Raw genomic sequence first — 144,179 nt, 5'->3', positions numbered from 1 at the left:
ACAGTCACTCCAGATCAGGGAAGTAGTTAGGCCAGTGTCTCCCAACGAGGGTGCCTCCAGCTGTTGCAAAACTACTACTCCCAGCATGTAATGACATAATTTGTTGTCTTACCCCTTTATGTAATTAGTCTGACACCCAGCATCACTCCTACACCAAGTGACTTATCACTGTGTTATCTGTGGTGTTACATAGGACTGCAGGTCACATCTATACATTATCTGTACTCAGAGAGTTATCACTGTGTTATCTGTGGTGTTACATAGGACTGCAGGTCACATCTATACATTATCTGTACTCAGAGAGTTATCACTGTTATCTGTGGTGTTACATAGGACTGCAGGTCACATCTATACATTATCTGTACTCAGAGAGTTATCACTGTGTTATCTGTGGTGTTACATAGGACTGCAGGTCACATCTATACATTATCTGTACTCAGAGAGTTATCACTGTGTTATCTGTGGTGTTACATAGGACTGCAGGTCACATCTATACATTATCTGTACTCAGAGTTATCACTGTTATCTGTGGTGTTACATAGGACTGCAGGTCACATCTATACATTATCTGTACTCAGAGAGTTATCACTGTTATCTGTGGTGTTACATAGGACTGCAGGTCACATCTATACATTATCTGTACTCAAAGAGTTATCACTGTGTTATCTGTGGTGTTACATAGGACTGCAGGTCACATCTACTACATTATCTGTACTCAGAGAGTTATCACTGTGTTATCTGTGGTGTTACATAGGACTGCAGGTCACATCTATACATTATCTGTACTCAGAGAGTTATCACTGTTATCTGTGGTGTTACATAGGACTGCAGGTCACATCTATACATTATCTGTACTCAGAGAGTTATCACTGTTATCTGTGGTGTTACATAGGACTGCAGGTCACATCTATACATTATCTGTACTCAGAGAGTTATCACTGTTATCTGTGGTGTTACATAGGACTGCAGGTCACATCTATACATTATCTGTACTCAGAGAGTTATCACTGTTATCTGTGGTTACATAGGACTGCAGGACACATCTATACATTATCTATACTCAGAGAGTTATCACTGTTATCTGTGGTGATACATAGGACTGCAGGTCACATCTATACATTATCTGTACTCAGAGAGTTATCACTGTTATCTGTGGTGTTACATAGGACTGCAGGTCACATCTATACATTATTTGTACACAGAGAGTTATCACTGTGTTATCTGTGGTGTTACATAGGACTGCAGGTCACATCTATACATTATCTGTACTCAGAGAGTTATCACTGTTATCTGTGGTGTTACATAGGACTGCAGGTCACATCTATACATTATCTGTACTCAGAGAGTTATCACTGTGTTATCTCTGGTGTTACATAGGACTGCAGGTCACATCTATACATAAGCTGTACTCAGAGAGTTATCACTGTGTTATCTGTGGTGTTACATAGGACTGCAGGTCACATCTTATATAGGAGTTAGGGATAACACACACTACAATAACACATTGAGCTCTGCTGCATCAGTTGATCGGTCCCTCAGGTACGGTCCCACATGATGACCCCTCGGGCCCCTAGTTCAGGGCGTCTCCTCACATTTCCCCTTGTTCCTTTGTTCTGAGATTTTTTTAATACTTTCCTTGTGATTTACAGACGAGAGAATTAGTAGAAACTGTTCACATGGTGCATGAGGCCGAGACCCCGAATAATACAACCGCCTGATTGTTACCCCCGGGCCACAATGGTCACCCGTCTCTACTACTCCAAACTGCTGCATCATGTGGGCAGGACCCTGGGGCACAGAGGGCGATAAGAAAGGGGCACAGAGGGCGATAAAGGGCACAGAGGGCGATGTCTATAAGAAAGGGCACAGAGGGCGATAAGAAAGGGGCACAGAGGGCGATAAGAAAGGGGCACAGAGGGCGATGTCTATAAGAAAGGGCACAGAGGGCGATAAGAAAGGGGCACAGAGGGCGATAAGAAAGGGGCACAGAGGGCGATAAGAAAGGGGCACAGAGGGCGATGCCTATAAGAAAAGGCACAGAGGGCGATAAGAAGGGGCACAGAGGGCGCTGTCTATAAGAAAGGGGCACAGAGGGCGATGTCTATAAGAAAGGGGCACAGAGGGCGCTGTCTATAAGAAAGGGGCACAGAGGGCGATGTCTATAAGAAAGGGCACAGAGGGCGATAAGAAGGGGCACAGAGGGCGATGTCTATAAGAAAGGGGCACAGAGGGCAATGTCTATAAGAAAGGGCACAGAGGGCAATGTCTATAAGAAAGGGGCACAGAGGGCGATGTCTATAAGAAAGGGCACAGAGGGCGATAAGAAAGGGCACAGAGGGCGATGTCTATAAGAAAGGGCACAGAGGGCGATAAGAAAGGGCACAGAGGGCAATGTCTATAAGAAAGGGGCACAGAGGGCGATGTCTATAAGAAAGGGCACAGAGGGCGATAAGAAAGGGCACAGAGGGCGATGTCTATAAGAAAGGGCACAGAGGGCGATAAGAAAGGGCACAGAGGGCAATGTCTATAAGAAAGGGCACAGAGGGCGATGTCTATAAGAAAGGGGCACAGAGGGCGATGCCTATAAGAAAGGGGCACAGAGGGCGATGCCTATAAGAAAGGGGCACAGAGGGCGATGCCTATAAGAAAGGGGCACAGAGGGCGATGTCTATAAGAAAGGGCACAGAGGGCGATAAGAAGGGGCACAGAGGGCGATGTCTATAAGAAAGGGGCACAGAGGGCAATGTCTATAAGAAAGGGCACAGAGGGCAATGTCTATAAGAAAGGGGCACAGAGGGCAATGTCTATAAGAAAGGGCACAGAGGGCGATGTCTATAAGAAAGGGGCACAGAGGGCGATGTCTATAAGAAAGGGCACAGAGGGCGATAAGAAAGGGCACAGAGGGCGCTGTCTATAAGAAAGGGGCACAGAGGGCGATGTCTATAAGAAAGGGGCACAGAGGGCGATGTCTATAAGAAAGGGGCACAGAGGGCAATGTCTATAAGAAAGGGCACAGAGGGCGATGTCTATAAGAAGGGGCACAGAGGGCGATGTCTATAAGAAGGGGCACAGAGGGCGATGTCTATAAGAAAGGGGCACAGAGGGCGATGTCTATAAGAAAGGGGCACAGAGGGCGATGTCTATAAGAAAGGGGCACAGAGGGCGATGTCTATAAGAAAGGGGCACAGAGGGCGATGTCTATAAGAAAGGGCACAGAGGGCGCTGTCTATAAGAAAGGGGCACAGAGGGCGATGTCTATAAGAAAGGGGCACAGAGGGCGATGTCTATAAGAAAGGGGCACAGAGGGCAATGTCTATAAGAAAGGGCACAGAGGGCGATGTCTATAAGAAAGGGGCACAGAGGGCGATGTCTATAAGAAAGGGCACAGAGGGCGAGGTCTATAAGAAAGGGCACAGAGGGCGATGTCTATAAGAAAGGGGCACAGAGGGCGATGTCTATAAGAAAGGGCACAGAGGGCGATGTCTATAAGAAGGGGCACAGAGGGCGATGTCTATAAGAAGGGGCACAGAGGGCGATGTCTATAAGAAAGGGGCACAGAGGGCGATGTCTATAAGAAAGGGGCACAGAGGGCGATGTCTATAAGAAAGGGGCACAGAGGGCGATGTCTATAAGAAAGGGGCACAGAGGGCGATGTCTGTCACGATTCGGCTTGCAGGTAGTGGATCCTCTGTGCCAGAGAGGGATTGGCGTGGACCGTGCTAGTGGACCGGTTCTAAGCCACTACTGGTTTTCACCAGAGCCCGCCGCAAAGCGGGATGGTCTTGCTGCGGCGGTAGTGACCAGGTCGTATCCACTAGCAACGGCTCACCTCTCTGGCTGCTGAAGATAGGCGCGGTACAAGGGAGTAGGCAGAAGCAAGGTCAGACGTAGCAGAAGGTCGGGGGCAGGCGGCAAGGTTCGTAGTCAGGATGGGTAGCAGAAGTTCAGGTACACAGGCTTAGGACACACTAAACGCTTTCACTGGCACAAGGCAACAAGATCCGGCAAGGGAGTGCATGGGAGGAGGTCAGATAAAGGCAGGGAGCAGATGGGAGCCAATTAAGCTAATTGGGCCAGGCACCAATCATTGGTGCGCTGGCCCTTTAAGTCGCAGAGAGCTGGCGCGCGCGCGCCCTAGAGAGCGGAGCCGCGCGCGCCAGCAGATGACAGCAGGGGACCGGGACGGGTAAGTGACCTGGGATGCGATTCGCGAGCGGGCGCGTCCCGCTGTGCGAACCGCATCCCCGACGGCCATGACAGTGCAGCGCTCCCGGTCAGCGGGACTGACCGGGGCGCTGCGGGGAGAGAGACGCCGTGAGCGCTCCGGGGAGGAGCGGGGACCCGGAGCGCTAGGCGTAACAATGTCTATAAGAAAGGGCACAGAGGGCGCTGTCTATAAGAAAGGGGCACAGAGGGCGATGTCTATAAGAAAGGGAACAGTGACTAAAATATGTGACCACGTACCGACCCCTACCACCTGACATAGTGATATATCCTGCAGACTATTACACCACTGACCTCTCTACAGAAACGTACAGTCATGGCGGTAAATGTTGGCACCCCTGAAATTTTTCTATAAAATGAAGTATTCCTCACAGGAAAGGATTGCAGTAACACAGGTTTTGCTATACACATGTTTATTCCCTTTGTGTGTATTGGAACTAAACCAAAAAAAGGAGGAAAAAAAGCAAATTGGACATAATGTCACCAAACTCCAAAAATGGGCCGGACAAAATTATTGGCCCCTTAACTTAATATTTGGTTGCACACCCTTTGGAAAAAATAAGTGAAATCAGTGTCTTCCTATAAGCATCAATAAGCTTCTTACACCTCTCAGCCGGAATGTTGGACCACTCTTCCTATAACCATCAATAAGCTTCTTACACCTCTCAGCCGGAATGTTGGACCAATCTTCCTATAACCATCAATAAGCTTCTTACACCTCTCAGTCGGAATGTTGGACCACTCTTCCTATTAGCATCAATAAGCTTCTTACACCTCTCAGCCGGAATGTTGGACCACTCTTCCTATAACCATCAATAAGCTTCTTACACCTCTCAGCCGGAATGTTGGACCACTCTTCCTATAAGCATCAATAAGCTTCTTACACCTCTCAGCCGGAATGTTGGACCACTCTTCCTATAACATCAATAAGCTCCTTACACCTCTCAGCCGGAATGTTGGACTCTTCCTTTACAAACTGCTCCAGGTCTCTTATTGGAAGGCGCCTTTTCCCAACAGTAATTATAAAATCTCTCCACAGGTGATCAATGGGATTTAGATCTGGACTCATTGCTGACACTTCAGAACTCTCCAGCGCTTTGTTGTCTCCATTTCTGGGGCTTTTTGACGTATGTTTGGGGTCATTGTCCTGCTGGAAGACCCAAGATCTCGGACACAAACCCAGCTTTCTGACACTGGACTGTACAGTGCGACCCAAAATCCATTGGTAATCCTCAGATTTCATGATGTCTTGTACACATTCAGGGCCCCCAGTGCCAGAGGCAGCAAAACAACCCAAAACATCACTGACCTCCCCCATATGTCACTGTAGGTTCTGTGTTCTTTTCTTTGTAGGCCTCATTCTGTTTTCGGTAAACAGTAGAATGATGGGCTTTACCAAAAAGATCTATCCTGGTCTCATCTGTCCACAAGACGTTTTCCCAGAAGGATTTTGGTTACTCAAGTTCTTTTTGGTAAAATGTAATCTTGTTTTATGTCTGTGTCAGCAGTGGGGTCCTCCTGGGTCTCCTCCATAGTGGGGTCCTCCTGGGCCTCCTCCATAGTGGGGTCCTCCTGGGTCTCCTCCATAGTGGGGTCCTCCTGGGTCTCCTCCATAGTGGGGTCCTCCTGGGTCTCCTCCATAGTGGGGGCCTCCTGGGTCTCCTCCATAGTGGGGTCCTCCTGGGTCTCCTCCATAGTGGGGGCCTCCTGGGTCTCCTCCATAGTGGGGGCCTCCTGGGTCTCCTCCATAGTGGGGTCCTCCTGGGTCTCCTCCATAGTGGGGTCCCCCTGGGTCTCCTCCATAGTGGGGTCCCCCTGGGTCTCCTCCATAGTGGGGTCCTCCTGGGTCTCCTCCATAGTGGGGGCCTCCTGGGTCTCCTCCATAGTGGGGTCCTCCTGGGTCTCCTCCATAGTGGGGTCCTCCTGGGTCTCCTCCATAGTGGGGTCCTCCTGGGTCTCCTCCATAGTGGGGTCCCCCTGGGTCTCCTCCATAGTGGGGTCCTCCTGGGTCTCCTCCATAGTGGGGTCCTCCTGTGTCTCCTCCATAGTGGGGTCCTCCTGGGTCTCCTCCATAGTGGGGTCCTCCCGGGTCTCCTCCATAGTGGGGTCCTCCCGGGTCTCCTCCATAGTGGGGTCCTCCTGGGTCTCCTCCATAGTGGGGTCCTCCTGGGTCTCCTCCATAGTGGGGTCCTCCTGGGTCTCCTCCATAGTGGGGTCCTCCTGGGTCTCCTCCATAGTGGGGTCCTCCTGGGTCTTCTCCATAGTGGGGTCCTCCTGGGTCTTCTCCATAGTGGGGTCCTCCTGGGTCTCCTCCATAGTGGGGTCCACCTGGGTCTCCTCCATAGTGGGGTCCTCCTGGGTCTCCTCCATAGTGGGGTCCTCCTGGGTCTCCTCCATAGCGTTTCATTTCATATAAATGTGGACGGAAAGTTTGCGCTGACACTGATGCTCCCTGAGCCTGCAGGACGGCTTGAATATCTTTGGAACTTGTTTGGGGCTGCTTATCCACCATCCGGACTATCCTGCGTTGACACCTTTCATCAGTTTTTCTCTTCCGTCCACATCCAGGGAGATTATCTACAGTGCCATGGGGTGTAAACTTCTTGATAATGTTGCGCACTGTGGACAAAGACAAATCTAGATCTCTGGAGATGGACTTGTAACCTGGAGATTGTTGATATTTTCCCACAATTTTGGTTCCCAAGTCCTCAGACAGTTCTCTTCTCCTCTTTCTGTTGTCCATGCTTAGTGTGGCACACACAGACACACAATGCAAAGACTAAGTGAACTACTCTCCTTTTTATCTGCTTTCAGGTGTGATTTTTATATTGCCCCAGGTGAGTATAAAGGAGCATCACATGCTTGGAACAATCCTATTTATCCACAATTGTGAAAGGTGCCAAAATTGTGTCCAGACCATTTTTGGAGTTTGGTGACATTATGTCCAATTTGCTTTTTTTCCTCCTTTTTTGGTTTAGTTCCAATACACACAAAGGGAATAAACATGTGTATAGCAAAACCTGTGTTACTGCAATATATATATACAGAGGAGAGGAGATCTATATATATACACAGAGGAGAGGAGATCTATATATATATACAGAGGAGAGGAGATCTATATATATATACAGAGGAGAGGAGATCTATATATATATATATACACAAAGGGAATAAACATGTGTATAGCAAAACCTGTGTTACTGCAATATATATATATATATACAGAGGAGAGGAGATCTATATATATATATATATATATATATATATATATATATACAGAGGAGAGGAGATCTATATATATATACAGAGGAGAGGAGATCTATATATATATATACAGAGGAGAGGAGATCTATATATATATATACAGAGGAGAGGAGATCTATATATATATATATATATATACAGAGGAGATCTATATATATATACAGAGGAGAGGAGATCTATATATATATATACAGAGGAGAGGAGATCTATATATATATATATATACAGAGGAGATCTATATATATATATACACAGAGGAGAGGAGATCTCTCTATATATATACACACACAGAGGAGAGGAGATCTATATATATATATACACACAAAGGGAATAAACATGTGTATAGCAAAACCTGTGTTACTGCAATATATATATATATACAGAGGAGAGGAGATCTATATATATATACAGAGGAGAGGAGATCGATATATATATATATATATATATATATATACACAAATGGAATAAACATGTGTATAGCAAAACCTGTGTTACTGCAATATATATATACAGAGGAGAGGAGATATATATATATATATATATATATATACAGAGGAGAGGAGATCTATATATATATATATATATATACAGAGGAGAGGAGATCTATATATATATACAGAGGAGAGGAGATCTATATATATATATATACAGAGGAGAGGAGATATCTATATATATATATATATATATACAGAGGAGAGGAGATCTATATATATATACAGAGGAGAGGAGATCTATATATATATACAGAGGAGAGGAGATCTATATATATATATATATATACAGAGGAGAGGAGATCTCTCTATATATATATATATATATATATATACAGAGGAGAGGAGATCTCTCTATATATATATATATACACAAAGGGAATAAACCTGTGTTACTGCAATCCTTTCCTGTGAGGAATACTTCATTATATAGAAAAACTTCAGGGGGGCAACATTTACCCCCATGACTGTAGTTATATATCCTGCAGATTATTACACCTCTGACCTCTAGTGATCTGCAGAACATCGCTCTGTCCCCTCTACCTCCTGACAGAGACATAGTGAGATATCTTGCAGATTATTACTCCTCAGTCATCTGCAGCACATTGCCCCCGTTCTCTCTCCCACCTCCCATAGATATGTTTCTGCAGACTCTCTCTCCCACCCACCCCTGTCAGCTGTATTAATAAAGTTGTGAATATAATTATTGATTGCCATAGCCCTCCGCAGATCGTCGCTCCGCACCTTATCACCTGCAGATATTTATACATCCCGCCCCCCCCTTACCAGCCAATTATTGTGGCACCACGAATAGTAACGCAACGCTCCGCGCCATTCACTTATAAAGCAATTACCCTGATATAAGAAAATTCCGGGAAATATTAACCCCTGGATGACAGCATTCTATAGACCAGGATTTCCCAACCAGGGTGCCTCCAGCTGTTGCAAAACTACAACTCCCAGCATGCCCGGACAGCCAACACTACCTTATATAGAGAGGGTCCTCATATTAGTAAACTGTTCTTCAACCAGGGTGCCTCCATCTGTTGCAAAACTACAACTCCCAGCATGCCCGGACAGCCTCTGGCTGTCCGGGCATGCTGGGAGTTGTAGTTTTGCAACAGCTGGAGGCACCCTGGTTGGGAAACACCACTCTAATATAAGGACCATCTCTATATAAGGTAGTGTTGGCTGTCTGGGCATGCTGGGAGTTGTAGTTTTGCAACAGCTGGAGGCACCCTGGATGGGAAACACCGCTCTAATATAAGGACCCTCTCTATATAAGGTAGTGTTGGCTGCCTGGGCATGCTGGGAGTTGTAGTTATGCAACAGCTGGAGGCACCCTGATTGGGAAACACTGCTCTAATATAAGGACCATCTCTATATAAGGTAGTGTTGGCTGTCCGGGCATGCTGGGAGTTGTAGTTTTGCAACAGCTGGAGACACCCTGGTTGGGAAACACTGCTCTAATATAAGGACCCTCTCTATACAGGGTAGTGTAGGCTGTCCGGGCATGCTGGGAGTTGTAGTTTTGCAACAGCTGGAAACACCGCTCTAATATAAGGACCCTCTCTATATAAGGTAGTGTAGGCTGTCCGGGCATGCTGGGAGTTGTAGTTTTGCAACAGCTGGAGGCACCCTGATTGGGAAACACTGCTCTAATACAAGGACCATCTCTATATAAAGTAGTGTTGGCTGTCCGGGCATGCTGGGAGTTGTAGTTTTGCAACAGCTGGAGGCACCCTGGTTGGGAAACACCGTTCTAATATAAGGACCATCTCTATATAAGGTAGTGTTGGCTGTCCGGACATGCTGGGAGTTGTAGTTTTGCAACAGCTGGAGACACCCTGGTTGGGAAACACTGCTCTAATATAAGGACCATCTCTATATAAGGTAGTGTTGGCTGTCCGGGCATGCTGGGAGTTATAGTTTTGCAACAGCTGGAGGCACCCTGGTTAAGAAACACTAAGCTGGAGCAATGGATTGTGGGAGATTGTTACAATATGACCTATTAGGAGGCAGAATTGCGCTCGCTGTCATCCATCACTATATATAGCGCACGCTGAACGCCGTATCTGCTTTTCCGTAATGTAACAATTGTATCCGTGCGTCTTCACCCATCGGTGGCCGCGGTTCACGTTGCGATCTCATTCACATATTACAAGATTTTCTTTTACCCATTTTTTATTTAACAGAGCGTTTCCCAACCCGGGGTTTTTCCAGCTGTTGAAAACTTCAACGCCCAGCATGCCCGGACATCCATTTCATCCAGCTTTTCCATAGTCCTGAATGGCAAATTTGCATAGTCATGTAAACCTATGGGAATAAGGGACATCTGACACCTCCTCCCCGATAACAAAGCCAAATGTACACTAAGAAAGCTGGGTAACAGTCTTAGAGATTGGGGCCATATTTGAAACCACCCAGCTTTCTCAGACTCCTGAACAAAAGATACATCTCTTGTTTCAATTATCTGCCTCTAGCTGCTTTATCATTGAGCAGGTTAGCCATTCAGGACTAGGAAAAGCTGTGTCAGGTTGTAAGGACTACTATCATTCCACATTGATTGTCACCAAGCTTTTCCAGACTCCTGAATAACAATTATTACCTATTTTATTAACAATATGTTAGCTGCTCATTTATCACTATGTAACTGAGCAGATTAGCCATTCAGGACTGAGAAAAGCTAGGTGACAACCCCTGTTGGGACCACCATTGCTCCATATTGATTGTCACCAAGCTTTCCCAGACTCCTGAATAACAGTTATTACCTATGCAACTAACAATATGTTATCTGCTTGTTTACTGCTATGTAACTGGGCAGCTTAGCCATTCAGGACTGGCAAAAGCTTGGTGATGGCCCCTGCCAGGACTACTATCACTCCATGTCGGTTGTCACCAAGCTTTTCAAGAATCCTGAATAACAGTTATTACCTATTTTAGTAACAATATGTGAGCTGCTCATTTATCGCTATGTAACTGAGTAGATTAGCCATTCAGGACTGGGAAAAGGTGGGTAACAACCCCTGTCAGGTCTACTTTTAGTCCATATTGATTGTCACCAAGCTTTCCCAGACTCCTGAATAACAATTATCAACAATATATTAGCTGCTTGTTCACTGCTATGTAACTGAGCAGATTTACCATTAAGGACTAGAAAAGCCTGTAAAAAAAAAATTAAAAATCTGCCACAATGGCCGCCTTATTGTCCGTCACCCAGCTTTTCCAGGAAACACTGATTTAATAACTATAAAAACACACAGAAAAATTAATAAAAATCCCTTTCTCGCAGCATCGAGTCGTCATCTTGTGTTTATTGACAGGATCGTGTTTATGAGGATTTCGCTCGCTGCCGGATCGTTTCCATGAGAACGTTATTTCCAGCCGCTGCTGAACGTGTAATGTAAACATTCTGCGCGGGAACGTCTATGGGAAATATGGCCGCCGCTGCAGCTAACAAGGGGTTAAAGAATACGAGACGAGGTCTTGGGCAGTGGTCTTCAAACTGTGGCCCTCCGGATGTTGCAAAACTACAACTCCCAGCATGCCCGGACAGCCAACGGCTGTCCGGGCATGCTGGGAGTTGTAGTTTTGCAACAGCTGGAGGGCCACAGTTTGAAGACCGCTGCTCTTTGGTGTAAGATAGAAAGTTCCCATTTACTGACAGCAAGCAGAGATCTTGAAAAAAAAAGTCATAGGACTGAAATGCAAAGTTGTAGGATGGTGCAATTATTTACATGGGACTGGCTCCATTACATGGGACTGCCTCTGTGAATGCTCCGAGCGTCTTTCCCCCCCCCATCTGCACAGAGCTCTATGTAAGTCTGGATCAGTAAGAGGAGAGGAGACCCCCGGTGACCCCAGTAATCTGCTAAGTGGTCGTCTCATCGCCTGAGGATCATAAGAGGTTTAGGTCTCTTCATCGCGTATGATTTAACCCTTACACCACTGCAGAGGCAACTGTAAGGAAAGCAATATCAGTCACATAGGATGTATGGAGGTTATAAGTGTGTGACCACACAGTTATAGAGATGAGTGCAGGGAGGGGATAGAGAGGACTGTGCAGCTGTATCTGTATGACCTCACAGTTCTCTCTATGATCATAGAGATGAGTGCAGGGAGGGGATAGAGAGGACTGTGCAGCTGTAACTGTATGACCTCACAGTTCTCTCTATGATCATATAGATGAATGCAGGGAGGGGATAGAGAGGACTGTGCAGCTGTAACTGTATGACCTCACAGTTCTCTCTATGATCATATTGATGAGTGCAGGGAGGGGATAGAGGGGATTGTGCAGCTGTAACTGTATGACCTCACAGTTCTCTCTATGATCATATAGATGAGTGCAGGGAGGGGATAGAGAGGACTGTGCAGCTGTATCTGTATGACCTCACAGTTCTCTCTATGATCATAGAGATGAGTGCAGGGAGGAGACAGAGAGGACTGTGCAGCTGTAACTGTATGACCTCACAGTTCTCTCTATGATAGAGATGAGTGCATGGAGGGGATAGAGAGGACTGTGCAGCTGTAACTGTATGACCACACAGTTCTCTTTCCATGATCATAGAGATGAGTGCAGGGAGGGAATAGAGAGGACTGTGCAGCTGTAACTGTATGACCTCACAGTTCTCTCTATGATCATATTGATGAGTGCAGGGAGGGGGTAGAGATGACTGTGCAGCTGTAACTGAATGACCACACAGTTCTCTCTATGATAGTGATGAGTGCATGGAGGGGATAGAGAGGACTGTGCAGCTGTAACTGTATGACCACACAGTTCTCTTTCCATGATCATAGAGATGAGTGCAGGGAGGGAATAGAGAGGACTGTGCAGCTGTAACTGTATGACCTCACAGTTCTCTCTATGATCATATTGATGAGTGCAGGGAGGGGATAGAGAGGACTGTGCAGCTGTAACTGTATGACCTCACAGTTCTCTCTATGATCATATTGATGAGTGCAGGGAGGGGATAGAGAGGACTGTGCAGCTGTAACTGTATGATCACATAGTTCTCGCTATGATCATAGAGACAAGTGCAGGGAAGGGATAGAGAGGACTGTGCAGCTGTATCTGTATGACCACACAGTTCTCTCTATGATCATATTGATGAGTGCAGGGAGGGGATAGAGAGGACTGTGCTGCTGTAACTGTATGACCACACAGTTCTCTCTATGATCATATAGATGAGTGCAGGGAGGGAATAGAGAGGACTGTGCAGCTGTAACTGTATGACCTCACAGTTCTCTCTATGATCATATTGATGAGTGCAGGGAGGGGATAGAGAGGACTGTGCTGCTGTAACTGTATGACCACACAGTTCTCTCTATGATCATATAGATGAGTGCAGGGAGGGGATAGAGAGGACTGTGCAGCTGTAACTGTATGACCACACAGTTCTCTTTCCATGATCATAGAGATGAGTGCAGGGAGGGGATAGAGAGTACTGTGCAGCTGTAATTGTATGACCACACAGTTCTCTCTATGATCATAGAGATGAGTGCAGGGAGGAGACAGAGAGGACTGTGCTGCTGTAACTGTATGACCACACAGTTCTCTCTATGATCATATAGATGAGTGCAGGGAGGGGATAGAGAGGACTGTGCAGCTGTAACTGTATGACCACACAGTTCTCTTTCCATGATCATAGAGATGAGTGCAGGGAGGGGATAGAGAGGACTGTGCAGCTGTAATTGTATGACCACACAGTTCTCTCTATGATCATAGATATGAGTGCAGGGAGGGGATAGAGAGGACTGTGCTGCTGTAACTTGGTTGTGTATAACCTTGTGGACTGCAGCTGTGTTGTATTACTATCATTATCACCTCTCCGTGTATCTCCGTCCTCAGAGTTTGTTCTCCGTTTTTCCCGTGGTTGTGGTAATAAATCCCTGGTGATTCCGCCATCACCTCTCACACATCTGGGTCGTGATGAGAGGTCGGAGTGTAAGGTGTCCGAAATAATGACAAATACCAGCGAGAGGCTGCGAAATTCTGCAAGATTCCTGAGAAGGAGGCTCCACGGGGAGCACGGCCGCTATACAAACATGTACTCAATAATATGGGTCTGTATCTAAGCTCAGCATGTGTGATACTGTCTGCTGAGCCATGTATCTAACCTCATCATGTGATACTGTCTGCTGAGCTGGGTATCTAACCTCATCATGTGTGATACTGTCTGCTGAGCTGGGTATCTAACCTCATTATGTGTTATACTGTCTGCTGAGCCATGTATCTAACCTCATCATGTGTGATACTGTCTGCTGAGCCATGTATCTAACCTCATCATGTGTGATACTGTCTGCTAATCTGATGTATCTAATCCTATCATGTGTGATACTGTCTGCTGAGCTGCTGTATCTAATCTGATCATGTGTGATACTGTCTGCTGTATCTAAGCCTATCGTGTGCTACTGTCTGCTGAGATGCTGTATCTAATCCTATCATGTGTGATACTGTCTGCTGAGATGCTGTATCTAATCCTATGAGGTTTGATACCATCTCCTGTGTCCGCCAGTTGCGGTGGCGCCGGTTCTGGTCGGTAATAAGGACATAACTAGGCTGCTGTATCTAATCCTATCATGTGTGATACTGTCTGCTGAGATGCTGTATCTAATCCTATGAGGTTTGATACCATCTCCTGTGTCCGCCAGTTGCGGTGGCGCTGGTTCTGGCCGGTAATAAGGACATAACTAGGCTGCTGTATCTAGGTCTATCATGTTTGATACTGTCTGCTGAGATGCTGTATCTAATCCTATGAGGTTTGATACCATCTCCTGTGTCCGCCAGTTGCGGTGGCGCTGGTTCTGGCCGGTAATAAGGACATAACTAGGCTGCTGTATCTAATCCTATCATGTGTGATACTGTCTGCTGAGATGCTGTATCTAATCCTATGACGTTTGATACCAACTCCTGTGTCCGCCAGTTGCGGTGGCGCCGGTTCTGGCCGGTAATAAGGACATAACTAGGCTGCTGGCAGTAGATGAGACAATATGCTGATCCATATGTCGGCTGCGTGGGCGGTAGCGGAGCTCTATGGAAGCGTTCGCCATCTCTGCGCGGAGTTGTTCTCTTCTTTGGAAGTTGCGCTGCCCGGCGGGAATATCAGGACCTATATCTGCCAGGAGGCGGCGCCGCGCCAATTATTTATGTGCAGAGACGTCTGATCAGCGCAGGAGGAAGAATGGAGATTGGGGTGAGGAGACCCGCGCCAATGTTATCCATCACTGTATCAGGGGAGGTATATCAACGCACACACCACAGGGACTGGTACCCAGCTTTCCCTGGCTCCTGAACAGCACATTTTATCTAGTTTAGATGCTGTATCTAACCTCATTGTGTGTGATACTGTCTGCTGAGCTGTGTATCTAATCCTATAATGTGTGATACTGTCTGCTGAGCCTGTGTATCTAATCCTATGTGTGATACTGTCTGCAAAGCTGCTGTATCTAACCCCATCATGTGTGATACTGTCTGCTGAGCTGTGTATCTAATCCTATCATGTGTGATACTGTCTGCTGAGCCACTTAAGATGGCAGCCTAGCACAGGTATCTCATCCTATCATGTGATACTGTCAGCTGTATCTACACTGTATCCCCTTTTCTTTTTTCACTTCCCAACAAGAAAGACTTTTAAAAACATAGCTGTTATCACTGTCACATTGGTTTCCATCCATCTTTCCCTGGTTCCTGAATGGCAGATGTACGGTTTATCTACATTGTATCCACTACCCTTCGACCACTGGCCAACTAGAGACACTTGGTTTTAATTCAGCTTTCCCACACCAAAAAAAACTGAATATAATTGCCATACTTTATTCTCATATCACTGCACATCCAGGAAGATTTGGCCATAACCCAGCTTTCCCTGGTTCCGGAAAGGAACATTTGCATAGGTAATCGACAACCTATCCACTTCTCTCTTAGCACCAGCCAAATAGAGACGTAAATAAGTGGGGCTGTAATGGCAGCCATATTGGTTCCCAACCAGCTTTCCCAAACCCCTGAAGGGTAAATCCGGCTTGTTTTGTAAAGTCACATGCTCTATGATCAGGCAGAATAGTAGGGTGTGCAAAAGTTGATCGACTACCTCTAAAGGAGGACTAATGGCGGCCATATTGAACATCACTCAGCTTTCCCAAACTCCTGAATGGATAATCTGGATAAGTGTGAACCTGGCCTAAGGGTTTTACGTGCAGATTTTACTTCCTATTGACTTTGATGGCTCCGCTATTACGGATATTCTGACGTCCCGTTGTGGGTAGTAAAAATGCGATACGGATTTCCTGCGCGCGATATCCACGGAGGATTATGTACGTGTGAACAGATCGCCGGATCCCTCAGCAACCACTACTGGCGCTGCCTCAAAAAGCCGCTTCCAACCCAATTCCAAGTCCCTCGGCGACCAATTACTCCGGACCGCATTCACCGCTTTTCTCTATGCATTTTTTTTCTATCTAAAGATCTAGCGCGTTTCTTAGAATCGGACGCCTTTTATTCGTTTTTTTCTTTCTTGTTGCAGATTTAGATTAAATATGGCAGCTTTCCCATCCAGGGTGCCTCCAGCTGTTGCAAAACTAAAACTCCCAGCATGCCCAAACAGCCATTACGTTATTATTCTACTCCATATTCCAGTGTTTTCCAAACAGGGTACCTCCAGCTGTTGCAAAACTACAACTCCCAGCATGCCCAGACAACCAACGGCTGTCAGGGCATGCTGGGCGTTGTAGTTTTGCAACATCTGAAGATTCACAGCTTGGAGACCCAGGTCAGTGTTTCCCAACCAGGGTACCTCCAGCTGTTGCAAAGCTAAAACTCCCAGCATGCCTGGACATCCAAAGGCTATGCGGGCATGCTGGGAGTTGTAGTTTTTCAACATCTGGAGGTTCACTGCTGTGAGACTTAGGTTAGGTTTCCCCACCAGGGTGCCTCCAGCTGTTGGAAAACAAACTCCCAGCATGTCCGGACATCCAATGGCTGTCCAGGCATGCTGGGAGTTGTAGTTTTGCAACAGCTGGAGGCACCCTGGCTGGGAAACACTGAGCTGGGTCTCCAGGCTGTGAATCTTCAGATATTGCAAAACTGCAACGCCCAGTATGCCCTGACAGCCGTTGGCTGTCAGGGCATGCTGGGAGTTGTAGTTTTGCAACAGCTGGAGGCACCCCGGTTGGAAAAAATTGGGATATGGGGTAGAATAATAATGTAATGTCGGTCTGGACCATCACATGACCCTCTCCAGCCAATGATATCGTTTGACGACGGGCGCAGGATACACCAGGCAGGTGGCGCTCTGCACGGCGATTACCAACGATCTCTATGAGGCCTCGGTCTAAGGAGCCGAAAACACTACAAATCCCAGCATACCATGTAGGGTTCTGGAATGCGCAATTTGGCACCGCATACAAACGATACATTGTAACAAACCCCCCCCCCCCCCAACAGCTTAGGAAAAAGAGGGTAACGCGGCTTGATGTATTCATGGCTTACACTACAGTCAATGCCATCTGTAAGGCTTTCGGTGCCAACTCTCTGGCTGGTGAGGGGGAGGAGCAGCGCCAATCCTTCTGCTCACAACTGGGGGAGGCGAGCGCCAAAAGAAGGGTCTGTTCAGACTGCGCAGAAAGAGGCACAAACAGAATTACCGCAAACGGAACGGCGGCGATAAGCGATAAAGCTGCGTATCAACCGCCGCGTCCGGGGAAAAAAACAAAAACTGAAACGTTTTTTCAAGAAATGCGCCGCAAACCCCAGTGAAACGGACTTATGTGAAAAGGAACAAAGACTAGCGCCAAAAGAAGGAGAAAGGGGGGGGACGAGCCAAAAAATACACAAAACGCTGAGGTTATAGGTTCTATGCAGCTGTTTCTCTGCTTCTGAGAAAGCTGGGTGACTGATAATAGCGCCACCTAGCTGCCTCATTCAAACGTGCATAGAACCCTATACAAACAATGTTTCTAGTGTGGATAACTTGGGGAGGGAACCCCCCTGGCCCTCAGAACCGCGATCTCAACCACCACGCCGCCAAATGAAGACAGTAAATTGGGGTGGTAAAGGTGACCCTGAGAGAGCAGGTTGGGAGGAACCGGGAGGCGCAGTGACACGTCAACCACTAGACGAACCACGTCAACGTACCTCACCCGCCTGGGCCAGTCGGGAGCCACGAGAATGGTGGGAACTGCCTCCGCTTTGTGCTTCCTCAGGACCCTGGGAAGGAGAGGAAGAGGGAGGGAGGGAAGAGGGAGGGAGGGAGGGAAGAGGGAGGGGAGGGAAGAGGGAGGGAGGGAAGAGGGAGGGAGGGAGGGAAGAGGGAGGGAGGGAGGGAAGAGGGAGGGAGGGAGGGAAGAGGGTGGGAGGGAAGAGGGAGGGAGGGAAGAGGGAGGGAGGGAAGAGGGAGGGAGGGAAGAGGGAGGGGAGAGGGAGGGAGGGAGGGAAGAGGGAGGGAGGGAAGAGGGAGGGAGGGAAGAGGGAGGGAGGGAGGGAAGAGGGAGGGAGGGAGGGAAGAGGGGAGGGAGGGAGGGAAGAGGGAGGGAGGGAGGGAGGGGAAGAGGGAGGGAGGGAGGGAAGAGGGAGGGAGGGAAGAGGGAGGGAAGAGGGAGGGAAGAGGAGGAAGAGGGAGGGAAGAGGGAGGGAGGGGAGAGGGAGGGGAGAGGAGGGAAGAGGGAGGGAGGGAAGAGCTTCCTCAGGACCCTGGGAAGGAGAGGAAGAGGGAGGGAAGAGGGAGGGAAGAGATGGGGAAGAGGGAGGGAAGAGATGGGGAAGAGGGAGGGAAGAGGGAGGGAAGAGGGAGGGAAGAGGGAGGGAAGAGGGAGGGAAGAGGGAGGGAAGAGGGAGGGAGGGAAGAGGGAGGGAAGAGGGAGGGAAGAGATAGGGAAGGCGAGGTGCGACCAGGGGATCACTGGGGCGTCTACAGCTAGGGCCAAGGGATCCCAGGACTTCGCAACGAAACAAGTAACTTTCTGGTTGTGTCGGGACGCAAAGAGGTCCACATCCGGAGTGCCCCAGAGGTTGCAGATCTCCGCAAACACCTCTGGATGAAGAGACCATCACCGGGGTCGGCCGAGGAGCGACTGAGGAAATCCGCCTCCCAATTTCCCACTCCCGGGATGTGAATCTCCGAGATGGAGGGAACTCTAAGCTCCGCCCAGAGAACAATCCTGGAGACCTCGGCCATCATTGCGAAGGCCGCCCTGGTGACTGACATACGCCACAGCTGGGGAGGTGTCCGACTGGACACGAACAAGGCGCTCCCAATGGAGAAGGCAAAGGTAAATTACCCGGAGTTCCAAGATGTTGATGGGGAGGAGAACTTCCTGGGAGAACCAGAGACCCGGGACCGTCCGAACCCAGAAACCCCCCCAAACTCTGAGACTGGCGTCCGTCGTGATAACATGCCAGTGGGGGGGGGGGGGGCAGAAAGGATCGGCCCTGTCATAAAAGAGGGCACCGAAGCCAACACAGTAGGGACTAGAGAGTCCTGGGAGGAAGAATGATCGAGGGATAGCGGAGACTTGTCCAAACGGGACAGAAGAGAAAGAAGAGGCTGAGAATGAAACTGGGCGAAGGGAACGGCTGCCATGGCCGCCACCATCCGACCCAGGACTTCCATACAGAACAGAATGGAAACAGGACGCCAGAGAATCCGAACTCCTGATGACAGAGTGCGGCGCTTGTCTGGCGGAAGACGAATTCGGGCAGTCGCTGTGTCAAATTGGAGTCCTAAACTAAAAATTAAGAAAAAAATAAAATAAAAGGTCTGGAGATCTCTAGACCTGTGTCTGCCTCCTACTGACACTAAGCTAAAAGTGATCGCTCAGAACCTGTGGGCGGGTATATCCTGCTGGGAGGGGCTGACTTTTCTTGTTGCCTAGTGTCAGCGCCTCCTAGTGGCAGCAGCATATTATATACCCACGATCCCTGCGTCCCCCAATGGAGCCGAACGAGAAAGACAAATTTGCGCTAAAACTTTGCGCTAAAAATTTGCCAAAAAAATGACTATTATTAATTAATTATTAGATTAAATAATCAGTATTGGCTGTAGATTTTGGTGCAGAAATTCGTCTTATCTGAAACTGCAGGAAACCTCCGCCCTGTGTGAACAGACACCTACAGGAGCTATAAAGGGCTGCAGGGGATAACCTTTAGGACTGTGGACCTCCAGCTGTTGCAAAACTACAACTCCCAGCATGCTCGGGCATCTGTTGGCTGTCCTAGCATGCTGGGAGTTGTAGTTGTGCAAGACCTGGAGGTGGTCTCCAAACAGCGTGCCTCCAGCTGTTGCAAAAACTACAACTCCCAGCATGCCCGGACAGCCAACGGCTGTCCGGGCATGCTGGGAGTTGTAGTTTTGCAACCTACATAGGAAAGAAAAAGAACACAAAAAGCTTCTTTACTGTTGTCTCCAGCCGCTCGCACATTAAAAGCGGCAAAAAATAAAAAAAAAAAATAACTAAAACTTCTGATAAAAGACAAAATAAATAAATAAATAAATCATTTACCCCCCCCCCCCCCCCACCATCAAAAAAAAAAAAAAAAAAAAAAAAAAAAAGAGAAGAGAGGCGACCTCCAGCCGCTCTGACCCTGCAGACACGATTTGTCACATTGACGGCTCCCGGATAATTGAAAAGGAAAGTTGAAGTGTGCCGCACCTCCGCCCGCACCTCATAAAGCCGGCAGAATAACAGCGTGCGGTCTGCGGATCAGGCACGGACGACCTGTCCGTCAGGACACCGGGGACCCGCCGCGGGTGGAGGTGACTCAGCCATGGATGGGAACAAAGATTAGCGCCAGAAGTGGAGGCAACCCAAAAAAATCCACAAAATGCTGAGGTTATAGGTTCTATGCAGCTGTTTATCTCCTTCTGGGAAAGCTGGGTGATCAATAGCGCCACCTAGCTGCCTCACTCAAACGGACATAGACCCCTATGCAAACAATGTTTCTAGTCACTGACAGCAAGAAGAGATCTATTAAAATCTCTATTAGAAAAACTTAAGGACAAACATATAAGAGAGCAGCAGGTGGATCTCTCTAGGTCAGTGATTCCCAACTAGTGTGCCTCCAGCTGTTGCAAAACTACAACGCCCAGCATGCCCGGACAGCCTCGGCTCTACGGTCATGCTGGGAGTTGTAGTTTTGCAACAGCTGGAGGAACCCAGGTTGGGAAACACTGCTCTATGTGGAGACTCCTGACAGATCTATAATAGATTTGTAGATCAGTTTAAGTTTGGCCACTAGGTGTCTCCCTTTTCGCTGACTGTTGTTAGGCTCAGTCAGTCTCTAGCAGCAGAGAGACAAGGAAAGAAGACATGAAGTGAGGGGCAGAGCTAAACTAGTACAATGTCCAGGAGAAAGGGGGAGGGATCCTAATCTGTGAACCTGTCTGCCTCCTCCAGTGGATTCACACTGGGTCTGAAAGGTAAATCAAGCCTTCCCTTTCTTCTCTCACCACCCATAGTTCTGGTCAGCCGGCCTACTACTGAGTGTACAGGGTGATACCTCCTGAATGTTATCCCCTTACTGTTCTCCCATCTCTGAGCATCAAATGTGACTGATATCATCCTCATATAACGCTCCAGTACTGATATAATCTCTATATATTACATCATATGTGATGATATCAGCCGCTCCTCTTATAACGCTCCAGTACTGATATAATCTCTATATATTACATATGTGATATCAGCCGCTCCTCTTATAACGCTCCAGTACTGATATAATCTCTATATATTACATCATATGTGATATCAGCCGCTCCTCTTATAACGCTCCAGTACAGATATAACCTCTATATTACATCATATGTGATGATATCAGCCGCTCCTCTTATAACGCTCCAGTACAGATATAACCTCTATATTACATCATATGTGATGATATCAGCCGCTCCTCTTATAACGCTCCAGTACTGATATAACCTCTATATATTACATCATATGTGATGATATCAGCCGCTCCTCTTATAACGCTCCAGTACTGATATAATCTCTATATATTACATCATATGTGATGATATCAGCCGCTCCTCTTATAACGCTCCAGTACTGATATAACCTCTATATATTACATCATATGTGATATCAGCCGCTCCTCTTATAACGCTCCAGTACTGATATAATCTCTATATATTACATCATGTGATATCAGCCGCTCCTCTTATAACGCTCCAGTACTGATATAACCTCTATATATTACATCATATGTGATGATATCAGCCGCTCCTCTTATAACGCTCCAGTACTGATATAATCTCTATATATTACATCATATGTGATTTCAGCCGCTCCTCTTATAACGCTCCAGTACTGATATAACCTCTATATATTACATCATGTGACTGATATCAGCCGCTCCTCTTATAACGCTCCAGTACTGATATAACCTCTATATATTACATCATATGTGATGATATCAGCCGCTCCTCTTATAACGCTCCAGTACTGATATAATCTCTATATATTACATCATGTGACTGATATCAGCCGCTCCTCTTATAACGCTCCAGTACTGATATAATCTCTATATATTACATCATATGTGATATCAGCCGCTCCTCTTATAACGCTCCAGTACTGATATAATCTCTATATATTACATCATATGTGATGATATCAGCCGCTCCTCTGATAACGCTCCAGTACTGATATAATCTCTATATATTACATCATATGTGACTGATATCAGCCGCTCCTCTTATAACGCTCCAGTACTGATATAATCTCTATATATTACATCATATGTGATATCAGCCGCTCCTCTTATAACGCTCCAGTACTGATATAATCTCTATATATTACATCATATGTGATGATATCAGCCGCTCCTGTTATAACGCTCCAGTACTGATATAATCTCTATATATTACATCATATGTGATGATATCATCCGCTCCTCTTATAACGCTCCAGTACTGATATAATCTCTATATATTACATCATATGTGATGATATCAGCCGCTCCTCTTATAACGCTCCAGTACTGATATAATCTCTATATATTACATCATATGTGATGATATCAGCCGCTCCTCTTATAACGCTCCAGTACTGATATAATCTCTATATATTACATCATATGTGATGATATCAGCCGCTCCTCTTATAACGCTCCAGTACTGATATAATCTCTATATATTACATCATATGTGATGATATCAGCCGCTCCTCTTATAACGCTCCAGTACTGATATAATCTCTATATATTACATCATATGTGATGATATCAGCCGCTCCTCTTATAATGCTCCAGTACTGATATAATCTCTATATATTACATCATATGTGATGATATCAGCCGCTCCTCTTATAACACTCCAGTACTGATATAATCTCTATATATTACATCATATGTGATATCAGCCGCTCCTCTTATAACGCTCCAGTACTGATATAACCTCTATATATTACATCATATGTGATGATATCAGCCGCTCCTCTTATAACGCTCCAGTACTGATATAATCTCTATATATTACATCATATGTGATGATATCAGCCGCTCCTCTTATAACGCTCCAGTACTGATATAATCTCTATATATTACATCATATGTGATGATATCAGCCGCTCCTCTTATAACGCTCCAGTACTGATATAATCTCTATATATTACATCATATGTGATGATATCAGCCGCTCCTCTTATAACGCTCCAGTACTGATATAACCTCTATATATTACATCATATGTGATGATATCAGCCGCTCCTCTTATAACGCTCCAGTACTGATATAATCTCTATATATTACATCATGTGATGATATCAGCCGCTGCTATAACAATGTTGCGCTACTATCGGTAGAGATGGAGCCGGAGTGCCCCCTGGTGTTCACCCAATAATACACATTCAAAAACAAATGTTTGGTTAATTTTTATTTCAGGAAACCATCAGAACAGCATGAGAAAAAACCTATTCTTTTCCTGTACACGCGGCGAATGTATTTTTACTTCACACAGAAAAGTTTATGTAACAAAAGCGACTAAACACCTCAAATAACAGAGGCATCGTATGTATCACACTGCCCAGGCAGATGACCACTAACATAAAATAACATAAAAAGTCATTGTGTCTCATGTAGAAGGTGAACAGTGATCTGCGACCCCCGTCTGCTCTACAGAAAAACTACTAAACAGAACTTAATATAAAAATGGTCATTTACTTCTACCCAAATATCGTATATCACTAATACTTCTCCAGTACAAAGTCTCTTCAGCTTAAAGGGGAAATCCAGTGGTGAAAAACGCATCCCCTGTCCTAAGGATAGGGGCCAAGTTTCAGATCGAGAGAAGTCGGACCCCCCCCCCGCGATCTCATGTACAGGGGCCCCGGCAGCCTGCGGGAAAGGGGCATGTTGACCACCGCACGAAACGGCGGCTGACACGTCCCTTCAATACAACTCTATGGCAGAGCTGGACCGCTGCCTTCTGCAATCTCCGGCTCTGCCATAGAGATGTATTGAGGGGACCTGTCAGCCGCCGCTTCGTGCGGTGGTCAACACACGCAATCTGGCCAGCGAGCCGGGGCCCCCAGTGGTCAGACCCTCCGCGATCTTAGCACCTATCCTTAGGATAGGGGATACGTTTTTCACCACTGGAGATCTCCTTTAAATCGTACATTCACCTCTGATCATATGTAAGTAATCTCCAATAACAGAATATTATATAATTATATATATATATATATATATATATATATATATATACATACACACATACACATACATACACACATACATATACTTATCTCCTACTGATCCTGAGTTATATCCGATATTATACCCCAGAGCTGTACTCACTATTCTGCTGGTGAGGTCACTGTGTACATACATTACATTACTTATCCTGTACTGATCCTCAGTTATATCCTGTATTATACTCCAGAGCTGTACTCACTATTCTGCTGGTGAGATCACTGTGTACATACATTACATTACTTATCCTGTACTGATCCTGAGTTATATCCTGTATTATACTCCAGAGCTGTACTCACTATTCTGCTGGTGAGATCACTGTGTATATACATTACATTACTTATCCTGTACTGATCCTGAGTTATATCCTGTATTATACTCCAGAGCTGCACTCACTATTCTGCTGGTGAGATCACTGTGTACATACATTACATTAATTATCCTGTATTATACTCCAGATCTGTACTCACTATTCTGCTGGCGGAGTCACTCTGTATATTTCTAACCCTGCTCTGGAGTATAATACAGGATATAACTCAGGATCAGTACAGGATAAGTAATGTAATGTATGTACACAGTGACCTCACCAGCAGACTAGTGAGTACAGCTCTGGAGTATAATACAGGATATAAATCAGGATCAGTACAGAATAAGTAATGTAATGTATATACACAGTGATCTCACCAGCAGAATAGTGAGTGCAGCTCTGGAGTATAATACAGGATATAACTCAGGATCAGTACAGAATAAGAAATGTAATGTATGTACACAGTGACCTCACCAGCAGAATAGTGAGTACAGCTCTGGGGTATAATACAGGATATAACTCAGGATCAGTACAGGATAAGTAATGTAATGTATGTACAGTGACCCCACCAGCAGAATAGTGAGTACAGTTCTGGAGTATAATACAGGATATAACTCAGGATCAGTACAGGATAAGTAATGTATCTACACAGTGATCTCACCAGAAGAATAGTGAGTACAGCTCTGAAGTATAATACAGGATATAACTCAGGATCAGTACAGGATAAGTAATGTATCTACACAGTGATCTCACCAGAAGAATAGTGAGTACAGCTCTGAAGTATAATACAGGATATAACTCAGGATCAGTACAGGATAAGTAATGTATCTACACAGTGATCTCACCAGAAGAATAGTGAGTACAGCTCTGAAGTATGGAGATTACATATCTATATGAACATTCGCTTACAATTATCAGAGATCCCCTCATCCTGATCTGGACATTTCCCATCTTGTAGAACAGATGTCCGGTCAATGACTCTTTCTGCCCCCAAATCTTCTGAAACTATAAACTTGTACAATTCAATTAATTATATACACCGCACAGACTTCCCAGATGTGCAGCTTGTATAAAAATAATTTACAAAAAGAAAAAATGTTGGGTGCTGTAAATGAATGGAGGTCAAGGGGTCAGAGGTCACACAGGTGAAGTCCAGTACATGCTGCTCATACAATGGCGTACTGTGCGTATAACAGTTCTCTTATCTTATAAAAGTCCTCGCAGATGCAGCCCTCCAATCCGATGCGTCCGGTCTCCGTCTGCAAACACAAAGAAACCTCAGGGTCAACAGATGTCACATGGGCGGATGTGCGCAGTAAACAAACGCTAACGTGGTGGATCGTTTAACAAGCCCACATAAAAGGAGCAACCAGCAGGCGGGGAAGGCCGCACCAACCATTGCTGGGTAAGTAGTAGTTGTTTTCTTTTTCTTTTAGTGCAGCTGAAGCGGATGGACACAATCTCCATACACTGCGCCCTATATAGGGCCGAGGAAACCTAACAGGGTCCCTTGAAGTTCTTATGGAGGGTTGGACGTCCCGATTCACAGGTTGTACCAGAAGTGGCTGTATTAGGAGATGTGCAGTGACATAACATTATATGTGTAGATCAGTGGTTTCAAACTGTGGCCCTCCAGATGTTGCAAAACTTTAACTCCGAGCATGCCCGGACAGCCGTTGGCTGTCCGGGCATGCTAGGAGTTGAAGTTTTGCAACATCTAGAGGGCCACAGTTTGAGACCACTGGTGTAGACGGTGATAGAGATGTCCCCGTATGTAAATAAATAGCAGAAACACTTCTTGTCATATATTAAAGTGGAACAAAAAGCAAATAACATTTTCGACACACAAATTACTACTTACCCTGCGAACGGCAACCACATTGTTACAGACGAGGACGCCCCCCACAAACTCTGCCTGGATCCCCTCGCGCAGAAGGACTTGTTTGAAATCTGATAATCGCGGCTCATTCATAAACACCGACTGATGTCCAGGAACCTGGGGAAATCACAGGACACATATTAAAGCTGCTGTTCCGCCCCTACCACTGCCACAGGCCCGCCCCTACCAAAGAGCCCGCCCCTACCCCAGGCCCGCCCCTACCACTGCGAAAGGGCCCGCCCCTACCACTGCCACAGGCCCGCCCCTACCACAAGCCCGCCCCTACCTTTTTTTTTTGTGGGATCTGACAGCTACACTTTAAGGCACCATACACATTACATGTGTTGGCGGGACCCACAGATTTCAGCAGGAGCAGCCAAGCATCCAATGTGCATAGTGGACTCTCATCTCTTCCCAGGTAGATGATGATGGAGAGAAGTATTGGCCATGTTGGATTTAATAAGTCCAACCCTTTTACTTACAAAGAGATAATCCGCCACCAGAAGAGTCTAGTAGTGGATTAGTCCCCCTATCCTTAAAAAAAAAAAAAAGCGCACTTGGCCAAGTATTGAAGTGTTCGGAGGGAACAAGAGAGATGAGCTGGCCATATGCATGCAATAGCTTTGAGACAACAGTTAAAGGGGGACCCTGAAATCTTAGGGGATAAGATATCTGATCGTGGAGGTCCCGCCGCTGAGGACCACCACGATCTCTGCTGCGGCACCCCAGAAATTCGGTGCACGGAGAGCACTTTGCTCCGTGCCAGATGACTGGTGATGGGGGGGCGGAGGCTCGTGACATCTAGGCCATGCCCCCAATGCAAGTTTATGGGAGGGGCGTGACTGACATCACGCCCCCTCCCATAGACTTGTATTGAGGGGGCGTGGCCGTGATGTCACGAACCTTCAGATGCAGCAGGGAGATCGCGGGGGTCCCCAGCGATCAGACATCTTATCCTCTATCCTTTGGATAGGGGATGAGATGTCTAGGGGCAGAGTACCCCTTTAAGAGGAAGAGTGAAGCTATAAGAGATGAAAAACCTCCATACCTCATTACAGGGCAATGGCTCCAGGGTAGGGATCACCTCACTTTCTTCCGAAAACTCCTTGTCGTCATCACCGAACAGGCTCTTGATGGCTTTCTGCTGCGCGATGGTGCTGGCGTCGATGCTCGGAGCGTCCACTTGCATTTCAGAGTCTTCACCTTCTTCTTTTAACTCCCCGTCTTCCAGGATGACTCCAGTGTCTACCTTGGACACCCGCATGTCCAGGATGCCATCGATCCAGGCCAGCTCCGTGTCTTTTGCTTTGCAGAACTTGAGGGAGCTGACAAGGGAGTCTTTTAATCTTACCTGTAAGGATCGCAAAAAAAATTACATTAAAAATTAAAAAAGATAATGAGGAAGGAACAGGAGAGCCACTATTTTATTGTGCAACTCTCCTTTAAAAGACTAAATAAATAAATCTTTTTAAATGTACTTTGTTTGAAAAAAATTAAGTTTTCTATGTTTTATTTGTGTTTAAAAAGCTGCCACCAGGTGTCTCCAAAATCAGGAAATACAGTCTGGAGGCTGAGGGGTGTGTGTGCAGCCTTAGCTAATCATAGCTCATCTCACACTGAACTGCTCTGGGCTGTATGTAGCAGAGTGAGGGAGGAAGTTCTCGCCTGTATGGCTTCAGATGATGTCACGCCTGCTGGGGAACGCCCCTTCCCAGTCTGTGAATCTGACTGAGCAGAAAATACAGAGCGATATCAAGGTAGAAAACTAACAAATAATAAAAATAAAGGCCGGGGGAGGTTTATCATGATGGGGGCAGTGATCTGGGAGGATTATAACATTTAACAAGATCATGAGAGGTATTCTTTAATTTTTGGCAGATATTTGTACTAAGTGTACATGTATACCTGACAGTACATCTGATTGTATTGAGCGTGCATATGCATGTGTCTCTGTACTGAGCATACTTGTGTACCTGACTGTACTGAGCCTACATGTGTACCTGTCTGTACTGAACAGGCATGAGTGTTTCCCAGTACATTCATGTACACGTACGCTCAGTGTAGAGTCTGCATGTGTCTCTGAACTGAGTGTGCATGTGTTCCTGACTGTGTCTGTCCCTTATTGGGTCACTGCAGACTGATTGCAGGGGGAGATTTTTACACTAGACTGTGAACCATGGAATAGATCTGTTAAAATGTCATCCACTGGTATTGTAATATGCTGCAGATTGTTTTACCTGGAAAATCTTCAGCAGATTCTTTATATATAATTATACCATTAATCTGTAGCAGCTGTACTTTGCCACTGTTCAGTCACCAGCAAGATGGCGCAGCACAGTGGAATTTTATCCCCTCCTCTTGCACAGACACAAGAGGAAGGGAGGTGTGAGCAGGGAGAGGGATGGGTCAAATTTGCAGCAGCCAAGTTACTTTGTCTTCACATTCTCATATTAGCTCCCTCTACTGGTCAACAATGGGATATAAAAAAAACTAATAATTATTTTTCATATTTTCTGTAAAAGTAATTTTTTTTTTTTAAAGATTACCAAAAATATTTAAAACATATAAACAAATGTATTTAACCTTTAAGAAAACAAAATATATATAATTTGATGACACATTCCCTTTAACTCTTCCCAATGCGGTCCTCCATTTCTCCCGTTAACCTTTCCCTGATCCCCCCCCCCCCTTTTTTTTTTCTTTTTTTAGATTAATCGAACTAATAACTGGCCAACTAATCGAATTTTACAAATAATCGTTAGCTGCAGCACTAATAAAAACCAATTAGTTTTACGGATGTTAATAAACCCGACAGGTTACCTGATAAATGTGAGTTTCACTCGTTGCATCCACCGTCTCAAGAAGTTTTGGGGTATAAACCTTAATATCTTTGCCTCCGAAAGCCCGGCAGGCCTCGGCAAGGTCCTGGCTCGCTTTAGGTGGCCCATGGATGATTATCAGCTGTCGAGGCTTCATCTGGTTGATGATCTTCTTGATGGAGTCGCCGTCTGACCGACCTTCATAATCGATGTAGGTGACCCTAGCTCTGAAGATAAAAATTAAAAAAAAAAAAAAAAAGATTCTTAAAGTGGTGCTCCACTGGAAACCATTTTTTTTTTTTTTTAATTAACTGGTGCCAGAAAGTTAAACAGATTTGTAAAATCTTAATCCTTCCAGTACTTATCAGCTGCTCTATGTTCCAGAGGAAGTTCTTTTCTTTTTGAATTTCCTTTCTGCCTGACCACAGTGCTCTCTGCTGACACCTCTGTTCATGTCAGGAACTGTCCAGAGTAGGAGCAATTCCCCATAGCAAACCTCTCCTGTTCTGGACAGTTCCTGACATGGACAGAGGTGTCAGCAGAGAGCACAGTGGTCAGACAGAAAATACATTCTAAAAAGAAAAGAACTTCCTGTGGAGCATACAGCAGCTGATAAGTACTGGAAGGATTAAGATTTTTAAATACCTCCTGGTATCAGTTGATTTAAAAAAAATGTATTCCAGGGGAGTACCACTTTAAGTAATAATAATCTGGTTGAGCCTGAGATCAAGGCAGGGGCCCTAGAATATTGTTTTCTTTATAGGCACAATAGTTTGCGTCTTCTTCTACCTATGTGTCTACCTATGCAGTCACAAGAATTCAGCCTGCACTATAAGCTAATGCAGTGTTTCCCAACTAGGTTGCCTCCAGCTGTTGCAAAACGACAACTCCCTGCATGCCTGGACAGCCATTGGATGTTTTGCAACAGCTGGAGGCACCCTGGTTGGGAAACACTGGTCTAATGGCTTCTCATAAACCATTGATGTGTATCTATATTGTTTTACTCCCTTTTATTAAAAAAAAAATTTAAAAAAAAAAAAAAAAAAAATTGCGCAGCACTGTTCACTGTCACTTTTCTAAATTACTTTGATTTTGGCGCCAGAATAACTTCACCGGGCATTTGTTTCCCAAACAGCCGCAAATAATTGTGCATTATGAGACGGATCCTCCAGGTTGAGAAGTAAAGTCATTCTATGGCGCTGGAGACGGAAGTTCTGTCTCCTAATTCTGCCGAATTATGTTCAATGGGAATTCCGCTGTCCCATTCACAGGGCGGAATTTCTGCTGCCTTTAATTTAGCAGGATTCCGCGGCGGAATCCAATTAAAGTCGATGAGGCTCTGAATTTCGGTGGAATCATTTGTTTTTGAGCGCACAGAAATTCTGCCGGAATTTAGTCCAAATTCTGCAAAAAATCAGCAGAACAGAATTTCTGCCATGTAAACAGACTTAAAGGGGTACTCCGGTGGACAACTTTATTTTATTTATTTATTTATTTTAATCAACTGGTGCCAGAAAGTTAAACAGATTTGTAAATGACTTCTATATATAGATTTCAGACTCATGCTGGAGTCCTAAATCTCATACTGCAGCCGGGACACAGACAAGCTCAGCTGGCAGCTCTGAATTGTCTCCTCTCTGTTTACAACAGCATGTGCAGAGAGAAGGAAGATCGGAGCTCAGATAGTAAAATGAATGAGGGCCTGCAGTAAGGCAGAGTCAGGAGTATGCCCTGCTGTGCTATGAGTACAGTGCTGGCTCCTGCCTGTCTGATTGACAGGCAGGGAGCAGTGCTGAGCTTGTCTGTGTCCTGACTGCAGTCTGAGATTTAGCACTCCAGCATGAGTCTGAGAAAAAAACAAAAGGCTTGCAGCCTTTAGTGGTCCCTTTTTCTAAGTGCAAAATTAAATAGAAAGAAGCATATATTTTTTTTAATGACATGCAATTGGAAAGTTATTCTGCATACATGAATCTAGAATATTTTAAAAGTTTTTTTTGATGAAAGGTACCCTCTAATATCTACACAGGGCAATATTTATGTGATTTTATCTGTGGCTATTTTAAGGAATGGTTTAACAAGGACCCTGTGAACCACCTACTTGTGAATGTTACGGTATTTTATACATATTAAATAAATTATCTTCCCAATATGTATAAACTTTTGAACGCCAACATATTATTTTACTTTCCTTGCATTGTTACACCGTGGCTATAGGTGTTGGGTTGGCTCAGTCTAGCCAGTGCCATTTAGTATCGATTGAGCCGTATTCGCTTTATACAAAAAATCCACAATCAATTGGATTATCCAAATCTTTTGCAAGCCTAAGTGCAGCATTGGGAAGTTACAGGTTATAAGGCGTCTGTAATCATCTGAATATCAGGCTATATACATCACTGAAAAGATTTCTGAGCAGAATTTTGTCTCTAAAATCATCGCTTGCAGAACCAAGATCTGTAGGAGGGAAAAAGGAGGAGGAGACACAAAATCTAAAGTGCTGAGCGAAGGGAGAGAGCAGCTTCAAAGGAAAGATACAGCTCCACAGGCAGACTGAGAAAGTAGGTCTTAAAAATAAGAGAAAATGCAGCCGACAGCCTCAACCACCCCGGGTGCATTCATACAGAACTACAAAAGGCGACAGGAATGGCCAAGTCTGCATTTCCATCTCATGTCAAAAGGCTGTTAATAAAAGGGATGGCAACGACTGTTCCCACATAAACACAATGGCCCAGATTTATAAGACTGTCTGGTTCTGCTTATAGCAACCAATCACAGCTCAGCTTTCATAGCATAAAACCCTTAAATGAAAACTGTCAGATACAAAAACCTTTTATATGTTGTACATCTTGGCAAAACATTACCCCTTCTAATATACTTAATTATATTTATAGAAATCATGGCTCATGAAATCATGGACAAAGTCCGGTAAGTGAGGGTGGGCTAGTACTCCCCTGTGCTCTCTCCCCTCTGATAGCACTCCCCTGTGCTCTCTCCCGTCTGATAGCACTCCCCTGTGCTCTCTCCCGTCTGATAGCACTCCCCTGTGCTCTCTCCCGTCTGATAGCACTCCCCTGTGCTCTCTCCCGTCTGATAGCACTCCCCTGTGCTCTCTCCCGTCTGATAGCACTCCCCTGTGCTCTCTCTCTTTCCTTCTGATAGCACTCCCCTGTGCTCTCTCCCGTCTGATAGCACTCCCCTGTGCTCTCTCCCGTCTGATAGCACTCCCCTGTGCTCTCTCCCATCCTAGCAGACAGTGCTAGCCCACCCTCGCTTACCGGACTTTGTCCATGCCTGTGCTTCAGCTTGGACAAAGCCATGATTTTATAATCCATGATTCCTATAAAAAGAAAATAAAATTTTCTTATGAAGTTTATTAGAAAGGTTAAGGTTTTGCCAGGATGTACAACGTATAAGAAGTTTCCTCCTGATTTCCTCCTGACCGCGCGGTTTAATTAACATTATATTTCAATAGTTTAAACATTTCCGCAAGCAGTGATACCATGTATGTTTATTATAATATACATTATTTTATTTAAAAATTGAAAAAGGGGGTGGACTTACACTTTTATTAGGGAAGGGGCTTATTCACATTAACATTTTTTTGTACCCATAAGAGACTATTACATGTAATCTTTTGATTGATTACGCTGAACAATACTGTACCATAGCAGTCTGCCATAGCACAGCATTGATTTCTGGCATTTTAGGTGCCACAATCAACTTTGATCACAATGACTAAAGGGTTAAGGCCAAACATCCCCCTGATCGGTGATGTACGGCATTATCTATACGAGCAGTGTTTGGTCGCTATGGGAAAATTAGACAGTTTTTGATAGAGGCAGATTGTTAGTGTTTTCCATGCTGTACATTAGGACTTCAGCCCCCTGTATTGGAGTCATGTCCTACAAAACTACACAATTCACTCACTTGATCTCCATTGGCTCAGTTGTGGAGACACATTTGGTTGGCACATCTGATAAGTCTTGGTCCATTGGTTCCTCCCCATTGGTCAGCCCAGATTCCAGCTTGTTCTTCTCTTCCTCTGTCGCTTGGAGTTCAGGAACTAAGAAGTCTTCCGGCCTTATGGAAAGATATGAGAAATGTGAGAAAGTGAAGGATCACGAATGAACAGAGATGACAAAAGCGGAGCGGCACACAGTCACTTACTTTATAATTTCACCATATTCGTCCCATTTTATTCGTTCCTCGGGGGCAGGGAACATGGGGTGAGACTTTTTCGCCTGTTTAAAGAAGCTGCCTTTCCTGCTGCCCTCGTTCTTCATCATCAGGTCATGTTTGGTCTTGTGGATCACGGGCTGGTCGATGTCTTCTTCGGGATCACTCTCATCACTGGAATCAATGTCAACTCTAGAAAACAGAGGAGATTGTTAAGATGAGAAGATAAAAGCTGCGCAGAATCCACACAGCTGAGAAGCAGAGAGTACGTACTCTTTTGACTGTTCCAGCTTTTTTGCAGCCTCCTTCTTTGCCCTTTCTTTCTCCAGATATTCCTCCAGCTCTCGTCCTTCCAGCTTCACCCGTTTTCTAAGCTAAAAGTAAAATGTACACGTTCAAGTTGAATGGGCCCTGCTACTTTGTGATCACCTCGAGACACATCAAAAGTTTTGATCGGTCAAGTGAACTCCAGTACATAACATCCTATCCACAGGATAGGTGATAAGTGTCTATCGTTCAACCTGCCTGGTGCCCCGATGTTCTGAACATTTGTGTAGCCATGGTTGACACATTTAAGAAGCCCTGGTCGACACGTGCCCTCCATGTATCTCTATATGAGCTGGTGTATCTCTGGCTCTCCCGTAGAGATACATGAAGCACCATGTGGAGATCACTGTGTGCAATAAGGAGCAGGGAAGGAGATGACAAGTGACTGAATTAAACTTACAAGTCTAAAACAGTGTTTTCCAAAAAAGTATGAGTCTCCAGCTGTTGCAAAAATACAACTCCCAGCATGTCCGGACAGCAAAAGGCTGTTTAAGCAATCAGTCAGGGTGACAGATACACGTTGTCCAAGATTAGATAAAAGAATCTGGTAATTTTTTTCCAGAAATGGTGTCCTTATCCACTGACATTGCTGTTATTGCAGTTAAGCCACATGCAAGAGAAGGAACTCGGCAGCAATACCAGAGATGGATCAGGCAAGTAAAATAAAGCAAACCCTTATATCAATCCTGAACGATCCCGTGGCATGTAATGACCATAGGAGGATCACACAAAAGGGGGGGTCAGTGCTGGTTCATGCCATTACACCCCAACATGAGCAGGAGGGTCTGCACCTATGAATGCCCCCCCTGGATGAGACCCTCTGATTGTTTTGTTTATTAGTAATGTTGTGACTGTGGAGAGGGGTCCCCTGTATAGGTTCACACAGCCTATAAAAATGGAATGGGTTGATAAAATGTAACTATTTAAGCCACGTAGGACAACTGCATCAAAAAAGGTATCAGCCTTCAAACCAAAGACCAGCATTACCTCTATATCTATGATCTTTTCTGTCGGATTGTCGATCAGGAAGCGGGTGAGAGTCCCAGGGGTGGTCCTGTATGTGAGGATGACTGAGTTTTTGGGGTCTTGGCACCACTGGATAAACAACTCCCTGGAAAATCCACACTCCAGGTCAGGCTGGCTGGCCAGCACAACCTTAGGGCTGGGGACACGCGCGAGATCTGCGAAGCCGTGACACAGGGACAGGTGACGGAACTGAAAGGGGTTATTCCTCTTATCCTCAAAACATCTCATAAGCTTGTCGCTCATCCACTCCACCTGTAACAAGAGCGGATATTTACCACAAGAAAACAAAATGTAACCAAATACGGAAAAGTAGTAAAGAAGAGTAAAGAACATAGCATATAGGAAAGTAAGTAACACACACAATGGGCACAGCTATTAAAGGAAAACTTAACACAACTGAAATACTGTGGATGTCAACAGGATACCCCGAGGGGCAGAGGAGGACACAGGGACTCAAAAAACATCAGAAAAGAAAACTCCTGTGTTAGGCCAAAAATGTGTAGATTGTGCGGCGAAAAATACAGGCGGACATTGCGGACATTAACTTGATGCAGTGGGACTAGGACCGCTTGGAAATGTGCCATATCCATAGACGGCAATGATTTTCCAAGAGGAATCTGCAGAAACATTGTACAGGTTCAATGTTTCTACGGACACTGGAATCAGGAAATTCTGCCGTGTGCACAGTGCAGCAGAGTTCAATGGAAATAAATGGGACTCTGCTGCAGCGGAATTTTGTAGCAGGAATATTCCGGCAGAATTTTGCTCAGAAATTCTGCTGTGTGAGCTTAGCTAGTTTTGTCTGAAGTGTTTCTTTAACCAATAAAAAAAAGCCGGCCATGTATTTATATACACATCTGTATAATTGCAGAGACAATTTCCAACACATTGTAAAATACTGCCGACTTCTGATTACTGAAAGGGTTAAATAGTTCTCAGTATCGGGACAGTTTCTCATCCCAATGTGAATGGATACGTATGTCTTAATTCAGTGTTTTTCAACTAGGGTGCCTCCAGCTGCTGCAAAACTACAACTCCCAGCATGCCCGGACAGCCGTTGGCTGTCCGGGCATGCATGGAGTTGTAGTTTTGCAACAGCTGGAGGCACCCTGGTTGGGAAACACTGGCTTAAAGGGGTACTCCGGTGAAAGCCTTTTTTCTTTTAAATCAACTGGTGGCAGAAAGTTAAACAGATTTGTAAATGACTTCTATTAAAAAATCTTAATCCTTCCTGTACTTATTAGATGCTGAATACTACAGAGGAAATTCTTTTCTTTTTGGAATGCTCTCTGATGACATCACGAACAAAGTTCTCTCTGCTGATGTTATTATAATAATAATAACACTTTATTTATTGTTGTCCTTAGTGGGATTTGAACCCAAGTCGCCAGCACTGCAAGGCAGCATTGCTAACCACAGAGCCACCATGCTGCCCTCAGCATACATCTGCTATGCATGGTTGCTAAAATGGACAGAGATGTCAGCAGAGAGCACTGTGCTCGTGATGTCATCAGTGTTCCTCTGTAGCATTCAGCAGCTAATAAGTACTGGAAGTATTAAGATTTTTTAATAGAAGTAATTTACAAATATGTTTAACTTTCTGCCCCCAGTTGATTTAAAAGAAAAAAGGTTTTCACCGGAGTACCCCTTTAAAGGGGTATTCCAGGCAAAAAAAATTTTTTTATATATCAACTGGCTCCAGAAAGTTAAACAGATTTGTAAATTGCTTCTATTAAATAATCTTAATCCTTTCAGTACTTATGAGCTGCTGAAGTTAAGGTTGTTCTTTTCTGTCTAAGTGCTCTCTGATGACACCTGTCTCGGGAAATGCCCAGTTTAGAAGAGGTTTGCTATGGGGATTTGCTTCTAAACTGGGCGGTTCCCGAGACACGTGTCATCAGAGAACAACCTTAACTTCAGAAGCTCATAAGTACTGAAAGCATTAAGATTTTTTAATAGAAGTAATTTACAAATCTGTTTAACTTTCTGGAGCCAGTTGATATATATATATAAAAAATAGCTTTTATCCGGACTACCCCTTTAATCCATTGCTTTAGGCTGTGCCTCACCTGAGACTTTGAGAACTCCACCACGTTGTAGCTGACATTATTGAGAAGGGCTAAAGAATACACTCCAAGGCCGGCATCTTTGGTTCTCCAAATCTGGTCGAGAAGCTGCGCAAGTTCCAAGACTCTCCCGGCCGTGTCAACAGCGATTAACACATTCCCATCCCCTCGCAGGGTCTCCAGTACATTCGCTGTAAAGAAATATGGCGCCGTGTAGTATTGGTAGTAAGCCACTTATCTTGCAATGATATTTTGCAGAATAGACTACTACTATGCAGAATATGACTACTGTCAATGTCACTAACTAAATTACCTGGAGCCTCACTACCTGCACATCCTAAATATTACTTATATAGACTTTAATAGGTGCTGTGTTCCGAATATAGCCAAGTAATGCGCTTTGCTATATGCAGGAGTCGCATAAGAGTGAATGGAGTATCAGCTGAGTAAGCACATTCAGAACAATTGACCTTTATTCTAAGGATCACTGGGGGGGATCCCAGCAAATAAATGTAGGTGGGACCATGAGGATTTGGTGATTAATAGGTGTAGTCAAGGACCATATAAGCATAACTAATAATAATAATTTTATTTTTATGGCGCCAACTGATGGATTTGAGACAGAAAGCATAAAGTGCTTTTATTGATAAAATGGTCCAGTCATATTTTATAAATCGGAAAGGTGACATACAGGAGAGTAAACCAGTCAATAGCTAATCTCCGAATGTCTAAAGTGCATAGCGAGTGGGGGGGGGGGGGGGGGGGGGGGGGGACTGTCAAATATGAAGCTTTTGATTTCACCAACACTCAGAGATCTCAAATGGGGCAAAATGGTAGCAGAAGCCAAATAAGGGAATTTTCTAGGCCTGCTGTAGTGGGTTATACTCACTGAGCAGTTGCTCATCTCGTTGCTTCCTCCTGGGCTGCACATATGTGGCGTTAAAGCAGTCAGTGATGAGGAGGGACGGCCGGCTGATCATCTCCAAGGAGCAACCGTTCAAGTGTCTGGGGAAGGAACAAGACGTATAACATATTAAAGGAGATATCCAGTGGTGAAAAACGTATCCCCCCTATACTAAGGATAGGGGATAAGTTTCAGATAGCGGGGGGTCTGACCACTAGGGCCCCCCACGATTTCTCTGTACGGGGCCCCGGCTCGCTGGCCAGATAGCGTGTGTTGACCACCACACGAAGCGGCAGCCGACACACCCCCTCAATACAACTCTATGGCAGAGCCGGAGATTGCCGAAGGCAGGGCTCCGGCATAGAATTGTATTGAGGGGGCGTGTCATCCACTGCTTCGTGCAGTTGTCAACACGCCCCCCTTCCCGCGGGCTGTCGGGGCCCCCTACAGGAGATCGCGGGGGGCCCCAGCGGTCAGACCCCCCACGATCTGAAACTTATCCCCTATCCTTAGGATAGGGGATAAGTTTTTCACCACTGGATATCTCCTTTAAACAGATAAAAAACCCATACAGCATATCACTCCCATTTTTACTTAAATGATTCCATCATTATAATCTCTGCCTAGGGTCTTAGAAACATCTGTCTCTCAGTATAGCTCATATATCACTAATTAACACAAAGGAAATAGGGCATTTGCTACTGATACATTTGAAAAATCTTTATTATAAACAATTACCATATACACACAAGGGACATCAGGACATTAAAAACACATAATGCTGGGACTGGATGGTATAATCTCAATAATACATGAAAGTCAAAAGACAATTTAATAGATGGTAACAAGAAATGGGTAAGGGGGGGGGAATTGAAAAACAGTATTGCTCTATGCCCAATATTGCACTATACCAATAGACCTGGAGTGGAATGCACTATACTATAGGTCTATTGGTATAGTGCAATATTGGGCATAGAGCAATACTGTTTTTCAATCCCCCCCCCCCCTTACCCATTTCTTGTTACCATCTATTAAATTGTCTTTTGACTTTCATGTATTATTGAGATTATACCATCCAGTCCCAGCATTATGTGTTTTTAATGTCCTGATGTTCCTTGTGTGTATATGGTAATTGTTTATAATAAAGATTTTTCAAATGTATCAGTAGCAAATGCCCTATTTCCTTTTAAGTGTTAAAGAGGGATAACATGTAATAATCCTCGCAGCTGCGACAAAAGAGGATGCAGCAAGACCCCCATCATCCTCCATCAGCTACTTACATTTCTCTCTTGTGGTTAAAGTCCACGGCATATACAATCTCTTCCTCTCCGTCCTTGACGATCTTCCATATGGTTCCTCCGATCATGTGACCAGCTGGCAACGGAGTAATGGACAAACCGTGACCTTTACCTGAAAAGGGGGGGGGGGGGGGGGGATTGTTGAATTTTACAATAAGCACTGTCAGACTCAAAAAATGTTTTTATACGTGTACAACTTGGCAAAACATTAAAGGAGTAGTCCAGTGGTGATTCAGTGGTGAGCAACGTATTCCCTATCCTAAGGATAGGGGATAAGTTGCAGATCACGGGGGGACCGACAGCTGGGGCCCCCTGCGATCTCCTGTACGGAGCCCCGACAGCCCGCGGGAAGGGGGCGTGTCGACCTCCGCACGAGGCGACGGCCGACACGCCCCCTCAATACAACTCTATGGCAGAGCCGAAGCGCTGCCTTCGGCAATCTCCGGCTCTGCCATAGAGATGTATTGAGGGGGCGTGTCGGCCGCCGCCTCGTGCGGGGGTCGACACCCGCTATCTCGGCGGAGTGCCGGGGCCCCGTACAGAGAGATCGCAGGGGGCCCCAGCGGTCGGACCCCCCGCGATCTCAAACTTATCCCCTATCCTTAGGATAGGGGATACGTTTTTCACCACTGGACTACCCCTTTAACCTTTCATATATACACTTTATAAAGAATATTTTATTTTTATAGAAGTAATGGTAACCAAAAAAAAACAAAAAGCAAAAAAAAAAAATTAAAAAAATAAAACTATTGGTGGTCCCAATACCATCCAGAATATAATCCTGTCCGGCTGCAGCAGCATCTTTGTCCCAGCTGAAGCAAAGGCAGGAAAAAAGTCCAGAAAGTGAGGGTGGGACTAGCACTCCTCTGTGCTCACTCCTGTCCTATCAGACTGCAGCATTTAAACAGAGAGGAGGGGCCTTATAGAGCAGCCTGCAGTGATAGGATGAAAAGACTCAGCACAGCACAGCAGACTCAGGGAGGAAGAGTCATGCAGAATGAGAACATGCCCCCATCCAGAGCACAGAGTGAAAAACCAAGTGAGCAACAGAAAGAAGGTATTTGTGAGGGAAAAAATAGGCGCTATACCAGAGTTTTCCAAACAGTGTGTCTCTGGCTGTTGCAAAACTACAACTTCCAGCATGCCAAGTAACGGCCTATATGAGTTGAGTGGTCACTAAGGGGTTGAGGAATTAGGTACTTTGGTTAAGATTTCCTTTAAATCATTTATGGTTACTCTTACCCCTATAAAGGACATGCCTATAGGAGTATTCTGGTGCATAACACGAAAAGCATATTGATATGACATGATGTTCTCCTTTTTGGCCATCTCTGCGATCAGTTAGGCCAAGTGGCTCCATCCTCCATTCTGGCTGATAGGAGTGTGTGTGTGTGTGTGTGTGTGTGTGTGTGTGTGTGTGTGTGTGTGCGCGCGCGCGCGCAGCGCATGCGCGCGCAAGCGCGCCGCGCGCGCGTGTGTGTGTTGGGGTGCACCAGGAAACACCTCTAAGGCCATGTTCAAATGGCCAAAAGTATGCAAATTGATTGCTGGACAATAAGGACAGAAATTCCACACAGTTGCTTGATGTGGCGGCACTAGGAACGCTCAGAAATATGCGGCTTCCATAGAAGACAATGCATTTCAGAGTGGAATCCGCAGATACATTGTATAGGTTTAATGTTTCTGCAGACGGCAGAATCAGGATTTTCGTGGCACAAACATCGGCTGTGGAAATTCCGCAGTGTACACAGTGGAGCAGAATCTTATTGAAATCATTGAATTTCTGAGCTGAAAATTTAAACGAAATTCCGCCATGTGAACATGGACCTAACTCTTACCCCTATAAAGGACATGCCTATAGGAACGTAACACTAACAGTATAGTAATAGGACGTGATATCATTATCAGACACAGCCCCGGAGGCCACCCCTGTGATTACATGGGCCATACACAGCAGTTCTGCATTCCGGCTATTAGGTATGTATGTGGGGGGGTGATACACGCAGGATGCACCTCGGTGTAATACTTGAAAAGTGTTAAAGGTAACAGCCTTGCAACAGCTGGAGGCACCCTAGTTGGGAAACACTAACAGAACCAATGCTTTACCTTTCAAATGTACAATCTGGGAGAATTTTAGCTGCTGTATTTTATCGAAGGCAGAGTCCACGTCGTCCAGAGTGTACAGGTTGAAATCCTCCGTGTTGTGCCGAGACTGAAACAGGAGATTAGAAATTGTCATCGAACACACGAGACCTGAGCGATTCAGAGATGGCGAGAAAAACTGAAAAAAGTTACAGACCTGGTACAGATCGTACATGAACATCTGGCCCATCTTGTACACAGGGATGGTGGCATAGATGGCACAGTTTAATCCCAGTTTACCGACTGCATAAGGGAGCGCTCCAAGGTGAAGGGGGTCCGGATGAGACAGGAGGACGGCGTCTACCTGATGGACGTATCTACAAGTAAATTACAGATGATGGTCAATAAAAGATACTTATTAACAAAAACTTTTATATAAATGAAGATAACATTACATGAATAATTGTGATATACATTGGTTAAAATAAAGGTGTATATTTGTGTCTCTGCAGCTATTGTCTGCGTCTCTGTGAGGAGATCAAATACCGGAAGTGATGGTGGACGAGCAGGGACAAGATGATTGACAAGCCAGGAGCCTGCACAGAGACACAGACAACAGCTGCAGGGACACCATTTGTTCACCCAAAAACGTACACATATTTAACCAATGTATATTACAAATATACATATAATGGTATTATCTACATTTAAAAGTTCAGTCCAGTTTTATGTAAATGACAACCAATCAGTTCTGCAATTCTTCTAGAGATCTCCTGTCCGGAGCATGCCCACTACATCCACAGAACAGAAAAAGATTCCATCTATATTACAGGTTGTACAGATATACAAGACACCATGTCCAACACCCTGCAATTTATGTGGTAAGAACCATAAAGTACTGTATTATTTTTATTCTTATTATCATCATCGGTTGTTTTTAAAGTTACTTTATATTCAATTTAATGCTTCTGCTCTTACTAAAGGTTTTCTATGATTACAAGAGAGAAATACAGTGACTCCAAAAATGTGGAAAATATCAAGGCAGGGATATGTCCTCACCAGCAGAATAGCGAGTACAGCTCTGGAGTATAATGCAGGATATAACTCAGGATCAGTACAGGATAAGTAATGTAATGTATGTACACAGTGATCTCACCAGCAGAATAGTGAGTGCAGCTCTGGAGTATAATACAGGATATAACTCAGGATCAGTACAGGATAAGTAATGTAATGTATGTACACAGTGACCTCACCAGCAGAATAGTGAGTACAGCTCTGGAGTATAATACAGGATATAACTCAGGATCAGTACAGGATAAGTAATAAAATGTATGTACACAGTGACCCCACCAGCAGAATAGTGAGTACAGCTCTGGAGTATAATACAGGATTTAACTCAGGATCAGTACAGGATAAGTAATGTAATGTATGTACACAGTGATCTCACCAGCAGAATAGTGAGTACAGCTCTGGGGTATAATACAGGATATAACTCAGGATCAGTGCAGGATAAGTAATGTAATGTATGTACACAGTGACCTCACCAGCAGAATAGTGAGTACAGCTCTGGTGTATAATAAAGGATATAACTCAGGATCAGTACAGGATAAGTAATGTAATGTATGTACACAGTGACCTCACCAGCAGAATAGTGAGTACAGCTCTGGTGTATAATACAGGATATAACTCAGGATCAGTACAGGATAAGTAATGTAATGTATGTACACAGTGACCTCACCAGCAGAATAGTGAGTACAACTCTGGAGTATAATACAGGATATAACTCAGGATCAGTACAGGATAAGTAATGTAATGTATATACACAGTGACCTCATCAGCAGAATAGTGAGTACAGCTCTGGAGTATAATACAGGATATAACTCAGGATCAGTACAGGATAAGTAATGTAATGTATGTACACAGTGACCTCACCAGCAGAATAGTGAGTACAGCTCTGGGGTATAATACAGGATATAACTCAGTATTTATTTTCAACAGGGAAAGGGGGCCCCCATTGTTGTGATTGGTGGGGGCTACCAGTGTTCAGACTGCAGTGGATGGGTGATAAATACGAATTGTGGGGACAACCAATCAATATATGCTGTTTATCAGAATAATTGAAAAAAAAAAAAAAAAATGTTCTGGATCTGCAGGTTGTGATCCCAAAGAATATGGGTCGTACTTCTTTATGGATTCTATGATGTCCATGGAGAAGTTCTCATCCCAGCCGCAGTCAAGGAGAAAGCGAAACTCATCGACCTGCAGCAGATAGCAGAGCGCGGATTCCTCCTGCGCCCCAGAGATCGTCGTCAGCTTTATAATGGAGGTCATCTTCCTGGATGCTGAAAATACACAAACAAGAAAAACTCATGTAAAGGTTCATAATAAGTAAAGAAGAGTCTCTTTATACATCCTCCAGGAGACTGGTGCCGGCCCCTCACACTGTACTCTGTATAAAGACTCTTATATACAGTCACTTATCTATGCCCCTTATACATCCTCCAGGAGACTGGTGCCGGCCCCTGACACTGTACTCAGTATAAAGACTCTTATATACAGTCACTTATCTATACCCCATACATCCTCCAGGAGACTGGTGCCGGCCCCTGACACTGTACTCAGTATAAAGACTCTTATATACAGTCACTTATCTATGTCTCTTTATACATCCTCCAGGAGACTGGTGCCAGCCCCTTACACTGTACTCTGTATAAAGACTCTTATATACAGTCACTTATCTATGTCTCTTTATACATCCTCCAGGAGACTGGTGCCGGCCCCTGACACTGTACTCTGTATAAAGACTCTTATATACAGTCACTTATCTATGCCTCTTATACATCCTCCAGGAGACTGGTGCCGGCCCCTTACACTGTATTCTGTATAAAGACTCTTATATACAGTCACTTATCTATGCCCCATACATCCTCCAGGAGACTGGTGCCGGCCCCTTACACTGTATTCTGTATAAAGACTCTTATATACAGTCACTTATCTATGTCTCTTTATACATCCTCCAGGAGACTGGTGCCAGCCCCTTACACTGTACTCTGTATAAAGACTCTTATATACAGTCACTTATCTATGTCTCTTTATACATCCTCCAGGAGACTGGTGCCGGCCCCTGACACTGTATTCTGTATAAAGACTCTTATATACAGTCACTTATCTATGCCCCATACATCCTCCAGGAGACTGGTGCCGACCCCTGACACTGTATTCTGTATAAAGACTCTGCGATAGTCATGGGGGCGGGTTATTAGTCATGGGGGCGGGTCCAGCAGCTGCACCTCGTCCAATCAGTACTTAGTGACGAGTCCCTCCATAGCAGTGTATAGGGAGAGTCGTGTCACTCAATACGGCCAGGTGGGGAGCAGCTACTTACCAGGGTCCCAGCTGCATTCTCTGCTGTATCTGATCAGTGGGAGGACTGACCACAGGGACCCCCACCAATCAGCAGAACGGGGTCCCATGTCCCCCTGGTTTGGTGAAGCAGCAATCAGACATGAGCCCTGCCGCTCCATTCACTGGGGGACAAGGACCAATGTTCTGCTGATTGATAAGTGTCCCCGCAGTCAGACCCCCTGCTGATCAGATACCACAGATAGGTGATAGTGTCATTTGTGGGGTAAACCCCTAAAGATGAATACAATGTAACACGCGGGACAGAGAAGAGCGTTGTGGTGGGATTGGCTCACACAGGACTGTCAAGGCTGTATACAACTGTAACAAACCCTCAGCTGTGATATGTATCAGGTCTGGACAAGTTGTCAGATCTCATTCACTGACAGCAAGCAGAGGTGATGAATTGTAACACAAAGTCTATTAAATAAGGAATCCATTAAACAGGCATCATATGCCCCCTGAACTGTTACCATGGTGACAGTACTATCCTGCCCTCACATGGAGCCCTGCAGACTTAGGGCCAATTGATCCCCGGCACATCTCACCTGTTACACAAAGAAGAGCGGAGAATCCCCCCCAGAGGTCCCTCAGCCCCCCATACACCGCTTCACAGAGTGCGGCCCAGCAACCCGGCGACCGCCTGCTTCATGTCCTCACTGCGCATGACCGGAACTGGTCCCGAAGAGTCCAAGTCACAAAGTGGGGGAAGTCCGAAAAGGATATCTATTCTAAGAGCAGATCCACCGGAGAGGGCGTCCTGTCCGCGGCGGAGTGTTCACCCCACAAAATACTTATAATTTTGTCTCTATACTCAAGCTACAAGTGCTAGTACCTTACAGGAAGCGTCCTCCCCCGCCAGGGCCTAGCAGTGGTCTCGTCCGGTGTCCTCTCTGTCGTCTCCAGTGCTCGGGCCGCACACAGTGACAGGTGAGGACGGGCCTGAACCACCGGGACAGGTAAGGGAGGGGAGGACGGGCCTGAACCACCGGGACAGGTACGGAAGGGGAGGACGGGCCTGAACCACCGGGACAGGTACGGGAGGGGAGGACGGGCCTTAACCACCGAGGCGGCTGTGCAGGAGTGAGGGTGTAGTGTGGGGGCACTAGGGGATGGTTGGGGGTCCTTGGCCCCAGTGCAGTATGGTATGATACCCCAGAATCAGGTGGGTTAGGGGCTCCAGTGCAGTATGGGATGATACCCCAGGATAAGGTGGGGTTAGTGGCCCCAGTGCAGTATGATACTCCAGGATCAGGTGGGGTCAGGGGCCCCAGTGCAGTATGGTACCCCAGGATCAGGTGGGGTCAGGGGCCCCAATGCAGTATGGTATGATACCCCAGGATCAGGTGGGGTCAGGGGCCCCAGTGCAGTATGGTATGATACCCCAGGATCTGGTGGGGTCAGGGGCTCCAGTGCAGTATGGTACCCCAGGATCTGGTGGGGTCAGGGGCCCCAGTGCAGTATGGTATGATACCCCAGGATCAGGTGGGGTTAGGGGCCCCAGTGCAGTATGGTACCCCAGGATCAGGTGGGGTCTGGGGCCCCAGTGCAGTATGGTACCCCAGGATCAGGTGGGGTCTGGGGCCCCAGTGCAGTATGGTATGATACCCCAGGATCAGGTGGGGTTAGGGGCCCCAGTGCAGTATGGTACCCCAGGATCAGGTGGGGCCAGGGGCCCCAGTGCAGTATGGTATGATACCCCAGGATCAGGTGGGGTCAGGGGCCCCAGTGCAGTATGGTACCCCAGGATCAGGTGGGGTCTGGGGCCCCAGTGCAGTATGGTACCCCAGGATCAGGTGGGGTCTGGGGCCCCAGTGCAGTATGGTACCAGTGTCCATTGTCCCAGATGATGAATAATCCGCCCGTTTCCTTCCACAGCCGCCGTGATGAATGTTGTGGCGTACATCCGGGAGTCATGGACATACGCGCTGCTACCTGCAGGAGCCCTGATCGGATATTATCTGGATAGGTGGTACGACTCCAGGATGACGCTGTTCAAGAATAAGAGCCGACTCTTCCAGAGGTGAGAGGGTCCGGGGGGCGTCCTGTAACCCACCAGTTATAGAGGCTTCAGGGCTTTATTAGAATTGTATCCAGTCTGAACAATCAATGAGAGTTCACTAAGCTGCGTCTCTCCAGCTGTTAGAAATCAACAACTCCCATCATGCCCCGAGACTTGGGCTGTTGTAGACTTGGGAGTTGTAGTTTTGCAACAGCTGGAGGCAACCTGGTTGGAAAACACTGTTTTAGAAACTAGGTCTTTAAACTGTGGCCCTCCAGCTGTTGCAAAACTACAACTCCCATCATGCCCAGACAGCCTATGGCTGTCTGGGCATGCTGGGAGTTGTAGTTTTGCAACAGCTGGAGATCCATAGCTTGAGGAAGTCGACTCTATAACATTTCATGCTGGAAGTTGAAGTTTTCCAACAGCTGGAGGCACACTGCTTGGGAATCACTATTTTAGAAACTAGGTCTTAACAACTGTGGACCTCTAGATGTTGCAAAAATACAACCGGCTGTGCGGGCATGCTGGGAGTTGTAGTTGTACAACAGCTGGAGAGCTGCAGCTCTGAAACAAAATTCAGGACATGATGGGAGTTGCAGTTTAGCCACAACTGTGGAACAGTGACTGCAGCTTTGGCTGTGACTGGAGTATAAGGCTGGGTTCACACCAAGTTTTTGCCATACTGTTTTCATTGAGTTTTTGTAAAGAAAACCGTATGGCAAAAAAAACCCAGATGGAACCGTATGGGGAAAAAGTAAACCGTATATATATTGTTTTTAAAAGTGCATACGGTTCAGTCTGTTTTTCTGAGATAGATTTTATACTGATAACATATAACGATCAGGATCGGAGGGATCTGCAAATTTATTCTTTACTTCCTTTATTGTCCTTTTTTTTTTTTTTTCCGCTCACTTTTTCTCCTCTTGTCTTTTGAAGTTTCTAACATTTTATTTATTTTTTTCACAGGGAATTAAAACCCAATGAAGAAGCCTGGAAGTAAAGCGCGGTGGTTGCGGACTGGGGGACCGGCGTTTCGAGCAAACAATGAAATTTGTTTTCTTCCTATTCTTTGGAAGCCATTGCTTCACTGTAAAGTGCGGCGCACGTTATATGTATAATAAATAATATTCAGATTGAAGGATTTCCATTTGTGTCGCCCGCTGTGTGAATGTGTTATACGCGGTCATATTACAGCTTCGTGTATCACTCGGGGTCGGTGTTGACTGTCATACGGTTGTAATGTAACACAAGTAGATACAGAAAAGGGCGGAGACCTGATTGTTGTATTTATGGAAGAGCAGCTCTGGATCACAAACTGCTGCACTCTCTGAACCACTGTATTCTAGCCAGGGTGCCTCCAGCTGTTGCAAAACGTTCGGCTGTGTGGACAAACCGGATATTGTAGTTTTGTAAGAGGTTTGGAGGTTTGTATTAGTGAGAAAAAAGCCATATGTGCTGTATCGTTGAGATTTTCTGGTGTATTTCTTCCTGGAATCCCCGGCACAGCGTTCTAAAGATTTATATTCAGAACGTGGGCTTCGGGCAGCCGTGGTGGTGAGCTCACGCCCGAGCGCTTACAGCTGTCACACTCCCGCCCGTAGACACGATTGGAGGGGACGGAACGTGACGTCACCATCACAGCCTCATGAAGCCGGCATTATGAATATAAATGTTTAGAGTGGGGGGTTCCCGCTGCCAGTAATCCCCCCCCGCCCCCCCCACAATCAGACATTTTATCCTTTGGATAGGGAATAAGATGTGTAGGGGTGAGTACTCCTATAAATCCCGATGAAAGAATCAAATTCCCTTACTAATGCACACTGTTAATGAACAAAAAATGGCACAAACTGCATCATGGAGAACAAATTTATATATTTATTTATTTTTTTAATCCTCATGTCTCCAGCCTCTAGGTGTATTATCTGATGGATGGTGGTATGACCCCTGGGACCCCAACAGTTCACAAGAATGAACGTCCCCCTCACAGACAGACAGACAACTCCAGATGTTGCAAAACTACAACTTCCAGCGTGCCATGACAGCCAAAACTGTAGACCCCCCAACACCTGTCCGGGATGCTGAGAGTTGTAATTTTGCAACAGCTGGAGGTTCACAGTTCGGAGACCTAGGTATGTCTTTCCCAACCAGTGTGCCTCCAGCTGTTGCAAAACTACAACTCCCAGCATGCACTGACAGTCAATACTGTAGTGGTGCAACACCTGGAGGCCCACAGTTTGGAGACCACTGTTGTAGGGGGTCTCTCTGGGCAGAATAGGTGATGATTGTCCTTTAGTGGGATTCATGTGGGCTCTTATGCAGTAGCGAATTCTTGATGTGGATGCAGAGTCTGAATACAATCTTATGTACAGTCTGAATACAATCCTATGTACAGTCTGAATACGATCCTATGTACAGTCTGAATACGCTCCTATGTGCAGTCTGAATACGCTCCTATGTGCAGTCTGAATACGCTCCTATGTGCAGTCTGAATACGCTCCTATGTGCAGTCTGATTATGCTCCTATGTGCAGTCTGAATACGATCCTATGTGCAGTCTGAATACAATCCTATGTACAGTCTGATTATGCTCCTATGTGCAGTCTGAATACGATCCTATGTGCAGTCTGAATACGATCCTATGTGCAGTCTGAATACAATCCTATGTGCAGTCTGATTATGCTCCTATGTGCAGTCTGAATACAATCCTATGTACAGTCTGAATACAATCCTATGTACAGTCTGAATACAATCCTAGGTACAGTCTGAATACGATCCTATGTGCAGTCTGAATACGCTCCTATGTGCAGTCTGAATACGCTCCTATGTGCAGTCTGAATACGCTCCTATGTGCAGTCTGAATACGCTCCTATGTGCAGTCTGAATACGCTCCTATGTGCAGTCTGAATACGATCCTATGTGCAGTCTGAATACGATCCTATGTGCAGTCTGAATACGCTCCTATGTGCAGTCTGAATACGCTCCTATGTACAGTCTGAATACGCTCCTATGTGCAGTCTGAATACGCTCCTATGTACAGTCTGAATACAATCCTATGTGCAGTCTGATTATGCTCCTATGTACAGTCTGAATACGATCCTATGTGCAGTCTGAATACGCTCCTATGTGCAGTCTGAATACGCTCCTATGTGCAGTCTGAATACGATCCTATGTGCAGTCTGAATACGATCCTATGTGCAGTCTGAATACGATCCTATGTGCAGTCTGAATACGCTCCTATGTGCAGTCTGAATACGATCCTATGTGCAGTCTGATTATGCTCCTATGTACAGTCTGAATACAATCTTATGTACAGTCTGAATACGATCCTATGTACAGTCTGAATACGATCCTATGTACAGAATGAATACAATCCTATGTCCAAAACGAAGCAGCTGCTCGATATTCGATGATCATTGGATTTCAATAAATTTTTAACATAAGATTAAAAAAAAACGAAAAATATGCACATGGTGAAAAGCCGTAAAGATGTATCGTGACTTGCTGCCCAATGTAAATATGGCCGATAGGAACGTAGGACCTGGATGACGTCAGACGTCGTCGGAGACGCCATGTCATGTGATCTCAATCCGGTCACCTGATCAAGCCATAGCCGAACGTTCCACGTGATCTCATTCGGAATCGTCGATTGGACAGAACGTTACCGGCACTGCCGTGACGTAAGCAGGAGGGGTGTGGCCGGCAGCGGAGACAAATAATCATGGAGGTTATCTTTCATGAAAAAGTAAGTTGTGATGTGAGGGAGGAGGAGGAGGGGAGCGGAGGGGAGCGGCGGGGACCGGGGGAGGACGCGGCGGGGACCGGGGGATGGAGCGGCGGGGGGCGCCTCACGGGGCCATGTCTGTCCGGGCTCCGGAGTTATCACCAGTCTTCATGGCGCCGGCTCCACCAACATAAGAGTCTACAGCTGTGTTTCCCAACCAGGGGGCCTCCAGCTGTGGCCAAACTACAGCCAAAGGCTGTCCGGGCATGCTGGGAGTTGTAGTTCATGCTGTGAGTTATGGTTTGGCCACAGCTGGAGGCACCCTGGTTGGGAAACACTGGTCTACAGGATCTACAGGCCCTGCTGTAATAATTGTGAGGAAATGTGCTGAACCTGTATCCTCCATGTATCTAATCCTGTATCCAGAATAGAGGCGCACAACTGGGTCCTAGAGCCTCCATGTATCCCAACTGTATCTCATCTTGTATCCAGGCTAGGAGGTGACGGACCCCTCTGACACGTGTGGGGGACGGACCCCTGTGACGCGGCGTGTTGGGGGCGGACCCCTGTGACGCGGCGTGTTGGGGGCGGACCCCTGTGACGCGGCGTGTTGGGGGCGGACGGACCCCTTTGGCGTGTGTTGGGGGGGGCGGACGGACGGACGGACCCCTCTGGCGCGTGTTTGGGGGGCGGACGGACCCCTCTGGCGCGTGTTTGGGGGGGGGCAGACAGACGGACCCCTCTGGCGCGTGTTGGGGGGGGGGGCGGACGGACCCCTCTGGCGCGTGTTGGGGGGGGGGGGCGGACGGACCCCTCTGGCGCGTGTTGGGGGGGGGCGGACGGACCCCTCTGGCGCGTGTTGGGGGGGGGGGGCGGACGGACCCCTCTGGCGCGTGTTGGGGGGGACGGACGGACCCCTCTGGTGCGTGTTGGGGAAGGGGGGTGGACGGACCCCTCTGGCGTGTGCGTGTAAGTAACGGCCCCTCTAACATGACCCCCATTATATTTTTCAGCAAGAGGGCTCCCTGTGCGCCCAGCACTGCCTCAATAACCTCCTGCAGGGGGAGTACTTCACCCCGGTGGAGTTGTCGTCCATCGCCATGCAGCTGGATGAGCAGGAGCGGATGAGGATGGCGGAGGGCGGCCTCACCTCTGCGGAGTACAGGACCTTTATGGAGGTAACACTGGTGTTATGGGGTCCACTCACACTGCCCCCTGCAGGCACAAGGAGGTTAAGAAAAAGAGAAACAGAGCTAATGTCTTCCAAACACAGCGCCTCCCTGTCCTCAGGTTGTGTACGGTATTACAACTTGGCTCCATTCACTTCAATGGAACTGATGTGCAGTAACCCTTATAACCTAAGGACAGGGGGGGCGCTGGCTTTGGAGGATAATAGCTCTGCTTCTTTATTACCAGATAAAAGCGAATACTTACATTTAAAAGGCTTCATTTCCTGCTCCACATCCCAGCACCCGTCTGTAAACTAATTGGGGAATTTTGTCAACATCTAGAAACTGTGTCCTGGGGACTGATGAGTCTCTGTCCCCTTTTACATCTGGTCCCTTTTACAGTTTTGCCCCAGACTGGTGGAAGTTGCTGTCGATGATGTCTGCATTATTACTGACTATTCCACATTTTCCTTATTGCAGCAGCCGTCTGGTAACATGGACGACAGCGGCTTCTTCTCCATCCAGGTGAGTCTTATGTACAAAACTGGGGGGGGGGGGGGGGGTGCAAAGAGGGAGTATTACCTAAACTATTATTATTTTTTTTTTTTTTTTTTTTATGCCATACACAAAATACCAAATATATATATATATATATAACAGCAGCAGTATACAGATAGAGCTGGAGGGGAGGTGTATAACTACTATATATCCTGATCCCATAGAGATAGCAGCAGTATACGGATAGAGCTGGAGGGGAGGTGTATAACTACTATATATCCTGATCCCATAGAGAGCAGCAGCAGTATACAGATAGAGCTGGAGGGAGGTGTATAACTAGTATATATCCTGATCCCATAAAGATAGAGCTTTAGGGGAGCAGCAGTATACAGATAGAACTGGAGGGGAGGTGTATAACTACTATATATCCTAATCCCATAGGGATAGCAGCAGCAGTATACAGATAGAGCTGGAGGGGGGGGGGGGGGTTGTATTACTACTACTACTAGCCTGATCCCATAGAGATAGAACTGAAGGGGAGGTGTATAACTACTTTATATCATGATCCCATAGAGAGAGAAGCAGCAGTATACAGATAGAGCTGGAGGGGATTTGTATAACTATGATATATCCTGATCTTCTAGAGAGAGCAGCAGTATACAGATAGAGCTGGGAGGGGAAGTGTAGAACTGCTATATATTCTGAAACACCAGTGTTTACCAAGCAGAGTTCCTCCAGCTGTTGCAAAACTACATCTCCCAGCCATTGGCTATCCGGGCATGCTGGGAGTTGTAGTTTTGCAACAGCTGGAGGAACTCTGCTTGGTAAACACTGGTGTTTCAGAATATATAGCAGTTCTACACTTCCCCTCCCAGCTCTATCTGTATACTGCTGCTCTCTCTATAAGATCAGTATATATAGCAGTTCTACACCTCCCCTCCCAGCTCTATCTGTATACTGCTGCTCTCTCTATAAGATCAGGATATATCTTAGTTCTACACCTCCCCTCCCAGCTCTATCTGTATACTGCTGCTCTCTCTATAAGATCAGAATATATAGCAGTTCTACACCTCCCCTCCCAGCTCTATCTGTATACTGCTGCTCTCTCTATAAGATCAGAATATATAGCAGTTCTACACCTCCCCTCCCAGCTCTATCTGTATACTGCTGCTCTCTCTATAAGATCAGAATATATAGCAGTTCTACACCTCCCCTCCCAGCTCTATCTGTATACTGCTGCTCTCTCTATAAGATCAGAATATATAGCAGTTCTACACCTCCCCTCCCAGCTCTATCTGTATACTGCTGCTCTCTCTATAAGATCAGAATATATAGCAGTTCTACACTTCCCCTCCCAGCTCTATCTGTATACTGCTGCTCTCTCTATAAGATCAGAATATATAGCAGTTCTACACCTCCCCTCCCAGATCTATCTGTATACTGCTGCTCTCTCTATAAGATCAGAATATATAGCAGTTCTACACCTCCCCTCCCAGCTCTATCTGTATACTGCTGCTCTCTCTATAAGATCAGTATATATAGCAGTTCTACACTTCCCCTCCCAGCTCTATCTTTATACTGCTGCTCTCTCTATAAGATCAGAATATATAGCAGTTCTACACCTCCCCTCCCAGATCTATCTGTATACTGCTGCTCTCTCTATAAGATCAGTATATATAGCAGTTCTACACTTCCCCTCCCAGCTCTATCTGTATACTGCTGCTCTCTCTATAAGATCAGTATATATAGCAGTTCTACACCTCCCCTCCCAGCTCTATCTGTATACTGCTGCTCTCTCTATAAGATCAGAATATATAGCAGTTCTACACCTCCCCTCCCAGCTCTATCTGTATACTGCTGCTCTCTCTATAAGATCAGAATATATAGCAGTTCTACACTTCCCCTCCCAGCTCTATCTGTATACTGCTGCTCTCTCTATAAGATCAGAATATATAGCAGTTCTACACCTCCCCTCCCAGATCTATCTGTATACTGCTGCTCTCTCTATAAGATCAGAATATATAGCAGTTCTACACCTCCCCTCCCAGCTCTATCTGTATACTGCTGCTCTCTCTATAAGATCAGTATATATAGCAGTTCTACACTTCCCCTCCCAGCTCTATCTTTATACTGCTGCTCTCTCTATAAGATCAGAATATATAGCAGTTCTACACCTCCCCTCCCAGATCTATCTGTATACTGCTGCTCTCTCTATAAGATCAGTATATATAGCAGTTCTACACTTCCCCTCCCAGCTCTATCTGTTCTCTCTTCCCCGGGGTTCGGTTTTTCACTCGTTTCTTCTTGTTCTCTCTGAAGGTTATAAGTGACGCACTAGGAGTCTGGGGCCTGGAACTGATTCTCTTCAACAGCCCCGAGTACCAGACCCTCGGCATCGATCCCATGTAAGACCCCAGGTTACTGCTGTATGACCGCGCTCGCTGAGGCTTCGGCGCTGAGTGCGACCATCGAGGTTTAGTTTATAGGAAGATCTCATTTCTTTTTCTGTTCCATTTTTTATTGCAGAAATGAACAAGCCTTTATCTGTAACTACAAGGAGCATTGGTTTACTGTACGGAAGTTAGGAAAACAGGTGAGTTAGTGATGGGGCACGAGATGGTGAGGGCAAGACTGCGCCAAACTTCTGCTATAATGTCTGTGAGTCAAGACGCGGCCATATAGAGTCCTGTTTAATGGTTTATATATTGATTTCTTACATGCAATGAAGATGCCATATACAGCACCGTATACAGACCGTAGTCACTCTAGCGGCGGATTATGAACCCATAGAAATGTCATTGTCATATGTGGGACCCCATGACCGATACCCAGTGTCTATGGCGGCATTAGATGTGTAGGAAGATGTGCTGATGATATATACATTTATAAGTATCAGCACATGGTGGCGGTCATATAAATACCACGTAAATTTACATTTAAAGGGGTACTCTGGTGGAAAACTATTTATTTAAAATCAACTGGTGCCAGAAAGTTATACAGATTTGTAAATTACTTCTATTAAAAAAATCTTAATCCTTCCAGTACTTATCAGCTGCTGTATGCTCCACAGAAAGTTGTGTAGTTCTTTCCAGTCTGACCACAGTGCTCTCTGATGACACCTCTGTCCATGTCAGGAACCGTCCAGAATAGCAAATCCCAATAGCAAACCTCTCCTTCTTTAGACAGTTCCTAAAATGGACAGAGGTGTCAGCAGAGAGCAATGTGGTCAGACTGGAAAGAACTACCCAACTTCCTGGGGAACAAACGGCAGCCGATAAGTACTGGAAGAATTTAATATTTTTTAATAGAAGTAATTTACAAATCTTTATAACTTTTTGGCACCAGTTGATTTAAAAGAAATTGTTTTCCACCGGAGTACCCCTTTAATTTCGTTAATTTTTCAAGGGTTTTTAATTCTTTTTCCAATTTTTGCAGTGGTTCAACTTGAATTCCCTGCTGACCGGCCCCGAGCTCATATCAGACACCTACCTTGCACTCTTCTTAGCTCAGCTACAACAGGAAGGTAACGCGTCACCTTGTTTTCTATGTCACTTCTGGGGTAACTGGGCGGATTCTGCCCCACAAATGTCTATGAGATCCCTCATCCCCGCGCATGGAGCCGCCTGTCACAGTCTATTCTCACTATATATCCTAAGTGCCCTCCTCTTCTACTGATCCAGAGCGGGAACCATCCCCGTCCCTGCCGCATAAACCGAGGAGATGGAGACGCGTCTCCTGTATTCAGAATATAGGACCCGGGGTGAAGACTTTCTGGATACATTGTATATAGTGACCGGGGGTGAAGACTTTCTGGATACATTGTATATAGTGACCGGGGGTGAAGACTTTCTGGATACATTGTATATAGTGACTGGGGGTGAAGACTTTCTGGATACATTGTATACAGTGATCGGGGGGGGTGAAGACTTTCTGGATACATTGTATATAGTGACTGGGGGGGGGTGAAGACTTTCTGGATACATTGTATATAGTGACTGGGGGGGGGGGTGAAGACTTTCTGGATACATTGTATATAATGATCGGGGGTGAAGACTTTCTGGATATATTGTACATAGTGACTGGGGGTGAAGACTTTCTGGATACACTGTATATAGTGACTGGGGATGAAGACTTTCTGGATACATTGTATATAGTGACCGGGGGTGAAGACTTTCTGGATACATTGTATATAGTGACCGGGGTGAAGACTTTCTGGATACATTGTATATAGTGACTTACCTCTGTACCTATCTATCGGACATGGATGACATTGAGCTGTATTCTGGCTTTCATTGTGAATCCTTTTTCTAGGTTATTCCATATTTGTAGTAAAGGGAGATTTACCGGACTGTGAAGCGGATCAGATCCTGCAGATGATTCGGGTGCAGCAGATGCAGCGGCCGCGGCTCATAGGAGAGGATGCAGCGCTAAGAGACCAAAGGTAAGAAACTCCCATGTCTCTAAATTAGTATTTCCCAACCAGGGTGCCTCCAGCTGTTGCAAAACTACTACTCCTAGCATGCCCAGACATGAAGCGAGCGCAGCCAGGACCAACCCGCTAATGGCAGACATCAGCAATCCCGCTTATGTTCGCCATTAACCCCTTAGATGCCGTGATCAATACTAATCATGGCACCTAAAACAGTTGCAGTCTTTCTGAGACTAATCGGACTACCCTCAGCGCGGTGACACGGTCCAATGAGTCAATATGGAGGCTGAAGCTCTCCTCGTCTGCTCCACGGCCTGGGATCTTCTTGTATGGTCAGCCTTAGTCCTTAACCACTTAAGGACCTAGGGCGTATGGATACGCCTTGACGTCCAGGTACTTAAGGACCCAGGGCGTACCGGGGTGACTGCTGATATCAATCAGCAGGCACCCCGCACAAATGCCAAGGGGGGTCATTAGACAAGGGTATAGTGAGCCTGAACACCCCACACGTGTTTGACGAATTTTCATTAAAGTTGGATGGGAAAATGAAAAAAAAAATTTTTTCACTAAAATGCTGGTGTTAACCTAAATTTTTCATTTTCACAAAGGAAAATAGGAAAAAAGCCACCCCAAATTTGTAACCCCCATCTCTTCTGAGTAAGAACATACCCCATATGTGAATTTAAAGGGCTCTGCGGGCGAACTACAATGCTCAGAAGAGAAGGAGCGCCATTGGGATTTTGAAGAGAAAATTTGTCCGGAATTGAAGGCCACGTGTGTTTACAAAGCCCCCATAGTGCCAGAACAATGGACCCCCCCCTCATGTAATATAATAAGGGGTACAGTGAGAATTTACGCCCCACAGATGTCTGACTGATTTTTGGAACAGTGGTCCGTAAAAATGAAAAATTTAATTTTTTATTTGAACAGCCCACTGTTCCAAAGATCTGTCAAACGCCAGTGGGGTGTAAATACTCACTGCACCCCTTATTACATTCTGTGAGGGGTGTAGTTTCCAAAATGGGGTCACATGTGGGGGGGTTCACTGTTCTGGCACCACGGGGGGCTTTGTAAACGCACATGGCCTCAGACTACCATTCCAAACTAATTCTCTTTCCAAAAGCTCAATGGCGCTCCTCCTCTTCTGAGCATTGTAGTTCGCCAGCAGAGCATTTTACGTCCTAACATGGGGTATTTTCATACTCAGAAGAAATGGGGTTACAAATTTTGGGGGTCATTTTCTCCTGTTACCCCTTGTAAAAATGTAAAATTTTGGGGAAAAATTGCATTTTAGTAAAAAAAAAAAAAAAAATCCATTTACACATCCAACTTTAACGAAATGTCGTCAAACACCTGTGGGGTGTTAAGGCTCAGCGGACCCCTTGTTATGTTCCTTGAGGGGTGTAGTTTCCAAAATAGTATGCCATGTGGGTATTTATTGCTGTTCTGGCACCACAGGGGCTTCCTAAATGCGACATGCTCCCAAAAAAACATTTCAGCAAAAGTTGCTTTCAAAAAGCTAAATGTGACTCCTTCTCTTCTGAGCATTGTAGTTCGCCCGCAAAGCATTTTACGTCCTAACATGGGGTATTTCCAGAAGAGATGGGGTTACAAATTTGGGAGGGCATTTTCTCCCATTACCCTTTGTAAAAATTGTACATTTGGGGGGAAAACTGCACTTTTTTTTTCCATTTACACATCCGATTTTAACGTAAAGTTGTCAAACACCTGTGGGGTGTTAAGGCTAACTGGACCCCTTGTTACATGCCTTGAGGGGTGTAGTTTCCAAAATGGTATGCCATGTGGGTTTTTCTACTGTTCTGGCACCATAGGGGCTTCCTAAATGGGACATGCCCCACAAAAACCATTTCAGAAAAATTCACTCTCCAAAATCCCATTGTCGCTCCTTCGCTTCTGAGCCCTCTACTGCGCCCGCCGAACACTTGACATACACATATGAGGTATTTCCTTACTCGAGAGAAATTGGGTTATAAATTTTGGGGGCTTTTTCTCCTATTACCACTTGTAAAAAATCAAAAACTGGGTCTACAAGAACATGCGAGTGTAAAAAATGAAGATTTTGAATTTTCTCCTTCACTTTGCTGCTATTCCTGTGAAACACCTAAAGGGTTAATACACATACTGAATGTTATTTTGAATACTTTGAGGGGTGCAGTTTTTATAATGGTGTCATTTGTGGGGTATTTCTAAGATGAAGACCCTTCAAATCTACTTCAAAACTGAACTGGTCCTTGAAAAATTCCGATTTTGAACATTTTGTGAAAAATTTGAAAATTGCTGCTGAAATTTGAAGCCTCTGGTGTCTTCCAAAAGTAAAAACTCGTCAATTTTATGATGCAAACATAAAGTAGACATATTGTATATGTGAATCAATGTATAATTTATTTGGAATATCCATTTTCCTTATAAGCAGAGAGCTTCAAAGTAAAAAAAAAAATGCAAACTTTTCAATTTTTTCATCAAATTTTGGAATTTTTCACCAAGAAATGATAAAAGTATCGACAAAATTTTACCACTAACATAAAGTAGAATATGTCACGAAAAAACAATCTCCGAATCAGAATGAAAGGTAAAAGCATCAGAGTTATTAATGCTTGAAGTGACAGTGGTCAGATGTTCAAAAAAATGGCCGGGTCCTTAAGGTATATTTGGTCTGGGTCCTTAAGGGGTTAACCCCTTCCTCACCCATGACATACATGAACGTTATGGGTCGGGTAGGCGGACATTACGGGGGCCCCGCGGGTCGGGTGCGCCTCATGACCGGGAGATGTCGCTGCTATCAGCACCTGACATCTGCCGGTAATGACGGACTTCGGCTATCGCGCCGAGGTCCGTCATTTAACTGGTTCAGTACCGTGATCTATACAGATCATAGCATGTAAACACTAAATGCCGCTATTCCCTGGCGTCTAGTGGTCCCATAGGGAAGCCCGAGGTCTTATCTGCTCCTCGGCATCTTCACTGGCTCTGAGATTGCTTAATGCTCACTTAGGCAGCCCTCAGCAATCGAGCACAGATTTCATAGATCAATGTACAGTGGTCCCTCAAGTTACAATATTAATTGGTTCCGGGACGACCATTGTATGTTGAGACCAGAACTCTATGGAAACCTGGTAATTGGTTCTAAAGGCATCAAAATGTCATCCAAAAATAGGAAAAAGTGAGAATTAAAGAAAAATAAGTTAATAGCAAATATAGATAAAAGCAAATCCTTACACATAAAAGTAATAAAGATCTGCTGGGAGCTGTAATCACTGTCTATGTCAGTGTTTCCCATGAATGGAGCCTCCAAAACTACAACTCCCAGCATGCCCGGACAGCCAAAGGCTGTCCGGGCATGCTGGGAGTTGTAGTTTTGCAACAGCTGGGGGCACCCTGCTTGGGAAACACTGGAGCTTCTTCGGGGTCCTGTACAGTACACGCAGTGTCCTAAAAAAGTAACATGGAGTCGCCCTCACCTGGTGTCTAGAGGAGCAGGTAACCCTGGGACAGGTAAAGTGTACAGAACATGTAATACCTCCCTGTACTGTAGGGGGCGCTACCAGACACCAGTCAGTGCATACACTTCAGTAATACAGGTAAAGAGTACAGAACATGTAATACCTCCCTGTACTGTAGGGGGCGCTACCAGACACCAGTCAGTGCATACACTTCAGTAATACAGGGGTTTTTACCAGTGAATGTCCATTCTTATTGGTCGGTTCTTCCAGTCATTGACACGTTTCACAGATCTGGACTGTCTGTACATTGTATGTTGAGTCTGGTTTCAACTTACAATAGTCCAGAAAAGACCATTGTATGTTGAAACTATTGTATGTTGAGGCCATTGTAAGTTGAGGGATCACTGTAATGCAATAGCATCGGATGATGGCTGATGATAAGCACCTTGGGGGGCCATAAAGTGTGTATAAAAAAGTTTTTTTTTTTTTTTTTTTTTATATATAAAAAAAATCCCTCCCCTAATAAAAGTTCAAATCACCCCCCTTTTCCCATTTTTTAAATAAAACACTGTACAAACAAAAAAAATACACACACATATTTGGTATCGCCGCATGTGTAATTGTCCGAACTATTATGTTTCTAATTCTGCACAGTGAACAGTGGAAACGTAAAAAAATTCCAAACAGCAAAACTGCTGATTTTTGGTTACATTACATGCCAAAAAAATGTAATAAAAAGTGATCAAAAAATCTAAATTTGCTGGGTCATGAAGGGGTTACAGGTACTCCAGTGGAGAAAATTTTTTTTTTTTTATATCAGCTGGCTTCGGAAAGTTTAAACAGATTTGTAAATTACTTATTTTTTGGAAAAAAAAAATCTTAATGCTACCAGTACTTATCAGCTGCTGAAGGTGAGTTGTTCTTTTCTGTCTGACCACAGTGCTCTCTGCTGACACCTCTGTCCATGTCAGGAACTGTCCAGAACAGGAGAGGTTTGCTATGGGGATTTGCTCTGGACAGTTTCTGACATGGACAGAGGTGTCAGCAGAGAGCACTGTGGTCAGATTGAAAAGAACTCAACTTCAGTAGCTGATAAGTACTGGAAGGATTAAGATTTTTTTTAAAAGAAGTAATTTACAAATCTGTTTAACTTTCTAGAGCCAGTTGATATGAAAAATATTGTTTTTCACTGGAGTACCCCTTTAAGGAGGATCTTTGCTGATGTAATGGAATCTCCTTGTAATTGTTGAGCAGTTCTCAGAGAAGCGTCCCCGGCATGGAGGAGCCTCAGGTGTACGATGGATCCCCCATGATGGACGAGGATGAAGAGAACCTGCAGAAGGCGCTCGCTCTCAGCAGACAACAGATAGACATGGAGGACGAGGAGGCGGATCTACGCAGAGCAATACAACTCAGTATGCAAGGTACCGTACAGCGAGCGGGCAGTAACGCAGAGCGTCTTCGTAAGATACATTGTATATCCTCACTGTTGCTTTCTGCCAGTGAATGGATACATCTTGAGCAGTTTTTCAAAACCAGTGTGCCTCCAGCTGTTGCAAAACTACAACTCACAGCATGAGCGACAGTGCTGAAATACTCTGTGCTGCTGAAGCCTGAGGTTTAATCTCTCCACCATATGGGATTGTGTATCTAGACCTAGGTTGGTGTTTCCCAAACAGTGTGTCTCCAGCTGTTGCTAAACTACAATTCCCAGCATTATCGAAGACTAGATGTCATTGCATCACAGCCTCAGCTTTTTGACATTTCAGGGCAGGCTGAGTTTTCACACTCTTAATCAGTGTTTACCCAACCAATGAGCCTCCAGCTGTTGCAAAACTACAACTCCCAGTAGTTTGGCAACAGCTGGAGGCATTCTGGTTGGGAAACACCACCCTACGTCTAAATGCACCAGGTGACTAGATGTAATTGCACCAAAGCCTCAGCTTTGTGACATTTTAGGGCAGGCTGAGTTTTCACATTCTCCCAGCCGAAGGCTGTCCCGGCAGGCTGGGAGTTGTAATTTTGCAACAGCTGTAGTCACACTGGTTGGGAAACACCGTCCTATGTCTAAGTGCGCCATCCCATAGCCTATAGAGAGATTAGACCTCAGACTACAGCAGCACTGAGTATTTCAGCACAGTCTCTTTGGCTGTCCGGGCATGCTGGGAGTTGTAATTTTACAACAGCTGGAGGCACCCTGGTTGGAAAACACTGATCGAGAGCATGAAAACTTAGCCTCAGCTGAGGCTTTGGTGCAATTACATCTAGTCTTAGATAATCCTCTGTGAGCTATTTACAGCTTAGTTATCCCCTGTCCTGATAATTTGTTACAATGTATCAGTCTAGAGCAGTGTTTCGCAACCAGGGTGCCTCCAGCTGTTGCAAAACAACAACTCCCAGCATGCCTGGACAGCCAAAGGCCAGTGTTTTCCCAACCAGGGCCCTCCAGCTGTTGCAAGACTCCCATTACCAGCATTGCTGGACAGCTGTAGGGCAGTATTTCCCAACCAGGGTGCCTCCAGCTGTTGCAAAACTACAACTCCCAGCATGCCCGGACAGCCTTTGGCTGTCCGGGCATGTTGGGAGTTGTAGTTTTGCAACAGCTGGAGGCACCCTGGTTGGGAAACACTGGTCTAGAGGCCAGGCTGTGTACCTGGCGGAGGATTGTCTGGACAGGATATGAACCTCAGCAATACAAAGTATAAGATGCCACCAATGTCTAATGTGTCCATGGGTGGTCTCTGGCGCCCCCAGCAGGATCCCTCCATCCCAGCCATATTACTATACTGTGTGTTCACTTGCAGGAGGACCTAGGAGTGAATACACAGAAACCTCACCCCCCAGCGTGCCACAAACCTCAGGGACCTCCAACCAAGAATCGCTGACACAGGAAGAACTGCGCCAAAGACGACAGATGTATTATGAAAGGTGAGAAATCAAATCAGTTGTATCTATTGTTATATTGTGTCACCGGAAACAGCAATTCTACACAAGATAGATTGATATATGTAGGGTCAGACGGAGGTCACTGTGTATATATACATTACTGATCCTGAGTTATATCCTGTATTATACCCCAGAGCTGTACTCACTATTCTGCTGGTGAGGTCACTGTGTACATACATTACGTTACTTATCCTGTACTGATCCTGAGTTATATCCTGTATTATACCCCAGAGCTGTACTCACTATTCTGCTGGTGAGATCACTGTGTACATACATTACGTTACTTATCCTGTACTGATCCTGAGTTATATCCTGTATTATACTCCAGAGCTGCACTCACTATTCTGCTGGTGGGCTCACTGTGTATATACATTACATTACTTATCCTGTACTGATCCTGAGTTATATCCTGTATTATACTCCAGAGCTGTACTCACTATTCTGCTGGTGAGGTCACTGTGTACATACATTACTTATCCTGTACTGATCCTGAGTTATATCCTGTATTATACCCCAGAGCTGTACTCACTATTCTGCTGGTGAGGTCACTGTGTACATACATTACTTATCCTGTACTGATCCTGAGTTATATCCTGTATTATGCTCCAGAGCTGCACTCACTATTCTGCTGGTGAGGTCACTGTGTATATACATTACATTACTTATCCTGTACTGATCCTGAGTTATATCCTGTATTATACTCCAGAGCTGCACTCACTATTCTGCTGGTGGGGTCACTGTGTACATACATTACATTACTTATCCTGTACTGATCCTGAGTTATATCCTGTATTATATCCCAGAGCTGTACTCACTATTCTGCTGGTGAGATCACTGTGTACATACATTACATTACTTATCCTGTACTGATCCTGAGTTATATCCTGTATTATACTCCAGAGCTGTACTCACTATTCTGCTGGTGAGGTCACTGTGTACATACATTACTGATCCTGAGTTATATCCTGTATTATACTACAGAGCTGTACTCACTATTCTGCTGGTGAGGTCACTGTGTATATACATTACATTACTTATCCTGTACTGATCCTGAGTTATATCCTGTATTATACTCCAGAGCTGTACTCACTATTCTGCTGGTGGGGTCACTGTGTATATACATTACATTACTTATCCTGTACTGATCCTGAGTTATATCCTGTATTATACTCCAGAGCTGTACTCACTATTCTGCTGGTGAGGTCACTGTGTACATACATTACTTTACTTATCCTGTACTGATCCTGAGTTATATCCTGTATTATACTCCAGAGCTGTACTCACTATTCTGCTGGTGAGGTCACTGTGTACATACATTACATTACTTATCCTGTACTGATCCTGAGTTATATCCTGTATTATACTCCAGAGCTGTACTCACTATTCTGCTGGTGAGGTCACTGTGTACATACATTACATTACTTATCCTGTACTGATCCTGAGTTATATCCTGTATTATACTCCAGAGCTGTACTCACTATTCTGCTGGTGAGGTCACTGCTGCTCTGGAGTATATAACATCAGTTGTAATTTACACTATATAGTAATGCCGGGTAAAGTTATTCTCAGGACTCTTTATCCTGTATTGTTGATCTGTTTATTACTTCTCATCTATTGTGTAATTCTCCCCAATATTCTCATTCAGACAACAGCAAATAAAACAGGAGCAGCGCTCAGAAGGGAACAACAGCGCAACAGACACAGGTAAGTGGTGTCCACCATGTATAATACCTGGAAATACACAGGCTTATCAGTGATGTCACCGCTGATCTCTAGTGATGGATAGGATGTATTCTCAGTGATGTCACCGCTGATCTCTAGTGATGGATAGGATGTATTCTCAGTGATGTCACCGCTGATCTCTAGTGATGGATAGGCTGTATTCTCAGTGATGTCACCGCTGATCTCTAGTGATGGATAGGCTGTATTCTCAGTGATGTCACCGCTGATCTCTAGTGATGGATAGGCTGTATTCTCAGTGATGTCACCGCTGATCTCTAGTGAATGGATAGGATGTATTCTCAGTGATGTCACCACTGATCTCTAGTGATGGATAGGCTGTATTCTCAGTGATGTCACCGCTGATCTCTATCCTGTATTCTCAGTGATGTCACCGCTGATCTCTATCCTGTATTCTCAGTGATGTCACCGCTGATCTCTATCCTGTATTCTCAGTGATGTCACTGCTGATCTCTATCCTGTATTCTCATATATAATTATTCTTCTCCTTCAGGTTCAGGGATGAGTGAAGAGGATATGCTCAGAGCCGCCATGAATATGTCTCTGGATACGGGAGGAACCAAATCTGTGACTCAGGATAAATGACCATGTGGCCCCCGGCCGTCCGCTTTAAACTGTCCTGTGTGACTGGCGCCGCTCGTCATGCAGATAGCGAGGATGTACATATTGGATCTGTTGTATGGACGTGCGTCGGCTGTGGAGATACTTGATGCTTTTATGAATGTCTTTTTAAGCGTGTTCTGTGTTCATTATTCTTCTGTATTCACTACTGGAGCTGCCGTTTCCGCCTCCTCCCGCTCGTTCATACATTGACGCTGAGAGTCTGAACGTCACATGACCAAAGCCCAACTCCCTCCCCCTCGCGGGCGGCCATAGAGGTGAAGACCAGCCATGTCTGACATGCTTTGTCCTTGGGTCTCCTGTCTGTGTCCCTGTACTTCCTATAGGGGGCAGCGGTGCGGAGGCAGGAGTAGCGTATTCCGAGGCCCCCGCTTGCCGCTGTCCATGCATTTGCGCTAGACTGAAAAAAAAAAAAAATGACGACGTGGTCACATGATGTCACGAAGAAGTCACGGTGCAGGCGCTGTTTACTTCACTATTCATGATTGGACAGCGGCATGCTGGGAATTGTAGTTTTGTAACAGCTGGAGGCACGCTGGTTGGGAGACACTTACCTAAGTGAACCTCCATGTGTTGCAAAACTACAACTCCCAGCATGCCCGGACAGCCGTTGGCTGTCCGGGCATGCTGGGAGTTGTAGTTTTGAAATAGCTGGTTGGGATACACTAGATTAGAAAACTATGGCTTTTTTCTTTTTGAAACAGCGCCACAACTGTCTGCAGGTCACATCTGGTATTGCACCATTCAATTTAAAGTTTTCCATGAGAGCAATACCTTAAAGGGGTATATATCCACATAACTTTTTTATGTGGATATATATATATATATATATATATATATATAGCTCAATCAACTGGCTCCAGAAAGTTAAACAGATTTGTAAATTACTTCTATTAAAAAAAATCTTACTCCTTCCAATAATTATCAGCTGTTGAAGTTGAGTTTTCCTTTTCTGTCTGGCAACAATGCTCTCTGCTGACACCTCTGTCTGTCTCGGGAACTGCACAGAGTAGAAGAGGTTTGCTATGGGGATTTGCTTCTATTCTGGACAGTTCCCGAGACAAGTGTCATCAGAGAGCACTTAGACAGAAAAGAACAACTCAACTTCAGCTCATAAGTACTGAAAGGATTAAGATTTTTTTAATAGAAGTAATTTACAAATCTGTTTAACTATCTGGAGCCAGTTGATGTACCCTTTAAAGGGGTACTCCGCTGGAAAATATTTTATTTATTTATTTCATTGTTTTTTAAATCAACTGGTGCTAGAAAGTTAAACAGATCTGTAAATTACTTCTATATAAAAATCTTAATCCTTCCAGTACTTATCAGCTGCTGTATGCTCCACTGTAAGTTGAATTTCCTGTCTGACCACAGTGCTCTCTGCTGTCACCTCTGTCCACTTTAAGAACTGTCCAGAGTAGGAGCAAATCCCCATAGCAAACCTCTTTGTCCATGTCAGGAACTGTCCAGAGTAGAGGTGTCAGCAGAGAGCTCAGTGGTCGTGACAGAAAAGAAATCCCAAAAGAAAATAATTTCCGAAGGATAAAAATTTTTTTAATAGAAGTAATTTACAAATCTGTTTAACTTTCTGGCACCAGTTGATTTAAAAAATAATAAAATAAAAGTTTCCCATCGGAGTACCCCTTTCATTTTAGGCTGTGCTCACACTTTGTATAAGGAAGAAAAGAGGGGCTGCCTATACCTCAAGGACAGTAATTTGAACAATTTAATAGATTTAGGCTGAGACCGTGCTTCAAATATTCATAATATAAATGTATTTAAAACATGAACATCAAAATGCAATATGTAAAAATATATACAGAAAAATCTATACAGAAATATATACGGGGGGATATAGAGATATATATAATAGACATGGTATTTTTTTGTATATATTTTTACATATTGCATTTTGATATTTTAAATAAATTTATATGTAAAAGTATATACAGAAAAATTATATATATATATATATATATATATATATATATATATATATCCCCCTGTATATATTTCATAGATTTTTCTGTATAGATTTTTACATATTGCATTTTGATGTTTTAAATAAATTTATATGTAAAAATATATACAGCAAAATCTATGAAATATATACAGGGGATATATATATATATATATATATATATATATATATATATATATATATATATATATATATATATATATATATATATATATATATATATATATATATATATTATAGTGTGTGTGTGTGTGTATATGAATATAAAGAGAGATGGGATTTTTCTGTATTTTACATATTGCATTTTGATGTTTTAAATAAATTTATATGTAAAAATATATACAGCAAAATCTATGAAATATATACAGGGGATATATACATATATATATATATATATATATATATATATATATATATATATATATATATATATATATATATATATATATATATATATATATATATATTATAGTGTGTGTGTGTGTATATGAATATAAAGAGAGATGGGATTTTTCTGTATTTTACATATTGCATTTTGATGTTTTAAATAAATTTATATGTAAAAATATATACAGCAAAATCTATGAAATATATACAGGGGATATATACATATATATATATATATATATATATATATATATATATATATATATATATATATATATATATATATATATATTATAGTGTGTGTGTGTGTATATGAATATAAAGAGAGATGGGATTTTTCTGTATTTTACATATTGCATTTTGATGTTTTAAATAAATTTATATGTAAAAATATATACAGAAAAATTATATACATACGGTAACATTTTTCTGTATATATTTTTTACATATAAATTAATTTAAAACATCAAAATGCAATATGTAAAAATGAATACAGAAAAATCCCATATATAGGAATTTGCAAATCAGCTCATTACATCACCTTTTCAGGCGATGTTCCCTGGTATCAGCTTAGCTCCAGTTATGGAATATAAAAAGCTAATCGGAATTAATGCCAAGCCAGAACTCTCTCTCCAGAAGGATGGGTCTCTCTTTCCTTCTGGAGAGAGAGTTCTGGTTTGGCATTAATCCCGATTAGCTTTTTATATTCTGTAACTGGAGCTTAGCTGATACCAGGGAACATCGCCTGAAAAGGTGATGTAATGAGCTGATTTGCATATTCCCCTACCCAGAATGCCTGCGGAGTGCTTAGTGGCCCTTGAAAACTCGCCCTGAGTTAAATATATATATAGTTTGTGTGTGTGTGTGTGTGTGTGTGTGTGTGTGTGTATGTATATATGTGTGTATATATCTATATCCCCCTGTATATATTTTTACAGATTGCATTTTGATGATTATGTTTTAAATAAATTTATATTATGAATATTTGAAGCACGGTCTCAGCCTAAATATATTTATTCAAATGACTGTCTTTGAGGTATAGGCAGCCTCTCTTTTCTTTCTTATACAAATAATTACTATACACCTGGGTATAGGTGTTTTTGCCTACTCTGTCTCGGCCAGTATTTAATTGTGAGCTGCACCATTTTCAAAATTTGTGTTCACAATTTGCTGCTAATTATTGGTACTAGAGATGAGCGAACTTACAGTAAATTCGATTCGTCACGAACTTCTCGGCTCAGCGGTTGATGACTTTTCCTGCATAAATTATTTCAGCTTTCAGGTGCTCCCGTGGGCTGGAAAAGGTGAATACATTCCTAGGAAAGTCTTTCCTAGGACTGTATCCACCTTTTCCAGCCCATGGGAGCACCTGAAAGCTGAACTAATTTATGCAGGAAAAGTCATCAACTGCCGAGCCGAGAAGTTCGTGACGAATCGAATTTACTGTAAGTTCCCTCATCTCTAATTGGTACCAAAATTTATTATTTCATTCTGGGACGTGCACAGACATTTTGGGGGGGCTGAACTTAAAAAAGAAAGGGAAAAAAAAAAAAGCCACTTGTTATAAGTGCTCAGGGCACTTAGGGGAAGAACGTCAATAGTGCGCGTCCCTGATTTCATTTATTTTTTGCCATATTTTACCGTAAATGACCAAAATTCCTGTAGAAATTCTGTGTTCTACCGCCATCTCAGTCATCTGCGGCAAAAAAAGAAAAAAAAAATATGTGCTGTTATAAGTAGTTGTTTCACTAATAAGCGTCCCTATGCCAGTGTTTCCCAACCAGGGTGCCTCCAGCTGTTGCAAAACTACAACTCCCAGCATGCCCGGACAGCCGACGGCTGTCCGGGCATGCTGGGAGTTGTAGTTTTGCAACAGCTGGAGGAACACTGGTTGGGAGACACGGTCTAAGAGAGATGTCAAAAGATTTGAACCCGACACATTTCTTTCCTATACAGTAGATTCCTCGGGGAACATGAACTGTTGCCACAGCACAGCAAAATCTAATGGAATACATAACAATAAGGGTACGAGTAAACAGCGAGGTGATGTGATGCGATGCCATATGCCTAGTGCATGCATGTCAGGGCATGCTGGGAGTTGTAGTTTTGCAACAGCTGGAGGCACCCTGGTTGGGAAACACTGTTCTATGCTAATACTAAGGCTGCTGTGTCCACCGTCTATGGCTGCCATCATCATATGGTTCTCCCCCCGCCCCGGATCATGTGAGGGCCCCCCGGTTCTGGTGCTGTATTCCCCCTTCCCCTCCCCCCCCCCCACCACATACACTTTGCTTGTAGAATCCTTCCTCCTTTGGTGTCTTACAAAACGATCTACATCAATAATAAAGAGCTAATTTTATCTTTTCACTAAAACGTGATAGTGAATTTTAGAGGGTGAACGGGTGCGGGGTCACTGGGCCGTCTCCAATCTGTGCCTCTCCAGTTGTTGCAAAACTACAACTCCCAGCATGCCTGGACAGTCGTCGTAGTTGTGCAACAACTGGAGAGGCACTAATTGAGGAACATAGACATATAGGTTGTGATATAGATATATAAAATGTATCTATTATATAAATATTTTATTTATAATTTATATATTTATTTATTTTTAAAATATATTGAATATACATATGTTTGTCTGGTAGCGCCCCCTACAGTACAGAGAGGTATTACATGTTCTGTACTCTTTACCTGTATTACTGAAGTGTATGCACTGACTGGTGTCTGGTAGCGCCCCCTACAGTACAGGGAGGTATTACATGTTCTGTACTCTTTACCTGTATTACTGAAGTGTATGCACTGACTGGTGTCTGATAGCGCCCCCTACAGTACAGAGAGGTATTACATGTTCTGTACTCTTTACCTGTATTACTGAAGTGTATGCACTGACTGATGTCTGGTAGTGCCCCCTACTGTACAGGGAGGTATTACATGTTCTGTACTCTATACCTGTATTACTGAAGTGCATGCACTGACTGGTGTCTGGTAGTGCCCCTTACAGTACAGGGAGGTATTATATGTTCTGTACTCTTTACCTGTATTACTGAAGTGTATGCACTGACTGGTGTCTGGTAGCGCCTCCTACAGTACAGGGAGGTATTACATGTTCTGTACTCTTTACCTGTACCAGGGTTAGCTGCTCCTTTGGACACCAGGTGAGGGCGGCTCCATTACTTTTTTAGGACACTGTGGACTGTACAGGACCCCGAAGAAGCTCCTGTCCTCTACATAGACAGTGATTACAGCTCCCAGCAGATCTTTATTACTTTTATATATAAGGATTTGCTTTATCTATATTTGTCATCTACTTATTTATCTTTAATCATCACTTTTTCCTATTTTTGGATGACATTTTGGGGCTTCAGAACCAATTACCAGGTTTCCATAGAGTTCTGGTCTCAACATACAATGGTTTCAGCATACAATGGTTGTCCTGGAACCAATTAATATTGTAACTTGAGGGACCCCTGTATGTATGTGTATATAGATATATAGAGAATATACATACATAGAATCGGTGTTCCCCAATGTTCACTACCCTCATGCTTGTGATAGCATGTTACGCCACTGTTCACACTTATCGTCCGCTCGCTTCTCTTGTGTTGTTCTCGCTTCTGTACTTCAGGGTTAATTTTAGCCGATCTGATCAAAATAAGGAAAAATAATAATGTTGATAAAACCATGTGCGGCCTGAGTCCAGGAAGTGTTATCAGAGGCACAGAAGCCAGATCTCCCCTTACAATACATTATCAGGATCTTTAGGGGGCTGATACCTCTGCGGTGACATCACAGGGGGCACAAACTTGTGGGCAGAGAAGGAGCCGCCGCAGCCAGGGAGGATCTGTGGGTGAATATGGAGCCGACCACACAAATACCAAGAGAACCACTGTATCCAAGCTTATCATGTGTGATACTGTTCACTGTGTCTAAGCCTCTGGTATGATCTTCTGTATCTAAGCCTGTGACGTCTGATGGTCTGCTCTGTCCCAGCCGCACATTTCATCCTGTCTGTTGTATCTAAGCCTGAAATGTTTGTTATTGTCTGCCGTATCTAAACTTGTAATGCAAGATATAGTCTATTGTATCTAAGCCCTTCATGTGTGATCCTGTCCGCTGTATCTAAGGTTCTCGTGTGTGTGATCACATCTGGTATATCGAAGCCTCTCTTGTGTAATCTTGTCTACTGTATGTGAGCCTCTGATGTGATACTGTCTGCTGTATCCAAGCCTCTTGTGTGTGATGCTGTCTGCTGTATCTAAGCCCTTTATGTGTGATCTGTCTGCTGTAACATAGGCTCTGGTGTGTGTGTGTGATGCTGTCTGCTGTATCTGTCTCTCTTGTGTGTGTGATGCTGTCTGCTGTATCTAAGCCTCTTGTGTGTGATGCTGTCTGCTGTATCTAAGCCTCTTGTGTGTGACGCTGTCTGCTGTATCTAAGCCTCTTGTGTGTGACGCTGTCTGCTGTATCTAAGCCTCTTGTGTGTGACGCTGTCTGCTGTATTTAAGCCTCGTGTGTGTTACGCTGTCTGCTGTATCTAAGCCTCTTGTGTGTGACGCTGTCTGCTGTATCTAAGCCTCTTGTGTGTGATACTGTCTGCTGTATTTAAGCCTCTTGTGTGTGGCGCTGTCTGCTGTATCTAAGCCTCTTGTGTGTGACGCTGTCTGCTGTATCTAAGCCTCTTGTGTGTGACGCTGTCTGCTGTATCTAAGCCTCTTGTGTGTGACGCTGTCTGCTGTATCTAAGCCTCTTGTGTGTGACGCTGTCTGCTGTATCTAAGCCTCTTGTGTGTGACGCTGTCTGCTGTATCTAAGCCTCTCATGTAGAAGAAAGGAAGGAGTCCAGCGTGGTATATTGAAAGCAGGTTGTGCGGTTTATTATAACAAGCACACAGTAAACAATAAATTAATGATAGTGACGCGTTTCGGTCGCACCCGGCCTTACTCATGGTATGCCACCGGCTGAAACGCGTCACCATCATGTATGTATTGTATACTGTGTGCTTGTTATAATAAACCGCATGACCTGCCTTGAATATACCGCGCTGGACTTCTTCCTTTCTTCTACTTTGCCTCCGGTGAGGTCGCGGTGGGTTGTCCTGGGGGAGGTAACTACTACCTTTCTTTTCGTAACCCACTTGTGTGATTTTTCTGCTGTATCTAAGCCTCTGATGTCATCCTGTCTGCAGTATCTAAGTCTCTGATGTTATTCTGTCTGCAGTATCTAAGCCTCTGATGTCATCTTGTCTGCTGTATCTAAGCCTCTGATGTGATTCTGTCTGCAGTATCTAAGCCTCTGATGTCATTCTGTCTGCAGTATCTAAGCCTCTGATGTCATTCTGTCTGCAGTATCTAAGCCTCTGATGTGATTCTGTCTGCAGTATCTAAGCCTCTGATGTGATTCTGTCTGCAGTATCTAAGCCTCTGATGTGATTCTGTCTGCAGTATCTAAGCCTCTGATGTGATTCTGTCTGCAGTATCTAAGCCTCTGATGTGATTCTGTCTGCAGTATCTAAGCCTCTGATGTGATTCTGTCTGCAGTATCTAAGCCTCTGATGTGATTCTGTCTGCAGTATCTAAGCCTCTGATGTGATTCTGTCTGCAGTATCTAAGCCTCTGATGTGATTCTGTCTGCAGTATCTAAGCCTCTGATGTCATCCTGTCTGCAGTATCTAAGCCTCTGATGTGATTCTGTCTGCTGTATCTAAGCCTCTGATGTGATTCTGTCTGCTGTATCTAAGCCTCTGATGTGATTCTGTCTGCAGTATCTAAGCCTCTGATGTGATTCTGTCTGCTGTATCTAAGCCTCTGATGTGATTCTGTCTGCAGTATCTAAGCCTCTGATATGATTCTGTCTGCAGTATCTAAGCCTCTGATATGATTCTGTCTGCAGTATCTAAGCCTCTGATGTCATTCTGTCTGCTGTATCTAAGCCTCTGATGTCATTCTGTCTGCTGTATCTAAGCCTCTGATGTCATTCTGTCTGCTGTATCTAAGCCTCTGATATGATTCTGTCTGCAGTATCTAAGCCTCTGATGTCATTCTGTCTGCAGTATCTAAGCCTCTGATGTCATTCTGTCTGCAGTATCTAAGCCTCTGATGTGATTCTGTCTGCAGTATCTAAGCCTCTGATGTGATTCTGTCTGCAGTATCTAAGCCTCTGATGTGATTCTGTCTGCAGTATCTAAGCCTCTGATGTGATTCTGTCTGCAGTATCTAAGCCTCTGATATGATTCTGTCTGCTGTATCTAAGCCTCTGATGTCATCCTGTCTGCAGTATCTAAGCCTCTGATGTGATCCTGTATCTAAGCTTCTCGTGTGATACAATACTGTTTCCAGGACGACCATTGTTCTGCCTCCTTTCCTGTGTTGTTTTGACACTCGGGGTCACGTGTGCGCTCTGGCTCCGCCCCTCGGCTGGAGGACCCCAGGTATCCCGGTATGCCCCGCGCTATGGACACGTCGCTCCGGTTCTACCATAGAGCGCTGACTGTCATGGCCGCCGTCGAGTTGGCGGAGCCCGGGCCGGTTCTGTAGTCTGTGAGCGGGACAGGAGGCCGTCACCTGCCGGGGGAAGAGCCGAGCACTGCGGCCCTGCTCCCTCCTCAGCCCCGCACGGTTCCGCGCTCTCCCCGGCTCTGGGCGTCGCTCCCCCCGGTGTGAGGTTCCGGTTCAGCCGCAGATTCTCCAGGATTTCTCCGCTCTCCCGCAGCCATGGCCTCCTGGTTCGGGGGTCTCGGCTCCGGCCTGGGCCAGTCCTTGGGACAAGTGGGCGGCAGCCTGACCTCCCTGACCGGACAGATCTCCAGCTTCACCAAAGACATGTTACTGGAGGGGGCGGAGGAACTGCCAGGTGAGAGTGACGTCACCGAGACCCCCTACAGCTCACCTAGTGACGTCACCGAGACCCCCTACAGCTCACCTAGTGACGTCACCGAGACCCCCTACAGCTCACCTAGTGACGTCACCGAGACCCCCTACAGCTCACCTAGTGACATCACCGAGACCACCCTACACCTCACCTAGTGACGTCACAGAGACCCCCTACAGCTCACCTAGTGACGTCACCGAGACCCCCTACAGCTCACCTAGTGACGTCACCGAGACCCCCTACAGCTCACCTAGTGACATCACCGAGACCACCCTACACCTCACCTAGTGACGTCACAGAGACCCCCTACAGCTCACCTAGTGACGTCACCGAGACCCCCTACAGCTCACCTAGTGACGTCACCGAGACCCCCCTACAGCTCACCTAGTGATGTCACCGAGACCCCCTACAGCTCACCTAGTGACGTCACCGAGACCCCCCTACAGCTCACCTAGTGACGTCACCGAGACCCCCTACAGCTCACCTAGTGACGTCACCGAGACCCCCTACAGCTCACCTAGTGACGTCACCGAGACCCCCTACAGCTCACCTAGTGATGTCACTGAGACCCCCTACAGCTCACCTAGTGATGTCACTGAGACCCCCTACAGCTCACCTAGTGATGTCACTGAGACCCCCTACAGCTCACCTAGTGATGTCACTGAGACCCCCTACAGCTCACCTAGTGACGTCACCGAGACCCCCTACAGCTCACCTAGTGATGTCACCGAGACCCCCTACAGCTCACCTAGTGATGTCACCGAGACCCCCTACAGCTCACCTAGTGATGTCACTGAGACCCCCCTACAGCTCACCTAGTGACGTCACTGAGACCCCCCTACAGCTCACCTAGTGACGTCACAGAGACCCCCTACAGCTCACCTAGTGATGTCACCGAGACCCCCTACAGCTCACCTAGTGACGTCACCGAGACCCCCTACAGCTCACCTAGTGATGTCACCGAGACCCCCTACACCTCACCTAGTGATGTCACAGAGACCCCCTACAGCTCACCTAGTGACGTCACCGAGACCCCCCTACAGCTCACCTAGTGATGTCACCGAGACCCCTACAGCTCACCTAGTGATGTCACCGAGACCTATACAGCTCACCTAGTGATGTCACCGAGACCCCCTACAGCTCACCTAGTGACGTCACCGAGACCCCCTACACCTCACCTAGTGATGTCACCGAGACCCCCCTACAGCTCACCTAGTGATGTCACCGAGACCCCCCTACAGCTCACCTAGTGACGTCACCGAGACCCCCTACAGCTCACCTAGTGACGTCACCGAGACCCCCTACAGCTCACCTAGTGACGTCACCGAGACCCCCTACAGCTCACCTAGTGACGTCACCGAGACCCCCTACAGCTCACCTAGTGATGTCACCGAGACCACCCTACAGCTCACCTAGTGATGTCACCGAGACCCCTACAGCTCACCTAGTGACGTCACCGAGACCCCCTACAGCTCACCTAGTGACTTCACCGAGACCCCCCTACAGCTCACCTAGTGACGTCACTGAGACCCCCTACAGCTCACCTAGTGACGTCACTGAGACCCCCTACAGCTCACCTAGTGACGTCACTGAGACCCCCCTACAGCTCACCTAGTGACGTCACCGAGACCACCCTATACCTCACCTAGTGACGTCACCGAGACCCCCTACAGCTCACCTAGTGACGTCACCGAGACCCCCTACAGCTCACCTAGTGACGTCACCGAGACCCCCTACAGCTCACCTAGTGACGTCACCGAGACCCCCTACAGCTCACCTAGTGACGTCACCGAGACCCCCTACAGCTCACCTAGTGACGTCACCGAGACCCCCTACAGCTCACCTAGTGATGTCACCGAGACCCCCTACAGCTCACCTAGTGATGTCACCGAGACCCCATACACCTCACCTAGTGACGTCACTGAGACCCCCTACAGCTCACCTAGTGACGTCACCGAGACCCCCTACAGCTCACCTAGTGACGTCACCGAGACCCCCCTACAGCTCACCTAGTGACGTCACCGAGACCCCCTACAGCTCACCTAGTGACGTCACCGAGACCCCCTACAGCTCACCTAGTGACGTCACCGAGACCCCCTACAGCTCACCTAGTGATGTCACCGAGACCCCCTACAGCTCACCTAGTGATGTCACTGAGACCCCCTACAGCTCACCTAGTGATGTCACTGAGACCCCCTACAGCTCACCTAGTGATGTCACTGAGACCCCCTACAGCTCACCTAGTGATGTCACTGAGACCCCCTACAGCTCACCTAGTGACGTCACCGAGACCCCCTACAGCTCACCTAGTGATGTCACCGAGACCCCCTACAGCTCACCTAGTGATGTCACTGAGACCCCCCTACAGCTCACCTAGTGACGTCACTGAGACCCCCCTACAGCTCACCTAGTGACGTCACAGAGACCCCCTACAGCTCACCTAGTGATGTCACCGAGACCCCCTACAGCTCACCTAGTGACGTCACCGAGACCCCCTACAGCTCACCTAGTGATGTCACCGAGACCACCCTACACCTCACCTAGTGATGTCACCTAGACCACCCTATACCTCACCTAGTGACGTCACCGAGACCCCCTACAGCTCACCTAGTGACATCACTGAGACCCCCTACAGCTCACCTAGTGACATCACTGAGACCCCCTACAGCTCACCTAGTGACGTCACTGAGACCCCCTACAGCTCACCTAGTGACGTCACCGAGACCCCCTACAGCTCACCTAGTGATGTCACCGAGCCCCCCCTACAGCTCACCTAGTGACGTCACCGAGACCCCCTACAGCTCACCTAGTGATGTCACCGAGACCCCCTACAGCTCACCTAGTGACGTCACCGAGACCACCCTACAGCTCACCTAGTGACGTCACAGAGACCACCCTATACCTCACCTAGTGACGTCACCGAGACCCCTACAGCTCACCTAGTGACGTCACCGAGACCACCCTATACCTCACCTAGTGACGTCACCGAGACCACCCTATACCTCACCTAGTGACGTCACCGAGACCCCCTACACCTCACCTAGTGACGTCACCGAGACCACCCTACAGCTCACCTAGTGACGTCACCGAGACCCCTACAGCTCACCTAGTGACGTCACCGAGACCCCTACAGCTCACCTAGTGATGTCACCGAGACCCCCTACAGCTCACCTAGTGACGTCACAGAGACCACCCTATACCTCACCGAGACCACCCTATACCTCACCTAGTGACGTCACCGAGACCACCCTATACCTCACCTAGTGACGTCACCGAGACCACCCTATACCTCACCTAGTGACGTCACCGAGACCCCCTACACCTCACCTAGTGACGTCATCGAGACCACCCTATACCTCACCTAGTGACGTCACCGAGACCCCCTACACCTCACCTAGTGACGTCACCGAGACCACCCTATACCTCACCTAGTGACGTCACCGAGACCACCCTATACCTCACCTAGTGACGTCACCGAGACCCCCTACAGCTCACCTAGTGACGTCACCGAGACCCCCTACACCTCACCTAGTGACGTCATCGAGACCACCCTATACCTCACCTAGTGACGTCACCGAGACCCCCTACACCTCACCTAGTGACGTCACCGAGACCACCCTATACCTCACCTAGTGACGTCACCGAGACCACCCTATACCTCACCTAGTGACGTCACCGAGACCCCCTACAGCTCACCTAGTGACGTCACCGAGACCCCCTACAGCTCACCTAGTGACGTCACAGAGACCACCCTATACCTCACCGAGACCACCCTATACCTCACCTAGTGACGTCACCGAGACCCCCCTACATCTCACCTAGTGATGTCACCGAGACCCCCCTACAGCTCACCTAGTGACGTCACCGAGACCCCCTACAGCTCACCTAGTGACGTCACTGAGACCCCCTACAGCTCACCTAGTGACGTCAGAGACCACCCTATACCTCACCGAGACCACCCTATACCTCACCTAGTGACGTCACCGAGACCCCCTACAGCTCACCTAGTGACGTCACCGAGACCCCCTACAGCTCACCTAGTGATGTCACCGAGACCACCCTACACCTCACCTAGTGATGTCACCTAGACCACCCTATACCTCACCTAGTGACGTCACCGAGACCCCCTACAGCTCACCTAGTGACATCACTGAGACCCCCTACAGCTCACCTAGTGACATCACTGAGACCCCCTACAGCTCACCTAGTGACGTCACTGAGACCCCCTACAGCTCACCTAGTGACGTCACCGAGACCCCCTACAGCTCACCTAGTGATGTCACCGAGCCCCCCCTACAGCTCACCTAGTGACGTCACCGAGACCCCCTACAGCTCACCTAGTGATGTCACCGAGACCCCCTACAGCTCACCTAGTGACGTCACCGAGACCACCCTACAGCTCACCTAGTGACGTCACAGAGACCACCCTATACCTCACCTAGTGACGTCACCGAGACCCCTACAGCTCACCTAGTGACGTCACCGAGACCACCCTATACCTCACCTAGTGACGTCACCGAGACCACCCTATACCTCACCTAGTGACGTCACCGAGACCCCCTACACCTCACCTAGTGACGTCACCGAGACCACCCTACAGCTCACCTAGTGACGTCACCGAGACCCCTACAGCTCACCTAGTGACGTCACCGAGACCCCTACAGCTCACCTAGTGATGTCACCGAGACCCCCTACAGCTCACCTAGTGACGTCACAGAGACCACCCTATACCTCACCGAGACCACCCTATACCTCACCTAGTGACGTCACCGAGACCACCCTATACCTCACCTAGTGACGTCACCGAGACCACCCTATACCTCACCTAGTGACGTCACCGAGACCCCCTACACCTCACCTAGTGACGTCATCGAGACCACCCTATACCTCACCTAGTGACGTCACCGAGACCCCCTACACCTCACCTAGTGACGTCACCGAGACCACCCTATACCTCACCTAGTGACGTCACCGAGACCACCCTATACCTCACCTAGTGACGTCACCGAGACCCCCTACAGCTCACCTAGTGACGTCACCGAGACCCCCTACACCTCACCTAGTGACGTCATCGAGACCACCCTATACCTCACCTAGTGACGTCACCGAGACCCCCTACACCTCACCTAGTGACGTCACCGAGACCACCCTATACCTCACCTAGTGACGTCACCGAGACCACCCTATACCTCACCTAGTGACGTCACCGAGACCCCTACAGCTCACCTAGTGACGTCACCGAGACCCCCTACAGCTCACCTAGTGACGTCACAGAGACCACCCTATACCTCACCGAGACCACCCTATACCTCACCTAGTGACGTCACCGAGACCCCCCTACATCTCACCTAGTGATGTCACCGAGACCCCCCTACAGCTCACCTAGTGACGTCACCGAGACCCCCTACAGCTCACCTAGTGACGTCACTGAGACCCCCTACAGCTCACCTAGTGACGTCAGAGACCACCCTATACCTCACCGAGACCACCCTATACCTCACCTAGTGACGTCACCGAGACCCCCTACAGCTCACCTAGTGACGTCACAGAGACCACCCTATACCTCACCGAGACCACCCTTTACCTCACCTAGTGACGTCATCGAGACCACCCTACACCTCACCTAGTGACGTCACCGAGACCACCCTCTACTTCACAGAGACCACCCTATACCTCACCTAGTGATGTCACCGAGACCACCCTATACCTCACCTAGTGATGTCACCGAGACCCCCTACAGCTCACCTAGTGACGTCACCGAGACCACCCTATACCTCACCTAGTGACGTCACCGAGACCCCCTACAGCTCACCTAGTGACGTCACCGAGACCCCCTACAGCTCACCTAGTGACATCACCGAGACCACCCTCTACTTCACAGAGACCACCCTATACCTCACCTTGTGACGTCACCGAGACCACCCTCTACTTCACAGAGACCACCCTATACCTCACCTTGTGACGTCACCGAGACCCCCTACAGCTCACCTAGTGACATCACCGAGACCACCCTCTACTTCACAGAGACCACCCTATACCTCACCTAGTGACGTCACCGAGACCCCTTACACCTCACCTAGTGACGTCACCGAGACCCCCTACAGCTCACCTAGTGACGTCACCGAGACCCCTTACACCTCACCTAGGGACATCACCGAGACCCCCCTACAGCTCACCTAGTGACGTCACCGAGACCCCCCTACAGCTCACCTAGTGACGTCAACGAGACCACCCTCTACTTCACTGAGACACCCTATACCTCACCTAGTGATGTCACCGAGACCGCCCTATACCTCACCTAGTGATGTCACCGAGACCACCCTATACCTCACCTAGTGATGTCACCGAGACCACCCTATACCTCACCTAGTGATGTCACCGAGACCCCCCTACACCTCACCTAGTGACGTCACCGAGACCACCCTACACCTCACCTAGTGACGTCACCGAGACCCCCTACAGCTCACCTAGTGACATCACTGAGACCACCCTACACCTCACCTAGTGACGTCACCGAGACCACCCTATACCTCACCTAGTGACGTCACCGAGACCACCCTATACCTCACCTAGTGACGTCACAGAGACCACCCTATACCTCACCTAGTGACGTCACCGAGACCCCCTACAGCTCACCGAGTGACATCACCGAGACCACCCTACACCTCACCTAGTGACGTCACCGAGACCCCCCTACATCTCACCTAGTGACGTCACCGAGACCACCCTACACCTCACCTAGTGACGTCACCGAGACCGCCCTACACCTCACCTAGTGACGTCACCGAGACCACCCTACACCTCACCTAGTGACGTCACCGAGACCACCCTACACCTCACCTAGTGATGTCACCGAGACCACCCTACACCTCACCTAGTGATGTCACCGAGACCACCCTACACCTCACCCAGTGACATCACCGCGACCACCCTACACCTCACCTAGTGACATCACCGAGACCACCCTACACCTCACCTAGTGACGTCACCGAGACCACCCTACACCTCACCTAGTGATGTCACCGAGACCACCCTACACCTCACCTAGTGATGTCACCGAGACCACCCTACACCTCACCCAGTGACATCACCGCGACCACCCTACACCTCACCTAGTCATGTCACCGAGACCACCCTACACCTCACCTAGTGACGTCACCGAGACCACCCTACACCTCACCTAGTGACGTCACCGAGACCACCCTACACCTCACCTAGTGATGTCACCGAGACCACCCTACACCTCACCCAGTGACATCACCGCGACCACCCTACACCTCACCTAGTCATGTCACCGAGACCACCCTACACCTCACCTAGTGACGTCACCGAGACCACCCTACAGCTCACCTAGTGACGTCACCGAGACCACCCTACACCTCACCTAGGGACATCACCGAGACCACCCTACACCTCACCTAGTGACGTCACTGAGACCCCCTACAGCTCACCTAGTGACGTCACTGAGACCACCCTACACCTCACCTAGGGACATCACCGAGACCACCCTACACCTCACCTAGTGACGTCACTGAGACCCCCTACAGCTCACCTAGTGACGTCACCGAGACCACCCTACACCTCACCTAGGGACATCACCGAGACCACCCTACACCTCACCTAGTCATGTCACCGAGACTACCCTCTACTTCACAGAGACCACCCTATACCTCACCTAGTGATGTCACCGAGACCACCCTACACCTCACCTAGTGATGTCACCGAGACCACCCTACACCTCACCTAGTGACATCACCGAGACCTACACCTCACCTAGTGACATCACCGAGACCACCCTATACCTCACCTAGTGACATCACCGAGACCACCCTATACCTCAACTAGTGACATCACTGAGACCACCCTACACCTCACCTAGTGACGTCACCGAGACCACCCTACACCTCACCTAGTGATGTCACCGAGACCACCCTACACCTCACCTAGTGACGTCACCGAGACCACCCTACACCTCACCTAGTGATGTCACCGAGACCACCCTACACCTCACCTAGTGATGTCACCGAGACCACCCTACACCTCACCTAGTGACGTCACCGAGACCACCCTACACCTCACCTAGTGACGTCACCGAGACCACCCTACACCTCACCTAGTGATGTCACTGAGACCACCCTACACCTCACCTAGTGACGTCACCGAGACCACCCTACAGCTCACCTAGTGACGTCACCGAGACCACCCTACACCTCACCTAGGGACATCACCGAGACCACCCTACACCTCACCTAGTCATGTCACCGAGACTACCCTCTACTTCACAGAGACCACCCTATACCTCACCTAGTGATGTCACCGAGACCGCCCTACACCTCACCTAGTGATGTCACCGAGACCACCCTACACCTCACCTAGGGACATCACCGAGACCACCCTACACCTCACCTAGTCATGTCACCGAGACCCCCTACAGCTCACCTAGTGACATCACTGAGACCACCCTATACCTCACCTAGTGACATCACCGAGACCACCCTATACCTCAACTAGTGACATCACCGAGACCACCCTATACCTCACCTAGTGATGTCACCGAGACCACCCTATACCTCACCTAGTGACGTCACCGAGACCACCCTACACCTCACCTAGTGACATCACCGAGACCACCCCTACACCTCACCTAGTGACGTCACCGAGACCACCCTACACCTCACCTAGTGACGTCACCGAGACCACCCTACACCTCACCTAGTGACGTCACCGAGACCACCCTACACCTCACCTAGTGACATCACCGAGACCACCCTACACCTCACCCAGTGACGTCACCGAGACCACCCTATACCTCACCTAGTGACATCACTGAGACCACCCTACACCTCACCTAGTGACGTCACCGAGACCACCCTACACCTCACCTAGTGACATCACTGAGACCACCCTATACCTCACCTAGTGACATCACTGAGACCACCCTATACCTCACCTAGTGACATCACTGAGACCACCCTATACCTCACCTAGTGACATCACTGAGACCACCCTACACCTCACCCAGTGACATCACCGAGACCTACACCTCACCTAGTAACGTCACCGAGACCACCCTACACCTCACCTTGTGACGTCACAGAGACCACCCTCTACTTCACAGAGACCACCCTATACCTCACCTAGTGACATCACCGAGCCCACCCTATACCTCACCTTGTGACGTCACCGAGACCACCCTATACTTCACCGAGACCACCCTATACCTCACCTAGTGACGCCACAAGACCACCTATACCTCACCAACGGCTGTCCGGGTATGCTGGGAGTTGTAGTTGTGCAACAGATGGAGGTTCACTCTAGGTCAGTGTTTCCCTACCGGTGTGCCTCCAGCTGTTGCTGAACTACAACTCCCAGCATGCACGGACAGCCAACAGCACAAAACAGAACAGGAACACAAGTATATAGGAACCATGGAAGGCAACACAGAATAAACACCTATATAGGAGAACAGTGACATATAAAGCTCCTCATGGAGGTAAAAATGTTATTAATGTGCATAAAGAAGCCAAGGAAAGATGGACAAATCTCCAAAAGGCGTCAAATTACAGATTAGACATTCTTATAATATGTCACCAAAAGTTACATTTTATTTCCATCATTTACACTTTCAAAATAACAGAGAACAAAAAAATGGCGTCTGCAAAAGTTTGTGCCCCCTGCAGAGTTTATAGCATGCCCTGCCCCCTTTGCTGAGACCTGCCAGTAGGGGTGTGAATTGGCAAGAATTTGGCGATACGATACGTATCGCGATACACGTATGACGATACGATATATCGCCATTAGAGATGAGCGAACTTACAGTAAATTCGATTCGTCACAAACTTCTCAGCTCGGCAGTTGATGACTTTTCCTGCATAAATTAGTTCAGCTTTCAGGTGCTCCCGTGGGCTGGAAAAGGTGGATACAGTCCTAGGAGACTCTTTCCTAGGACTGTATCCACCTTTTCCAGCCCACGGGAGCACCTGAAAGCTGAACTAATTTATGCAGGATAAGTCATCAACTGCCGAGCCGAGAAGTTCGTGACGAATCGAATTTACTGTAAGTTCGCTCATCTCTAATCGTGATATATCCCGATTCTGTTTACGGGACGATATATCCCGATTCTGTCTAAAAAACAATGTCTTTTACACTTTTATTAAAACTTTATTTTTGATTCTATTGAACTCCATTGCTCTGTGATCCATTGATAGAGTCTGGTCCAGCCAGGATCTATCAATGACAGAGCAAGACAGCAGGGAACAGAGGTAAACCCTCCGGCTACCTCCACAGTGAATCGCCCACGATCGCGCTGCGGGGGGGGGGGGGGGGGCAAATCCACCCCACTAGCCCACCAGGGAGCATTCACAGATCCTTTTAGACGCCGCTGTCAGCTTTGACAGTGGCGATCTAAAGGGCTAATAGCCAGCCGCATGCTGGATATTGGGGGCGGCCCCGGCTACTGAGAACAGCCGGGGGCTGCAGAGTATGTCCGGAGTCCGCTCCATACACCCAGAGCGACGCCGCGTCAGATCCGGCCCTGCTTGCACTAGCCGGAAAAATTCCCCTGCCCTGCGCCACAAATGTGGAATTTGTATCTCCTGATGCCCGGGACATGCTGTCAGGAGATACAAATTCCACATCCCTAAAAGGATCGATTCAAAAATATTTTGAATCTATTCAGTATCGCCAAATGAAAAATAGCGATAATTGGAAACATTTTGGAAACAAGTTCTGTGGACCGATGAGGTTAAAATTGAACTTTTTGGCTGGAATGAGCAAAGGTACGTTTGGAGAAGAAGGGGAACAGAATTTAATGAAAAGAACCTCTGTCCAACTGTTAAGCATGGGGGTGGATCAATCATGCTTTGGGGTTGTATTGCAGCCAGTGGCACAGGGAGCATCTCACGAGTAGAAGGAAAAATGGATTCAATAAAATTTCAGCAAATTTTGGATGCTAACCTGATGCCATCTGTGAAAAAGCTGAAGTTAAAGAGAGGATGGCTTCTACAAATGGATAATGATCCTAAACACACCTCGAAATCCACGGGGGATTACATCAAGAGGCGTAAACTGAAGGTTTTGCCATGGCCTTCAGAATCTCCTGACCTCAACATAATTGAACATCTATGGATAGACCTTAAAAGAGCAGTGCGTGACAGACAGCCCAGAAATCTCAAAGAACTGGAAGACTTTTGTAAGAAAGAATGGGCAAAGATACCTCAAACAAGAATTGAAAGACTCTTGGCTGCTACAAAAAGCGTTTACAAGCTGTGATACTTGCCAAAGGGGGCAGTACAAGATATTAACTCTGCAGGGTGCACATACTTTTGCAGATGCCATTTTTTTGTTTTCTGTTATTTTGAAAGTGTAAATGATGGAAATAAAATGTAACTTTTGTTGACATATTATAAGAATGTCTAATCTAATACCATTTTTTTTTACTTGGGGTGCCCAAACTTTTGTTCCCAATATATATGGTATTATAGAATGTCTATGTAGATGAGTTCTATTTATTGTATTATAGAATGTCTATGTCGATGGATTCTATTTATTGTATTATAGAATGTCTATGTAGATGGATTCTATTTATTGTACTATAGAATGTCTATGTAGATGGAGTCTATACATTGTATTATAGAATGTCTATGTAGATGGATTCTATTTATTGTATTATAGAATGTCTATGTAGATGGATTCTATACATTGTATTATAGAATGTCTATGTAGATGGATTCTATACATTGTATTATAGAATGTCTATGTAGATGGATTCTATATATTGTATTATAGAATGTCTATGTAGATGGATTCTATTTATTGTATTATAGAATGTCTATGTAGATGGATTCTATTTATTGTACTATAGAATGTCTATGTAGATGAGTTCTATTTATTGTATTATAGAATGTCTATGTAGATGGATTCTATTGTATTATAGAATGTCTATGTAGATGAGTTCTATACATTGTATTATAGAATGTCTATGTAGATGGGTTCTATACATTGTGTTATAGAATGTCTATGTAGATGAGTTCTATTTATTGTATTATAGAATGTCTATGTAGATGGATTCTATACATTGTATTATAGAATGTCTATGTAGATGGATTCTATATATTGTATTATAGAATGTCTATGTAGATGGATTCTATACATTGTATTATAGAATGTCTATGTAGATGGATTCTATATATTGTATTATAGAATGTCTATGTAGATGGATTCTATACATTGTATTATAGAATGTCTATGTAGATGGATTCTATATATTGTATTATAGAATGTCTATGTAGATGAGTTCTATTTATTGTATTATAGAATGTCTATGTAGATGAGTTCTATTTATTGTATTATAGAATGTCTATGTAGATGGATTCTATATATTGTATTATAGAATGTCTATGTAGATGAGTTCTATACATTGTATTATAGAATGTCTATGTAGATGAGTTCTATACATTGTATTATAGAATGTCTATGTAGATGAGTTCTATATATTGTATTATAGAATGTCTATGTAGATGAGTTCTATACATTGTATTATAGAATGTCTATGTAGATGAGTTCTATTTATTGTATTATAGAATGTCTATGTAGATGAGTTCTATACATTGTATTATAGAATGTCTATGTAGATGAGTTCTATATATTGTATTATAGAATGTCTATGTAGATGGATTCTATATATGGTATTATAGAATGTCTATGTAGATGAGTTCTATTTATTGTATTATAGAATGTCTATGTAGATGAGTTCTATTTATTGTATTATAGAATGTCTATGTAGATGGATTCTATTGTATTATAGAATGTCTATGTAGATGGATTCTATATATTGTATTATAGAATGTCTATGTAGATGGATTCTATATATTGTATTATAGAATGTCTATGTAGATGGATTCTATACATTTTCTTTATGTTGATGATGTGTTCTGGTTATTATAGGAGTTGTACCTTGATGTCTTATTGATGTCTTATTGATGTCCTGTTGGTCTGTTTCAGAGGGATCTCCGCAGATGCGCACATCCCGGGATGTGGAGAGTATCCAGGCTCTGCAGAGGTCGGAGGTCAGTGCAGATTTCGGTTCTTTTACGTATCCACTTTCTATGAAGTGTCTTATATCTTCTTCCTCTTCTGCAGAACGAGAGACTGAAGAAATTGTGTTCGGAGCTGGAGGACAAACTGGAGGCGTCTGAGCTACAAGTGAAGCAACAATCTGTGGATTACAGGAACCGTCTGCAGCAGAAAGAGGTGCGGGGCCCCGAGGGATGTCTTATGGGTATAATAGAGAATTACTATATAGAGGTGCGGGGCCCCGAGGGATGTCTTATGGGTATAATAGAGAATTACTATATAGAGGTGCGGGGCCCCGAGGGATGTCTTATGGGTATAATAGAGAATTACTATATAGAGGTGCGGGGCCCCGAGGGATGTCTTATGGGTATAATAGAGTATTACTATATAGGGGTGCGGGGCCCCGAGGGATGTCTTATGGGTATAATAGAGAATTACTATATAGAGGTGCGGGGCCCCCAGTGATGTCTTATGGGTATAATAGAGAATTACTATATAGAGGTGCGGGGCCCCGAGGGATGTCTTATGGGTATAATAGAGAATTACTATATAGAGGTGCGGGGCCCCGAGGGATGTCTTATGGGTATAATAGAGAATTACTATATAGAGGTGCGGGGCCCCGAGGGATGTCTTATGGGTATAATAGAGAATTACTATATAGAGGTGCGGGGCCCCGAGGAATGTCTTATGGGTATAATAGAGAATTACTATATAGAGGTGCGGGGCCCCGAGGGATGTCTTATGGGTATAATAGAGAATTACTATATAGAGGTGCGGGGCCCCCAGGGATGTCTTATGGGTATAATAGAGAATTACTATATAGAGGTGCGGGGCCCCGAGGGATGTCTTATGGGTATAATAGAGAATTACTATATAGAGGTGCGGGGCCCCGAGGGATGTCTTATGGGTATAATAGAGAATTACTATATAGAGGTGCGGGGCCCCGAGGGATGTCTTATGGTTATAATAGAGAATTACTATATAGAGGTGCGGGGCCCCCAGTGATGTCTTATGGGTATAATAGAGAATTACTATATAGAGGTGCGGGGCCCCCAGTGATGTCTTATGGGTATAATAGAGAATTACTATATAGAGGTGCGGGGCCCCGAGGGATGTCTTATGGTTATAATAGAGAATTACTATATAGAGGTGCGGGGCCCCCAGTGATGTCTTATGGGTATAATAGAGAATTACTATATAGAGGTGCGGGGCCCCCAGTGATGTCTTATGGGTATAATAGAGAATTACTATATAGAGGTGCGGGGCCCCGAGGGATGTCTTATGGTTATAATAGAGAATTACTATATAGAGGTGCGGGGCCCCCAGTGATGTCTTATGGTTATAATAGAGAATTACTATATAGAGGTGCAGGGCCCCCAGTGATGTCTTATGGGTATAATAGAGAATTACTATATAGAGGTGCGGGGCCCCCAGTGATGTCTTATGGGTATAATAGAGAATTACTATATAGAGGTGCGGGGCCCCGAGGGATGTCTTATGGGTATAATACAGAATTACTATATAGAGGTGCGGGGCCCCCAGTGATGTCTTATTGGTATAATAGAGAATTACTATATAGAGGTGCGGGGCCCCGAGGGATGTCTTATGGGTATAATAGAGAATTACTATATAGAGGTGCGGGGCCCCGAGGGATGTCTTATGGGTATAATAGAGAATTACTATATAGAGGTGCGGGGCCCCGAGGGATGTCTTATGGGTATAATAGAGAATTACTATATAGGGGTGCGGGGCCCCCAGGGATGTCTTATGGGTATAATAGAGAATTACTATATAGAGGTGCGGGGCCCCGAGGGATGTCTTATGGATATAATAGAGAATTACTATATAGAGGTGCGGGGCCCCGAGGGATGTCTTATTGGTATAATAGAGAATTACTATATAGAGGTGCGGGGCCCCGAGGGATGTCTTATGGGTATAATAGAGAATTACTATATAGAGGTGCGGGGCCCCGAGGGATGTCTTATGGGTATAATAGAGAATTACTATATAGGGGTGCGGGGCCCCCAGGGATGTCTTATGGGTATAATAGAGAATTACTATATAGAGGTGCGGGGCCCCCAGGGATGTCTTATGGGTATAATAGAGAATTACTATATAGAGGTGCGGGGCCCCCAGTGATGTCTTATTGGTATAATAGAGAATTACTATATAGAGGTGCGGGGCCCCCAGTGATGTCTTATGGGTATAATAGAGAATTACTATATAGAGGTGCGGGGCCCCGAGGGATGTCTTATGGGTATAATAGAGAATTACTATATAGAGGTGCGGGGCCCCCAGTGATGTCTTATGGTTATAATAGAGAATTACTATATAGAGGTGCGGGGCCCCGAGGGATGTCTTATGGTTATAATACAGAATTACTATATAGAGGTGCGGGGCCCCCAGTGATGTCTTATGGTTATAATAGAGAATTACTATATAGAGGTGCGGGGCCCCGAGGGATGTCTTATGGGTATAATAGAGAATTACTATATAGAGGTGCGGGGCCCCGAGGGATGTCTTATGGTTATAATACAGAATTACTATATAGAGGTGCGGGGCCCCCAGTGATGTCTTATGGGTATAATAGAGAATTACTATATAGGGGTGCGGGGCCCCGAGGGATGTCTTATGGGTATAATAGAGAATTACTATATAGAGGTGCGGGGCCCCAAGGGATGTCTTATGGGTATAATAGAGAATTACTATATAGAGGTGCGGGGCCCCGAGGGATGTCTTATGGGTATAATAGAGAATTACTATATAGAGGTGCGGGGCCCCCAGTGATGTCTTATGGGTATAATAGAGAATTACTATATAGAGGTGCAGGGCCCCCAGGGATGTCTTATGGTTATAATAGAGAATTACTATATAGAGGTGCAGGGCCCCCAGTGATGTCTTATGGGTATAATAGAGAATTACTATATAGAGGTGCGGGGCCCCGAGGGATGTCTTATGGGTATAATAGAGAATTACTATATAGAGGTGCGGGGCCCCCAGTGATGTCTTATGGTTATAATAGAGAATTACTATATAGAGGTGCGGGGCCCCGAGGGATGTCTTATGGGTATAATAGAGAATTACTATATAGAGGTGCGGGGCCCCGAGGGATGTCTTATGGGTATAATAGAGAATTACTATATAGAGGTGCGGGGCCCCGAGGGATGTCTTATGGGTATAATAGAGAATTACTATATAGAGGTGCGGGGCCCCGAGGGATGTCTTATGGGTATAATACAGAATTACTATATAGAGGTGCGGGGCCCCCAGTGATGTCTTATGGGTATAATAGAGAATTACTATATAGAGGTGCAGGGCCCCCAGGGATGTCTTATGGGTATAATAGAGAATTACTATATAGAGGTGCGGGGCCCCGAGGGATGTCTTATGGTTATAATAGAGAATTACTATATAGAGGTGCGGGGCCCCCAGTGATGTCTTGTGGGTATAATAGAGAATTACTATATAGAGGTGCGGGGCCCCGAGGGATGTCTTATGGGTATAATACAGAATTACTATATAGAGGTGCGGGGCCCCCAGTGATGTCTTATGGGTATAATAGAGAATTACTATATAGAGGTGCGGGGCCCCCAGTGATGTCTTATGGGTATAATAGAGAATTACTATATAGAGGTGCGGGGCCCCGAGGGATGTCTTATGGGTATAATACAGAATTACTATATAGAGGTGCGGGGCCCCCAGTGATGTCTTATGGGTATAATAGAGAATTACTATATAGAGGTGCAGGGCCCCCAGGGATGTCTTATGGGTATAATAGAGAATTACTATATAGAGGTGCGGGGCCCCCAGGGATGTCTTATGGGTATAATACAGAATTACTATATAGAGGTGCGGGGCCCCCAGTGATGTCTTATGGGTATAATAGAGAATTACTATATAGAGGTGCGGGGCCCCCAGTGATGTCTTATGGGTATAATAGAGAATTACTATATAGAGGTGCGGGGCCCCCAGTGATGTCTTATGGGTATAATAGAGAATTACTATATAGAGGTGCGGGGCCCCCAGTGATGTCTTATGGTTATAATAGAGAATTACTATATAGAGGTGCGGGGCCCCGAGGGATGTCTTATGGGTATAATAGAGAATTACTATATAGAGGTGCGGGGCCCCCAGTGATGTCTTATGGGTATAATAGAGAATTACTATATAGAGGTGCGGGGCCCGAGGGATGTCTTATGGTTATAATAGAGAATTACTATATAGAGGTGCGGGGCCCGAGGGATGTCTTATGGGTATAATACAGAATTACTATATAGAGGTGCGGGGCCCCCAGTGATGTCTTATGGGTATAATAGAGAATTACTATATAGAGGTGCGGGGCCCCCAGTGATGTCTTATGGGTATAATACAGAATTACTATATAGAGGTGCGGGGCCCCCGAGGGATGTCTTATGGGTATAATAGAGAATTACTATATAGAGGTGCGGGGCCCCGAGGGATGTCTTATGGGTATAATAGAGAATTACTATATAGAGGTGCAGGGCCCCCAGTGATGTCTTATGGGTATAATAGAGAATTACTATATAGAGGTGCAGGGCCCCCAGTGATGTCTTATGGGTATAATAGAGAATTACTATATAGAGGTGCGGGGCCCCGAGGGATGTCTTATGGGTATAATAGAGAATTACTATATAGAGGTGCAGGGCCCCCAGTGATGTCTTATGGGTATAATAGAGAATTACTATATAGAGGTGCGGGGCCCCCAGGGATGTCTTATGGTTATAATAGAGAATTACTATATAGAGGTGCGGGGCCCCCAGTGATGTCTTATGGGTATAATAGAGAATTACTATATAGAGGTGCGGGGCCCCCAGTGATGTCTTATGGGTATAATAGAGAATTACTATATAGAGGTGCGGGGCCCCGAGGGATGTCTTATGGGTATAATAGAGAATTACTATATAGGGGTGCGGGGCCCCCAGTGATGTCTTATTGGTATAATAGAGAATTACTATATAGAGGTGCGGGGCCCCCAGTGATGTCTTATTGGTATAATAGAGAATTACTATATAGAGGTGCGGGGCCCCCAGTGATGTCTTATGGGTATAATAGAGAATTACTATATAGAGGTGCGGGGCCCCGAGGGATGTCTTATGGTTATAATAGAGAATTACTATATAGAGGTGCGGGGCCCCCAGTGATGTCTTATTGGTATAATAGAGAATTACTATATAGAGGTGCGGGGCCCCCAGGGATGTCTTATGGTTATAATAGAGAATTACTATATAGAGGTGCGGGGCCCCGAGGGATGTCTTATGGTTATAATACAGAATTACTATATAGAGGTGCGGGGCCCCCAGTGATGTCTTATGGGTATAATAGAGAATTACTATATAGAGGTGCGGGGCCCCCAGTGATGTCTTATGGGTATAATAGAGAATTACTATATAGAGGTGCGGGGCCCCGAGGGATGTCTTATGGTTATAATAGAGAATTACTATATAGAGGTGCGGGGCCCCCAGTGATGTCTTATGGGTATAATAGAGTATTACTATATAGGGGTGCGGGGCCCCGAGGGATGTCTTATGGGTATAATAGAGAATTACTATATAGGGGTGCGGGGCCCCGAGGGATGTCTTATGGGTATAATAGAGAATTACTATATAGAGGTGCGGGGCCCCCAGTGATGTCTTATGGGTATAATAGAGAATTACTATATAGAGGTGCGGGGCCCCCAGTGATGTCTTATGGGTATAATAGAGAATTACTATATAGAGGTGCGGGGCCCCCAGTGATGTCTTATGGGTATAATAGAGAATTACTATATAGAGGTGCGGGGCCCCGAGGGATGTCTTATGGGTATAATAGAGAATTACTATATAGAGGTGCGGGGCCCCGAGGGATGTCTTATGGTTATAATAGAGAATTACTATATAGAGGTGCGGGGCCCCGAGGGATGTCTTATGGGTATAATAGAGAATTACTATATAGAGGTGCGGGGCCCCCAGTGATGTCTTATGGGTATAATAGAGAATTACTATATAGAGGTGCGGGGCCCCCAGTGATGTCTTATGGGTATAATAGAGAATTACTATATAGAGGTGCGGGGCCCCCAGTGATGTCTTATGGGTATAATAGAGAATTACTATATAGAGGTGCGGGGCCCCGAGGGATGTCTTATGGGTATAATAGAGAATTACTATATAGAGGTGCGGGGCCCCGAGGGATGTCTTATTGGTATAATAGAGAATTACTATATAGAGGTGCGGGGCCCCCAGTGATGTCTTATGGGTATAATAGAGAATTACTATATAGAGGTGCGGGGCCCCCAGTGATGTCTTATGGGTATAATAGAGAATTACTATATAGAGGTGCGGGGCCCCCAGTGATGTCTTATGGGTATAATAGAGAATTACTATATAGAGGTGCGGGGCCCCAAGGGATGTCTTATGGGTATAATAGAGAATTACTATATAGAGGTGCGGGGCCCCGAGGGATGTCTTATGGGTATAATAGAGAATTACTATATAGAGGTGCGGGGCCCCCAGTGATGTCTTATGGGTATAATAGAGAATTACTATATAGAGGTGCGGGGCCCCCAGTGATGTCTTATGGGTATAATAGAGAATTACTATATAGGGGTGCGGGGCCCCCAGTGATGTCTTATTGGTATAATAGAGAATTACTATATAGAGGTGCGGGGCCCCCAGTGATGTCTTATGGGTATAATAGAGAATTACTATATAGAGGTGCGGGGCCCCGAGGGATGTCTTATGGGTATAATAGAGAATTACTATATAGAGGTGCGGGGCCCCGAGGGATGTCTTATGGGTATAATAGAGAATTACTATATAGAGGTGCGGGGCCCCGAGGGATGTCTTATGGGTATAATAGAGAATTACTATATAGAGGTGCGGGGCCCCCAGGGATGTCTTATGGTTATAATAGAGAATTACTATATAGAGGTGCGGGGCCCCGAGGGATGTCTTATGGGTATAATAGAGAATTACTATATAGAGGTGCGGGGCCCCCAGTGATGTCTTATGGGTATAATAGAGAATTACTATATAGAGGTGCGGGGCCCCCAGGGATGTCTTATGGTTATAATAGAGAATTACTATATAGTGGTGCGGGGCCCCCAGTGATGTCTTATGGGTATAATAGAGAATTACTATATAGAGGTGCGGGGCCCCCAGGGATGTCTTATGGGTATAATAGAGAATTACTATATAGAGGTGCGGGGCCCCGAGGGATGTCTTATGGGTATAATAGAGAATTACTATATAGAGGTGCGGGGCCCCCAGTGATGTCTTATGGGTATAATAGAGAATTACTATATAGAGGTGCGGGGCCCCCAGTGATGTCTTATGGGTATAATAGAGAATTACTATATAGAGGTGCGGGGCCCCGAGGGATGTCTTATGGGTATAATAGAGAATTACTATATAGGGGTGCGGGGCCCCCAGGGATGTCTTATGGGTATAATAGAGAATTACTATATAGAGGTGCGGGGCCCCGAGGGATGTCTTATGGGTATAATAGAGAATTACTATATAGGGGTGCGGGGCCCCCAGGGATGTCTTATGGGTATAATAGAGAATTACTATATAGAGGTGCGGGGCCCCGAGGGATGTCTTATGGGTATAATACAGAATTACTATATAGAGGTGCAGGGCCCCCAGTGATGTCTTATGGGTATAATACAGAATTACTATATAGAGGTGCGGGGCCCCCAGTGATGTCTTATGGGTATAATAGAGAATTACTATATAGAGGTGCGGGGCCCCCAGTGATGTCTTATGGTTATAATAGAGAATTACTATATAGAGGTGCGGGGCCCCGAGGGATGTCTTATGGGTATAATAGAGAATTACTATATAGAGGTGCGGGGCCCCCAGTGATGTCTTATGGGTATAATAGAGAATTACTATATAGAGGTGCGGGGCCCCCAGTGATGTCTTATGGGTATAATAGAGAATTACTATATAGAGGTGCGGGGCCCGAGGGATGTCTTATGGTTATAATAGAGAATTACTATATAGAGGTGCGGGGCCCCCAGTGATGTCTTATGGGTATACTACAGAATTACTATATAGAGGTGCGGGGCCCCCAGTGATGTCTTATGGGTATAATAGAGAATTACTATATAGAGGTGCGGGGCCCGAGGGATGTCTTATGGTTATAATAGAGAATTACTATATAGAGGTGCGGGGCCCCGAGGGATGTCTTATGGGTATAATACAGAATTACTATATAGAGGTGCGGGGCCCCGAGGGATGTCTTATGGGTATAATAGAGAATTACTATATAGAGGTGCGGGGCCCCCAGTGATGTCTTATGGGTATAATAGAGAATTACTATATAGAGGTGCGGGGCCCCGAGGGATGTCTTATGGTTATAATAGAGAATTACTATATAGAGGTGCGGGGCCCCCAGTGATGTCTTATGGGTATAATAGAGAATTACTATATAGAGGTGCGGGGCCCCCAGTGATGTCTTATGGGTATAATAGAGAATTACTATATAGAGGTGTGGGGCCCCGAGGGATGTCTTATGGGTATAATAGAGAATTACTATATAGAGGTGCGGGGCCCCGAGGGATGTCTTATGGTTATAATAGAGAATTACTATATAGAGGTGCGGGGCCCCCAGTGATGTCTTATGGGTATAATAGAGAATTACTATATAGAGGTGCGGGCCCCCAGTGATGTCTTATGGGTATAATAGAGAATTACTATATAGAGGTGCGGGGCCCCGAGGGATGTCTTATGGGTATAATAGAGAATTACTATATAGAGGTGCGGGGCCCCGAGGGATGTCTTATGGGTATAATAGAGAATTACTATATAGAGGTGCGGGGCCCCCAGGGATGTCTTATGGGTATAATAGAGAATTACTATATAGAGGTGCGGGGCCCCGAGGGATGTCTTATGGGTATAATAGAGAATTACTATATAGAGGTGCGGGGCCCCCAGTGATGTCTTATTGGTATAATAGAGAATTACTATATAGAGGTGCGGGGCCCCCAGTGATGTCTTATGGGTATAATAGAGAATTACTATATAGAGGTGCGGGGCCCCCAGTGATGTCTTATGGTTATAATAGAGAATTACTATATAGAGGTGCGGGGCCCCCAGTGATGTCTTGTGGGTATAATAGAGAATTACTATATAGAGGTGCGGGGCCCCGAGGGATGTCTTATGGGTATAATACAGAATTACTATATAGAGGTGCGGGGCCCCCAGTGATGTCTTATGGGTATAATAGAGAATTACTATATAGAGGTGCAGGGCCCCGAGGGATGTCTTATGGGTATAATAGAGAATTACTATATAGAGGTGCGGGGCCCCCAGTGATGTCTTATGGGTATAATAGAGAATTACTATATAGAGGTGCGGGGCCCCCAGTGATGTCTTGTGGGTTAAATTAGAGAATTTATTCAGGGGCACAGTGTGTGTGTGTGTGGCAGTGATATATATTCAGGGGCACAGTGTGTGGCTGTAATATATACAGGGGCACAGTGTGTGGCTGTAATATATTCAGGGGCACAGTGTGTGGCAGTAATATATATTCAGGGGCACAGTGTGTGGCAGTAATATATAGTCAGGGGCACAGTGTGTGGCAGTAATATAGTCAGGGGCACAGTGTGTGGCAGTAATATAGTCAGGGGCACAGTGTGTGGCAGTAATATAGTCAGGGGCACAGTGTGTGGCAGTAATATAGACAGGGGCACAGTGTGTGGCAGTAATATATACAAGGACACAGTGTGTGGCAGTAATATATACAGGGGCACAGTGTGTGGCAGTAATATATACAGGGGCACAGTGTGTGGCAGTGATATATATTCAGGGGCACAGTGTGTGGCTGTAATATATACAGGGGCACAGTGTGTGGCTGTAATATATTCAGGGGCACAGTGTGTGGCAGTAATATATATTCAGGGGCACAGTGTGTGGCAGTAATATATAGTCAGGGGCACAGTGTGTGGCAGTAATATAGTCAGGGGCACAGTGTGTGGCAGTAATATAGTCAGGGGCACAGTGTGTGGCAGTAATATATACAAGGACACAGTGTGTGGCAGTAATATATACAGGGGCACAGTGTGTGGCAGTAATATATACAGGGGCACAGTGTGCGGCAGAAATATATACAGGGGCACAGTGTGTGGCAGTAATATATACAGGGGCACAGTGTGTGGCAGTAATATATACAGGGGCACAGTGTGTGGCAGTAATATATACAGGAGCACAGTGTGTGGCAGTAATATATACAGGGGCACAGTGTGCGGCAGAAATATATACAGGGGCACAGTGTGCGGCAGAAATATATACAGGGGCACAGTGTGCGGCAGAAATATATACAGGGGCACAGTGTGTGGCAGTAATATATACAGGGGCACAGTGTGTGGCAGTAATATATACAGGGGCACAGTGTGTGGCAGTAATATATACAGGGGCACAGTGTGTGGCAGTAATATATACAGGGGCACAGTGTGTGGCAGTAATATATACAGGGGCACAGTGTGTGGCAGTAATATATACAGGGGCACAGTGTGTGGCAGTAATATATTGAGGGGCACAGTGTGTGGCAGTAATATATTGAGGGGCACAGTGTGTGGCAGTAATATATATTCAGGGGCACAGTGTGTGGCAGTAATATATATTCAGGGGCACAGTGTGTGGCAGTAATATATACAGGGGCACAGTGTGTGGCAGTAATATATACAAGGACACAGTGTGTGGCAATAATATATACAGGGGCACAGTGTGTGGCAGTAATATATACAGGGGCACAGTGTGTGGCAGTAATATATACAGGGGCACAGTGTGTGGCAGTAATATATACAGGGGCACAGTGTGTGGCAGTAATATATACAAGGACACAGTGTGTGGCAATAATATATACAGGGGCACAGTGTGTGGCAGTAATATATACAGGGGCACAGTGTGTGGCAGTAATATATACAGGGGCACAGTGTGTGGCAGTAATATATAGAGGGGCACAGTGTGTGGCAGTAATATATATTCAGGGGCACAGTGTGTGGCAGTAATATATATTCAGGGGCACAGTGTGTGGCAGTAATATATACAAGGGCACAGTGTGTGGCAGTAATATATATTCAGGGGCACAGTGTGTGGCAGTAATATATATTCAGGGGCACAGTGTGTGGCAGTAATATATACAAGGGCACAGTGTGTGGCAGTAATATATATTCAGGGGCACAGTGTGTGGCAGTAATATATACAAGGGCACAGTGTGTGGCAGTAATATATACAGGGGCACAGTGTGTGGCAGTAATATATACAGGGGCACAGTGTGTCGCAGTTTTCAGGTCATGCAGGGAACAGTAGAGCTACATTCTCCACGCCTCTTAGTCGCTTGTTTTACCCTTTGACTTAATATTACGACAATAATAATAATATTATTACGACAATTCCTTTCATGGCACTGTGGCCGCTATGTATGAACCAGTACTTACCTGGGTGAACAGACCCTCACTAAATATGGTTGAGGTCCCCTGCTCTAATACTACCTCCATAGATAACCAGTGCAGGGGCAGGATTCTCTCCGCAGCTGCGGCCCTCCGGTTTCCTCTGGGGATTCACTAGATCTCCCCTGGTTTCCTCTGGGGATTCTGTGGATCTCCCTGGTTTCCTCTGGGGATTCTCTAGATCTCCCTGGTTTCCTCTGGGGATTCTCTAGATCTCCCCCGGTTTCCTCTGGGGATTCTGTGGATCTCCCTGGTTTCCTCTGGGGATTCTCTAGATCTCCCTGGTTTCCTCTGGGGATTCACTAGATCTCCCCTGGTTTCCTCTGGGGATTCTGTGGATCTCCCTGGTTTCCTCTGGGGATTCTCTAGATCTCCCCTGGTTTCCTCTGGGGATTCTCTAGATCTCCCTGGTTTCCTCTGGGGATTCTGTGGATCTCCCTGGTTTCCTCTGGGGATTCTGTGGATCTCCTTGGGTTCCTCTGGGGATTCTCTAGTTCTGCCTGGTTTCCTCTGGGGATTCTCTAGATCTCCCTGGTTTCCTCTGGGGATTCTCTAGATCTCCCTGGTTTCCTCTGGGCATTCTGTGGATCTCCCTGGTTTCCTCTGGGGATTCTCGAGATCTCCCCCGGTTTCCTCTGGGGATTCTCTAGATCTCCCTGGTTTCCTCTGGGGATTCTGTGGATCTCCCTGGGTTCCTCTGGGGATTTTCTAGATCTGCCTAGTTTCCTCTGGGGATTTTCTAGATCTCCCCTGTGTATCATAATATTTCTCCATTGTGTCTTGTGCGCAGTGACAGGTAATGGACTCTCTCCCTTGTATCCAGGTAGAAATCAGCCATCTGAAGGCCAAGCTGAACTCCCTCCAGGATGAGGTGCAGAAATCTCAGGCCTCCGCACACTTGTCCAGCGTCTCCCTTCAAGCAGCCGACTCCTCCGCCTTCATGTCCAGCATGCAGCCGCCGCTCTCCAGCTTCCAGGGGGATGATATGGACTTTGGGGACGTGATCTGGTCTCAGCAAGAAATCAACACCTTGTCCGGTGAGGTGTCCAGGCTGAAGGCGGAGGTGTCACACTGGAAGCACATAGCACAGGTGAGAGCCCCCACTATAAGGCAGAGTTTCCAAACCAGGGTGCCTCCAGCTGTTGCAAAACTACAATTACCAGCATGCCCGGACAGCCAACGGCTGTCCTGGCATGCTGGGAGTTGTAGTTTTGCAACAGCTAGAGGCACCCTGGTTGGGAAACACTGACCTGGGTCTCCGAGCTGTAAGTCTTCAGATGTTGCAAAACTACAACTCCCAGCATACCTGGGAGTTGTAGTTTTGCAACAGCTGAAGGCTCCCTGGATGGGAAACGCTGCTATAATGTATTTACAGGGGGGGGGGAGCCGGGGCCCCACCGCTTAGACCCCCAGCGATCTAAAACGTATCCCCTATCATGCGAATAGGGGATAAATCTTATTCCATGAGACTACTCCTTTAAAGGAATATTGCAGCCTTATACAACTTATCCCATATTCACATATAGCGGAGAAGTGTCTGATCGCGGGGGGGTCCGAACGCTGGGAGCCCCGCAATCTCCTGTATGGGGTCCCGTCTCTACCGCGGCTCTCCCCGTGCAGGAGGCTACAGCATGATGCCGCACGCCCTCCTCCATGTATCTCTATGGGAGAGGCGGAGATGCACCTTGGTTGACGACACAAACATTAGCTGTACTGCTCCGGGGCCCTGTGCGGGAGATCGCGCAGGGGGGTCTCAGCAGTCTGACCCCCTGCTATAAGACACTACAGTGGTCCCTCACCATACGATGGTAATTCGTTCCAAACGACCCATCGTTTGTTGAATCCATCGTATGTTGAGGGATCCGTGCAATGTAAAGTATAGGAAGCTGTACTCACCTGTCCCCGCCGCTCCGCACCAGGTCCTCACCGCTCCCGATGCTGTCCCAGGGGTTCCCGATGCTGTCCCAGGGGTTCCCGATGCTGTCCCAGGGGCTCCCGATGCTGTCCCGCTGCTCCGGTGTCTTCTTCGCGATCCTCCGGCTTCTTCCGCATCTTCTGCAGGGTCCGGGCCTCACTTTCTGGTGACGTTATTACGCTGCTGCGCGGCGTGCGTAGTGACGTAATAACAACACCGGAAAGCGAGGCCCGGACCCTGGAGAAGATGCGCAAGACACCGGAGGATCGCGAAGTGGACCCGGAGCAGCGGGAATAGGTAAGTGAACCTGCAAGGGATGCTTAAACTGCTATCCGACAGCAGCTTAAGCATTTTGCGCTGTCGGATAGCAGGTAATGCGATGGCCCCGACATATAAAAGCATCGTATGTCGATTTTATCATATGTCGGGGCCATCGTAGGTCGGAGGGTTACTGTATATCCTGTCTATGGCTGCAGTACTCCTTTAAATTTAAAGCCATATGTAACACTTATTATTGTAATCCTGGAGTCAATATTCAGATATACAGTGAATCCTCCTATATGTTGAGCATGTCCTCTCTTATCACTTCACCTTTCTTTTTATGTTTTTTTTTTTTTTTTTTTTTCAGTCTTCAAAAATTCAAGGGACCCAAAGTGCGGACACCAGTGAGATCTGCACGCTGCAAAATACCATAAAGGTACCGTCCTGCCTCAGTTGTTGATACGTTTCACTTATAATGAAATATTGTATGAAAGTTATAAAAAGAGAAAACTGAAAAGCCGCTTCAAACTTAGTGCAAATAAAATTAAAGGGGTGTCTGATCGTGCCTGATCATAGAAGGTCCCCACAGCCCCCCCCCCTGATGATGTCACACCCCGCCCCCTCAATGCAAGTCTATGGGAGGGGGCCATTTATTTCTATTCAAAGAGAATGTATTGCTGTACTCTGGACCCAGCGCTCTTTTAGAAATGAATGTAGCCAGTGCCGTCTGCAGCGCATACTCCTCTCAGAGAGCCGGGGTCCCGTTCAGGAGATTGTGGGGGGTCCCAGCTGTTGGACCCCCTATGATCAGGCACGATCAGACACCCATAAATGTACTAAGGAGCAAGGACAATGGTGGAGAATAGTGTAGGACACAGTGCTTATTTCTAGAGGAAAGGGAGAAGCATTGCTGCAGTTACTACCGATGGTTGTATTATTAAAGCCGCTTCGTACATCTGCTGCCCCCCGTACAGACCTTACACAGTATCCCTGCTGCCCCCCGTACAGACCTTACACAGTATCCCTGCTGCCCCCCGTACAGACCTTACACAGTATCCCTGCTGCCCCCCCGTACAGATCTTACACAGTATCCCTGCTGCCCCCCCCCGTACAGACCTTACACAGTATCCCTGCTGCCCCCCGTACAGACCTTACACAGTATCCCTGCTGCCCCCCGTACAGACCTTACACAGTATCCCTGCTGCCCCCCCCGTACAGACCTTACACAGTATCCCTGCTGCCCCCGTACAGACCTTACACAGTATCCCTGCTGCCCCCCCCGTACAGACCTTACACAGTATCCCTGCTGCCCCCCGTACAGACCTTACACAGCATCCCTGCTGCCCCCCCGTACAGACCTTACACAGTATCCCTGCTGCCCCCCCGTACAGACCTTACACAGTATCCCTGCTGCCCCCGTACAGACCTTACACAGTATCCCTGCTGCCCCCGTACAGACCTTACACAGTATCCCTGCTGCCCCCCGTACAGACCTTACACAGTATCCCTGCTGCCCCCGTACAGATCTTACACAGTATCTCTGCTGCCCCCGTACAGACCTTACACAGTATCCCTGCTGCCCCCCCCCCCCGTACAGACCTTACACAGTATCCCTGCTGCCCCCCGTACAGACCTTACACAGTATCCCTGCTGCCCCCTGTACAGACCTTACACAGTATCCCTGCTGCCCCCCGTACAGACCTTACACAGTATCCCTGCTGCCCCCTGTACAGACCTTACACAGTATCCCTGCTGCCCCCCGTACAGACCTTACACAGTATCCCTGCTGCCCCCCGTACAGACCTTACACAGTATCCCTGCTGCCCCCCGTACAGACCTTACACAGTATCCCTGCTGCCCCCCGTACAGACCTTACACAGTATCCCTGCTGCCCCCCCGTACAGACCTTACACAGTATCCCTGCTGCCCCCGTACAGACCTTACACAGTATCCCTGCCGCCCCCGTACAGACCTTACACAGTATCCCTGCCGCCCCCGTACAGACCTTACACAGTATCCCTGCTGCCCCCCGTACAGACCTTACACAGTATCCCTGCTGCCCCCCGTACAGATCTTACACAGTATCCCTGCTGCCCCCCGTACAGACCTTACACAGTATCCCTGCTGCCCCCCGTACAGACCTTACACAGTATCCCTGCCGCCCCCGTACAGACCTTACACAGTATCCCTGCTGCCCCCCCCCCCGTACAGACCTTACACAGTATCCCTGCCGCCCCCGTACAGACCTTACACAGTATCCCTGCTGCCCCCCCCCCCGTACAGACCTTACACCGTATCCCTGCTGCCCCCATAAAGACCTTACACAGTATCCCTGCTGCCCCCGTACAGACCTTACACAGTATCCCTGCCGCCCCCGTACAGACCTTACACAGTATCCCTGCCGCCCCCGTACAGACCTTACACAGTATCCCTGCTGCCCCCCGTACAGACCTTACACAGTATCCCTGCCGCCCCCGTACAGACCTTACACAGTATCCCTGCCGCCCCCGTACAGACCTTACACAGTATCCCTGCCGCCCCCGTACAGACCTTACACAGTATCCCTGCCGCCCCCGTACAGACCTTACACAGTATCCCTGCCGCCCCCGTACAGACCTTACACAGTATCCCTGCCGCCCCCGTACAGACCTTACACAGTATCCCTGCCGCCCCCGTACAGACCTTACACAGTATCCCTGCCGCCCCCGTACAGACCTTACACAGTATCCCTGCCGCCCCCGTACAGACCTTACACAGTATCCCTGCCGCCCCCGTACAGACCTTACACAGTATCCCTGCCGCCCCCGTACAGACCTTACACAGTATTCCTGCTGCCCCCTGTACAGACCTTACACAGTATCCCTGCTGCCCCCGTACAGACCTTACACAGTATCCCTGCTGCCCCCTGTACAGACCTTACACAGTATCCCTGCTGCCCCCCGTACAGACCTTACACAGTATCCCTGCTGCCCCCCCGTACAGATCTTACACAGTATCCCTGCTGCCCCCCGTACAGACCTTACACAGTATCCCTGCTGCCCCCCGTACAGACCTTACACAGTATCCCTGCTGCCCCCGTACAGACCTTACACAGTATCCCTGCTGCCCCCGTACAGACCTTACACAGTATTCCTGCTGCCCCCCGTACAGACCTTACACAGTATCCCTGCTGCCCCCCGTACAGACCTTACACAGTATCCCTGCTGCCCCCGTACAGACCTTACACAGTATCCCTGCTGCCCCCGTACAGACCTTACACAGTATTCCTGCTGCCCCCCGTACAGACCTTACACAGTATCCCTGCCGCCCCCGTACAGACCTTACACAGTATCCCTGCTGCCCCCCCCCCGTACAGACCTTACACAGTATCCCTGCTGCCCCCCCCCCCGTACAGACCTTACACAGTATCCCTGCTGCCCCCGTACAGACCTTACACAGTATCCCTGCTGCCCCCCGTACAGACCTTACACAGTATCTCTGCTGCCCCCGTACAGACCTTACACAGTATCCCTGCTGCCCCCTGTACAGACCTTACACAGTATCCCTGCTGCCCCCGTACAGACCTTACACAGTATCCCTGCCGCCCCCGTACAGACCTTACACAGTATCCCTGCTGCCCCCCGTACAGACCTTACACAGTATCCCTGCCGCCCCCGTACAGACCTTACACAGTATCCCTGCTGCCCCCCGTACAGACCTTACACAGTATCCCTGCCGCCCCCGTACAGACCTTACACAGTATTCCTGCTGCCCCCGTACAGACCTTACACAGTATCCCTGCTGCCCCCGTACAGACCTTACACAGTATTCCTGCTGCCCCCCGTACAGACCTTACACAGTATCCCTGCCGCCCCCGTACAGACCTTACACAGTATCCCTGCTGCCCCCGTACAGACCTTACACAGTATTCCTGCTGCCCCCCGTACAGACCTTACACAGTATCCCTGCTGCCCCCGTACAGACCTTACACAGTATCCCTGCTGCCCCCGTACAGACCTTACACAGTATTCCTGCCGCCCCCGTACAGACCTTACACAGTATCCCTGCTGCCCCCGTACAGACCTTACACAGTATTCCTGCTGCCCCCCGTACAGACCTTACACAGTATCCCTGCTGCCCCCGTACAGACCTTACACAGTATCCCTGCCGCCCCCATACAGACCTTACACAGTATCCCTGCTGCCCCCCGTACAGACCTTACACAGTATCCCTGCCGCCCCCGTACAGACCTTACACAGTATCCCTGCTGCCCCCGTACAGACCTTCTTCTGTCTCTGACCCTTTCTTTTCCACCTTCTGACCTCAGGATCTTAAGCAAAAGTTGAGCCAGGAGAAAGACGAGCATCAGCACGAGCTCTCCGTGCTACAAGACGCTCACCGCCAAAAACTGGCCGAGATCACCAGGAGGCACCGGGAGGAGCTGGGAGAGTACGAGGAGCGGATTGAGGAACTGGAGGAGCAGCTGAACACAGGTTGGTGACCTCCTGCACTAAATTCTAATTCTATTGTCAGTGTTTTGAGAAATGAATATCGTGCAGCACTGTTGTCATTTTAAAATTGACATATATTTAAAATATTTCCTCCTAAATGCCTGAACTGGGCGCAGTTTGCCGCACTCCCCGCCTGCATTATGAGGCTGAGCTTTTCCGCTTTGTCTCCAGTGCAGACCCATAGAATATCATCATGTTGGGTCTCTGGAGTCGCTGCTGCGGGTACGGGAATCTTTGCTCACATTGCATAGTCATATAGCTTACGTCTGTTCAATAAATGACTATTCTCGACAGTGCTGCATGATAATTGATAACATCTTTCTTAGAGGTACGCCAGGATTGATGGAACTCCTGGGGCTCCCGCCAGTCACGTGATCTGAGGTCCTGATTGAATGGATCGATGGTCCAGCATGCCCAATGCCCATTTATTTAAAGTCTATGGGACTGCTGGGGATAGTACTGTACACTGCTGTCTTCTGGAATCCCATTAATTTCAATTAGAGCAGTAGGGCGCATGCTCAACTACAAAACCCCTATAGTCAAGTAGATTTCTTTTCACCATTGTTATCCTGCCAGTCTATATGCAGGATTGGGCAGCCCCATACAGCAATCTGTAATGTGTTTAGTACATTGAAGACATTGTATATGCCCTATAGCTGCTTAGTAGAAGAGCGGCAGTGGGGTTTCTAGTTTAGTCACTTTAAAAAAATATATATATATATATATAGAATAAAAAAAACCTCCATACTGTACACTGCAGGTGGCACTGTGTACTATAAGCTTTAATTCTTTTTAGCTCCATTTTTTAAGTGGTTTATTTTAAGATTTTAGTTTTTATCTAGATTTATGACAAAATGCTAATATTTTTAAAGGAGATATCCAGTGCTGAAAAACGTATCCCTTATCCTAAGGGTAGGGGATAAGTTTCAGATCGCGGAGGGGTCCGACCGCTGGGGCCCCCCGCAATCTTCTGTATGGGCCCCGGCAGTCCGTGGGAAGGGGGCGTGTTGACCACCGCACGAAGCGGCGGCTGACACACCCCCTCGGCAATCTCCGCGCGGTGGTTGACACCCGCTGTCTGGCCAGTGAGCAGGGGCCCGTACAGGAGATCGTGGGGGGCCCCAGCGGTCGGACCCCCCCCCCCCCCCCCGCGATCTGAAACTTATCCCCTATCCTTAGGATAGGGAATACGTTTTTCAGCACTGGACTACCCCTTTGATGAGGGTCTGAGAAATCTTCAGGTTCGCTACCTTTTATCGCTTGTGTCCAAGAACCAACAACATTTTGACCCTTTTTCTATCTCTCTCATGTTTAGGGGCAGCAGAAGGCACCTCCGACAACTCCAAAGTGTTTGAGCTACAGAAAACCATCCTCACCCTGGAGGCCGACAACGCCGACTGCACCCAGAGGGTTCGGGAGCTGGAGCATGAAGTGAGCAGGATGGGCTCCATGGTGTCATCCTTGGAAGAGGAGAAGAGCGCCCTCCAGAGGGAGAAGGAGCTGATTGTAAGTGAGCGGGACGCCTTGTCTGTGGACTACGAGAAGATCGTGTCTGAGTTCACAGAGATGCAGAAATCCGCAGCGACCGGTGGTTTGGGCGATGTCGACAATCTGAAGCTTGAAGTCCTGCGATTACAGGAGGCTCTGTTAGGTAAGAGGCCATGGGAAATGGCCCGAAAATTACTACCTCTGCACAATACGTAGGTGTTATTTATGGCGTTCGGCCTTGGCTACTACATTTTGACACCTGCACTGTCTTTTGGTGTCTGAGCAGTGTTTTCCCCACTCAGGGGGCCTCCAGCTGTTGCAAAACTACAATTCCCAGAATGGCCGGACAGCCAACGGCAACAGCTGAAGGCACCCTGGTTGGGAAACACTGACCTAAGTTTCCAAATAGAGATGAGCGAACTTGCAGTAAATTCGATTCGTCACGAACTTCTCAGATCGGCGGTTGCTGACGTTTCCTGCATAAATTAGTTCAGCTTTCAGGTGCTCTGGTGGGCTGGAAAAGGTGGATACAGTCCTAGGAAAGAGTCTCCTATGACTGTATCCACCTTTTCCAGCCCACCGGAGCACCTGAATGCTGAACTAATTTATGCAGGAAAAGTCATCAACTGCCGAGCCGAGAAGTTCGTGACGAATCGAATTTACTGTAAGTTCGCTCATCTCTATTTCCAAACTTTAAACTTGCAGATGTTGCAAAACTACAACTCCCAGCATGCCTGGACAGCCAACGGCTTCTACATTAGGACACCAGCTTAGCTGCATTGTCTGTTGGAGTCTGAGCAGTGTTTCCCAAACAGGGTGCCTCCAGCTGTTGCAAAACTACAACTCCCAGCATGCCCGGACAGCCAACGGCTGTCCGGGCATGCTGAGAGTTGTAGTTTTGCAACAGCTGGAGGCACCCTGTTTGGGAAACCCTGATCTAAGTCTCCAAACTTTGAACTTCCAGATGTTGCAAAACTACAACTCCCAGCATGCCTGGACAGCCGTTGGGAGTTGTAGTTTTGCAACAGCTGGAGGCACACTGATTGGGAAACATTGCATCAGAGGCTGTGTTTTATAACATGCATTATACTGCAGCTCTGCTTGTTTATATGCTGCACAGGCTTCGCAGGAAGTTGACTCCGGGAAGCGTAGCCATGATTTTATTTTCCTCTATTTAATTACTATTAATTTTTTTTAAAACATTTTTAATTTCAGAGGCAGAAAAAGAAATGTCCCGAATGTCTCAGTCTGAACAGGTAACGTAATGTGTGCTGCTTGTGTTTTTTTATGGTGAATATCGTCAGCTGCAGTGTTATGAATTGGATTTTTGCAGGCGGGCAGCGATTCACTACCAGAAGGTAAAGACGTGATGTTATTAGAGAACAAGAGTCTCTTCTTGGAGGGGGAGGTGAAACGCGTGGAAAAAGAAAAGGTGACTGTCAATGTCTGTGCATGTTATGGGGGAGAATATAGATATTACTTACGATAATGCAGCTGATCCATTCTCACTGTAGAATCACACAAGGATCCGCACTCTTCTTCCCCGGGTCCCCACAGCTATCGCATGGACGCTCCTGTCCGTGCAATATTGGGAGCGCCCGTGCGGCAGCTGTAGGGGGACCCAGGAGGGTGAGTATGGATACTTTATTTTTAATACCACTCCCAGCTGCATATAACATTTTTCTCTTTCCCAGTCAACCCTGTTAATACCAATTTTCTTCATTCAGGATGCGCTAAGAACAGAACTAGATTTTGCATTGTCCTCATGTGCCAAAGAATCTGACCTCGAGCAGCTGAGAAGAGATCTGGAAGAAAAGGAGAAGACTTTACAGGAAAGTACTGAAGAAAAGGAAACACTTACAGCAGAACTGGAGGAACTGGATAAACAGAACCAAGAAGCCATGCAGGTAAACACTGTACTGTACTCTACTGTACTCTACTGTACTGTACTCTACTCTACTGTACTCTACTCTACTGTACTGTACTCTACTGTACTCTACTCTACTGTACTCTACTGTACTGTACTCTACTGTACTGTACTGTACTGTACTCTACTGTACTGTACTCTACTGTACTCTACTCTCGTGTTCAGAGGGGATTCCAGCAGTCGGACCACCACCAGATACTTATTATTTATCCAGTGTATAGGGCAGTGTTTTCCAACCAGGGTGCCTCCAGCTGTTGCAAAACTACAACTCCCAGCATGCCCGGACAGCCTAAGGCTGTCCAGGCATGCTGGGAGTTTTCGTTTTGCAACAGCTGGAGGCACCTTGGTTGGGAAACAGTGGTAGAGAGGATAAGGTTAGGGATAACCCTCTGTTTGGCACCATATAATTATGTAAATAGCTGGAGGTCCAAGACATTCTATGACATTCCTGTGTGTCATTTATCTGTTCTCTGTGGAGTTCTCTTTTAACTGTTAAAGGGGTTATCCAGGAAAAAACTTTTTTTTTATATAAATCAACTGGCTCCAGAAAGTTAAACAGATTTGTAAATTACTTCTATTAAAAAAATCTTAATCCTTTCAATAATTATCAGCTGCTGAAGTTGAGTTGTTCTTTTCTGTCTGGCAACAGTGCTCTCTGCTGACATCTCTGCTTGTCTCGGGAACTGCACAGAGTAGAAGAGGTTTGCTATGGGGATTTGCTTCTACTCTGGACAGTTCCCGAGACAGATTTTTTAATAAAAGTAATTTACAAATCTGTTTAACTTTCTGGAGCCAGTTGATATATATATATATATATATATATAGTTTTTTTCTGGATAACCCCTTTAATTTCATTCAAAGCTGCTAAATTTTCTTTAAAAAATAATTCCCTGTGTGTGTGTGTGCATTTTTTGTGCTCTTTAATTCCAAATATTTTTATACATTGTTTTCCAGCACTTGATGCTTATGAAGGAGCAGCTATCAAAACACAAAATGGAGGCAGAATCCCAAATTGCTCAACTAACGGAGGAACTGCAAAGTGAAAAGGAGAAAACATTGAGGAATCTGTCAGAAAACAGCGGCTTATTACAGGAACTGGAGTCTGAGCGAGAAAACCGCGGACGGTCTGAGATGTCTCTGCGGGATCTGGAGACCCGGGTGACAGAGACGCTGGAGAAGATGAAGCAGCTGGAAGCCACCAATTCAGCCATCGTCCTGGAGAATAAGGAACTTAGAGAAACTCTGAGCCAAATGAAAGGCGAGAACTCTGAACCAGGCCGCCAAGACAATGAGAGCGAATCCCAGATTGTAAAACTCTACAATGAACTCTCAGAGATAAAACAAATGAAGGACGAATTGGAGAAGGAAATCTGTGATCTGAAGATGGAGAATGAGATGCTGCTGTCCACCCAAGAGCAGGCCAAGCATCAGCTGCAGGAGGTCACCGCTCAGAGCGCCAAAGACACCCTGGAGAAGGACACCATGATCGAGGCCTTAAGGATGGAGCGAGGGCGACTGGAGGAGGAACTAAATAAAGTGGAGAACCGGATGCACGATCAGGCTCAGAAGTACGAACGCACCATCAGCGAGCTCTCCAATGCCCAGAAGTTAGACACCTCCGCCTTACACCGCGAGCACGAACGCCTCGTAAAGCTCAACCAGGAGAAGGACTTTCAGATAGCAGAAAGCAAAAGGTCCTTGGAGCAAATGGAAATGGATTGTGAAGAAACCAAGGAGATGCTGACTAGTACATTAGAAGGGCAGAAACAGCTGACGGAACTGATCCGGGAGAAGGAGGCCTTCATACAAGAACTCAGAGAGAAGAACCTGGAGATGCAGAGAGAGATGGACCAGAGAGCAGTGAATGAATGCGATGTCCTAAGGCAAACCATCGAAGAAAAAGAAAAAGCCTTAGCCTCCATGAAGGAGGACAACAGCCACCTGAAGGAGGAGATGGAGAGACTGAAGGACCAGCAGAGCCGCCCGCAGCCAGCGGTGGAGCCAAAGACGCTGGATATTATCACCGAGCTGGAGGACGAGATCACTCAGCTGACCAAAGTGCGCAGCAGCTACGAGGAAGAGCTGAAGCTTCAGAAGAAAGCGGCGGAGAAACAGAATCAGAGTGCGCTCCAGGTCCAGAAATCTCTGCAAGAAAAGATCAAGGAAATGGACGAAATTAAGATGCGCCATAAGGAAATGGTGGATACTTACGAGAATCTCCTGTCAGAGAAAGACAGTGAGATCTCCAGCCTGCAACAGACCAATGAGCTGATCAGCTCCCAGCTCCAGAACGAGCATCTCATCCACACCGACTCCTCCGTCATCCTCCACGACACCAAGACACAGAACATCAACAACAGCGACAACGGTACGGAGAAACATGACCTGTCCAAGGTGGAGATCGAGCGGCTGGTGAAAGGCATCAAAGAGAAGGAGATGGAGATCAAGATGCTAAACGAGAAGAATGTCACCTTAACCAAGCAGATCGACCAGCTGTCCAAGGACGAGGTCGGAAAACTCACTCAGATTATCCAGCAGAAAGACCAGGAGATCCAGAACCTTCACGCCCGCGTGTCCTCCATCACCTACATGCAGGATGTGGTCTATCTCCAGCAGCAGATACAAGCATATGCTATGGAGAGGGAGCAGGTCCTGGCCGTCCTCAGCGAGAAGACAAGAGAGAACAGTCAGCTAAGGACGGAATATCACAAGATGATGGATGTGGTGGCAGCCAAAGAGTCGGCGCTCCTGAAACTCCAAGAAGAAAACCAGAGACTCTCCCGCAGCCAAGAAGGTAGCACCCAAGAGATGTTCAGAGAGACCATCCAAAATCTGTCTCGGATCATCCGAGAAAAAGACATTGAGATCGACGCCTTGAGCCAGAAATGTCAGACCTTGTTGACCGTCCTGCAGGCATCCAACTCCGAGAATGGCGGCGAAATTGGAAGCGTCAACAGCAATCAGTTCGAGGAGCTGCTGCAGGAACGGGACAAGCTCAAGCAGCAGGTGAAGAAGATGGAAGAATGGAAGCAACAAGTCATCACCACCGTCCAGAACATGCAGCACGAGTCGGCCCATCTGCATGAAGAGCTGCAGAAGCTGCAGGGTCAGATCAGTCAGGACAGGGATTCCAACTCTCAGTTGCAAGTGGATTACAACAGCCTGATCCAGAGCTACGAGCACAATGAGAAGAAGCTCAGGGGTCTCGGCGTAGAGTTGAGTAACGTGCAGAGCAGCATCGGAGAACTCAACAACACGAAAGAAAGAATTCTCGGCCAACTTGAGGCCAAGAAGCGCGCTTCGACTCCCGAAATCGATTGGCCATCGTCCGCGTCTTCTGACCTAAAAGATGAAAACGGGACCAAGGTCCTTCAAGAATGCGAGCAGCTAAAACTTCAGCTACAACAGAGAGAATCCACCATCAGGACCCTCCAGGAGAACAACCAGCGTCTGTCCGACTCCATAGCCCTGACCACTGAAGATGGCCGCCGCAGCCAGGAGGGAACTGCCCAGGAGCTGAAGCAGCTCAAGGAGAGGAGCGAACTCCTACAGAAGTCTCTGAAAGAGAAAGACATCTTAATAAAGACCAAAGGCGACAAGCTGAACTCCGCTACCGAGAACCTGAGGAACAAGGAGAATGAGAACGAGCTGCTGAAGCAGGCGGTCACCAACCTCAAGGAGAGGACCCTGATCCTGGAGATGGACATCAACAAGCTGAAGGAGGAGAACGAGAAGGTGATGGCCAAGGAAAAGGAGAAGGAAAGCGAATTCCGGGCCCTGCACGAGACCAACATGCAGTTCTCCATGCTGCTGCGCGAGAAGGAATTCGAGTCCAGCTCCATGAGGGAAAAGGCGTCGGCCCTGGAGAACCTCCTTAAGGAGAAGGAGCAGGTTGGTTTGTTACCTTTTAAATTCAGGTCTAAAGTTGGGGACCTATTACATTGATCGATTATCACCGTGTGATAGTGTCAGCAATCTTACAGCAGTGTTTCCCACTCAGTTCGCCTCCAGCTGTTGCAAAACTACAACTCCCAGCATGCCCGGACAGCCGTTGGCTGTCCGGGCATGCTGGGCGTTGTAGTTTTGCAACAGATGGAGGCACCCTGGTTGGGAGACACTGTCTTAAAGACATGTCAAAAAGCTTGATCCCGACCCATTTCTTTCCTATACAGTAGATTCCTCAGGGAACATGAACCGTTGCTACAACAGCAGAGTCTGATGGAATACATAACAATTAGGGTACGAGAAAAACAACGAGATGATGTGATGCCATGTGCCTAGTGCATGCATGTCTGGGCATGCTGGGAGTTGTAGTTTTGCAACAGCTGGGGGCACCCTGGTTGGGAAAAACTTAAAGCAAGCATCAGACCATCAGATAGGGCCCTTAAATGCCGAATTCTGCAAATGAAAGCAGAGGTATCACACGATTACAGTTCAGCTGTTGTCTAGCTGTTGCAAAACTACAACTCCCAGCATGCCCGGACAGCTGCAGGGGACCCTAGGAGAACATTACTGCTCTTTAGGGACATTGCTACAGGTCTCCTGTCTGTGGCTCTCAAGCTGTTGCAAAACTACAACTCCCAGCATTCCTATTGCTGTCAGGGCATGCTGGGAGTTGTAGTTTCGCAGCAGCAGGAGACGGCCACAGACAGAAAAAATTTTGTCGGAAAATATAAAAGCAGCTTTGGATGCGACGACAGAAAGCTACATGGTAAAACTCCTAATGGGTGCAAAATTGTCCGGTATGTTAGAAGTTAAAGGGGTACTCCGCCGCCCCCGGCGTTCGGAACATTTTGTTTCAAACGCTTGGATCGGGCATCGTGACGTAACGACCACACCCCTAGTCACGTCACGCCCCCTCAATGCAAGTCTATTGGAGGGGGTGTGGTGTCGGCCACGCCCCCTCCCGTAGACTTGCATTGAGGGGGCGTGGCATGATGTCACAAGGGGTGTTGCCGTGAGGTCACAACCCCCCACTGCATGCACTCAGCATTGTAAACGAACGCCGGGTGCTGCACAGAGATCACGGGGGTCCCAGCTGCGGGACCCCTGCGATCAGACATCTTATCCCCTGTCCTTTTGTCCTATGTATTTTCGGAGCGAAACTCTATCGGAAAATACAGTTCAGCAGCCTCCCATTGCTTGCAAGGGGATTCTCAATTTCGGATCCCAGACTCCACTGAAAGTATGAAAATGTTAATTCTTTCGGAGGGATGCGCTCTGCCAAGCATTGTCATCCCGATTCATGAGCGGTCCTAGCGCCGTCTCATTCAACCGGCGCCCGCTGCAGTTGTAATCTCCTCCTGGAATATCCCTGGGCAGAGATTCCGTAGTGTGAATGAGCCCTTTGGGTAGGAGCAGATTGGATGGAAATTAATCTGTTGAAGTTCATAAATCCGCAGCCTAAATTGACATTCTACATATTTTCGTGAGGATTTTTCAGTTTCCTGGTTCTGTAATATGCTGCGGGTTCTCCATATCTGAACCTTACCCTTAGATTTATAGTCACATGACGTCATATCAAGCTGCACCTTGGAGATTGCAAGTGAAAGTAATACCATAAAAACGCAATAGTTCGGTTGTCCTGCAACTTGGTGGAAAAAAAGAATAATTTATATAGTCAGTTTATTCAGTACAACAAGTCTCTAGAGCAGTGTTTCCCAAACTTTTTCGGGCCATGGTACACCGCAGAAATTATTATTTTTTTCATGGGGCTTCGTGGGACACACCAAAGAGAAAAAATCGCAAAAAATGCCTCTAAAAAAAGCCAATTTTAATTAGTATAAAGCTAATTTAAGCAGTAAATATTATTAGTAGCATTGTAGCACTTAAAATGAGAAAAAAAGCTTTACCTTTGTAGTGGTCAAAAATTTCTGGCCCGAGAATGGCTGCTCTCCCCCAGGCCCATCATCAGTATCATAAGCACCAATACCCCCCCCCCTCCAATCATCATCAGTATCATAAGCACCAATACCCCCCCCCAATCATCATCAGTATCATAAGCACCATTACCCCCCCAATCATCATCATCAGTATCATAAGCACCAATACCCCCCCAATCATCATCATCAGTATCATAAGCACCAATACCCCCCCAATCATCATCAGTATCATAAGCACCAATACCCCCCCCAATCATCATCAGTATCGTAAGCACCATTACCCCCCCCAATCATCATCAGTATCATAAGCACCATTACCCCCCCCAATCATCATCATCAGTATCATAAGCACCATTACCCCCCCCAATCATCATCAGTATCGTAAGCACCATTACCCCCCCCAAATCATCATCAGTATCATAAGCACCATTACCCCCCCAATCATCATCAGTATCATAAGCACCATTACCCCCCAAATCATAATCAGTATCATAAGCACCATTACCCCCCCAAATCATCATCAGTATCATAAGCACCATTACCCCCCAAAATCATCATCAGTATCATAAGCACCATTACCCCCCCAAATCATCATCAGTATCATAAGCACCATTACCCCCCAAAATCATCATCAGTATCATAAGCACCATTACCCCCCCAAATCATCATCAGTATCATAAGCACCATTACCCCCCAAAATCATCATCAGTGTCGTAAGCACCATTACCCCCCCAAATGATCATCAGTATCATAAGCACCATTACCCCCCCAAGTGATCATCAGTATTGTAAGCACCATTACCCCCCCAAATGATCATCAGTATCGTAAGCACCATTACCCCCCCCCCCAATCATCATCAGTATCGTAAGCACCATTACCTCCCCCCCAAATCATCACCAGTATCGTAAGCACCATTACCCCCCCAAATGATCATCAGTATCGTAAGCACCATTACCCCCCCAAATGATCATCAGTATCGTAAGCACCATTACCCCCCCAAATGATCATCAGTATCGTAAGCACCATTAAACCCCCCCCCCCCCCCCCAAATTATGATCAGTATCAAAAGCACCATTAAGCCCCCCCCCCCCCCCCACCAAAAAAAAAATCACCATTCCCTTTCCCCAGGTTCATGGCCAACCACTTAGCCGGGGGCACCCTGGTTGGGAATCACTTCTCTAGGGCATGCTGGGATTTGGAGTTTTTCACTGACGCAGTGCGCAATGTCACTGAGCAACCTGCAGATGGTGCTAGAGAAGCTCCAGCAAGGTGAGACCATACTGTGTGCACTGAGTATGCGCAGTCTGCTGAGATCGAAGCCAGGGGGCGCTGTATCTCTGGCTCTCCCATAGAGGTGCATGGGGAAAGCTGAGCAGGAGATTGTGGGGATCTCAGCCGTGTGACCCCCTGCGATCAGACACTTATTCCCTATCCTGTGAATAAGGGGTGGGAACTTACTTTAGTGCCGGAGTTCTCCTTTAACATTTTGTGCATCCTTAGATTTAAAAAAAAAAAAAAAAGTCATATTTTTTTTTTGTTTTTTTTAAAGCAAGAGACCCCCATATGTAAAAGTAACTTAGACGTACACAAGACTTCACCCTCTTCACAGTTCCTGGTCTGTGTCGGCCTCATTACTCCACTACATCAATTCTAGCGCGGTTTATTATGACCTTGTCACATGACCACGGCGGGTCACATGCACAAACCAGGATGTGACTTTATTATCGGAGGAGGGCGGAGGCTGGGGCAGAAATGGCAGCTATGTGTGGTATGTAATGCTGAATTAGGGGGCGCTGCAGGGACCTTCTTTATTCTCTTGCAAATGTGTCAGACGGGCAGAGATCTGCACATGTGACCAGGACTGAGACCAGTCACAATTGATTCCCGTTCATGTCCTCAGGGGAAGGCCGGGGAGCTGAACCATTTGCTGAATGAGGTGAAGTCCATGCAGGAGAAGGCCATTCTCTTCCAGCACGAGAGGGATCAGGTGATGCTGGCGCTGAAACAGAAGCAGATGGAGAGCAGCGCCCTGCAAAGTGAGGTCAGTGATCTGTGAGAGCAACAGGGATCCGGTCACATTAAGAGCAGATCTCCAGACTGTACCGGGATCCGGTCACATTAAGAGAAGATCTCCAGACTGTACAGGGATCCGGTCACATTAAGAGCAGATCTCCAGACTGTACAGGGATCCGGTCACATTAAGAGCAGATCTCCAGACTGTACAGGGATCCGGTCACATTAAGAGCAGATCTCCAGACTGTACAGGGATCCGGTCACATTAAGAGAAGATCTCCAGACTGTACAGGGATCCGGTCACATTAAGAGCAGATCTCCAGACTGTACAGGGATCCGGTCACATTAAGAGCAGATCTCCAGACTGTACAGGGAACTGATCATATAAGGAACAGATCTCCAGACTGTACAGGGATCCGGTCACATTAAGAGCAGATCTCCAGACTGTACAGGGATCCGGTCACATTAAGAGCAGATCTCCAGACTGTACAGGGATCCGGTCACATTAAGAGAAGATCTCCAGACTGTACAGGGATCCGGTCACATTAAGAGCAGATCTCCAGACTGTACAGGGATCCGGTCACATTAAGAGCAGATCTCCAGACTGTACAGGGATCCGGTCACATTAAGAGCAGATCTCCAGACTGTACAGGGATCCGGTCACATTAAGAGCAGATCTCCAGACTGTACAGGGAACTGATCATATAAGGAACAGATCTCCAGACTGTCCAGGGATCTGATCATATAAGGAACAGATCTCCAGACTGTCCAGGGAACTGATCATATAAGGAACAGATCTCCAGACTGTACAGGAATCTGATCATATAAAGAACAGATCTCCAGACTGAACAGGGATCTCATCATATAAGTAATAGATCTCCAGACTGTAAAGGGATCCAGTCACATTAAGAGCAGATCTCCAGGCTGTACAGGGATCTGATCATATAAGGAACAGATCTCCAGATTGTACAGGGATCCGGTAATATAAGGTACAGCGCTCCAGACTGTACAGGGATCCGGTCACATTAAGAGCAGATGTCCAGACTGTACAGGGATCTGATCATATAAGGTACAGATCCCCAGACTGTACAGGGATCTGATCATATAAGGTACAGATCCCCAGACTGTACAGGGATCTGATCATATAAGGTACAGATCCCCAGACTGTACAGGGATCTGATCATATAAGGAACAGATCCCCAGACTGTACAGGGATCTGATCATATAAGGAATAGATCTCCAGACTGTACAGGGAACTGATCATATAAGGAACAGATCTCCAGACTGTACAGCAATCTGATCATATAAGGAACAGATCTCCAGACTGTTCTGGGATCTGATCATATAAGGAACAGATCTCCAGACTGTACAGGGATCCAGTTACATTAGGAGCAGATCTCCAGACTGTACAGGGATCCAGTCACATTAGAAGCAGATCTCCAGGCTGTACAGGGATCCAGTCACATTAGGAGCAGATCTCCAGGCTGTTCCGGGATCCGGTCACATTAGGAGCAGATCTCCAGGCTGTACAGGGATCCAGTCACATTAGGAGCAGATCTACAGGCTGTACAGGGATCCGGTCACATTAGGAGCAGATCTCCAGGCTGTACAGGGATCCAGTTACAATAGGAGCAGATCTCCAGGCTGTACAGGGATCCAGTTACATTAGGTACTATCTAAGAACCGCTGACCCCATTTGCCTCCTCTCTTTTCAGGTCCAGCATTTCAGGGACAAGGAGCAGCGTCTGAAGCAGGAGTTGGAGCGGCTGCGCAGTCACCTGCTGGAGATGGAGGACTCGTACACGCGGGAGGCGCTGGCCGCAGAGGACAGAGAGGTGGAGCTGAAGAAGAAGGTGACGGTCCTGGAGGAGAAGCTGATGTCCTCATCCAGCGCTGTGGAGACTGCAAGGTGATGGTCACACCCTGCCGCCACGCTTTACGTGCCACGCTGCGGCCGGTCACTGCTTACATACATGTCTGTGTTTATTCCTTCTTCAGCCATCAGGCCACCATTCAGGTGGAGTCTCTACAGGAGCAGCTGAACCACGTGTCCAGGCAGAGAGACGAGGCCTTAATGCAGTTCAACATGTCCCAAGAGCAAGTCAAGCAGTACGCAATGTCACTGAGCAACCTGCAGATGGTGCTAGAGCAGTTCCAGCAAGGTGAGACCATACTGTGTGCACAGAACCCGCTGTCTCCCGAGATCGAAGCCAGGGGGCGCTGTTGGCTGCGTCTTTTTGCTAAAACCTCTGGATATGGTGGTTGCAAAATACTGACGGCTGCCGAAATTATACAGAGGGGGCATTTACAGACAGTGGGGAGTTTCTGCTCACCCGGAGATGCGTAAACTATTTATCTTTAATAAACGTCAATTATTTATTTTTATAATTAATTTTTTATTTATTTATTTTTTTACTTTTAATATATTTATGTATTTATTTATTGTTACCTATATTTGTGCCACTATTTTCATGACTGCTTGTATTTTCATCCTGAGGATGAGAAGTGCTGCAGAGGATCGCATAAAAACCAGTGGTCTCCAAACTGTGGACCTTTTGATGATGCAAAACTACAACTCCCAGCATGCCCGGACAGCCGTTGGCTGTCCGGGCATGTTGGGAATTGTAGTTTTGCAACTTCTTGAGGGCTACCGTTAAAGACCACTGGCATAGATTAGTGTTTACCCAAATTGTGGCACTCAAGTACTATCGTGCTGTCTGGGCATGCTGGGAGTTGTAGTTTTGCAACAGCTGGAGGCCCCCTGGTTGGGAAACACTGCCCTATGATATATAAAGGACTGTGCTGGAATTATAAAGGAACTGCCATATTGTTTTAATCTTTCAGAGGAGAAAGCGATGTACACTGCGGAGCTGGAGAGACTCAAGAAGCAGAACAATGAGCTCCGGCGGAAGGTGGAGACGCAGGAAGATAAGATCGTATCACTACAGGTAACATAGCCGTATATTTATATCTGTATAATGTGTGAGGGGCAAAGGTCCGGCACTTTTCACTATATACTGGAGTATAATACAGGATATAACTCAGGATCAGTACAGGATAAGTAATGTAATGTACATACACAGTGACCTCACCAGCAGAATAGTGAGTACAGCTCTGGGGTATAATACAGGATATAACTCAGGATCAGTACAGGATAAGTAATGTAATGTATGTACACCGTGACCTCACCAGCAGAATAGCGAGTACAGCTCTGGAGTATAATACAGGATATAACTCAGGATCAGTACAGGATAAGTAATGTAATGTATGTACACAGTGACCTCACCAGCAGAATAGTGAGTACAGCTCTGAGGTATAATACAGGATATAACTCAGGATCAGTACAGGATAAGTAATGTAATGTATGTACACAGTGACCTCACCAGCAGAATAGTGAGTACAGCTCTGGAGTTTAATACAGGATATAACTCAGGATCAGTACAGGATAAGTAATGTAATGTATGTACACAGTGATCTCACCAGCAGAATAGTGAGTGCAGCTCTGGAGTATAATACAGGATATAACTCAGGATCAGTACAGGATAAGTAATGTAATGTATGTACACAGTGACCTCACCAGCAGAATAGTGAGTACAGCTCTGGAGTATAATACAGGATATAACTCAGGATCAGTACAGGATAAGTAATGTAATGTATGTACACAGTGACCTCACCAGCAGAATAGTGAGTACAGCTCTGGAGTATAATACAGGATATAACTCAGGATCAGTACAGGATAAGTAATGTAATGTATGTACACAGTGACCTCACCAGCAGAATAGTGAGTACAGCTCTGGAGAATAATACAGGATATAACTCAGGATCAGTACAGGATAAGTAATGTAATGTATGTACACAGTGACCTCACCAGCAGAATAGTGAGTACAGCTCTGGAGTGTAATACAGGATCAGTAATGTACACACACATTAGGGCTGGGTTATTTAGTATTATGTGACCCGGCTGATGCTGGGAGCCATAGAATTATGCTTCATCTGATGACCTCACTTTCGCACCAGTAATCTCTCGCCTCTGTTGTCATGTGATCATTATTAACTTTATTTTTATTAATATTAACTTTAAATATTGTAGCTGCAGGGAACAAATAAATAGAATCTCCGTCTTCTGCTTTAGGAAAGATTAGATGAGGCAAACATCGCCCTGGAGGCCGCCTCACGGCTCACCGAGCAGCTGGATCTGATGGAGGAGCAAATAGAGGAGCTGAAGCGCCAAGGTGAGCGCATTATGATGGCCGTCTACAAATCATTGTCTTGCCTGATTAGCCAGGGGGCGCTATTGCATGGCTCTCTCAAGGTATCGCTATGATAAGTGCAGTGTTTTCCAAGCAGAGTGCCTCCAGCTGTTGCAAAACTACATCTCCCAGAATGCCCGGACAGCCAAAGGCTGTCCGGGCATGCTGGAAGTTGTAGTTTTGCAACAGCTGGAGGCACACTGCTTGGAAAACACTGGATTAGTGTTTCCCCAGAATCCTGATCATGATCCTCAATTCCTTCCATCCATTATGTATTATTATTCCATCACATAACACTTCTCTACATCCTTCCTGCACTGATACATTGTAGCAATCCATCCACACAGGAAATGAATTTCTGCTGCTGTTTGGTTTAGAGATTATCTGGAGGGATATATTGTAACAAATCCTCAGCTGTATAACCTGAGTATATACTGTATATAGTTATATATGTACAGCTGGTATAAGTTATATATCTCCTGTATATAGTGATATGGACCATGCTGGTATAACCTGGGTATATACTGAATATAATATATATGTACAGCTGGTATAAGTTATATATCTCCTGTATATAGTGATATGGACCATGCTGGTATAACCTGGTTATATACTGTATATAATATATATGTACAGCTGGTATAAGTTATATATCTCCTGTATATAGTGATATGGACCATGCTGGTATAACCTGGGTATATACTGTATATAATATATATGCACAGCTGGTATAAGTTATATATCTCCTGTATATGGTGATATGGACCATGCTGGTATAACCTGGGTATATACTGTATATAATATATATGTACAGCTGGTATAAGTTATATATCTCCTGTATATAGTGATATGGACCATTCTGGTATAACCTGGGTATATACTGTATATAATTTATATATCTCCTGTATATAGTGATATGGACCATGGTGATATAACCTGGTATATAGTGTATATAATATATATGTACAGCTGGTATAAGTTATATATCTCCTGTATATAGTGACATGGACCATGCTGGTATATCCTGGTATATACTGTATATAATATATATGTACAGCTGGTATAAGTTATATATCTCCTGTATATAGTGACATGGACCATGCTGGTATAACCTGGTATATACTGTATATAATATATATGCACAGCTGGTATAAGTTATATATCTCCTGTATATAGTGATATGGACCATGCTGGTATAACCTGGTATATACTGTATATAATATATATGTACAACTGGTATAAGTTATATATCTCCTGTATATAGTGATATGGACCATGCTGGTATATCCTGAGTATATACTGTATATAATATATATGTACAGCTGGTATAAGTTATATATCTCCTGTATACAGTATAGTGATATGGACCATGCTGGTATAACCTGGTATATACTGTATATAATATATATGTACAGCTGGTATAAGTTATATATCTCCTGTATATAGTGATATGGACCATTCTGGTATAACCTGGGTATATACTGTATATAATATATATGTACAGCTGGTATAAGTTATATATCTCCTGTATATAGTGATATGCACCATGCTGGTATAACCGGGTATATACTGTACATAATATATATGTACAGCTGGTATAAGTTATATATCTCCTGTATATAGTGATATGGACCATGCTGGTATAACCTGGTATATACTGTATATAATATATATGTAGAGCTGGTATAAGTTATATATCTCCTGTATATAGTGATATGGACCATGCTGGTATAACCTGGTATATACTGTATATAATATATATGTACAGCTGGTATAAGTTATATCTCCTGTATATAGTGATATGGACCATGCTGGTATAACCTGGTATATACTGTATATAATATATATGTACAGCTGGTAGAAGTTATATATCTCCTGTATATAGTGATATGGACCATGCTGGTATAACCTGGGTATATACTGTATATAATATATATGTACAGCTGGTATAAGTTATATATCTCCTGTATATAGTGATATGGACCATGCTGGTATAACCTGGTATATACTGTATATAATATATATGTACAGCTGGTATAAGTTATATATCTCCTGTATATAGTGATATGGACTATGCTGGAATAACCTGGGTATATATTCTGTATATAATTATATATACAGTGGGGTAAAAAAGTATTTAGTCAGCCCCCAATTGTACAAGTTCTCCCCCTTATAAAGATGAGGCTGTAATTATCATCATAGGTTATAACCTCAACGATGAGAGACAGAATGAGAACAAATCCATAAGATCACATTGTCTGATTTCTAAAGAATTTATTTTCAAATTATGGTGGAAAATAAGTATTTGGTCACCTACAAACAAGTAAGATTTCGGGCTCTCAAAGACCTGTAACTTCTTCTTTAAAGGGGTACTCCGGTGGAAAACTTTTTTTTTTTAATCAACTGGTGCCAGAAAGTTAAACAGATTAGTAAATCGCTTATATTAAAAAATCTTAATCCTTCCAGTACTTTTTAGGGGCTGTATAATAAAGAGAAATCCGAAAAAGAAATGCATTTCCTCTGATGTCATGTTCACAGTGCTCTCTGCTGACACCTCTCTCCATTTTAGGAACTGTCCAGAGCAGCATATGTTTGCTCTGGGGATTTTCTCCTTCTCTGGGCAGTTCCTAAAATGGACAGAGATGTCAGCAGAGAGCACTGTGGTAGATAATTAGCAATGTGCAAAAGAATTGGTGTGCAAAAATAGAGAAAATAAATACTATATTAAAGTGACTTATACAATCTATACGGCTGCCAAAGTGCAGCATAAAGTAGATATAGACAATGTAAACAGGGAGCGTTCCCTGAGGAAGCCTTCACAGCGAAGCGGCGTTGGGGTCTGGAGTGCTGCATAGGGATATGTGTGTACCATGGGTCTGATCCGTCGCTCTGCTGTGGCAATTTACCTTTCAGCCTTCTAGCTGACACCGGGTCTGATGTGGTGGGTTTTGCTCTTTTGTCTTTCCCACCAACATCTTAGGTGTTCTCTTTGCACAGTTCAGTGACGGATCAGATAAGTGCAGGCTTTTCTATTGTTTTGCCTCCTTCCACTGTGTCACCTTATACAGTGATCCCTCAACTTACAATGGCCTCAACATACAATAGTTTCAACATACAATGGTCTTTTCTGGACCATCGTAAGTTGAAACCAGACTCAACATACAATACTACAGACAGTCCAGATCTGTGAAACGTGTCAATGGCTGGAAGAACCGACCAATCAGAATTGGCATTCACTGGTAAAACCCCTGTATTACTGAAGTGTATGCACTGACTGGTGTCTGGTAGCGCCCCCTACAGTACAGGGAGGTATTACATGTTCTGTACACTTTACCTGTACCAGGATTAGCTGCTCCTTTGGACACCAGGTGAGGGCGACTCCATGTTACTTTTTTAGGACATTGCGTGTACTGTACAGGAACCTGAAGAAGCTCCTGTCCTCTACATAGACCAGTGTTTCCCAAGCAGGGTGCCCCCAACTGTTGCAAAACTACAACTCCCAGCATGCCCGGACAGCCTTTGGCTGTCCGGGCATGCTGGGAGTTGTAGTTTTGCAACAGCTGGAGGCTCCCTGCTTGGGAAACACTGACATAGACAGTGATTACAGTTCCCAGCAGATATTTCCTAATTTTATATGGATTTGCTTTATCTATATTAGTTATCTACTTATTTTTCTTTAATCCTCACTTTCTCCTATTTTTGGATGACATTTTGGTGGTTTCAGAACCAATTACCAGGTTTCCATAGAGTTCTGGTCTCAACATACAATGGTTTCAACATACAATGGCCGTCCTGGAACCAATTAATATTGTAACTTGAGGGTCCACTGTATTATGTGCAATACCATTTGGCTGTGGCCATAATATTTACTGTTTACATATTGAAGTGTTTACATTGTCTATATCTACTTTATGCTGCACTTTGGCAGCCGTATAGATTGCATAAGTCACTTTAATATAGTATTTATTTTCTCTATTTTTGCACCAATTCTTTTGCACATTGCTAATTACCTACCTGTGTAGCAGCCATGATTTGTCTGTCTTGTTGTCGTCCTTGTTTTAATGTTTTTAATCATGTATTTTCAATAAAGATTAATATTCATTCGTATTTATTGCCCTGGTGTGTTTATGGGAGTTTATCTATTATAGCAACACACCAGTTGTTGATTTATATTTGCATAACCCCATTTTTTGGTATCGCAGACCCTAAAAAGTACTGGAAGGATTAAGATTTTTTAATAGAAGTGATTTACAAATCTGTTTAACTTTCTGTCACCAGTTGATTTAAAAAAAAAAAGGTTTCCACAGGAGTAACTCTTTAAGAGTCTCCTCTGTCCTCCACTCGTTACCTGTATTAATGGCTCCTGTTTGAACCTGTTATCAGTATAAAAGACACCTGTCCACAACCTCAAACTGTCACACTCCAAACTCCACTATGGCCAAGACCAAAGAGCTGTCGAAGGACACCAGAAACAAAATTGTAGACCTGCACCAGGCTGGGAAGACTGATTCTGCAATAGGCAAGCAGCTTGGTGTGAAGAAATCAACCGTGGGAGCAATTATTAGAAAATGGAAGACATACAAGACCACTGGTAATCTCCCTCGGGCTCCACGCAAGATCTCACCCCGTTGTGTCAAAATGATCACAAAAACGGTGAGCAAAAATCACAGAACCACACGGGGGGACCTAGTGAATGACCTGCAGAGAGCTGGGACCAAAGTCACAAAGGCTACTATCAGTAACACACTACGACGCCAGGGACTCAAATCATGCAGGGCCAGACGTGTCCCAATGCTTAAGCCAGTACATGTCCGGGCCCGTCTGAAGTTTGCTAGAGAACATTTGGGTGAACCAGAAGAGGATTGGGAGAATGTCATATGGTCAGATGAAACCAAAGTAGAACTTTCTGGTAAAAACTCAACTCGTCGTGTTTGGAGGAGAAAGAATGCTGAGTTGCATCCAAAGAACACCATAACTACTGTGAAGCATGGGGGGTGGAAATATCATGCTTTGGGGCTGTTTTTCTGCTAAGGGACCAGGATGACTGATCAGTGTAAAGGAAAGAATGATTGGGGCCATGTATAGTGAGATTGTGAGTGAAAACCTCCTTCCATCAGCAAGGACATTGAAGATGAAACGTGGCTGGGTCTTTCAGCATGACAATGATCCCAAACACACCACCGGGGCAATGAAGGAGTGGCCTAGTAAGAAGCATTTCAAGGTCCTGGAGTGGCCTAGCCAGTCTCCAGATCTCAACCCCATAGAAAACCTTTGTAGGGAGTTGAAAGTCTGTGTTGCCCAGTGACAGCCCCAAAACATCACTGCTCTAGAGGAGATCTGCATGGAGGAATGGGCCAAAATACCAGCAACAGTGTGTGAGAACCTTGTGAAGACAGAAAACATGTGACCTCTGTCATTACCAACAAAGGGGATATAACAAATTATTGAGATGAACTTTTCTTATTGACCAAATACTTATTTCCCACCATAATTTGCAAATAAATTCTTTATAAATCAGACAATGTGATTTTATGGATTTTTTTTCTCATTCTGTCTCTCATAGTTGAGGTTATAACCTATGATGATGATTACAGCCTCTCATCTTTATAAGGGGGAGAACTTGTACAATTGGGGGCTGACTAAATACTTTTTTGCCCCCCTGTATACAGCTGGTAAAGCAGGATTGATATAATATTACAGGGTAGAACACTTTTCCTCGCGCCCATATGTTAAACCTATCAGGTTTGTGTTGATGTAATGCGCTGTGGTCGCTGCCACCTCTCGGATCACGCTTGCTCTGGGGGCACATGTCCCCCCCCGTTCGGGTGTTTTTTTGGCCGGGGTCCGTGTTACGGTCTTATACTTCCTTCTGTTGAGGATCAGATTAGATCGGACTCCTCCATCGCCCATTGTTTTCTCTGTAGGTTTCGTTCGCCAGTGTTGACGTTACCATAAAACGTTCCCATATTCCAAACACATTAGGTTGACTAGACGGGAAATTCCTTAATATAAATAATGTTTGTTCTGCGCGAAGATTGATGAATGATGCGGCACATGATGGCCGCGTCCACCGAGGGGCCCCCGAAAAAAAATCCCCGGCCCTGGAGAAGGGGAATCCTGTGCGTTAACTGTTTGTATGCTGCCACCTGTGCATTTACCAGGATGACTCCAGCTGTTGCAAAACTACAACTCCCAGCATGCCCGGACAGCCAACTGCTGGGAATTGTAGTTTTGCAACAGCTGGAGGTACCCTGGTTGGGAAACCTAACTGTATGAGCCCCTTATTTCCTGCCCACCATCACCACCGCTAGTAACTCCTCGGCCGACCATGATTTCTTTTCAAGGTGTAAGAGTTGGAGGAGCCAGACACCTCTGGGAATACTATTAGGTTTAACCCCTGCATGAGCTGCACTGATTACAAATAGGGATATGAGAACATATGACAACAGCACCACCCTTGGTCACGTTTGGTATTGCAGCTCAGCTCAACTCAACTAGATCAGACATTAGAAGTGATGTAAAGCCCTTCCAGCTCTCTGTATACTGCTGCTGCTATCTCCATGAGATCAGGATATATAGTAGATATAAATCTCCCCTCCAGCTCTCTGTATACTGCCGCTATCTATATGGGATCAGTAAATATAGTAATTATACACCTCCCCTCCAGCTCTATCTGTATACTGCTGCTATTTCTATGGAATAAGGATAGATAGTAGTTATACGCTTTCCCTCCTGCTCGATCTGTATACTGCTGCTATTTCTATGGGATAAGGATAGATTGTAGTTATACACTTCCCCTCCAGCTCTATCTGTATACTGCTGCTATTTCTATAGGATAGTTATATATAGTAGTTATACACCTCCCCCCCAGCTCTATTTGTATACTGCTGCTATCTCTATAGGATAGTTATATATAGTAGTTATACATCTCCCCTTCAGCTCTATTTGTATACTGCTGCTATCTCTATAGGATAGTTATATATAGTAGTTATACATCTCCCCTTCAGCTCTATTTGTATACTGCTGCTATCTCTATAGGATAGTTATATATAGTAGTTATACATCTCCCCTTCAGCTCTATTTGTATACTGCTGCTATCTCTATAGGATAGTTATATATAGTAGTTATACATCTCCCCTTCAGCTCTATTTGTATACTGCTGCTATCTCTATAGAATAGTTATATATAGTAGTTATACATCTCCCCTTCAGCTCTATTTGTATACTGCTGCTATCTCTATAGGATAGTTATATATAGTAGTTATACATCTCCCCTTCAGCTCTATTTGTATACTGCTGCTATCTCTATAGGATAGTTATATATAGTAGTTATACACCTCCCCTCCAGCTCTATTTGTATACTGCTGCTATCTCTATAGGATAGTTATATATAGTAGTTATACCCCTACCAGCTCTCTTTGCCATCAGGTAGATGTCTGGTTTGTGTGCGTCACTTACCTGGGGAAGAGATGGCACCAGGATGCATTATGGGAGGAAGACAAGGTGGCGATGTGCTGCCACAGACCTTATGTCCTGACATCATGTGGAGGTTACTGTGACACGTACCACCTACCTAACCATTATACAGACCAAGTACCCCCCTTTATGGTGGCGGGACCCCCTAATGGCAGCGACCTCTATCAGCAGAATAATGCCCCCCGGGCCACACTGCAGACATTGTACAGGAACGAGGAACATAACAGAGATGAAGCTGCTGACTCGAGATTCCCCGGATCTCATCCGATCGATCATCTGTGGGATGTCATCTGACTCTGGGGCCGGTGAATGTCTGGTAACCTTAGATTATACCGGATTATTGAAATTATTCTGCCGTGTATATGAAGGTACTTACACGGCCTCACATTACATTTTAGTCTGATCTGGCAGTGAAGGAGTTACTTCTTGCTATAGACGCTAAAAAAAAACCAACCCCTATTGAGATCGGTCCCAAATGCATTCTCAGACGGAGCCGCCGCCAAATCTCGTGAAGGATTTCTTTATGGACGTGCTGGCAGCCGCCTGGATTCACACACAGACCCGGCTCTGCCAGTCGTTCCTTTCTGAATTGCCTTAAATGGTTAACAAATTGATCCTGACCGTTCCCAATCTGCTGTTTCTAAGCCCAGAACCCGCCAGACCCCGACCCGAGCCAAGACAGCCTGCGCTTTGTGCTCAAGAAAGAAGAAAAAACCGAGTGAAAGCTTCTCTGCCCGATACCAGCGCCTGACCCCTAACCTGCCGGGTACAGAGCACCCCAGATGGGCGCAGGAGATGTGGGTGGAGCTAGGACTGTGCAGGCTCCTCCCTTCATCTCAGTATAGGGGGTCGTCACCGCTTACCCCAATTTATTAGATAATTTAAATTCATTCTTACAGCAATTTATTAGAGTGATGATGAGGAGGAAGAGGAGTACCATGAGGATAGGGGGGTAAGGAGGAAGATGAGGATAGGGGGAATGAGGAGGAATATGACTACCATGAGGATAGGGGGGATAAGGAAGAGGAGTATAATGAGCATAGGGGGGATGAGGAGGAAGAGGAAGATGAGGATAGGGGGAGGAAGAGGAGTATTAGGAGGATAGAGGGAATAAGGGGGGAAGATGAGGATAGAGGGGAATGAGGAGGAAGATGAGGATAGGATGAGGAGGAAGATGACTACCATGAGGATAGAGGGGAGGAGGAGGAGTACCATAAGGATAGGGGGATGAAGAGGAGGAAGAGGAGTATCCTGAGGATATGGGGGATGAGGAGGAAGAAGAGTATCCTGAGGATATGGGGGATGAGGAGGAAGAAGAGTATCCTGAGGATATGGGGGATGAGGAGGAAGAAGAGTATCCTGAGGATATGGGGGATGAGGAGGAAGAGGAGTATCCTGAGGATATGGGGGATGAGGAGGAAGAGGAGTATCCTGAGGATATGGGGGATGAGGAGGAAGAAGAGTATCATGAGGTATGGGGGATGAGGAGGAAGAAGAATATCGCCCCCCCCCCCCCCCCTATCCTCATGATACTCTTCTTCCTCCTCATCCCCCATATCCTCATGATACTCTTCTTCCTCCTCATCCCCCATATCCTCAGGATACTCTTCTTCCTCCTCATCCCCCATATCCTCAGGATACTCTTCTTCCTCCTCATCCCCCATATCCTCAGGATACTCTTCTTCCTCCTCATCCCCCATATCCTCAGGATACTCCTCCTCATCTTTGGCTGTCCGGGCATGCTGGAGTTGTAGTTTTGTAACACCTGCAGGCACCCTGGTTGGGGGAAACAGGAATAAGGGGTTATGATGAGAATAGGGGGATGATGGGGAGGAGGAAGAATACAATGAGGATTGGGAGGAGGACAGGGGATGAGGAGGAAGATGAGTACCATAAAGATCGGGAGGAGGACAAGGGGGTGATGGGGAGGAGGATTGAGGTGGTGTGATGATTGGGAGGAGGATGACGATGAGTGATTAGGTCTTTGAAATTGGTAGGGGGACTAGGCAGGAGGAGGAGGACTAGGTATGAGAAGGATGAGGAGGAGGACTAGGCATGAGGAGAAGGATGAGGAGGAGAACTAGGCATGAGGAGGAGGACTAGGCATGAGGAGGAGGACTAGGCATGAGAAGGATGAGGAGGAGGACTAGGCATGAGGAGAAGGATGAGGAGGAGAACTAGGCATGAGGAGGAGGACTAGGCATGAGGAGGAGGACTAGGCATGAGGAGAAGGATGAGGAGGAGAACTAGGCATGAGGAGGAGGACTAGGCATGAGGAGGAGGACTAGGCATGAGAAGGAGGACTAGGCATGAGAAGGATGAGGAGGAGGACTAGGCATGAGGAGAAGGATGAGGAGGAGGACTAGGCATGAGGAGGAGGACTAGGCATGAGGAGGAGGAGGACTAGGCATGAGGAGAAGGATGAGGAGGAGGATTAGGCATGAGGAGAAGGATGAGGGTAATGAGGAGGAGGACTGGACATGAGGAGGAGGAGGAGGATGAGGGTAATGAGGAGGAGTAGGAGGGTAATGAGGAGGAGTAGGAGGGTAATGAGGAGGAGGAGGAGGGTAATGAGGAGGACTGGACATGAGGAGGAGATTGTGGATGTGATGAGTGATTAGGACGCTGGGGATGGTGGGAGGATTGTGATGACCGTCTCGTCCTCTCTCCACATACACAGGACTCCTTCACATCCATTCCCGGCCCCCATGTGTCCCCTTTATCCTATTATATATATAATGTGAGGTCGGGGATCAGAAATCCTCTGTACACCACATTGCCTCATGTTTCCTATCAGGCACCTCCCACCTTCGTATTGGTGAATGGGCATAGACTTTATTCTCTGTGACCCTCAATGGACTCCAGAACAAGACCGGCTGTAGATCGGGGGGGGGGGGGGGGGAGCTCTGGTTGAGACCCTTCTGTTACGTCTTCATGTCCCTATAAGGAATGATCCTGTAGAGTTGGCTGTAACACGTTTCATCACCTATTCCATCACCACTAGAGCCGTCTAGACGCTGGTATCTCCGCACCCAAAGCAGGACCCCCCCCCTACACGCTGAACGTTCTCACACTTTAGGGTGGAGAATCCATTAGGGAATATTTAAGGTCATTTACTAATCATTGGAACAACATTCCAAGTCTTGTGAAAAATCAAGATAAACCAGAGAAACAATGCAGCCCCCGATGGGCCAAATAATCTCCTGGACCGGGGCCGCGATACAGTGCGATGTGGAGAACAGATTGGGGGTGGGGGGACATTGCCCGCTCTCTGCCGGTCAGTAATGCCGCCATATTCCTTGTGTTTCGTCAGGTGACCTGAAGCAGGAGATGCTGGAGGAGGCGCAGAATAAGCTGATGAACCTGCTGAACAGCACAGAAGGGAAGGTCGACAAGTAAGTGAAACGTGTGGCCGCGCTAGAAGTATGGCGACCACCCCTGGCTGCGCGGCCGCGGACACCTGTCTGGGGTTTGTCTACAGCATCTGAACCCCCCAAAAGCTCACTACTGCCCCCTACTGTGCAAATGCAGCCTATAACCCTGCTATACAATGGTTGCATCATTTGAGTCCGGTTTAGTGTCTCCAGCTGTTGTAATTTTGTAACAGCTGGAGGCACCTTGGTTGGGAACCACTGACCTGAACTTCCAGATGTTGCAAAACTACAACTCCCAGCATGCTTAGAGTGCTCTTATTTATTCACACCCAGAGCTGTATTCAGAGAACTGCATTTTTTTCAAATGTTGCAAAACTACAACTCCCAGCATGCCCGGACAGCCAGCGGCTGTCCGGGCATGCTGGGAGTTGTAGTTTTGCAACAGCTGGAGGCACCCTGGTTGGGAAACATTGACCTTAGTCTTCAGACTGTGAACTTCCAGATGTTGCAAAATTACAAATCCCAGCATGCCCAGACAGCCAATAACTGTCCGGGCATGCTGGGAGTTGTAGATTTGCAACAGCTGGAGGCACCCTGGTTGGGAAACACTGAGTTTAGTATCCAGACCGTGAACATACAGATGTTGCAGAGCTACAACGGAGTGCTCTGCTCCATTCACACCAAGAGCTGCATTCAGGATTCTTCTGTTGTACTGGGAGTCTATATCTGTTGATGTCTCTGAATCAGAAGAACTATTTCTCATCCTGAATGATATCTTGTAGATCCTGCCTGTCCTCAGACTTAAAGGGGTACTCCGGTGGAAAACCATTTTTTTTATTTTTTTTTAAATCAACTGATGCCAGAAAGTTAAACAGATTTGTAAGTTACTTCTATTAAAAAAATCTTAATCCTTCCAGTACTTATTAGCTGCTGAATACTACAGAGGAAATTATTTTCTTTTTGGAATACAGAGCTCTCTGCTGACATCACGAACGCAGAGCTCTCTGCTGATCACAGTGCTCTCTGCTGACATCTCTGTCCATTTTAAGAACTGTCCAGAGTAGGAGAAAATCCCCATTGCAAACATATGCTGTTCTGGACAGTTCCTAAAATGGACAGAGGTGTCAGCAGAGAGCACTGTGTGCGTGATGTCAGCAGAGAGCACTGTGTTCTAAAAAGAAAATAATTTCCTCTGTAGTATTCAGCATCTAATAAGTACTGGAAGGATTAAGATTTTTTAATAGAAGTCATTTACAAATCTGTTTAACTTTCTGGCACCAGTTGATTTAAAAAAAAGAAAAAAAAATTCCACTAGAGTACCCCTTTAAGAGGTGATCTCTGTATTTTCCACAATGCTGCATAGCAGAGCCAATTAAGCACACACTCTGAACCAGCAGGGGGAGCAGAGGATAGAAGAGGAAAACACTTGTGACTGCAGCTTTGGATGTGATTGGAGCATAAGACCTTATGTAATTGTGTTCGTCAACATGTGGCTCTCTGGCTGTTGAAAAACTACAACTCCTATCATGCCCTGAAAGCCGAAGGCTACTCTAAGGAATTTCAGGGCATGATGTGAGTTGTAGTTTAGCAACAGCTGGAGAGCCACAGGTTGGAGACCCCTGCTCTAAAGTCTCTTAGGGGATCATGGGAGTTGTAGTATTGTAATATGTGGAGAGCTTCAGGTTGAGGGTCCTGCTCTGTGGTCTCTTAGATCTTGCTGGGAGTTTTAGTTTTGTAGCGACTGGAGAGCCGCAGGTTGGATAACCTTGGTCTAAGGTCTCTCGGGGCATCATGGGAGTTGTAGTTTTGCAACATTTTGAGAGCTGTAGGTTGGAGAGGCCGGGTCTAAGGTCTCTTTGGGCATGCTGGGAATAGTAGTTCTGCAGCAACTGGAGAGGCACAAGTTGGGGAACCTGATGTAATTCCAAGATCGGTACCAGATAAGTAAATCAAAATAGTTTTGAAGTTACTCAACTTTCTCACGTGGGAGTGAAGGGAGCGGAGCCAAGATCCTGACGTGACTGTGGGGTCTCCGTCCTGTGTACACTTGTTCACACGTCGCCCGCAGGGTTCGGATCCCGATGTTGTCGCTCTGCGCTGTTTTTTCTGTGTATTTGATGTCTGTATTTCCTTGTGGTGAGATCAGATAGAGATTAGGCAGATCTCATGAAGAACCTGGATGACCGCGGGCGCCCACGATTACTTCCACATGTGGACCTGGAGGTTATTGTAAACTTCCTGCTAAACAAGAGGAGAAATCTGGGGACGGAACCGCTTATCTAATCCTACAGGAGATGGGTGCAGCCCCCAGATATACCCCCTGTCCTAAATCAGAACCTACAGGAGATGGGTGCAGCCCCCAGATATACCCTCTGCCCTAAATCAGAAACTACAAGAGATGGGTGCAGCCCCCAGATATACCCCCTGTCCTGAATCAGAACCTACAAGAGATGGGTGCAGCCCCCAGATATACCCCCTGTCCTAAATCAGAACCTACAGGAGATGGGTGCAGCCCCCAGATATACCCCTGTCCTGAATCAGAGCCTACAAGAGATGGGTGCAGCCCCCAGATATACCCTCTGCCCTAAATCAGAGCCTACAGGAGATGGGTGCAGCCCCCAGATATACCCCCTGTCCTAAATCAGAACCTACAGGAGATGGGTGCAGCCCCCAGATATACCCTCTGCCCTAAATCAGAAACTACAAGAGATGGGTGCAGCCCCCAGATATACCCCCTGTCCTGAATCAGAACCTACAGGAGATGGGTGCAGCCCCCAGATATACCCCCTGTCCTAAATCAGAACCTACAGGAGATGGGTGCAGCCCCCAGATATACCCCTGTCCTAAATCAGAACCTACAGGAGATGGGTGCAGCCCCCAGATATACCCCCTGTCCTAAATCAGAACCTACAGGAGATGGGTGCAGCCCCCAGATATACCCCCTGTCCTAAATCAAAACCTACAGGAGATGGGTGCAGCCCCCAGATATACCCCCTGTCCTGAATCAGAACCTACAAGAGATGGGTGCAGCCCCCAGATATACCCCCTGCCCTAAATCAGAACCTACAGGAGATGGGTGCAGCCCCCAGATATACCCCCTGTCCTAAATCAGAACCTACAAGAGATGGGTGCAGCCCCAAGATATACCCTCTGTTCTAAATCGGAACCTACAAGAGATGGGTGCAGCCCCCAGATATACCCTTCTGCCCTAAATCAGAACCTACAGGAGATGGGTGCAGCCCCCAGATATACCCCCTGTCCTAAATCAGAACCTACAGGAGATGGGTGCAGCCCCCAGATATACCCCCTGTCCTAAATCAGAACTTACAAGAGATGGGTGCAGCCCCCAGATATACCCCCTGTCCTAAATCAGAACCTACAAGAGATGGGTGCAGCCCCCAGATATACCCCCTGCCCTAAATCAGAACCTACAAGAGATGGGTGCAGCCCCAAGATATACCCCCTGTCCTAAATCAGAACCTACAGGAGATGGGTGCAGCCCCCAGATATACCCCCTGCCCTAAATCAGAACCTACAAGAAATGGGTGCAGCCCCCAGATATACCCCTGTCCTAAATCAGAACCTACAGGAGATGGGTGCAGCCCCCAGATATACCCCCTGCCCTAAATCAGAACCTACAAGAGATGGGTGCAGCCCCCAGATATACCCCCTGTCCTGAATCAGAACCTAGAGGAGATGGGTGCAGCCCCCAGATATACCCCCTGCCCTAAATCAGAACCTACAAGAGATGGGTGCAGCCCCCAGATATAACCCCTGCCCTAAATCAGAACCTACAGGATGTGGGTGCAGCCCCCAGGTATAACCCCCTGTCCTAAATCAGAACCTACAGGAGATGGGTGCAGCCCCCAGATATACCCCCTGTCCTAAATCAGAACCTAGAGGAGATGGGTGCAGCCCCCAGATATAACCCCTGCCCTAAATCAGAACCTACAAGAGATGGGTGCAGCCCCCAGATATAACCCCTGCCCTAAATCAGAACCTACAGGAGGTGGGTGCAGCCCCCAGGTATAACCCCCTGTCCTAAATCAGAACCTACAGGAGATGTATGCAGCCCCCAGATATACCCCCTGTCCTAAATCAGAACCTACAGGAGATGTATGCAGCCCCCAGATATACCCCCTGTCCTAAATCAGAACCTACAAGAGATGGGTGCAGCCCCCAGATATACCCCCTGTCCTAAATCAGAACCTACAGGAGATGGGTGCAGCCCTTAGATATACCCCCTGCCCTAAATCAGAACCTACAAGAGATGTATGCAGCCCCCAGATATACCCCCTGTCCTAAATCAGAACCTACAGGAGATGGGTGCAGCCCCCAGATATACCCCCTGTCCTAAATCAGAACCTACAGGAGATGGGTGCAGCCCTTAGATATACCCCCTGCCCTAAATCAGAACCTACAAGAGATGGGTGCAGCCCTTAGATATACCCCCTGTCCTAAATCAGAACCTGTACAGATGTCCTGGGTATAAGGACGTGTTCTCACCTTCAGGTTTTGATGCAGTTTTTGAAAGCAAAGACAGTAATGCAGGTAAGTTGAAGACCAGCTCACCCCGCCTCGGACAGCAGAGCACGGATCCAGGTGCTGGACGGCACCAGCTAATCAGAGGAACAAAGAGAGATGGATCCAGCTCGTGCAGATAAAAAGATTTTAATCCATGAGTCAAGGAGGATACAAGTAACGCGTTTCAAGCGCTGAATGCGCTCTTAGAGCGCATTCAGCGCTTGAAACGCGTTACTTGTATCCACCTTGACTCATGGATTAAAATCTTTTTATCTGCACGAGCTGGATCCATCTCTCTTTGTTCCAAAGACAGTAATGGATGATAAATGGAGACATCTCTTTCTAAACCAAAATACTGCATGTAAAAACGCATGTGGGACACCCGCTCTGCTGTACTGTCGGAGTCTGAGCAGTGTTTCCCAAACAGGGTGCCTCCAGCTGTTGCGTAACTACAACTCCCAGCATGCCCGGACAGCCTCACGTTACACATCTTTTTTTCTCCCTTCAGGCTGTTAATGCGGAATCTGTTTGTCGGCCATTTTCACACCCCGAAGAACAGGCGTCACGAGGTTCTGCGGCTGATGGGGAGCATCCTGGGGCTGAAGAAGACTGAGATGGAGGAGGTGAGCGCCGGCTGCAGACGTTGGGGGATGTTTATAGATATCGCTGACTTTAGGGACCACTAAACCTGTCCTTCCCCTCACAGCTCCTGATGGAGGAGAACCGTGGGGTGACCCGGTGGGTGACTGGCTGGCTCGGAGGAGGAGCCAAGAGCGTTCCCAGCACCCCGCAGAGACCCGGCCAGCAGTCCCTATTTAATAGTGTAAGTTGTTATGTTCTTATCTATTTTCAGTGATTTATTCTCCCGGTTTATGACGTTTAGATTGTGTCTCGTGTCTTTTTAGTCCTTCTCCGAGCTCTTCGTGAAGTTCCTCGAGACGGAATCGCTACCGAAACTTCCTCCGCTGAAGATGACGATGCAGGACATGGTGCCGCTGGGTGCAGCCGCCGGAGGGAGTCAGAGCACCACGGCGGCCGCCGCTGCACCAGGTACGGGGAATAATCTATAATCTATAGAACAGGAAGGGGGGGGGGTATAATGGAATTTATCTGCTGCCTAATATTCTGCAAAGCAGAAAAAATTGTCGCAGAATACATTGCACGAACAGTTCTGCAGTTTTCTAATATAATTTGTGCATTTAATTCCTTTTTGAAAATCTCTGCTTGCAGTAAGTGAATGGCAACATTGTTGTTATGCTTCTCACAGCTGAGGGTTTGTTACAATTGCGTACAGTCTGGGCCAGGGAACCTGTGGTTTTCAGCAGTTGCCAAAGCTACAATTCCCAGCATGCCGTGACAGCCTCTATATGTGTTTCCCATCCAGTGTGCCTCCAGCTGTTGCAGAACTTCAACTCTCAGTATGCCCAGACAGCCAACACATGCTGGGAGTTGTATTTTTTGCAACAGCTGGAGGCACACTGGTTGGGAAACACTGACCTAAGTCTACAAACAGTGAACTTCCAGATTTTTCAAAACTACTAGGTATGCACCGAAATTTCGGCCACCGAAAATGCCCCTTTAGGCATTTTCTAAATTTCGGGGGACATGGCTTAACCCCTTCCATACCCTCGAGATACATCATGTACGTCATGAGTCAAGTGAGGACATGACGCGGGCTGTGGGTTGGGAGATGCCTTCCGCTATTAGCAGCTGATATCTGCCTGTAATGATGGACATCGGAGATTGCTCCAATGTCCATCATTGACCATACCCCGAAGCCCCCTGGTTTCTTGTAGCGGGGGGGGGGGGGCGCTAATAGCCGACATGCTGGCTATTAACCCTTTAGATCGCCACTGTCAAAATTGACAGCGGCGGTCTAAAGGTACATGTAAATGCTCCCTGGTGGTCAAGTGGGGTGGATCACCCCCTGCAGCGCGATTTCGGGGGGGGTTGGGCGATTCACTGTGGAGGTAGCCTGTATGAGGATCTGTATGAGGAATCTAATGATTCCTCCTAAAAGTCCCCTAAGGGGACTAAAAATGTAAAAAAAAATAAGTTAAATAAAAGTTTAAAAATACAACCATTAATCCTTTCCATATTAAGTTTAAATCGCCCTCATTTTCCATGTAAAAAATATGAAAAAATAATAAAAATAAACATATTTGGTATCGCCACGTGCGTAATTGTCCCAATTATTATGTTTCTGATCCTGCACTGTGAACGGCGTAAATGCAAAAAAATCCCAAATGCAAAAATTGCAGATTTTGGTCACATCACATCCCAAAAATAGTAATAAAATGTAACAAAAACTATTAAAAAAAGGGGGCGGGGCAATACAGATTCGGTTTTCCGCCAACCACAGCCTAAATTCTCGGTTTTAGTTTATTTCCCTCTCGGTGCATCCCTAAATACTACAACTCTCAGCATGCCCAGACAGCCTCCGTATAAGTGTTTCCCAACCAGTGTGGCTCCAGTTGTTGCAAAACTACAACTCCCAGCATGCCCAGACAGCAAACGGCTGTCCGGTCTTGCTGAGAGTTGTAGTTTTGCAACAGCTGGAGGGCCACAGGTTGGGTAAGTCTGCACTAAGGTCTCTCTCAGGGCATGATGGGAGTTTAGTTTTGCAAAAGCTGGAAACCACAAGTTGGCCTTTAAACAGTGTTTTCCAACCAGTGTGCCTCCAGCTGTTGCAGAAACTACAACTCCCAGCATGCTCCTGGTTGTAGATTTGTTGGTCTAGTGCAGTGTTTATAAACTAGTGTGCCTCCAGCTGTTGCAAAGCTACAACTCCTAGCTTGCCTGGACAGTTTTCTTCTGTCCGGGCTTCTGGGGGTTGTGGTTTCTGCAACAGCTGGAGGCACACTAGTTTATAAACTGCATGAGACCAACAAATCTACAACCAGCGGCATACTGGGAGTTGTAGTTCTGCAACAGCTGGAAAACCACAGGTTGTCCCTAAAGCAGTGTTTCCCAACCAGTGTGCCTCCACCTGTTGCAAATCTACAAATGGGATGCTGGGAGTTGTGATTTCTGCAACAGCTGCAGGCCCAACAGTTCGGAAACACTGCTCTAAACCAACAGATCTACATCCAGGAGCATGCTGGGAGTTGTAGTTTTTCAACAGCTGGAGAGCCACAGGTCGAGGAACACTGATCAGTGCAGGTTAAATCTGTTAGTTGTCTTGACTTAATAAAATTGTAACGTATCCTCAGCTGTGAGAATTCTGAGGTCCGGGTCTACAGCCTCTGGATGTAGCCGCATCATTGCGATTTACTGACAGCAAGCGGAGATCTTGATAATAAGAACTGAAGCACAAAGTCTTATTAGTGAATCGAGAGGTGTACCTTAGGGATTGAGCTGTATTTACATAGGACTGTAATTACATGGGACTGCTCCCTGACGGTTCTGGCGTCTTCTGAGCTCTGATGTCGCTGCGGTTTCTTCTCCACCGAATCTGATTGAATCGTCTTTTGTTCCGTAGGATCCGGGTTGGGTCGACGTCAGGAGTCGAATCCTTTCCTGGCCGCCCGCTCGGCCGCTGTGCCCCTCATCTCCACCTCCTCGTCGGGCACGTCGGGGCACCTCCTCATGAAGCCCATATCGGAGGCCCTGCCCACCTTCACGCCTCTGCCCGTCTCCGCTGACTCTGGCGCGGTGCTGAAGGATCTGCTGAAGCAATAGACTGGTTCGTAGCTGGGACTTTGGAGCAATGTTGCACTTTATGACGAAAAACACTATTTGTATATAGGAAAAGCCAAAGAGGCCTTCACTGTACAATCTGGAGACTGTTTCTTTAAGAAGAACTCCGCCTGGATGCGTCCCCGCCGGCACCATCTCACTCACCATTCGCCACTTTATTCCAGGGGTTTATGGTTATTCAGAAGGAAGGAATCCCGTGTCTAAAAAATGGCGCAATAATGGCGGCGCTCCCTGTAGCACTCTCTCTTTAAAGGGGGCGTGGCTTTGAAATTGCAACAAATGTATCAAATCGTCAGGACAATTCTATGCCGCTAAACCACGACTCATCCGGTCACCAGCTTTGCCCAAATTTCTGCAGCATCACATGACCCCCGATCCGCGTGATCGCATAACGTCTCTGCCAAAGTTCACTCAGTGTTACTCATTTCTTCATCCATCGTCCGCAGTAAACGTGCATTCGGCGTTAGTCGGAGAGGCGGAGTTTTTTTTTACGGTTGAAGGTAACGTCGGTTTTTATCTTTCGTATAGTTGACGATTCAGGTGCGATTTTTATTTTGTATATGGGGAAAAAAAATTATCAAATAAACTGCGTTACCTTTTTTTTTTTTTTTTTTGACATTGAGGAGGCGAAAATAACACGAAAATCTTTCACTTTAAATTTTAAACTTGAGTTTTTGCATTCGGAGGGATTTAAAGGGAATGAAACGTTGTGATGTCTAGCGCAGGGGGGGCGGAGCCTGACACCGTTGAGGTACGCCAAAGAAAAGTTATGCTCCGCCCCCCTCGGGCCCTGCACTAGGCATAATACAACATTGGGCGATGCTGGAGTGTCTGCGCCATTGTTGCCAACTTGTGGTTCTCCAGCTGTCGGAAAACTACAACTCCCATCATTTGGCTATCCTAGCATGCTGGGAGTTGTAGTTTTGTAACAGCTGGAGGTCCAGAAGTTGGAAAACAATGCTGTATGGCAGTGGTCTGCAAACAGTGAACCTCCAGATGTTGCAAAACTACAACTCCCAGCATGCCCGGACAGCCAACGGCTGTCCGGGCATGCTGGGAGTTGTAGTTTTGCAACATCTAGTGGTCCTCAGTTTGGAGACCACAGCTCTATTGTCCGTAATTTAGCAAAACTACAACTCCCAGCATGCCCGGACAGCCGTTGGCTGTCCGGGCATGCTGAGAGTTGTAGTTTTGCAACATCTGGAGGTTCACTGTTTGCAGACCACTGCCATACAGCATTGTTTTCCAACTTCTGTACCTCCAGCTTTACAAAACTACAACTCCCAGCATGCCCGGACAGTTTGGACACCACTTGCGTATGCAACTAAAGTCAATTACGCGCCTGGACGCGAGATGCGTTTTGAGACTTTTCCTTGGTCGATAGCGCTTTTTTCTGGCGCCATTTCTTTCATCTTTGCTCGTATCTGAGGTTTGGGATCAGTCATGTGATCCCAGCCAATGCTGGGGTCACATGACCCAAAAAAAATCACATGTCACGTTTTCCGTTAACGCCACTTTTTCAGCGTCCCCTCCCAATAGGACTTATTGATACAATAGTCATGGGACCCTACAGATTTCTATTCAGCTACACGAGTTAGGTTGGGACCCCTGGAGTTACAGCACTATAACTCCCAGCATGCTGTGACTTTTGCTGCTCACATAAAATGATTTTTTTTTTTTTATAGTTCTTTGTTAAAAAAACAACAAAAAAATGACAAAATTAAAGAGGCGTCCGGTCTCAATCTTCACTTCTCAAGATCACTGCTTGCTGTCGGTGACTATAGATTTTAATTAGTTGCAGGAGGCGGTTCCCGACTACCCATTCACTGACAGCAAGCGGAGATCTATGATCGGTGAGGAATTCTAATATACAAAGATAAAACTATATATATTTATGTAGCCAGGACGGGTCCCTTTAAATAACTGCACTACGCCCTATCAGACCCGTATGAGGGGGCGTGGCTGTGAACTGCCAATCAAGATGTAAGCTCCACCTCCTTACAATCGGGTACTACCTGTTTCATTCTCCAGGAGGAGGAGCCTATGTTTCCAGCCTCCTGATTGGCTCATCAGGGGGAGGGGGGTTGCTTTATGGCACTGATGTAAAGACCACTCTGTTATTATAATCCCACTAACCTCAGTGTTCATTTTCTGTGCGGATTCCGCAGTATTTCTGCCCCCTATAAATGACCGACGCGTTTTGTAGACTTCTCACTTCCTCCTGTATATTAGTTTTTGTTACATAGAAGGTTCAGGATATATTGTATCATCGCAGGGCTACAGTGTGAATATATTGTATAGAGAATAAATTATCCGATCTCATTCATGTCCGTGTGGTTTATACAAGACGGTAAAAGGAACGTTTCCGATCACAAATTATCTGAGGCTTTGCAAAATTTCAATTCCAGGGGAGAGCCAAGGTCCTGTCCAGGAGATCACAGGGGGCCCCGAGCGCTTGGACCCCCCACGTTCCAAAACGTATCCTCTAACCCAGTGTTTCCCAACCAAGGTGCCTCCAGCTGTTGCATAACTACAACTCCCAGCATGCCCGGACAGCCGAAGGCTGTCCGGGCATGCTGGGAGTTGTAGTTTTGCAACAGCTGGAGGCAACCTGTTTTGGGAAACACTGCTCTAACCTATGGAAAGGGTAATTCTTTTTTTTTTTTTTTTTTTTTTTATGTGATCTTTATTACAAAAATTGTTTACATTTACTGACAGCAAGCGGAGATCTCGATAAATGGTGAATAATAGAGATGAGCGAAGTTACAGTAAATTCGATTCGTCACGAACTTCTCGGCTCAGCAGTTGATGACTTATCCTGCATAAATTAGTTCAGCTTTCAGGTGCTCCGGTGGGCTAGAAAAGGTGGATACGGTCCTAGGAGACTCTTTCCTAGGACTGTATCCACCTTTTCCAGCCCACCGGAGCACCTGAAAGCTGAACTAATTTATGCAGGATAAGTCATCAACTGCTGAGCCGAGAAGTTCGTGACGAATCAAATTTACTGTAACTTTGCTCATCTCTAGTGAATAATTAAAATTCAGATTTATGAGGACGCGCAGGCCTCTGTAATAACATTGGCGCACTCTATACTCTTAACGTCTGTCATGTGAACCAGCGACTGGCTGGCGCAGGGATCTGATGCATTGTTCACCAATTCATTATTCAGGGGAAAATTATTGTAGTTTGACCTTTTTTTTTTTTTTTTTTATCACTTCTTAATCTTAATCCTTTCAGTACTTATGAGCTTCTGAAGTTAAGGTTGTTCTTTTTCTGTCTAAGTCCTCTCTGATGTCACGTGTCTCGGGAAACGCCCAGTTTAGAAGTAAATCCCCATAGCAAACCTCTTCTAAACTGGGCGTTTCCCGAGACACGTGTCATCAGAGAGGATTTAGACAGAAAAGAACAACCTTAACTTCAGAAGCTCATAAGTACTGAAAGGATTAAGATTTTTTAATAGAAGTAATTTACAAATCTGTTTAACTTTCTGGAGCCAGTTGATGTATATATAAAAGATTTTTCCTGGAATACCCCTTTAATTTTATTTATTTATTAATTAGTATTTTTAGTCTTGAAATTTTTTTTCTTTGG

At 46.2% G+C, this 144,179-nt stretch overlaps 4 protein-coding genes and 1 long non-coding RNA gene across 9 annotated transcripts; 3 read left to right on the top strand and 2 right to left on the bottom strand.

The window, feature by feature from the left end:
- Positions 1-23,824: 23,824 nt before the first annotated feature.
- CPSF2 (cleavage and polyadenylation specific factor 2) lies at positions 23,825-45,623 on the bottom strand. Its single transcript, XM_056546103.1, has 15 exons — positions 45,489-45,623; positions 43,721-43,880; positions 41,756-41,915; positions 41,563-41,668; positions 39,439-39,568; positions 38,144-38,259; positions 37,258-37,445; positions 35,150-35,440; positions 34,109-34,209; positions 33,827-34,027; positions 33,587-33,739; positions 29,664-29,889; positions 27,892-28,194; positions 26,826-26,960; positions 23,825-26,223 (listed from the first exon to the last, which is right to left on the bottom strand). Exons 2-15 carry the CDS (start codon positions 43,867-43,869, stop codon positions 26,131-26,133), a joined length of 2,352 nt encoding a protein of 783 aa, XP_056402078.1. The 5' UTR covers positions 43,870-43,880; positions 45,489-45,623; the 3' UTR covers positions 23,825-26,130.
- A 108-nt stretch (positions 45,624-45,731) lies between these two features.
- On the top strand, positions 45,732-48,083 carry NDUFB1 (NADH:ubiquinone oxidoreductase subunit B1). Of its 3 annotated transcripts, none has more exons than XM_056546105.1 (3): positions 45,732-45,870; positions 46,819-46,963; positions 47,912-48,083. In XM_056546105.1, the coding sequence occupies exons 2-3, from the start codon at positions 46,827-46,829 to the stop codon at positions 47,943-47,945; spliced, it is 171 nt and encodes a 56-aa protein (XP_056402080.1). In that variant the 5' UTR covers positions 45,732-45,870; positions 46,819-46,826; the 3' UTR covers positions 47,946-48,083. The 3 variants fall into 3 exon arrangements, with proteins under 3 accessions (XP_056402080.1, XP_056402081.1, XP_056402079.1); XM_056546106.1 differs by having other exon boundaries at positions 45,785-45,899; XM_056546104.1 differs by having other exon boundaries at positions 45,850-45,975.
- Positions 48,084-50,525: 2,442 nt separating this feature from the next.
- ATXN3 (ataxin 3) lies at positions 50,526-66,310 on the top strand. The gene is made up of 11 exons (XM_056546285.1): positions 50,526-50,686; positions 51,679-51,843; positions 52,315-52,359; positions 54,652-54,737; positions 54,859-54,925; positions 55,768-55,855; positions 56,644-56,773; positions 61,477-61,646; positions 63,027-63,150; positions 64,814-64,872; positions 65,402-66,310. Exons 1-11 carry the CDS (start codon positions 50,663-50,665, stop codon positions 65,491-65,493), a joined length of 1,050 nt encoding a protein of 349 aa, XP_056402260.1. The 5' UTR covers positions 50,526-50,662; the 3' UTR covers positions 65,494-66,310.
- On the bottom strand, positions 65,790-72,763 carry LOC130295479 (uncharacterized). 2 transcript variants are annotated; one of them, XR_008848848.1, is made up of 3 exons: positions 71,671-72,461; positions 71,406-71,539; positions 65,790-65,929 (listed from the first exon to the last, which is right to left on the bottom strand). It is a non-coding gene; the product is annotated as an uncharacterized LOC130295479 (long non-coding RNA). The 2 variants fall into 2 exon arrangements; XR_008848849.1 differs by lacking the exon at positions 65,790-65,929 and adding an exon at positions 69,343-69,593 and having other exon boundaries at positions 71,671-72,763.
- A 1,502-nt stretch (positions 72,764-74,265) lies between these two features.
- TRIP11 (thyroid hormone receptor interactor 11) lies at positions 74,266-141,561 on the top strand. Of its 2 annotated transcripts, XM_056546719.1 has the most exons (21): positions 74,266-74,746; positions 87,767-87,831; positions 87,905-88,015; positions 100,114-100,380; positions 101,834-101,902; positions 105,773-105,938; positions 107,272-107,607; positions 108,660-108,700; positions 108,778-108,876; positions 109,172-109,351; positions 110,326-113,262; positions 117,154-117,294; positions 118,982-119,175; positions 119,265-119,428; positions 120,111-120,214; positions 121,399-121,498; positions 132,305-132,386; positions 137,398-137,512; positions 137,596-137,712; positions 137,795-137,939; positions 140,371-141,561. In XM_056546719.1, the coding sequence occupies exons 1-21, from the start codon at positions 74,608-74,610 to the stop codon at positions 140,568-140,570; spliced, it is 5,772 nt and encodes a 1,923-aa protein (XP_056402694.1). In that variant the 5' UTR covers positions 74,266-74,607; the 3' UTR covers positions 140,571-141,561. The 2 variants fall into 2 exon arrangements, with proteins under 2 accessions (XP_056402694.1, XP_056402695.1); XM_056546720.1 differs by lacking the exons at positions 74,266-74,746; positions 87,767-87,831 and having other exon boundaries at positions 87,903-88,015; positions 100,118-100,380.
- Positions 141,562-144,179: the final 2,618 nt, after the last annotated feature.

Source organism: Hyla sarda, chromosome 11, assembly GCF_029499605.1.
Source record: "Hyla sarda isolate aHylSar1 chromosome 11, aHylSar1.hap1, whole genome shotgun sequence".
Lineage (NCBI taxonomy): Eukaryota > Metazoa > Chordata > Amphibia > Anura > Hylidae > Hyla > Hyla sarda.
The sequence above is the reverse complement of the archived record's forward strand: the minus strand, read 5'-3'. Positions and strand labels throughout refer to the sequence as shown.

Excerpts from the sequence above, each read along its gene's own strand:
- ATXN3 (XM_056546285.1), top strand. The coding sequence starts at position 50,663 with ATGGAGGTTATCTTTCATGAAAAA. Across the intron at positions 54,926-55,767 it reads TACGGAAGTTAGGAAAACAG|TGGTTCAACTTGAATTCCCT; the intron begins GTGAGTTAGTGA and ends CAATTTTTGCAG. Across the intron at positions 55,856-56,643 it reads AGCTCAGCTACAACAGGAAG|GTTATTCCATATTTGTAGTA; the intron begins GTAACGCGTCAC and ends TCCTTTTTCTAG.
- CPSF2 (XM_056546103.1), bottom strand. The coding sequence starts at position 43,869 with ATGACCTCCATTATAAAGCTGACGACGATCTCTGGGGCGCAGGAGGAA. Across the intron at positions 41,916-43,720 it reads ATCATAGAATCCATAAAGAA|ATACGTCCATCAGGTAGACG; the intron begins GTACGACCCATA and ends ATTTACTTGTAG. Across the intron at positions 26,224-26,825 it reads ATGTGGTTGCCGTTCGCAGG|ACGGAGACCGGACGCATCGG; the intron begins GTAAGTAGTAAT and ends TTGTGTTTGCAG.
- TRIP11 (XM_056546719.1), top strand. The coding sequence starts at position 74,608 with ATGGCCTCCTGGTTCGGGGGTCTCGGCTCCGGCCTGGGCCAGTCCTTG. Across the intron at positions 108,701-108,777 it reads GAATGTCTCAGTCTGAACAG|GCGGGCAGCGATTCACTACC; the intron begins GTAACGTAATGT and ends GGATTTTTGCAG. Across the intron at positions 109,352-110,325 it reads AGAACCAAGAAGCCATGCAG|CACTTGATGCTTATGAAGGA; the intron begins GTAAACACTGTA and ends ATTGTTTTCCAG.
- NDUFB1 (XM_056546105.1), top strand. The coding sequence starts at position 46,827 with ATGAATGTTGTGGCGTACATCCGGGAGTCATGGACATACGCGCTGCTA. Across the intron at positions 46,964-47,911 it reads AAGAGCCGACTCTTCCAGAG|GGAATTAAAACCCAATGAAG; the intron begins GTGAGAGGGTCC and ends TTTTTTTCACAG.